General features: G+C 45.3%; 4 protein-coding genes across 4 annotated transcripts; 2 read left to right on the top strand and 2 right to left on the bottom strand.

The window, feature by feature from the left end:
• The first annotated feature begins 13,332 nt into the window (after positions 1–13,332).
• GLB1 (galactosidase beta 1) lies at positions 13,333–121,357 on the top strand. The gene is made up of 29 exons (XM_075055874.1): positions 13,333–13,572; positions 25,475–25,644; positions 33,073–33,223; positions 33,518–33,578; positions 34,394–34,488; positions 35,787–35,967; positions 37,159–37,217; positions 38,099–38,220; positions 38,318–38,358; positions 38,835–38,947; positions 41,967–42,041; positions 47,810–47,899; positions 49,844–49,957; positions 51,094–51,225; positions 55,922–56,161; positions 60,193–68,024; positions 72,255–74,483; positions 74,895–75,051; positions 76,640–76,761; positions 77,213–77,410; positions 82,753–82,828; positions 84,348–84,446; positions 94,230–94,391; positions 96,284–96,377; positions 102,120–102,207; positions 103,919–104,009; positions 104,648–104,721; positions 116,019–118,100; positions 119,059–121,357. Exons 1-16 carry the CDS (start codon positions 13,480–13,482, stop codon positions 60,451–60,453), a joined length of 1,998 nt encoding a protein of 665 aa, XP_074911975.1. The 5' UTR covers positions 13,333–13,479; the 3' UTR covers positions 60,454–68,024; positions 72,255–74,483; positions 74,895–75,051; positions 76,640–76,761; positions 77,213–77,410; positions 82,753–82,828; positions 84,348–84,446; positions 94,230–94,391; positions 96,284–96,377; positions 102,120–102,207; positions 103,919–104,009; positions 104,648–104,721; positions 116,019–118,100; positions 119,059–121,357.
• On the top strand, positions 16,557–21,743 carry TMPPE (transmembrane protein with metallophosphoesterase domain). Its single transcript, XM_075055908.1, has one exon. The coding sequence runs from the start codon at positions 16,646–16,648 to the stop codon at positions 17,960–17,962; it is 1,317 nt and encodes a 438-aa protein (XP_074912009.1). The 5' UTR covers positions 16,557–16,645; the 3' UTR covers positions 17,963–21,743.
• CCR4 (C-C motif chemokine receptor 4) lies at positions 77,427–80,089 on the bottom strand. Its single transcript, XM_075055886.1, has 2 exons — positions 79,851–80,089; positions 77,427–78,621 (listed from the first exon to the last, which is right to left on the bottom strand). The coding sequence occupies exon 2, from the start codon at positions 78,603–78,605 to the stop codon at positions 77,529–77,531; it is 1,077 nt and encodes a 358-aa protein (XP_074911987.1). The 5' UTR covers positions 78,606–78,621; positions 79,851–80,089; the 3' UTR covers positions 77,427–77,528.
• On the bottom strand, positions 93,698–104,420 carry CX3CR1 (C-X3-C motif chemokine receptor 1). The gene is made up of 2 exons (XM_075055897.1): positions 104,347–104,420; positions 93,698–95,314 (listed from the first exon to the last, which is right to left on the bottom strand). The coding sequence occupies exon 2, from the start codon at positions 95,298–95,300 to the stop codon at positions 94,236–94,238; it is 1,065 nt and encodes a 354-aa protein (XP_074911998.1). The 5' UTR covers positions 95,301–95,314; positions 104,347–104,420; the 3' UTR covers positions 93,698–94,235.
• Positions 121,358–121,612: the final 255 nt, after the last annotated feature.

Raw genomic sequence — 121,612 nt, 5'->3', positions numbered from 1 at the left:
TGGAGTGAGTGAGGTCTCTGCGTTTCGGGGTTACCGCAGAGGCTGTGATGCGCTGAAGAGCAGGTGGGCGCCAGCGCGGGGCGAGGGGAGCGGGATGGGGATGGGGATGGGGATGGGGAGCAGTGTCGGGGCCGGGAGGGTGGGGGAAGTCGGTCCGGCCCCGGGCCGGGGAGGGTGTGCGCCGGCGTGAAGGCAAGCGGGTGGTGGGGAAAGCGGGGCCGGGGCGGGGCGGGGGGCCCAAGAGCGGCGCTGAGGCCCGTGCTGGCGGGGGCCGGTGTGGCGCCACACTACCCCCGGGGTGTCTGCAGGAAGAGCTAAGCAGGGGCGGCCCCGGTTACCACCGGGAAGGGAGACCGCTAAGCAGGGGAGACCCCTAAGCAGGGGCGGCGGCCCCGGTTACCACCGGGAAGGGAGACCGCCTTTTTCTTTTCCCTCTGCCCCTCCCCGGGGAGGGGTGGGGGTGGCTTCCCCCCTCCTCTCTTGCCCGGGATTTCCTCGTCCTCCCTCTCCAGCCTCCTGGCGCACCATGGGGAAATGGGCCGCAGGGCTGGAAAAGGGCGGAGGGCCATCTCCTCTGCCCCCGCCTTTGGGTCCTGTCCCGCCAGCGTCGCGCTCTGCGGCGTCGGCGCCTCGGGTGCCGGCCTGCAGCCTGGGAGATGCCTCTTCCACCTCCTTGGGGCGGGTGGAGGCGTGCGAGGCCTTTCTGCCCAGCCAAGGTGGCGGGGGGCAGGGGCTGGGGGGGGCTCCCTTCGTCCCCTCGGAGGAGCTGGGGCAAGTCCCCGGACCGGGGCCGGCGGGAGCGTGCGGTGTAAACCTGGGGTCGGAAGACAGACAGAGAGAGGTACTGCCGCTCTGCCTCCTGGGGTTACGGCGTGCAAAGGGCATTTTCTTCTTTTGAGGGCTCCGGGCCTTTTCTTGACCCTAATATTGCGCTAATATTGTCCCCGTTTTTCTAAATGGCACGGGGCGCTCTTTGGGTTTGTTCCCTACTAGCTAAATCCCGGAATTCCACCGATGCCTCGTCTTCACTTTGGCGCGAGTGCTGGCCTGAGCTTTTTGACCACCGTTTCCCTTCCAGAAAACTCGCCTGGGCAGAGCTGTACGCATTCCGATGCTTAACAACCCTGTGGGCCCGGCAGCCTGGCCACCACGGCTTCTTGGCACAAACCGCGTCTTTTGGTGCACAGGTGTACGAAAGGGAGCCGTGTCGTCGCATGCGTTCGCGCGGAGACCAAGTGGCTGCCAGTGTCTACCCTAACAGGAGCTGCTTCGGAAAGGCATCTCGTCTGCTAGTGAAACTCTCCCGTCGGAAAGATGAGAAACAGGCCAGAGAAAGCTGTCATATTTAGGAGAGAGGAGGTACAGATCGCCAGGCAGAGACGAACCAAGGCAGGCCAACCGCTGAGCCTCAAAGGTGGCCAAAGGGATACGGCAACGATGGCCAAGGGAGCCGTCCGGACAACTGTGGCTACCGGGACGGAGTAGTCGTTCTTACTCACACACGTATGTTATGTTATTCTGACACACGGTTACATCTCCGCGTTAACGTCGGAACTCTCTGATTTTCTGACAGCCCTCGTTTATGGCACGGGGATTAAAAAAACCACCACCACCACCACCACCACCACCACCAAAGGAACCAAAAACCCAACATAAACCCCCCTAGCAACCCCCAATTCGAGCGGTTTTCAGTGCATCCAATAAACTGGTCTTGGCCCAGACCGAGCAGGGGGCACCACGGGCACGTCACGCTGCAGACGGAGGAACAGGACTTTGGGAGGCAATCCCACGGAAAAACGGAAGTGCGCTTTTGGGACACCTTTCCTACGCTCGCCTGCAATGGCGAGGTAGAAGTCTTTGAAACCTTTGATCGGTCGGGAGCCTCCCCAGGCTGCCGTCCCGTCCTCGTAGGCTTTGAAGGAACCAGGGAGAGCCAGCCGCGCGCCCGAAGGTGGCCGTTCCGCAGTTGTCACGGTTGCAGGCCGCCAGCGGCCTGACAAAGAGATTGCGACAAGTTGTCGGGAACGGAAGCCAGCAGCGACTGCCCTGTGGAAAGGGGCGTGTGAAGTCCGCTGGAGTGAGTGAGGTCTCTGCGTTTCGGGGTTACCGCAGAGGCTGTGATGCGCTGAAGAGCAGGTGGGCGCCAGCGCGGGGCGAGGGGAGCGGGATGGGGATGGGGATGGGGATGGGGAGCAGTGTCGGGGCCGGGAGGGTGGGGGAAGTCGGTCCGGCCCCGGGCCGGGGAGGGTGTGCGCCGGCGTGAAGGCAAGCGGGTGGTGGGGAAAGCGGGGCCGGGGCGGGGCGGGGGGCCCAAGAGCGGCGCTGAGGCCCGTGCTGGCGGGGGCCGGTGTGGCGCCACACTACCCCCGGGGTGTCTGCAGGAAGAGCTAAGCAGGGGCGGCCCCGGTTACCACCAGGAAGGGAGACCGCTAAGCAGGGGAGACCCCTAAGCAGGGGCGGCGGCCCCGGTTACCACCGGGAAGGGAGACCGCCTTTTTCTTTTCCCTCTGCCCCTCCCCGGGGAGGGGTGGGGGTGGCTTCCCCCCTCCTCTCTTGCCCGGGATTTCCTCGTCCTCCCTCTCCAGCCTCCTGGCGCACCATGGGGAAATGGGCCGCAGGGCTGGAAAAGGGCGGAGGGCCATCTCCTCTGCCCCCGCCTTTGGGTCCTGTCCCGCCAGCGTCGCGCTCTGCGGCGTCGGCGCCTCGGGTGCCGGCCTGCAGCCTGGGAGATGCCTCTTCCACCTCCTTGGGGCGGGTGGAGGCGTGCGAGGCCTTTCTGCCCAGCCAAGGTGGCGGGGGGCAGGGGCTGGGGGGGGCTCCCTTCGTCCCCTCGGAGGAGCTGGGGCAAGTCCCCGGACCGGGGCCGGCGGGAGCGTGCGGTGTAAACCTGGGGTCGGAAGACAGACAGAGAGAGGTACTGCCGCTCTGCCTCCTGGGGTTACGGCGTGCAAAGGGCATTTTCTTCTTTTGAGGGCTCCGGGCCTTTTCTTGACCCTAATATTGCGCTAATATTGTCCCCGTTTTTCTAAATGGCACGGGGCGCTCTTTGGGTTTGTTCCCTACTAGCTAAATCCCGGAATTCCACCGATGCCTCGTCTTCACTTTGGCGCGAGTGCTGGCCTGAGCTTTTTGACCACCGTTTCCCTTCCAGAAAACTCGCCTGGGCAGAGCTGTACGCATTCCGATGCTTAACAACCCTGTGGGCCCGGCAGCCTGGCCACCACGGCTTCTTGGCACAAACCGCGTCTTTTGGTGCACAGGTGTACGAAAGGGAGCCGTGTCGTCGCATGCGTTCGCGCGGAGACCAAGTGGCTGCCAGTGTCTACCCTAACAGGAGCTGCTTCGGAAAGGCATCTCGTCTGCTAGTGAAACTCTCCCGTCGGAAAGATGAGAAACAGGCCAGAGAAAGCTGTCATATTTAGGAGAGAGGAGGTACAGATCGCCAGGCAGAGACGAACCAAGGCAGGCCAACCGCTGAGCCTCAAAGGTGGCCAAAGGGATACGGCAACGATGGCCAAGGGAGCCGTCCGGACAACTGTGGCTACCGGGACGGAGTAGTCGTTCTTACTCACACACGTATGTTATGTTATTCTGACACACGGTTACATCTCCGCGTTAACGTCGGAACTCTCTGATTTTCTGACAGCCCTCGTTTATGGCACGGGGATTAAAAAAACCACCACCACCACCACCACCACCACCACCAAAGGAACCAAAAACCCAACATAAACCCCCCTAGCAACCCCCAATTCGAGCGGTTTTCAGTGCATCCAATAAACTGGTCTTGGCCCAGACCGAGCAGGGGGCACCACGGGCACGTCACGCTGCAGACGGAGGAACAGGACTTTGGGAGGCAATCCCACGGAAAAACGGAAGTGCGCTTTTGGGACACCTTTGCTACGCTCGCCTGCAATGGCGAGGTAGAAGTCTTTGAAACCTTTGATCGGTCGGGAGCCTCCCCAGGCTGCCGTCCCGTCCTCGTAGGCTTTGAAGGAACCAGGGAGAGCCAGCCGCGCGCCCGAAGGTGGCCGTTCCGCAGTTGTCACGGTTGCAGGCCGCCAGCGGCCTGACAAAGAGATTGCGACAAGTTGTCGGGAACGGAAGCCAGCAGCGACTGCCCTGTGGAAAGGGGCGTGTGAAGTCCGCTGGAGTGAGTGAGGTCTCTGCGTTTCGGGGTTACCGCAGAGGCTGTGATGCGCTGAAGAGCAGGTGGGCGCCAGCGCGGGGCGAGGGGAGCGGGATGGGGATGGGGATGGGGATGGGGAGCAGTGTCGGGGCCGGGAGGGTGGGGGAAGTCGGTCCGGCCCCGGGCCGGGGAGGGTGTGCGCCGGCGTGAAGGCAAGCGGGTGGTGGGGAAAGCGGGGCCGGGGCGGGGCGGGGGGCCCAAGAGCGGCGCTGAGGCCCGTGCTGGCGGGGGCCGGTGTGGCGCCACACTACCCCCGGGGTGTCTGCAGGAAGAGCTAAGCAGGGGCGGCCCCGGTTACCACCAGGAAGGGAGACCGCTAAGCAGGGGAGACCCCTAAGCAGGGGCGGCGGCCCCGGTTACCACCGGGAAGGGAGACCGCCTTTTTCTTTTCCCTCTGCCCCTCCCCGGGGAGGGGTGGGGGTGGCTTCCCCCCTCCTCTCTTGCCCGGGATTTCCTCGTCCTCCCTCTCCAGCCTCCTGGCGCACCATGGGGAAATGGGCCGCAGGGCTGGAAAAGGGCGGAGGGCCATCTCCTCTGCCCCCGCCTTTGGGTCCTGTCCCGCCAGCGTCGCGCTCTGCGGCGTCGGCGCCTCGGGTGCCGGCCTGCAGCCTGGGAGATGCCTCTTCCACCTCCTTGGGGCGGGTGGAGGCGTGCGAGGCCTTTCTGCCCAGCCAAGGTGGCGGCGGGCAGGGGCTGGGGGGGGCTCCCTTCGTCCCCTCGGAGGAGCTGGGGCAAGTCCCGGACCGGGGCCGGCGGGAGCGTGCGGTGTAAACCTGGGGTCGGAAGACAGACAGAGAGAGGTACTGCCGCTCTGCCTCCTGGGGTTACGGCGTGCAAAGGGCATTTTCTTCTTTTGAGGGCTCCGGGCCTTTTCTTGACCCTAATATTGCGCTAATATTGTCCCCGTTTTTCTAAATGGCACGGGGCGCTCTTTGGGTTTGTTCCCTACTAGCTAAATCCCGGAATTCCACCGATGCCTCGTCTTCACTTTGGCGCGAGTGCTGGCCTGAGCTTTTTGACCACCGTTTCCCTTCCAGAAAACTCGCCTGGGCAGAGCTGTACGCATTCCGATGCTTAACAACCCTGTGGGCCCGGCAGCCTGGCCACCACGGCTTCTTGGCACAAACCGCGTCTTTTGGTGCACAGGTGTACGAAAGGGAGCCGTGTCGTCGCATGCGTTCGCGCGGAGACCAAGTGGCTGCCAGTGTCTACCCTAACAGGAGCTGCTTCGGAAAGGCATCTCGTCTGCTAGTGAAACTCTCCCGTCGGAAAGATGAGAAACAGGCCAGAGAAAGCTGTCATATTTAGGAGAGAGGAGGTACAGATCGCCAGGCAGAGACGAACCAAGGCAGGCCAACCGCTGAGCCTCAAAGGTGGCCAAAGGGATACGGCAACGATGGCCAAGGGAGCCGTCCGGACAACTGTGGCTACCGGGACGGAGTAGTCGTTCTTACTCACACACGTATGTTATGTTATTCTGACACACGGTTACATCTCCGCGTTAACGTCGGAACTCTCTGATTTTCTGACAGCCCTCGTTTATGGCACGGGGATTAAAAAAACCACCACCACCACCACCACCACCACCACCAAAGGAACCAAAAACCCAACATAAACCCCCCTAGCAACCCCCAATTCGAGCGGTTTTCAGTGCATCCAATAAACTGGTCTTGGCCCAGACCGAGCAGGGGGCACCACGGGCACGTCACGCTGCAGACGGAGGAACAGGACTTTGGGAGGCAATCCCACGGAAAAACGGAAGTGCGCTTTTGGGACACCTTTGCTACGCTCGCCTGCAATGGCGAGGTAGAAGTCTTTGAAACCTTTGATCGGTCGGGAGCCTCCCCAGGCTGCCGTCCCGTCCTCGTAGGCTTTGAAGGAACCAGGGAGAGCCAGCCGCGCGCCCGAAGGTGGCCGTTCCGCAGTTGTCACGGTTGCAGGCCGCCAGCGGCCTGACAAAGAGATTGCGACAAGTTGTCGGGAACGGAAGCCAGCAGCGACTGCCCTGTGGAAAGGGGCGTGTGAAGTCCGCTGGAGTGAGTGAGGTCTCTGCGTTTCGGGGTTACCGCAGAGGCTGTGATGCGCTGAAGAGCAGGTGGGGGCCAGCGCGGGGCGAGGGGAGCGGGATGGGGATGGGGATGGGGATGGGGAGCAGTGTCGGGGCCGGGAGGGTGGGGGAAGTCGGTCCGGCCCCGGGCCGGGGAGGGTGTGCGCCGGCGTGAAGGCAAGCGGGTGGTGGGGAAAGCGGGGCCGGGGCGGGGCGGGGGGCCCAAGAGCGGCGCTGAGGCCCGTGCTGGCGGGGGCCGGTGTGGCGCCACACTACCCCCGGGGTGTCTGCAGGAAGAGCTAAGCAGGGGCGGCCCCGGTTACCACCGGGAAGGGAGACCGCTAAGCAGGGGAGACCCCTAAGCAGGGGCGGCGGCCCCGGTTACCACCGGGAAGGGAGACCGCCTTTTTCTTTTCCCTCTGCCCCTCCCCGGGGAGGGGTGGGGGTGGCTTCCCCCCTCCTCTCTTGCCCGGGATTTCCTCGTCCTCCCTCTCCAGCCTCCTGGCGCACCATGGGGAAATGGGCCGCAGGGCTGGAAAAGGGCGGAGGGCCATCTCCTCTGCCCCCGCCTTTGGGTCCTGTCCCGCCAGCGTCGCGCTCTGCGGCGTCGGCGCCTCGGGTGCCGGCCTGCAGCCTGGGAGATGCCTCTTCCACCTCCTTGGGGCGGGTGGAGGCGTGCGAGGCCTTTCTGCCCAGCCAAGGTGGCGGGGGGCAGGGGCTGGGGGGGGCTCCCTTCGTCCCCTCGGAGGAGCTGGGGCAAGTCCCCGGACCGGGGCCGGCGGGAGCGTGCGGTGTAAACCTGGGGTCGGAAGACAGACAGAGAGAGGTACTGCCGCTCTGCCTCCTGGGGTTACGGCGTGCAAAGGGCATTTTCTTCTTTTGAGGGCTCCGGGCCTTTTCTTGACCCTAATATTGCGCTAATATTGTCCCCGTTTTTCTAAATGGCACGGGGCGCTCTTTGGGTTTGTTCCCTACTAGCTAAATCCCGGAATTCCACCGATGCCTCGTCTTCACTTTGGCGCGAGTGCTGGCCTGAGCTTTTTGACCACCGTTTCCCTTCCAGAAAACTCGCCTGGGCAGAGCTGTACGCATTCCGATGCTTAACAACCCTGTGGGCCCGGCAGCCTGGCCACCACGGCTTCTTGGCACAAACCGCGTCTTTTGGTGCACAGGTGTACGAAAGGGAGCCGTGTCGTCGCATGCGTTCGCGCGGAGACCAAGTGGCTGCCAGTGTCTACCCTAACAGGAGCTGCTTCGGAAAGGCATCTCGTCTGCTAGTGAAACTCTCCCGTCGGAAAGATGAGAAACAGGCCAGAGAAAGCTGTCATATTTAGGAGAGAGGAGGTACAGATCGCCAGGCAGAGACGAACCAAGGCAGGCCAACCGCTGAGCCTCAAAGGTGGCCAAAGGGATACGGCAACGATGGCCAAGGGAGCCGTCCGGACAACTGTGGCTACCGGGACGGAGTAGTCGTTCTTACTCACACACGTATGTTATGTTATTCTGACACACGGTTACATCTCCGCGTTAACGTCGGAACTCTCTGATTTTCTGACAGCCCTCGTTTATGGCACGGGGATTAAAAAAACCACCACCACCACCACCACCACCACCACCAAAGGAACCAAAAACCCAACATAAACCCCCCTAGCAACCCCCAATTCGAGCGGTTTTCAGTGCATCCAATAAACTGGTCTTGGCCCAGACCGAGCAGGGGGCACCACGGGCACGTCACGCTGCAGACGGAGGAACAGGACTTTGGGAGGCAATCCCACGGAAAAACGGAAGTGCGCTTTTGGGACACCTTTGCTACGCTCGCCTGCAATGGCGAGGTAGAAGTCTTTGAAACCTTTGATCGGTCGGGAGCCTCCCCAGGCTGCCGTCCCGTCCTCGTAGGCTTTGAAGGAACCAGGGAGAGCCAGCCGCGCGCCCGAAGGTGGCCGTTCCGCAGTTGTCACGGTTGCAGGCCGCCAGCGGCCTGACAAAGAGATTGCGACAAGTTGTCGGGAACGGAAGCCAGCAGCGACTGCCCTGTGGAAAGGGGCGTGTGAAGTCCGCTGGAGTGAGTGAGGTCTCTGCGTTTCGGGGTTACCGCAGAGGCTGTGATGCGCTGAAGAGCAGGTGGGCGCCAGCGCGGGGCGAGGGGAGCGGGATGGGGATGGGGATGGGGATGGGGAGCAGTGTCGGGGCCGGGAGGGTGGGGGAAGTCGGTCCGGCCCCGGGCCGGGGAGGGTGTGCGCCGGCGTGAAGGCAAGCGGGTGGTGGGGAAAGCGGGGCCGGGGCGGGGCGGGGGGCCCAAGAGCGGCGCTGAGGCCCGTGCTGGCGGGGGCCGGTGTGGCGCCACACTACCCCCGGGGTGTCTGCAGGAAGAGCTAAGCAGGGGCGGCCCCGGTTACCACCGGGAAGGGAGACCGCCAAGCAGGGGAGCCCCCTAAGCAGGGGCGGCGGCCCCGGTTACCACCGGGAAGGGAGACCGCCTTTTTCTTTTCCCTCTGCCCCTCCCCGGGGAGGGGTGGGGGTGGCTTCCCCCCTCCTCTCTTGCCCGGGATTTCCTCGTCCTCCCTCTCCAGCCTCCTGGCGCACCATGGGGAAATGGGCCGCAGGGCTGGAAAAGGGCGGAGGGCCATCTCCTCTGCCCCCGCCTTTGGGTCCTGTCCCGCCAGCGTCGCGCTCTGCGGCGTCGGCGCCTCGGGTGCCGGCCTGCAGCCTGGGAGATGCCTCTTCCACCTCCTTGGGGCGGGTGGAGGCGTGCGAGGCCTTTCTGCCCAGCCAAGGTGGCGGCGGGCAGGGGCTGGGGGGGGCTCCCTTCGTCCCCTCGGAGGAGCTGGGGCAAGTCCCGGACCGGGGCCGGCGGGAGCGTGCGGTGTAAACCTGGGGTCGGAAGACAGACAGAGAGAGGTACTGCCGCTCTGCCTCCTGGGGTTACGGCGTGCAAAGGGCATTTTCTTCTTTTGAGGGCTCCGGGCCTTTTCTTGACCCTAATATTGCGCTAATATTGTCCCCGTTTTTCTAAATGGCACGGGGCGCTCTTTGGGTTTGTTCCCTACTAGCTAAATCCCGGAATTCCACCGATGCCTCGTCTTCACTTTGGCGCGAGTGCTGGCCTGAGCTTTTTGACCACCGTTTCCCTTCCAGAAAACTCGCCTGGGCAGAGCTGTACGCATTCCGATGCTTAACAACCCTGTGGGCCCGGCAGCCTGGCCACCACGGCTTCTTGGCACAAACCGCGTCTTTTGGTGCACAGGTGTACGAAAGGGAGCCGTGTCGTCGCATGCGTTCGCGCGGAGACCAAGTGGCTGCCAGTGTCTACCCTAACAGGAGCTGCTTCGGAAAGGCATCTCGTCTGCTAGTGAAACTCTCCCGTCGGAAAGATGAGAAACAGGCCAGAGAAAGCTGTCATATTTAGGAGAGAGGAGGTACAGATCGCCAGGCAGAGACGAACCAAGGCAGGCCAACCGCTGAGCCTCAAAGGTGGCCAAAGGGATACGGCAACGATGGCCAAGGGAGCCGTCCGGACAACTGTGGCTACCGGGACGGAGTAGTCGTTCTTACTCACACACGTATGTTATGTTATTCTGACACACGGTTACATCTCCGCGTTAACGTCGGAACTCTCTGATTTTCTGACAGCCCTCGTTTATGGCACGGGGATTAAAAAAACCACCACCACCACCACCACCACCACCACCAAAGGAACCAAAAACCCAACATAAACCCCCCTAGCAACCCCCAATTCGAGCGGTTTTCAGTGCATCCAATAAACTGGTCTTGGCCCAGACCGAGCAGGGGGCACCACGGGCACGTCACGCTGCAGACGGAGGAACAGGACTTTGGGAGGCAATCCCACGGAAAAACGGAAGTGCGCTTTTGGGACACCTTTGCTACGCTCGCCTGCAATGGCGAGGTAGAAGTCTTTGAAACCTTTGATCGGTCGGGAGCCTCCCCAGGCTGCCGTCCCGTCCTCGTAGGCTTTGAAGGAACCAGGGAGAGCCAGCCGCGCGCCCGAAGGTGGCCGTTCCGCAGTTGTCACGGTTGCAGGCCGCCAGCGGCCTGACAAAGAGATTGCGACAAGTTGTCGGGAACGGAAGCCAGCAGCGACTGCCCTGTGGAAAGGGGCGTGTGAAGTCCGCTGGAGTGAGTGAGGTCTCTGCGTTTCGGGGTTACCGCAGAGGCTGTGATGCGCTGAAGAGCAGGTGGGCGCCAGCGCGGGGCGAGGGGAGCGGGATGGGGATGGGGATGGGGATGGGGAGCAGTGTCGGGGCCGGGAGGGTGGGGGAAGTCGGTCCGGCCCCGGGCCGGGGAGGGTGTGCGCCGGCGTGAAGGCAAGCGGGTGGTGGGGAAAGCGGGGCCGGGGCGGGGCGGGGGGCCCAAGAGCGGCGCTGAGGCCCGTGCTGGCGGGGGCCGGTGTGGCGCCACACTACCCCCGGGGTGTCTGCAGGAAGAGCTAAGCAGGGGCGGCCCCGGTTACCACCGGGAAGGGAGACCGCCAAGCAGGGGAGCCCCCTAAGCAGGGGCGGCGGCCCCGGTTACCACCGGGAAGGGAGACCGCCTTTTTCTTTTCCCTCTGCCCCTCCCCGGGGAGGGGTGGGGGTGGCTTCCCCCCTCCTCTCTTGCCCGGGATTTCCTCGTCCTCCCTCTCCAGCCTCCTGGCGCACCATGGGGAAATGGGCCGCAGGGCTGGAAAAGGGCGGAGGGCCATCTCCTCTGCCCCCGCCTTTGGGTCCTGTCCCGCCAGCGTCGCGCTCTGCGGCGTCGGCGCCTCGGGTGCCGGCCTGCAGCCTGGGAGATGCCTCTTCCACCTCCTTGGGGCGGGTGGAGGCGTGCGAGGCCTTTCTGCCCAGCCAAGGTGGCGGCGGGCAGGGGCTGGGGGGGGCTCCCTTCGTCCCCTCGGAGGAGCTGGGGCAAGTCCCGGACCGGGGCCGGCGGGAGCGTGCGGTGTAAACCTGGGGTCGGAAGACAGACAGAGAGAGGTACTGCCGCTCTGCCTCCTGGGGTTACGGCGTGCAAAGGGCATTTTCTTCTTTTGAGGGCTCCGGGCCTTTTCTTGACCCTAATATTGCGCTAATATTGTCCCCGTTTTTCTAAATGGCACGGGGCGCTCTTTGGGTTTGTTCCCTACTAGCTAAATCCCGGAATTCCACCGATGCCTCGTCTTCACTTTGGCGCGAGTGCTGGCCTGAGCTTTTTGACCACCGTTTCCCTTCCAGAAAACTCGCCTGGGCAGAGCTGTACGCATTCCGATGCTTAACAACCCTGTGGGCCCGGCAGCCTGGCCACCACGGCTTCTTGGCACAAACCGCGTCTTTTGGTGCACAGGTGTACGAAAGGGAGCCGTGTCGTCGCATGCGTTCGCGCGGAGACCAAGTGGCTGCCAGTGTCTACCCTAACAGGAGCTGCTTCGGAAAGGCATCTCGTCTGCTAGTGAAACTCTCCCGTCGGAAAGATGAGAAACAGGCCAGAGAAAGCTGTCATATTTAGGAGAGAGGAGGTACAGATCGCCAGGCAGAGACGAACCAAGGCAGGCCAACCGCTGAGCCTCAAAGGTGGCCAAAGGGATACGGCAACGATGGCCAAGGGAGCCGTCCGGACAACTGTGGCTACCGGGACGGAGTAGTCGTTCTTACTCACACACGTATGTTATGTTATTCTGACACACGGTTACATCTCCGCGTTAACGTCGGAACTCTCTGATTTTCTGACAGCCCTCGTTTATGGCACGGGGATTAAAAAAACCACCACCACCACCACCACCACCACCACCAAAGGAACCAAAAACCCAACATAAACCCCCCTAGCAACCCCCAATTCGAGCGGTTTTCAGTGCATCCAATAAACTGGTCTTGGCCCAGACCGAGCAGGGGGCACCACGGGCACGTCACGCTGCAGACGGAGGAACAGGACTTTGGGAGGCAATCCCACGGAAAAACGGAAGTGCGCTTTTGGGACACCTTTCCTACGCTCGCCTGCAATGGCGAGGTAGAAGTCTTTGAAACCTTTGATCGGTCGGGAGCCTCCCCAGGCTGCCGTCCCGTCCTCGTAGGCTTTGAAGGAACCAGGGAGAGCCAGCCGCGCGCCCGAAGGTGGCCGTTCCGCAGTTGTCACGGTTGCAGGCCGCCAGCGGCCTGACAAAGAGATTGCGACAAGTTGTCGGGAACGGAAGCCAGCAGCGACTGCCCTGTGGAAAGGGGCGTGTGAAGTCCGCTGGAGTGAGTGAGGTCTCTGCGTTTCGGGGTTACCGCAGAGGCTGTGATGCGCTGAAGAGCAGGTGGGCGCCAGCGCGGGGCGAGGGGAGCGGGATGGGGATGGGGATGGGGATGGGGAGCAGTGTCGGGGCCGGGAGGGTGGGGGAAGTCGGTCCGGCCCCGGGCCGGGGAGGGTGTGCGCCGGCGTGAAGGCAAGCGGGTGGTGGGGAAAGCGGGGCCGGGGCGGGGCGGGGGGCCCAAGAGCGGCGCTGAGGCCCGTGCTGGCGGGGCCGGTGTGGCGCCACACTACCCCCGGGGTGTCTGCAGGAAGAGCTAAGCAGGGGCGGCCCCGGTTACCACCAGGAAGGGAGACCGCTAAGCAGGGGAGACCCCTAAGCAGGGGCGGCGGCCCCGGTTACCACCGGGAAGGGAGACCGCCAAGCAGGGGAGACCCCTAAGCAGGGGCGGCGGCCCCGGTTACCACCGGGAAGGGAGACCGCCTTTTTCTTTTCCCTCTGCCCCTCCCCGGGGAGGGGTGGGGGTGGCTTCCCCCCTCCTCTCTTGCCCGGGATTTCCTCGTCCTCCCTCTCCAGCCTCCTGGCGCACCATGGGGAAATGGGCCGCAGGGCTGGAAAAGGGCGGAGGGCCATCTCCTCTGCCCCCGCCTTTGGGTCCTGTCCCGCCAGCGTCGCGCTCTGCGGCGTCGGCGCCTCGGGTGCCGGCCTGCAGCCTGGGAGATGCCTCTTCCACCTCCTTGGGGCGGGTGGAGGCGTGCGAGGCCTTTCTGCCCAGCCAAGGTGGCGGCGGGCAGGGGCTGGGGGGGGCTCCCTTCGTCCCCTCGGAGGAGCTGGGGCAAGTCCCGGACCGGGGCCGGCGGGAGCGTGCGTTGTTCTGAGAGGCGAGTTTAGGAGGTGTTATGGAGGACGCTGGCGGCAGACGCCGAAATCTGTTGTTTCCGCTGTTACGGAAGGATGTCCGTTCTTCGCCCGTCCGTTTCCCGCGAAGGGCGGGGCTTGTGGGGGCAGGCCCGTCCCGCCCTCGCGTTCCGGTGACGTCGCCGTGTAATGGGACGCCTAGCTCAGTCGCGTCGGTTCCCGTCAGTCATGCTGCGTCTCCTGTTCCCGCTGGCCGGCTTGGCGGCCGTGTTCCGTGCGGCGGTGAGTCTCCTCGCTGCTTCCTCCCCTAAGGGTCCCTACGTCGCTACGGTACTGCCTGGAGGGGCTGTGGCGCCGGCCCCGTGACTGTTGGGGATGGCTCCGAGCTCTGAGGGACGCGGCGTCCGCCGGCCTCAACGGCCCCCGGCTGGGAGGGGGCGTCTTCCCGCCCCAGGAGGAGGACGATTAATTTCGTTCCGTTTTTAATACGTTAGTGGTTTGTGGTTCATGGGGGTCGGGGCGCGTTGTATTAGTCGCGGGGCTGCGTCTGGCGGAGCGGAGTTGCCGGGGCAGGTGCGGCGAGCGGGTGGGGGCGGCGGCGGCTCCTTCCCCCCAGCAGGCCTGCCCGCTCCCGGCCGCGGCGGCCGCCGCGCTCTGCGCCCTAGGTGTTTGGTACTGGGGAGGGGTTGGCCGTGCCCGCCCTCGCCCCCTGGGCGGTGAGCGCTGCCGCCGGCTTGAGGAGGGTGATCGCCGGGTCGCTGCTTGCTGATCCTGCGGGCCGAAGAGGTGGTGGCAGCTGTCTGCCTTCCAGCCTTCAGACCGCGGTCTGAGAAAGAATAGATTACGAGGCCTCATTAAGGAACGCATGGCGGGGGGAACCCGAGCTGTGGTTACCTGATACCTACACACCATTAGCAGATCCCATGGGAGAACTTGATCTTCCTGTGGTGAGGGAGAGTTTTTCCTGTTCTCCCCCGGTTCAGCATCGACTCTTGTTGTTGCTTTGTCCAGCGGGATGCTGTACCACTGCCTAACCAGGTGCCTAGGCAAATCCTTCCTCTTTATAATTGCGGTGGGAGCCATGCCTTGTCCCTTATGCCTCGAGTTTGAAGCAGAGTATCGGTATTATCTTGATAGATGTTGCTAAATGAATGATGCAGAGGTGGTTAAAGCTGTGTGAAAAGTAGCACGGTCTCATGGGAGACCTTTATCAATGGGAAGATTGGATGGCAGTAAGTATGGTCTGTGAGGGGTGGGATTATGGCTGAGACTTTGAAAATTCTTAAGGTGGTGGGTAAAAGGAATGGAGAACCAGTACTCACCAAATTTAGTAGTACTAGAAGAGGGACACTTGGTGGATTTCATAGATTAGTTTGAAACAGATAAATTACTTGAAAAATACATAGTGAATTTCAGGAATTTGCTGCTACGGGAGGTTGTAGAAACGGGCATTGTATTTAGCTGATTCCAAAAAAGGATTAGACCAATTAAAATACATCAGGTTCATAAACAACATCCAAAAATGACTAGGCATGGATTTGCTTTCTGACATCCCTGATGTAGCAGTTTTGTCAGGTGGAGGAGTATGAGGGGAGTAGACCACAGACAGTGGCCAGGGTTATGTCATTTCTTTAAACAGCATTTTGTATTGCAGTTGTCTAGACAGAATATGACCTGGTATCTAGAGGAACTGTGGACTCGAACCAGGAGGACATTTCTTGTGCTTTTATCTTCCTAGCTTTGTTTATTTTCTGTAGAGGCATGTGTGTAAAATAGCACTGTTTTTTAAGAATAGTTTTGTAACAGCTGAGAGGGCTTGAGGAACTGAGGGCAGCAGGCACGATTTCTCTATCAGCTGACTGTTCCCTGACCAAGCAATGAGGGAATGGGTTTTTTTATAACTTGGTCTCATCCTCAAAATATAGCAGGGTCCTATCATTGCAGATGTGCTAATGTTCTTTTAAATTAGCTTGGGAAAGTGTATCCTGTATATAAGCAACCTGGCAGACTCGGGTTTATAAACTTCTGGGCTCAAGCTCACTGCAGAGCCCTACAAGGCTGTTTTTGTGCCCTAGTTCGGAGATATTTTTGGTTGTAATGATTGCTTACTTTTTCCTCTAGTTAAGTGTGGACTGAGAGACAGGAAGTGTTTTGAAAGTAAGTGTATTCTGCTGCATGGCTTTAAATAAGGTAGTTTGTTATCTCAAACTTGGTCTCTATTGTATGTTACGAAAGACCATCCAAACTTTTTTCATCTATGGTGGAAATAGTAGGTTTATTTTAAATAGAAATGTGTAAACTGGGCATTGGTAGAAACACTATGAACTCTGAGCAAAGTACAAAGCAAAGCAGGGAATTCTGGTATGATTCAAACATAACTGATGCTTGCTTATATATTTTCAACCTGGGACCGGAGATGCATTAGACTTAGTGTTCCCATTACTTCTAAAGGAGCACAGTGTATGATGTTTTAATCCCTTTTCAATTTAATTGCATCCTGTTAGACCAGGATATGCTGAAATAGGGGTTGAGTCTCAGGAACCATACATGTAGTGGAAGTGAGCAGGAAGCAAGCAGCAAAACACAGTGTGGGTTTTACTGGTCCTACTGATTTTGAGGGATTTAGGGAAGTCTTATTCACAACTGGAGGCAAGGATATCTGCCGATACATCATCTGCAGTTTCTGGGACCACAGCTGCATCTGGTAGCTATTCCGGAGGCGATTTTTCACTGCTGCTGTAGCATTTATTAGTAGAAGCTCTTGCATTTGGTAAGAATGATGTTGGGTGATACCTGCTTCTGAGATGGAGCCAACTACTTGCTTAGAAGAACAGAAAGCACATGTGCTAAGTTAATGGCAGAAGCTGCTTAGTCCCAGAACATGTACAGGGTTTACAAATACTATAATGATTGTTCGCAAGTACTATAATGATTGTTTCTGGGACCCATTGCATCACTGTTGCGATCTATTGCCATCTACTATAAGGAACTCTTCATGAGGAAAGAGGATATTAAAAAAAAAAGGGGGGGGGGAGGAATCATTGAGGGAGGCAGGCAGGGAGCTTGGAAGGGGACTGCCAGAATCCAGTTTTCAGTTGTCTGATTTATTACACATCAGGAAATCTCCTCTCTGTCTTTATGATAGTGATTCTGCATGACCCAGTGTCTTGGGTAGTATGCGCAGAGTAACAGTCCTTTATTGCAGTCTGGGAAAAAGGGAATGTATGTAATATTTTAAAACGGCTGATACTGGTTCCTGGTTGCAGGCTTTGTTGACCCAAGGCATCCCTTCATAACCACATTATTGCCTACTGGAGACTTCTGCAGAACAGAAGGGAACGGTCAGGAAGCAAAGATGATCTCCTTCAAGCAACTGCCCCTTGAAGCAAAGGCTGCAGTGGCTGCAGGAGTGGTTTTCTTCTCCATGATGCTATCGCGGAGTTATCTGGCAGAAAAACTCGATCTCAGGACGTGGCGTTGGCTTCTAAGGCTGCAGATGGCTCTATTTGCTAATGCACTCATGTTGATAGGATCTCTTCATGTCTGGAGAAGCACAGTCACCACGTTCTCCAGGTCTGCAGCTGCCAGCTCCTTCTGTTTCATGCCGTGGAAAATAGCTGTGTTCATGTTCCTAGCTTTGGCTCATTCAAGCTTCTTTACATTGCTATTTCTCGTTGCGGAAGAGCCCTATTTCTTTTCTTTAGCTGCCTACACTTGCCTGGGGGCCTATATCATTCTTATCTTCTTCCTCTTCACTCTAGGCTCTGTAGAGCAGGCTTACAAGTTCTTGGCTGGGAGGGGCACTAAGGCAGGCACTGGCAACAAGAACAGAACAGCGATTAAACCAGTTTTGGCAGTCATGCTCACTGTTGCACTGACTGTTGTCGGGCTGTTAAATGCTTCCCAGCCTCCCACTGTGAATTCAGTGGAGGTTCCAGTTCACAAGCTGCCATCAACAATGAATAATCTGAAGGTGGTGTTGCTTTCAGATATCCATCTGGGGCCTACAGTTGGGAAGACCAAGCTTGCCATGATTGTGAGAATGGTTAAGGCTTTGAAACCAGATATCACTGTGATTGTTGGGGACCTGACTGACTCTGAGGCAGAGATCATACGACCTGCTGTTGAGCCTCTTGGAGAACTTAACTCCCCTTTGGGGACTTACTTTGTCACAGGAAACCATGAGTACTACACATCAGATGTTAGCAACTGGTTTGAGCTGTTAAAATCTTTTAACATTCGGCCACTCCATAACGAGAATGTGAAGATTGTTTCACCGAAGAGCACTGATGACTGGTTCTGCCTGGCTGGTGTTGATGATATTGAAGCAGATGTATTACGCTACTCAGGACATGGCATGGATTTAAAAAAAGCTCTCAGAGATTGTAGCAATGAGCATGCAATAGTGCTGTTAGCTCATCAGCCGATTGCTGCAAAGTGGGCCCTTCAGGAGAGACCAGACATAAACTTAATTCTCTCTGGCCATACTCATGGAGGGCAGATGTTCCCACTAAATGCTGGAGCTTATTTTCTGAATCCATTCTTTGTTGGGTTGTACGAAGTTGGGCAGAACACCTTTGTCTACGTCAGCCCAGGGACGATGTACTTTGGAATACCTATGAGGCTGGGCAGCAGAGCTGAAATAACAGAGATAATTCTACGTTCTCCTTGAGGAGTTTTCCATTTGACGGATTTCTGTCATCCTTTTTGGTCAGTATATTGGCTCTTCTGCTCTGAAAGCAAATACTTTTTCAGGGAAGCCAGAGAAGATGTGTTGGGGTGGACTTCAGCAGGCTGTGTTAAGTTTGAGCAGAAAACACTAACTGTATCTTGGGCCTGTGAAACAAATCGGGGGCATGTTAAAATACTGAAGATATTAATTCTTTGAGTTCATTATTATTGAGGTTCTGCATTTAAAGATAACACTGATGTCATGGAGATAGTGTGTGTCCTGTGCATGTTTAGTAATATCTGTGTCCTGCGGCTACTTCATGTTCCACTGTTTATTATCCATCAGGCAACTGCCTTATCAAATCTCAGACAGGTGAAGTTCTGTTCTCTTGCAGTGAAATTGCTCATGCATGTTTTGTGGAAGGTACTACAGAGTGTCCACTGAGTATGTAAACTCTAGAAGCCTTATGCTAGAAATGTTACAGGAAGCAAGTAGGTTTTTTTGTTTTTTTTTATTGAGGCTGGGTATCTTTATCCTGCTTGCTGTCCGCAGCATGCACTAGGGCTTCCAGTCTGTGCTGCTTACCAGTACAGTAAGTTGCCAGGCATCAGTTCCTGAAATTTATTTTTTTCCAGTTAAAAAGCTGGGGAGGCTGATACCTAGGGGTAAAAGTAGCTGTCTTTCTACAGGCATTTTCCCCAGAATAACTGGGCATCTAGTAGTTACTGAAAACTGTTCTAATAAAAGCAAATGAGAAGGAAAACTCCTAATGAACATAACTTCTGTTGCTGTCTGAGCATACAGTACCTCCTGATGTAAAGCACAAAATCCAAAGCTGAAATACTCAACTCTTTTAATTCTGTATTTTTTTTGTTTATGCTTAATTTCTCTCCTGTGATTTTTCTCTTACAAAAGTAAGGAGATGCTATTTGAAAACAATGCGTATAGCTTAATGCTTGAACTTTAAGGTTTTACTATTTCAAGTAAGTGGTGTCTTTTTTAGGAAGTCTAAACTCTGCAGCAGGTGTCTTTCTTTAACAGCATTTGCATATCAGTGTCCTGGTTGTCTGATAGGCACGTGGCAGAATAACTGCTACAGGATAATGAGGGATGGAGAATTTCTCTCCCTTTCCTAGAAGGGCTTAACACAAATTAATACCATTCTGGGAAATTTGAGAGTTTAGAAAATAATAATGAAAACATTCTTGCTTCCATATCTTTGTGTTAATATAAGAAAGCCAGGATGTAAGTTAATGTGCGTATATTTTCCAGGCTGGTGCAACAGTTTACTTCTGTTCATCATCCTCTCTCCTTCCTCTTCCACCTCAGTGTTGCTGTATGAAATGCCACGAACAATGCAAGTCTGGCAATCCTGCCTCTGACTCTGCAGTGTGCAGCTGTAGCCACAGGGTTTCCCTTGCTCTGCCTTTCTGCCCACCAGTAGCTGGGTTCCTCTCGGGCAGACCCGTGTAGTATGGGGCAAAAGAGATCAGCACTTGTGCGGGAGACAGGATAGCAAGACCAGAACTGTGGTGTTCTGTCTTTTTCTGCCTTCCTGTGTGATCCCAAACCAGACACACTTCTGTTTTATTCTTCAGCTTCTGTTCTTGTTTTGCAGAAGGCTTGTGGGGCTGTATTTGAAGACTACTATAGGCTTTGTAAAGTTGATTTTTTTTCTGTAAGTGAAATTTTGAAGTTTCACTTCATCCACTCCCTTCAGCACCCCCCAGGCAGAGTTTCTAACTGCTGAACTGGTTTTGTATCCTGTTCCTCTGTACAAACATCTTGCATTTTTACTCAGAGGAATTTTGAGAAATACTGTAAATGTGTTGTGCACTGGAAAGTTGATGGAAGAGTTGGAGAAGTCAGTCCTTTTTTAGTCTGAAAACTGAACACCTGATCAGCCAGGCTTTCTACTTGCCCAACTAGATAATTTCTGTTTCCCAGCACCTATAATTTTGTAAACTTTTTTATGCTTGTGCAATAATATCTGCTTAAGTATCCTGAAGTTTCCACATATATTTAACACTGCCCGCATGGGGTCCTTCTGAGGTTCTTTCCCTGTCAGTGGCATAGTATCAAATGGTCTTTTGTAGAGAGAATTCTTGATAGCCTGTAACTCTCTGTTTACTTATCAACATGCTTTCAGTTAAAAGCTGTGTTCTGGTTTTAGTAGTGCAGAGTATTCCCTCTAGGACAGTGGTCCAGGAGGACAGCTTTTCATGTGTTAAGCTGAGGGTTATTACTGTGTTAAGAAGACTAATTGTTGAGCAACTTTCCTTACCAACAGGCTTTTGTGGAACTGGTTTTAGGTGGTGTTAGTTTCCCAGTGAGTTGCTAGTATTATTTTTTCTTTTTTTTCCCTACTCTTTTTATTTCTCTCTTCATTCTGTCCAAATGTGTGCAAAAACCTAGCTGAAGTGGTCTGTCCGTCCCAGGGGTGCATAGATGACTTTATTACTTTGTATGTGCCACTTCTGGAAGATCTTTGTGTATCCTTTCAGGGGCAGATAAACATCCTTTTAGGAGTGGTCATATCATTTCATAAACTTACTGAGTTCTCCCAATGTAATTTAGTTCTTGTTCATTTTTTCAAGTATCTCCCTCTGAAAGCTTGTTTGCTTGATGATTAGTTATCACTTAAAATGTTTTCTTTCTGTGCCAAAACACTTTAAAGCCTCTTCCTGTTTGGTTGGTTTTTTTTTTAAGTATGAATGGAAAGTATCCTGCATCAACTTTCTTTTTGATAGTAAGAGGAATTAACCTTTTTAAAAATCTCTCTAGGACAGCAATCCCTAATTGTCCTTCAAGGCTTTTTCTGTACTTTTTCTAATTTGGCTTGAATGTGCATGATGTAGACCTGTGTTCAGTATTCCAGATGAAAAAAAAGGCTGTGCTGCTTATTTTGTAATTTATTTTTTTTTTTTTGGTAAATTTGTGTGGGTGTGGGTGGATGTAGAATATATTTGATCTGGAGAACTTAAGTAAATGAATATATATTTCTTCCTATAGAAGGCCAGTTCATGGGGAGGGGGAGGGGAGTTAATCACTATCAGAATAATACCAGAACAGAATAGTGTCATCACTTTGTGAAAGTTATATTTATTACATTATATAATCAGTATAGAGTGGATTTGAAAATATGTAAATTGTGGTATAACAAATGCTTTAAATGTTGGGATTTAATAAAAATTTACTCGCTTATCAAGAAAGATGCCTCTAATGACCTTTTATTTTGTACCAATAGTTATTGTAGCAGTTCATGCTGAACAGTTTTAACTTAACACACTAATTCTGTTTAACGACAAAAAGCTACTTACTACTTTTGGAAAAATCTTACACCCACACTGTTAAGTGAGGCATGGTGGAAAGTGGGAAAGGTAAGGCCCCTATTAAATTTGCCTGATGTCTACTAGAGGGAAGAAGTGCAGGCTGAAGAGATGAGGATGTGATGCAGAGAGAAAAGGACTGCTGCAAGGGCAGAGAAAGGGTATTAAGAGGATTTTTTGGAAGGAGCAGAAGAAAATGAGTGGTTTGTGATTCTCAATTTTCATACTTAAGCTTTGGGGTAGAGAAAGGGGTATTCTGCATTTGAATAGTCTGTATATGAGATGCTAGAAATCTTCACAGGTGGAGGCGTTCATTGAGGATTTATATCCACATCTGTTTGCTTTCCAAATAAGAAAAAAACCCTTTTTGTAAATTTGGAGAATGAGAGATTCTAGCCACTGTTAAATAGTTTTGTGTGCTGAAGCTATGAATTTTTTTCCTTTGTTGAAAAACGTGCACGTTATAAAATGTTCAAAGAGCATTAAGGTTGCAAAAATAAGTTCGTACTTGATTTAAGAAAGGACAAATTCTTTAGTTCTTCCTGTTTCCATGTGAGTATGTTCTGAGCATGTAAGATGCAACATTATACCATTGCCTCTAAGGGTCTGAATTTTCAGCTGGGCATTGATAAGGTGTGGTATGAATGAACTGGCATCTTAAACTGCGTGCAGTTAGCTTGCGTCTGTTGAATCTACTTATCAAACTAGCAGACCCACTACCCCACCTTCTAGGGAGATGCAGGGAATTAATTCCTTCAGTGTATTCACAACCATGAGCATACAATATTGACAGAGCCAGACATAAATTCATGACAAGAACTGTTTTGGTTTTGTTGCAAGCCCCCATCTGGGAGCTGTGGGTTGAGTCCTGCACTGACAATAAAAGAGTGTTGAGTAATTGATCACGAAGGGAAATCTGTTGACAATGGGCAATGAATGAGGTGAATCAGGGCAAAGCACTCTGGAAGCTTCCTCCCTCTCCTCACCCCCACAATAATACTGTATCAGGAAGTGTATGTGTAAGGAAGGTGATTTACAGTTATGGTCACAGCTTTAAAAGCATGGCTTCTAAATGGTAAGTGGTTCAATGATGATGACTTTCATAATTAATACCTTTTTTTTCATTGTTTTATTTTTTAAGAAAGTCTTGTTTCTTTGCCAAAGATGTCTGTCACCTGAGGGTGGAGCTATGTAAACAGTTGATTTGATGCTCATCATCTCTCAACAGTTATCTGCTATAAATGGAGCAAGTGTCTTTTCCATAGGCTTCTTCATGTGGTTAGTCTAAATGAGGGTGCTGAAATCCTTTTTGAGGGAAACGACAGCAATTTATTTTGACTCTCCTTCTTTATTTCCAGGGATAACGGTCTTTTAATGTGCTTTTTTTCCTAATGCTTCTCTCTCTCTCTCTTTTTTTTTCTTTTTTTAAAATAGTATTGCAGAATTGTGTTGCTGCACCTGGGTTCTGAGTTTCGTTTAGTCATGATCGTTTTGAAGCACTCAGCTCCACATTAATGCTGCGACTTGTCACAGTGCCCTAGAGTAAAAAAAATCTGAAGAATGTGAAACATCTGCATGGTGTCCATAAGTGCGAATGGTTTCATTTGGGGATACACAAAGTACAATTCCATCCTAGTGCAGCATGCCCAGGAATCAAGATGCAGGTTATAAATTAAAGATCAGCAAAAAGTCACAGGTATTTGAATTGAAAGGAAAGTAAGCAGATGGTACATACCTGTGCATCCTCTGCAGTGGTAATATACTTGAGGTTTAACAGCCTGGAGTTACTACAACAGCATAATTTCCCAGGGAGAATCCCAACCTTGGAGTTACTTTTGTTCCAGAGCAGTTGGTTTGTATTTCTCAGGTCTGCAAGGTCCTGATTTTGTGGAGACCTGTCATGTCCATACCTTTGTTGAGTCAAGATTTATTTCAACTTTAATGGAACTCTTTGTTAAGTAATGTTAGGAATGTGTCTGTGTTTGTGGGATCAGGGTTTAAAAAGCTTCCCCTATGCCATACTTGGCAGTCCCTTGCAGTTCTTGTTTCCCTGCCAGCTCAGGGCTGTTATCTTCTCACATCTGTTGTATGTCCACCACACAGATAATTCCACTTGTTCACTGTTGGCAGATTGTTTTGCATTGCTATGTGCATTTAAGACACTTTCCACAACTTTATTTTAGGTTTTCTGTGAAGAAATGCCTTTATCACAGTTGCAACACTCTGTAGTCTTCCTCCTCCTTGGAGTTTGTAGTCTTCAAACGTTTGTAAAGTGTTACCTCACTCAGTTGCTCTGTTTAATGACAGTCTAGGGATAGGCATGTCTACTCAGCAGTTTTGTCCTCCAGTTTTCAGGAGGGTGTGTTTTTGCTTTGTACTCTCTTCAGTAGTTTGTACTCTTGTTTTTTCGGCCTGTGACACATTGCACAGGCTTCTTTTTGCTCTTGTTGCACTGAGAGTATGCTCTTGGTTGGCAGTTGCGTCCAGCTGTTGGCCAGGAGTCTCAGTATTTGCAGCTTTATGGTGCCTGCTGTATTTCACTTTTTCCATTCCTTTCTCTTTATTCTTTCTGTAGTTGTACACACTATTGGAACAAAATTGTTCACCAGTTAACCGAAAGAAGTGGTTTCGTGGGAAGGTTCTTCAAAACTCTGTGGTCTGTTGGTTTCTACTTAACCTTTGGGCAGATTTCCTCCAATGGTGGATGGTTCTCATGTAGTGGGGGTCACCTGAGGTTATATGATGGTCTACATCTCTCTTGTCTTTCTAATTTCATCACTTTTGTTTCATGTAATTGATTTCCTAATTGCTAAGCCCAGTTCTCGATATGGGACAGGCCAAAGTCTGTCTTTTCAAGAACAAGGCCAGTGTCCTTTGACAGCTTTTAGTTTACACTGTTGAAAGCTGTGTTTCATTTGGACTAGTATAACGTCCAATGAATCATGAGGTTTGTTAGGTTGACTTCTGACTTATTTTCTGATAGGTATGGAGACCTAACTGATTACATATGCTGACTTGTGATTTTACTTCATAAATCCCTACTGATCTTTAATTGAAGGAAATTTTTTTTAACGTGCTCAGTAATGAATCTGATAAAACACAAATATGAAGTCATAGAACATGAAGACAAACAACTAACTATTGAGTGGTGTGTGGAGGACAAAAGCAGTACTGGTGACAGGGATGCCAAAGATACATGAGAGGTGTAAGATGCGAGATGTTAAGGTTTGCTTAAAAAAAAAATAAATTTAAAGGTTCTTAAAGACATAGGGCCAGGCACTTAACAAAAGGTCTTCTGTTTTTCCTTGTTTTTCACAAGCAAAAGAAGTACCGCTGTTGGTCATAGTAGTATACATCTTACTAAGATCATAGGCTCACTTGAGGAGTAATCCTGTGCTCTTGAAGTTAAGGTACTTTTCTTATGGCTAGGAAGTGCAGATTCTTACTCTTAATTTACCTGCTTCTTTTTAAAGTTCACTGTTTTGGCTGTGCTTAGCTGGAAAAGTACTGAAAGTAGGACTTTCTCCAAAAATGACTAATTTTTAGTGACTTACATAAATGTATGCAGTTCACCAGACTGATCTGTCAAACAGTTTTATACTTACTGGAAACTAAGCTTTCAAACATGTATGTATCAGTGTCCTGGAGCATTTAGAATGTGGTATTTGTTCTTCAAGAGCTCTCAGCTGGCTTTCGCTTCTATACTTGAGTGTGACATTAAGTTGGAATTACGGTCGTGTTTTCTAGCAGTTTATTAGGTTGCAGCATTGAGTGCAAAGTGTTGGCATTCACCAATCTCCCTTAATTCCCCATGATTTGCACTGGCGTGAGCAACTGCAAAATGTATCTAAAACTGTAGAAAGATGGTACTATATATATATATACATACTCATTGAAACTGGAGAATGCATGTGGCGTATTTTGGTGTAGTAGTGAATCCTGTCATTGCTGAGTGGTTGGCAGGTGTATCGTAGTCCTTTGGTGTGTTAGGCTCAGGTGGGCTGTGTGTAGCTAGCAGAGGGCCATTCACCATCAGTTATTCTAACACCATTGTACCTTCTATTGTGGACAGTCCACAGATCTTGTATAGACTGTTTTCCATGTCTTTCAAGGCAGAAAAATGTTACATTGTGTTTTTTTTGGTGTGTGTGTGTTTTTTTGTTTTTTGTTTTTTTCTATACAGACTATACCCCAGAGGAGTTTTGGGATTGATTATAACTGTGATTGCTTTGTCAAGGATGGGAGACCTTTCCGTTACATCTCAGGTAGCATTCACTACTCACGCGTGCCCCGGTATTACTGGAAAGACCGCTTGTTGAAGATGAAGATGGCAGGACTTGATGCCATTCAAACGTAAGTAGCTGTAGACTTTCAAAGTGATTGGTAGTCCTGGGAGATGTATGAGAAGTAGTTGAGTGGAATGCTACCATCGTTACTTGGTTTATTAATTTTTAAGTAGTAGGTGAGAAAGCTCTGGAGAAGTGAAGAGTGGTATGGGATGACCTCTAACAGCATAGACTGGGACAATTTGGCAGGTTATAGCTAACAGTCTACTTCCCTGCTGATAGGCAACACCTTTTGCTTCACAACCCAGGGTGCAAATGTGACCTGAAATAAATTACAAAACAGTTGTATGTGCTTTGTCTCTGCCAAGGGCATTGTAATCTCTGGTCAAAAGGCAGACTAGGCGAGAGGGGACAATAACCTTTTAATACAGCCTAGGTTGTATTGGCCTGAAGCCTTGAAAATATTGGCAAAGGCTGCAGTAACATTTAAAGCTATTTCACCAGGAGTGTTTAAATTTAGAAAAATGGTTGGGAACTGGGTGTACTTAAAAAACAAAACAAAACAAAAAACCCCCCACCATTTAAACAGGTTTCAGTTGCATGTACCAAACCTTTAGTCAATCTTTCTTGTCTTTCCTACCTGGTTGTGTACTTATTAAAACAGGTGAGGCACCGATTAAAAAAAAAATGCAGCTTACTCTTATTTTTGCTAAACCTTCCTTGACAAGGGAAGAAGAGTGGTAGAAAACTGTAAGGCACAGTCTTCTCAAGCAATGGTTGTAATTCCCAAATGTGTTTGTTTTTTCTTTCCTAAATCATTACAAGGCTTAGAGCTTCTCTTTGAAACAGCCTGCTTGTGTGCTATAGACTGCCAGACAACGTTGGTTCTGGCCATGCAGAGCCTGTAGGCCAGGGCACTTTGCTCAGTGGGTGTGTTGCACCATCGCTCCTTCCTCTCCTTTGAAATCTGTATTTTGTTTGACCTGCAAGTTGCAGGGCTGCCTTGTACACTTGGGCACTTGGAGATGTGATTAGTAGGGGTTCGTATGTGAAGAACACATGGCAGGGAAAGAAAAGAAGTTTGCTTTTTTCCAAATTTAGGGCACCCTATTTTTTTTATTTTTTTGTAAGTCTTAAAACTGTTCCCTGTGTTGTGACGATGTAGTGACTTTTTGTTTGGTCGATGGTGTTTGTTGTATTCTAATAAAACAATTATGTGACGTGAGGGAAGATAAAACTTAAGAACAACAGGATTAAGTAACACACTTGCTCAGGACAGAGTTACTTTCATTGCAGCAAAAAAAATAATTACATGGGCAATTCCAGTAATCTCAAATGGACCTGAAAATTATACCTTTTGATGTCTGGCTTGAAGATCAGCCTAGGTCCTGACAGTGGCTCTGTGACTCCTATAAGCCGTAGTGTCTCATACTTCCCTTAGGTCTCTTATTTTCCTCCTCCTCCCAACACCCATATATCTTCAGTGCCCTCTGTGCATTTCCAGCTTTTTCAACCAGTCCCTTCGTTTTCTCTTTGAAATTGCCTGTTTGTGTCTGTGCTGCATCACTGGTCTTTTGAGATAGGAATCTTTTCTTTCCCACCACCACCACCACCCCCACCACCACCACCCCCCATCGCTGCTGTTTAATGGCAAAATTGCTGCAGGGCTGGTTTTTTTGTTTGTATTTATTTTTTTCCTGTGGCTTCCTCCTTCCTTTGTAATCTCCTGCTAACAAGGTTTTTTTTCCGCCCTGCCTCCCTGCCTGCCTCCCTGCCTGCCTCCCTGCCTGCCTCCCTGCCTGCCTCCCTGCCTGCCTCCCTGCCTGCCTCCCTGCCTGCCTCCCTGCCTGCCTCCCTGCCTGCCTCCCTGCCTGCCTCCCTGCCTGCCTCCCTGCCTGCCTCCCTGCCTGCCTCCCTGCCTGCCTCCCTGCCTGCCTCCCTGCCTCCCTCCCTGCCTCCCTCCCTGCCTCCCTCCCTGCCTCCCTCCCTGCCTCCCTCCCTGCCTCCCTCCCTGCCTCCCTCCCTGCCTCCCTCCCTGCCTCCCTCCCTGCCTCCCTCCCTGCCTCCCTCCCTGCCTCCCTCCCTGCCTCCCTCCCTGCCTCCCTCCCTGCCTCCCTCCCTGCCTCCCTCCCTGCCTCCCTCCCTGCCTCCCTCCCTGCCTCCCTCCCTGCCTCCCTCCCTGCCTCCCTCCCTGCCTCCCTCCCTGCCTCCCTCCCTGCCTCCCTCCCTGCCTCCCTCCCTGCCTCCCTCCCTGCCTCCTCTGTTTTTTTAAACTTATTGAGATCTCTTAATCTGTGCTTTACTGTTTTGCACTAGTGTCCCTCTGCTGTGCAGGAAGGAGTGGAGATTGTCTTGTGTTGCTGGTGTCAGCTGTTCTCTGTCAGTCTTGGGACACCCAAGTTGTACTGTACAGGCAGCAAGTGTTGCCCTGTGGTTATGTGACCTATGGCCTTAGGTGTTGTTGCTGGATCACAGATGACAGATAACAGGTTTTTTACTACCTTGTTTTCTTTTTGTAGGGCACACTGGGATTCTTTAACTTTCTCCCACATCATTGCTTACCTTTGGATTTTTTCCTGCTATGGTGAAAGATACAAATTTAGGAGCTATCTTACATGCAGAAAGTACCCCCGTGCCTTGCATTTTCTACAAGAATCAAGTCCATGGGTCTTTCCACTTGACACTGATTTCTCTCTCTCGATGCTGCAAAAACCCCCACCAAACCAAAAACATGTACCAATCCCCTTTTTTCTTTGAAGTTTGCAGATAATCAAGCCTTACTGCTCTTGATTATTTGAGATAAAGCAATAAATTTTCATGTTACCCCAAAACAATTCTGCTGTGATTTTGTGTGGCTTTGGTAAAAATGGAAATTGGTCTAGATGATGATTTAGTTGTGGTTTTCTTTTCTCTTTTGCCTATTCCTTCCTGGATCAGTAGAACTATTAGCACGGGACTGAGATACCAGTTGTGTGAAGTCGTTCTGGAATGGGCGGCAGCACTGCCAGACCTTCTGGCAGGATGTTGTAGTTGGACTCCCAACCTCGGGACCACCTCTGAAGACTATGATTTTGCTGCTTGGGGTTTTTCCCATGAGGCAGGGAAGGGTCTTGCTGTAATTTGAAATTTGGGAGCCTTCAGTGTTCTTATTAAGGTGCTCCCAGCGATGCTTAACCACTTCAAGGGAAACAGGATTCTTTTATTACAGGATTGTCCTTGTAAATACTTTATGGTCAAAGCAAGACAGACCTGCTCTCCTTTCTGTTCTCTGCTGCCTCATTCCAAAAGACTTGCTATGCCTTGATGCGCTGTTCAGCTAATGACTGAGTCAGCAGCTTGTCTGGAACTCTTGAATGGGTGAAGTCAGTATATTTATATAACCATCTGGGCCTGGAAACATCTAAGCAATAACAGAATATGAGAAAAGAGGTGACAGGAAGCTTGATCTTCCATTAAAGCTTAAAATATCAAGGCCTAAACCTTCCAAATAGCAGGTTGAAATTTGATCTAATGGTTGGTGTGACATCCCAGCAGATGATGGAGGCGTACCTAGGAGCTCCACTCCCGACCACAGCAGGTAGCACGCAGACGCATCTGGTCACACAAGGGTAACTGTCCTTGTTTGCAGTTCCTCAGCTGTTTCTGCCACGGAGAAACATGCTGTCAAAGACATCTGGAAAGGACTGAAAGTCTGTGGTTTGTTTTGGGTTTTTTTGGCATGGAACAGATAAATAATTAACCACTAGATGGGGCTAAATATTTACAGATCAGCGGAGAGCTTCCTGGAAGAACCCGCAGTTCCCTTACTGGCATTTTATTTGTTTTACTGTATTTGTTGACTAATGAGTAGACAACTGTAAACCTGTAGAAACTGAAACTCCCTCGAAGAAAGAGCTGCTGTTTAGAATATCTATTAAATAAAAAGTAAGCACAATTTACTTTTTCTAAAGATTCATAAATGTGTAATTTAACTAGCATGTATAAAATGCTGATGTATTTATTAAATTAATGCAAGCTATTTAATTTTACAATATTAAAAAAACCCCAAACCCCTGGTATTACAGAGACAATTATCCTGTACATTAAGGTAGTTAAAGTGGGTTTTTTTGCCTGTTGACATCTCTCTGATATAGGAGAAGAAAACTGTGACTTTTAAAGAAAAGGAAGGTTACAGGATAAAGCTTAGAAATTGTATGTAAATGGAGAGAAAATGCTATTACTGAAATACAGAAATACCACATTTCAAGTTTGAAAAAGTAATATGGCATTCCTTTATAAATCTATTATTCTGTAGCTAAAGCAGTACAGCATTAACAACTAACTATAAATTTGTACAATGGTATATAGGAATTACACTTGCTTATAATAACAATTTCAAAGTAAAATGATTTAATTTGAGGCCATTGCTAGCTGTAGAAAATATACTGGGGGATTAAAGTGTATTAGTAATAATTTTTAGACCAGTGTTTAAAATATGTTTATATCATGATTCATTCTGTAAGAAAGTATTTTGCATAAATTTTTTTTCTTAACTTTCTTCCCTTCTCCACTAAAATCCGCTTTTTTTATGGCCTTGTGGGGAAGCATGGGACAAATTAAAACTGTTTCTGGAAGAATTTTTCTGTCTTCCTCCATCTTGAGTGTAAGGGATCTGGAGAAACCCTTTTGTCCTTACCTAAGACACTATTAAGCATATTTAGACCTTCAGACTTGTTTCTAGAACAAGTTCATAAAACTCTCCCATGTGTATATTTTCATAACTAACAGGTTACAAGGTATAGTTAAATTACAGCTAGAATCTGTTTCTCATATAAACCTGTAGTTACAACTTGTTCAGTAGCCTAAAGAGAAAGGAGTATAAGCAGTTGCTGTCTTTCTGTAGTAGTATTTTAGGCAGTGAGAAACTGTTATGAAGTTAGTATCTAGTCATCTTTATTTAGCTTAAACAGGTGCAGCTCTCTGCTGGAAGCATTTTTCAATGAATGAGTTCCTACATCAACGTGCCTGTTAATTCCTCCCAGAAGGAGCTTTGCCTGTTACTGCAGTGTTGTGTTGTTGATTCATAGTCAGATGGTACTTTTTAGTGGAACCTGCAGACCCTTTTCCTATTAGTACCACTTCCATGTGTTGTCCTTCTCATTTTGTATTTTTTTGCCTTTTCCTATGCAAGAGAGAATTAAAAAGCGGTAACTCTTAATTCCTTGTTGATATCAGACCATGTTGCTCATTAGTTAAGAGCATTTACATTCCTGACCATGTTCACTGATGGATTTGCAAAGCGTGCTGTGCATTATATCACCTAGATGTCAATAAAAGCTTTGGATATAGTTAGACCTACCAAAGAGACTTGGCGTGCTCGTCAAAATATCCCCTTGCTTTCCCAGCAAATTGTGGGTTGTTCTTCTGTGGTTAATTTTTATTCTATGTTAATGTTATACCAACTAACCTCTTTTTTTTTTTTTTTTTTTTTTTGCCTTGTTTGCTTATAGGGATGTCATACAGCAAAGTACCAAAAGCCTTGCTAAGTCAAGAGACACTACCTTTTTTTCCTTTCCTCTAATTCTTTAGGCAAACTTTCCTGTGAACAAATGGAGTTAGGTTTATCTGTCCTTGACAAATCCATAGTCGTATATATATAACTTAAAGTAATTCTGTATTTCTAAGCAATAGTTTTGAAAATAACATAGCTCTAATGGCTTAGAGCAAACTAAAATTATTCCGTAGTGATAACCTGGATAATGGTGTACAGAACAGGGAAAGTAAGCACAATTTGATACTATGGTATTGGCTTCTTTTGAGGTAGGTTGGTCATTTTTTTTGTTTTAAATAGTTTTCTACTTTATCCACTTTGATCTTGAATCTCAGCAATCAGCTTGCTCCTCTGCTTGAAATTTAGACAAAGCGCACAAAACTAAATTAATATTGAATGTATTTTCACGTGGTTCATATAGTCATTAAATGCACATTTAGCTTGTTCTACAAGTGGGTTAATCATGTGCTTCAGAAACAATTAGATCAGGTTGACAAAGAAATAAAATACACTACCTAGAGGGGAAAATCTGCATTTTGATGCCTGAGTGTGTTGCTTTGACTCCATCCTGGCATACAAATTTTAAGCTTTATCTTTTCAAACAGAGGCTTAAGATTTTGGCACTTGTGAGGCTATAATATTAACTAACATTGCTGAAAGATTGTGATGTTTGTATTTGATGTTCAAGTGCATGTATGTCTATGTGTGGCCATTTTAGTAGTGTGCTCATGTGAGGGTTCCTGTTTTTCTTGCTTATTGAAAGCAGTGTTTTCTGCACTTTCTTTCCCTCCTGGGTAGTTCTTACAAAATTAACTCTGGAACACATAAACAAACCCAGACAGTAAGAAAAGTATTGCCTGAGAGGATCTTTGCTTGACTAACCACAGTTTTGGTTTTACGGATTTTTCTCAAATTTGTTCTCTCTGGAACAGTGGCAACAGTTGTCTTCGAGAGATTGCAAACCTATGTGCAAAAAATGCATGGAGAATGAGTTTTCCCATTCTCTTGAATCTTTGCTCAGGCTGTACTCATCCCTAATTTTAATGTCTGTCCATGCTACGACTGCCACTTAGTACTATCCCAAGCCAAAACTCTCATGGTCCATAAGCTACAATGCTATGCATAGTAGTTGGTAGATAACATGCTTCTTTGTTGTCCTGCAACCAAGGCTATTTTTTTTTTCTTCTGTGAGATGTTCTGTGATGAAGTTGTAGTTTCCTAAGTCCTTGAAGTAGGAGAGAGGTGTTCTCTCAAATGGTTATCTGCTTGTTTGGCAGCTTTATTACTTGGTTGAAATGAAGTTTTACTTTGTCCAGGCTCTTGGGCACTTTATTATCTTCTAACTTGACCGTTTTTCCCATGCTAGTTTTCCAGAACAGGGGTTGCTCCTGGTCAATGAAAACTTTCAGGACCTAGATGCAATATCATTTGAGGCTTAGACATTTTTAAACTCTTTGCGGTGGCAGCAGCATGGACCTGTCAGCCTAGCTGATGTTCCCTGTGCGAAATGGGTGATCCATTCACAAAGGGTCATGCGCTGGTTTTGGGCAAGCTTGTTCTTGACCACTTCCTTTTGCGAGTGGTTTACAGTATTCATCTCTTCACAAACCTCCTACCTCTCTACAACTGGCAGCTGACTTGCTAACATTAAAACTGTTAACTACTTAAATTTTGGAACAGACATCATGGTTTCAAAATGGCACTACCAAAAGCTGTTCTTGCATTGGTATGGACTCCTGCAGACATACTGCAAAGTACTAAGCCTTATTTCAGTATTAATTTTAACACCTTCTGCCATATGAAGTACCTCACAGAAGAAGGGCCCTAGAGTGATTCTTTTATTTTACTGATCTGAAGATCAGTTCAGCATTACAGATCTCTGGGGTGTGTAGTACAAGCAGTTGTTATTTGGAGATCTGGTTTAGTCTCGGTTTTCTAATGGAAGGTGATCTTCTCTCTTCATAGGTATGTGCCATGGAACTACCATGAACCCCAGGTGGACATGTATGATTTTTCTGGTGACAAAGATCTAGAGTATTTCCTGCAGCTTGCTAATGATACTGGTTTGCTGGTTATCCTGAGAGCTGGACCTTACATCTGTGCAGAATGGGACATGGTACAGCCTTTTGTAACAGTTACCTCATTTCTAGGGTAAATCTAATGCAAGTATTTCTGTCTTAAAGTAGACAAACGTACTTCGTGTATCCTTGGACAAGACTTTTGGTTTAGTGTATTACTCCATGCATCCCAAGTGTCTTCTTACAACGCAAACTTTGTATTTCTTTTTTCATTGGGAATTATTACTTGTAGAAAATCAATCTTCAGGTCTCAGTATATGTTTTGATAATAGGCTAAATTCTTCTTACATTTCCCAAGAACGATCACTGACTGATTCCCTTTCTTTTCCCAGGGAGGTCTTCCTGCATGGCTGTTGGAGAAGAAATCTATTGTTCTCAGGTCTTCTGATTCAGGTAGAGGCATCAAAAAGTACTAGTAAAAATACACTTCAGCAGCAAGGCAACTTTGCTGTTTGAGGCCATTACTAGTTAATTCATATTTCAGCTTAAGTTATCTTGTGAGTAGAATCTTCAGTACTGTTAATTAGAAGAGTGCATTCAAGAAGTATATAGAATGAACAAAGTAGGGTAGAAAGTTTCGAAGGTATTGACAAATTTCATGAAAATTGGTGCCAAGAGAGAAATCATTGTCACCATTGAGGAAAAGACAGGTAGCTCTCAGCTTTGAGTTTTTCGGTTTTGCAGTGGCTGACTGGCCACTCATTATGGGAATCCTTCCTGGCTGGTTAGTGTGCATGTAGTTTCAGAACTAGTTACAGCATTCTTGTGTGCTACCTAGTCATGGACCAGACACAGAAGGATGAGATGAGACAGGAGATTAATGTGGTTATTGGAGTGTGTATTAGGGGACAAAGATATATATCATATCTGACTTCAGTTCTGCTCATTGTGGGATAAATTACCTCTTTAAAAAAACAATACACATAGCAACATTTGAATTTGTTTTCCTGTTGAAATGTATTAAGACAATCTGTGTGAGCCATATTGAAGTCTCTCTGGTGATTTTCAAAGTTCATCAGTATTTAAATGTTTTATTTTTTAGTAAGCTGTACTGGAAGCTGACATTAATGAACGAGTATAACAGCACATCATTAAATTCTGTTCTGTTATACTTGGAACACTAGGTAAAAACTACCCATATATAATTTAAAACAAAACCCCCAAAAAAGCAGAGAAGTTGTGGAACATTTATACTTTGTGTATCACAGATTACCTGGCAGCAGTAGAGAAATGGATGGGTGTCCTTTTGCCAAAGATGAGGCCTCACCTCTATCAAAATGGAGGTCCAATCATCATGGTGCAGGTAACTTCCTGAAAAATCAAATGAACCCAAGCAGCATGGATGCTTATATTGCTCTTGCAGACACTCCATGGGTGTTGGGTGGTAATGTCACAGATGTTCCTTAACAGTTTCAGGTAGTTGAAAGATTCTGATGAAATCCTTTATCCTAAAGAACTGAATGCACTGTTTCTAGAATTCAGAGAGCCCTTGTCTGCTCTATCAAAGTTGTTTCCCACAACTATAGAAAGCAATAGAGGAAACTTGTGGAGCTTTTGAGATCTGAGTTTCATGTCAGTTCTCACATAAAGCCAAAATACATTAAAATTGCCTGAAACCCTCTGACAGGCAAAAGGAGAATAAGGATACCTTCAGATAGAAGCAAAAGCAGTATGGAGTAAGCCTAAAACTTGTGACAAAAACGGCCTCAATTTATTCTTTTCAGTTAGTTGCACCTAACTTAAGCTGTAAATGTTTCAGGACACAATGTTGTGTGTTCATAGTGAGTAGCTTCTCTCTTAAATTCCTTCCAGAGGTGCAGTGGTGATTGTTCGATATTCTTAGTATTTCACCATAACAGCTTTGTGTTAATTTTTTTTAAAACTCCCTGGTTGGCACAGGATGGGATAGGAGGCCCTTCTTATAATATGCCCAAGATCATTGCTCTTGAACAATGTATTATATCTATTGAGGAAAAGCACCAGGCAAAATTATTCCTTGGCAGGAATAAGTTGCTTATAACAGGATTTTCAGAAATAACTTTCAGGTGTATGTGGCATTGAATCTGGAGCTTGAAAGCCCATCCCCTTGGGAAAGGGTCAAGATGCGTACCTCTCAGTAGCAGCAGGGTTGTCCTTCTCCCCTCGGTCCTTTGAGCCCATTGCAGGGCTTTGCTGTTCATGTGAGCCGCTTGTAGGTGTCTCTGTTCTGCGGGTCCAATTTTGCTGCAGTTTTGATCATGTCACAACCTGTTATATGGTTTTATTGTTCTGTTTGGGAGGTGGGTCATAGCGCTCCGTTTTTAATAGAGACTGTGTTTCAATCACTGTTGCTAAGTAGCTAGGGTAGAGATTTTTACATGGAGGGCAATTCTGTAGGAAAATTATTTTCTTCCACACAATGATTGCTCCGCTGTAAGATACAGGTGAGAGGAATGAGTGTCTAGAACTGTTGTCTTCTCTTACTTCTCAGGTCTGGAGTTAAAATGACATTTTCAGCATTGCCGTCAAAGGAAGAGGAAGGTTGGATTTGGGCTTTCCATTTTGGTATCAGGTGCAGACTGAAATTGTCTACTGCTTTATTGACTTGCTTTTACTGTGCAGGTAGAGAATGAGTATGGAAGCTACTTCGCTTGTGACTATGACTATCTGCGTTCCCTTCTGAAGCTCTTTCGACAGTATCTTGGGGATGAGGTGGTGCTGTTCACAACTGACGGTGCAAGCCGGTTTCACTTGAAATGTGGAGCTCTTCAGGGTCTTTATGCAACAGTGGACTTTGCCCCAGGTTGGAGACTGCTGTTTGTTACCAAAAAATTCTGTTGTGTGTGTGTTTGTGGCAGGACAAACTGAGTTGACTGCTTGACAAACCTGACTGCTTTGTTTAAATGGGGCAATAGGCATTTATGGATATTTGATGTACTCTTAAACATACAAGAATCACCCACAAATACCCAGATAGAGAGTCATAATCACTTCCCTGCATCATGAAATCATGAATAAACAATTTACACTGCTCATAGTGCCTGTCTCCTAAAAAATAGCAGTAATAGTTGACATTGATTCCATTGATGGTTTTAATATTTTTTTGATGTTGGGTTTTTTTGGTTGTTGGTTTGGTTTTGTTTTTTTTAATGTTCTCTGCCCTAGAATCCAGCCCTTGTAGTTAATTTCTTTTTAAGCCAGTGGTTACTGGAAAAAAGTTACTGCTGAAGATTAGCGTTAAAAATGTGCACACTGCCACAATTTGCTGTGTTACAGGCCTGAAGAATGGCTAAGCAACTGCAGTGTGTTCAGAAGGTGCCCTTTTGATAGAATAGGAGAGTTAATGATGTAAATGTTCATGTACTGCACAGACTTGGCAAAATAGGCTTAAGGCACAAGAAACAAACTCCAAGATGGATCTTTCCATATTTTTTACATGTGGTCTCTTTGTACATTATTCTCTCCACAGTCAAAGATGTGTGCTTAGCAGGAATCTGTTTTCTTACAAGTAGATTGAAATTGTGAACTCCTTCATGTGTATTATTTATGAGCTACTGATGGAAGTAGTTATTTCTGGTCCCTATGGCTTGAGCCACTAGGAGTGATCAGAAGTGAAACTCAAGAGATAACCTGGCTTCTGTTCTTCCCCATAGTCTTGGTACCACAACCCCAGACCTATATTTTCCAATGACCAAGTAGCAATTCTGACACATCTCAGACTTTTTTGGTGCCAGGATGTTCTTCCTGAGAAAAGCTGGGTTTTCAGAAGATGTATCTCAAAAGCAAAGACATGCATGCATGTATGTATGTATTTTAAGTAAGTTCTGCAACTTAAACACTGGAATCACAGGTACTGATTCCTGTGTTTTCTGAAGTAACTTTCTTGTCTGGATTTTTGCTAGGTGTTGGAAGGGAGATAAGACACCTTTCAGTAAAATGAAGGACCAAAAAGTCATGGATGTAGCAACTCAGTTTTATTTTTTTCTTCTTATAGGTGGCAATGTCACAGCAGCATTCTTAGCTCAAAGGGGCAGTGAACCTACAGGCCCTTTGGTATGTCTTCTCACTTAAATTTCTTGTATCATTCCTAATCTTGCAGTGGTTAAGAGAGGAGCTGACAACAGTGTGTTGGACAGTTTTACAAAGACACAATTTCCAAGTCGGTCAGAAAAACTGAATAGAGGAGCTTCTCTGTGTGTCAAATCCACATTAACTGCTGTTGTGCCAATACTACTCTAGTCTCAAAAGGTATTGATTTTGTTTCAGTATTTTTCCTTGCTGAGGCAAATGTTTACAGAGCAGCAGGAAACAGTAAGTATGATTAGATGAGTTAGTGAGGTGCATGTGTGGGTGGAAATTAAAAGCAAAATTAAAAGGGCAGGTTAGAAGTTGCTTCCTGTTTTCAGCTACCCTAGAGGTTTTATACAAGCTATAATGGGTTGTGAGATCACTGGAAGCCTTTTTGACAAAGGGAGAAGGCCTGTTGAGGGTACAAGATTAACTCTGTGCTATAAAATTACTTAGAATGCAATTTGAATATTCAAAAGATTAATTTTTTATTACATCTAGTCTATGTATGCTATTCTGCAGAGAATGTTTTGGTTCTATCATTTATTTGAATGCCAAGCATCTGAAGCATGTTCATGTTGGCAGGTTCTGAGGAAATCCATGCTCTTTGGTATTTAACCAGTTATTTTCAAAGTGTCCCTATAAAATTATTGAAACAATCCTTTAATTTCTTTGACTTGTAATCTGCTGAAAACCACTGACTTAGTGTACACTTTGCTTTATTTATAGTAGTTTAAAAATGGCTCGAATGAGTCAAGGTGCTATGTTTCCTTCCCTCTTACAGTTAATAACCTTAAATCACATTGCATTCTGTTCTTGTTCCCTCTTCATGTTTTCCCTTCCTCTTTTGCCCTTCCTCCTTTCAGGTTAATTCTGAGTTTTATACTGGATGGTTGGATCACTGGGGGCACCGTCATTCTGTTGTGCCTGCACAAACTATAGCTAAAACACTTAATGAAATCCTGGCACGTGGCGCTAATGTTAACCTGTAAGTGTGTGTACAGTAGAGGTAAATTTGGGGGGGATTTTTTTCCTCCCAATTCAGCAAAACCTGATTTAAGTGGATGGCTTTTTTTCCTTTTTAGGTACATGTTTATAGGTGGGACTAACTTTGCCTATTGGAATGGTAAGAAATTGTTTAAATGATACTAACGATGTAGGAAAGCTGTTTATGAATTAGGTAGTAATGTATTCTGCGAAAGAATAAGCTATGCCTGCTTTCACATGACAAAAGATGACTGTGCTAGCTGTTCTCTGTCTATTACCAGCATGTTGTACTAAATCCACATGGTATTTATCTTTGCAAAGGCTAATTCTGCTTCACCCAGTCCTGTGAAACAGTTGAAACATGGATAAATTTGTTTTGCTTCAGAATATTTCTGAAGACTGTATAACAGAGCAGTGTGAGCTCAGAAGGACGTTGTCTTCCATCAGGAATAGTTTCTCTATGCCAAATCCCAAATACAAAGGCCTATGTTGAATCTAAAAATGTAGCAGAGTCTGGCTGTGATTGGAGAGAATTCTGAAAGTTGATACCTTTGAAAAAACCCAACTCTTCCACTGTTTCTAGTGCCTTTTTTTTTTTTCTTCCCCCTCCCTTAGGTGCTAATATGCCCTATATGCCACAGCCCACTAGTTATGACTATGATGCTCCACTGAGTGAAGCGGGAGATCTGACAGAAAAATATTTTGCCTTGAGGGAAGTCATTGGTATGGTGAGTGTCCCCAGGACATATTTAGAATGGGTCTTTGAAACATCCCTGGTGTACAGCAAACTCTCACTCTTGTGTTGGTTTAAGTTACTCCTGAATTTACTGCATTCTGCAGGTAAGGGAAGGGAAGTAGAACAAGGCGATTAGGCCAAGCTAACTTCTTGTTGTTACAAAAGGGGAAAGATCTTGCACCTCTCTGACTGTACTTTCTGTCCCGACGGCTCCTTCCTTCCTTTCAGAGGAGGGAGTACAGGTACGTGCAGGTCTGACACCTAAATGATTCAGCTCTGCTTTTTTGCTGTGTTTGTTTTCTTTCAGCTGAAGGTCAGTAAGCTGAAGCAACTCAGTCGGATGAGAGCCAGTGCTGGCACAACAGTAGCAGAGGGAGGCAGGAAGGGTTTGGCTGAGAGTAGAGATGGAGGAGGAGTGATCAGAGCTCTTTCCTTGCAGCATCGATGAGCCGTTCAGTCAGCTCAGGCTCATCACTCGATGTCAGCCTGATATGCACTCCAGCTTAGTGCTTTGGCTGTCTGTATCCCAAGCTTCATGTTGTGGTTTTGGGCCTCTGTGAGGAGTGTGCTTATCCAAATGAGCACATCTTGATTTTGTGATGCCACAAATTGTAGGTAGTGGGTGGGACCAGCTTTGCCTTGCTGTAAAAATGCACAGTATCTCTACAAACTGGAGACTGAAGTGAAACATGGAACCTGCATCTGGATTTTGAATAGCCTTGCATTGGAGGTCATTCAGATGAGGCTTAAAAACAGGTTCAATGGGAACCCAAGGCTTAGGCTTGTACTTGCTGTCCTGTTGCATGCCAGCAACATTCCTATTCACTAAAAGACAGCTTTTTGATGGGAGTACATCTCCCAAAAGTGTATTACGTTTTCTCTAGGGTTGAGCATGCCTTTATCTCCATACCTGTGGAAGGCCTGCTGTGGATCATGTTCTTCAATTTCCTCACTGCCCCTAAGCTTTCTGTTGATGGGATAATTTTGATAGCCTTTCAAGGGGAACCTCCTGTCTTGATGCAGCTTTTCTCACCAGAGAAATTCCCAAACTTCCTGTTTTTGAGTTGTTTTCTTCAAGGCAAGATCCCTATCTGAAATGTAAGTAGCGTTCTAGTGCAGTGAGAGTGCCTTGATAAGATCTGAAGTGTTCAGTATAACCTAAGGTGTGTTGGGTTATGGTACAGCTTTTTTTGGTGTGGTTTGTTTATCTCTTACCCTCCATATCCATAGGATCTCAGTGAAGTTTTCCTGTCTCTGCGGTGGGTTTTAAACCCATAACAGTCTATCTGCTCAGTTGCAGTCTGGGGTGGAGCTGATGAAAGAAAATTAAGTTGCCTGTAACTAATGACTGTGTTCAACATGTTAGCTGTGCTATAGGGCTAACATGTTATAATCTTCCTTTACTGTTTCCTTCAGTTAATAAATGTAATAAAGAAGAAGGGTTTCACTCTACAGCTTCTTTCAATTGCTGACAGCATTCTTTAAATTTTATTATTTGGGCTGAAATTTCCTACTTTTGACTTCTTCTCTTGGGAGAATTCAGTTTTTCTTTTCTTTAAGTCTTAATATCTTGATTATTTTCAAATACAGAGAGGAAGAAATGAACTTGTTGCCAGAAATATAAATCAGACTTTCATCAGTCCACAGTTGAGATTTGACAGGAGGGCATTTGGAATTATACTGCTGTGGCCTGTTTAAAAAAAACAAACAACAAAACCAAAAAAAACCCCAAACAGACGAACTAAACAAAAAAACCCCTTGTTTTGGTGCAGAGGCAAGCTTCTGAGCATGAGTTTTATGCTGGATATACCATGTGTAAGCCCAGCAAGTCATGCCTTGTGCTAAAACTTTCAAGCCGAAATCAAAGTAAAATCTCTTAAGAAAAATACCCTTTCGGCCCCTCACCAAGTTTATATAAACCCCCCCTAGGAGCTGCCAAAGTAAGCATTCAGAAGTCACTGAATGTTCATACTAAGGTAGCCTTCACAAGGGGGGTCATTTGTGCATGTATATTAAAAGGTAGGCTTAGATTGCTTGATCACATGGGTATCTCATCTGCAGAAGTTTTTTCTTAAAATGTGCAGGCAGGGCCATGTTCAGTAAATGAAAGAAGAGATGGGAAGAGTGGCCATTACAGGGGACAAGTAGGCTCAGAAGGGAGGGGCTAGGGTATGGGGCAGAAATTCACTGTCCAGACTTGCCACTCCTCAAAGGTGTCCAAGAAAGTGGTGAACACCCTTCACTTCTTTGCTGATCTCAGGTGGTTATTCCTAGAGATATAGGGCAAGAAGTAAAGAGAAATAGCCTGGCAGTCCGAGTGTTGCCTTGTCATGTTTCCCTATGATTGACTGGGCAGTGGTCTAGACCAGGACCACAGGGAAGCTAATGATGAGACCTCAAAGGTTCATGGAGCTGTGGAGGAGGCTGTGGTCTCAAGGCCTGCTTCTCAAAGAAGCCAGCCCAGACAGTAATGGATTAGCAGGTGGGGGTGGAGTATAGTAACACTGAAAGGAAAAGCACAAGAAGCTAATAATTCCCACACGGAAGTGCTGCTAGGGAAGGGCCAGGTGCCCTACAAACTTGGAACAGTTAACTCAGCTCCCATGGACTGGGGAGATGACTGCAGGAGGATTATAGAAGACAGTAATGCAAGCTCTAGCCACAGGAGGGCTCCAAGGGCACTGTGATTCTTTGGCAGCTCATTTGTTCGCTATACTTTTTACTGTTACCTCGAGTTGAATAGTTATTAAAAATTATTTACCATATGTGATCAAGTCAGATGGTTTAGGTTTTTGTTGTTGTTTTTTTTTAAAAAAAAACCACCTTAATCTTAGACTAGATGCAGCTTTTATCCTTTAGCACATTGGGATTATCTACTTTTAGCCAAAGTTCTATTTGTAGAACTTTGGCTAAAGTTACATGTAGTAAGTTATGAAGCGGAAAGTGAGAATCCAGTTAAAGCATGTTTTTATGTAAGTTTCATGTGGGTTTTTTTCTCTTTCCTTTTCTAGTATAAGCAGTTACCAGAAGGTCTTATCCCTCCGACAACACCCAAATTTGCATATGGGAAGGTTCGCTTGCAGAAGGTAAATTAACATCCGTAACATGCTGTGTATCTTTCCGTAATGCTGTATGTTTGCTTTTTGCAAAAAATGTTTATGAGGCTGTCATGGCAGTCTCTAGATATGATACAAAATAAAGAGGAAAACCTTGAAAGCAAACTTTCAGGGAGGAGGGAGCAGAGCTTGGGAATTCGAAATTATGCCCATGGTGGAAAATGGGAAAATGTATGTTATCTGGATATAAAAGGAAAATTTTTACAATATGCAGTATGTGCCTGAAGTTTTACTAAACTTAAATTAATATATTATTAACACAACAGAATCTTCGTTGTCTAAGATAACTCATGTGTGAGTAATGTAGCTGGGGGAATGCTAGCATGAGAGCTATGAGCAAAGAGTGTTTTTGTAGCTGGTGATGCCTCTGAAGTAGAAACAGCAGGTAGGGTATACATATCTTTTAAATACTTCTAGGCATTTACATTTTGAATATGGAACATTGTCAATAAATTTGAAAATCTTATTGATATTTTCTTACAAGATTTGTGAAAATCTGTAGCTGATGAGAGAAATTAAATTAGTTTCCTGCCAAGGGAAAAGCATGCAGAACCCAGACTTGCTACATCCTGTCTGATAACTGGTCAGCACAAGAGTAGCTGGGGTTTGTCCATAGCACCATCACTTTAGCACCAGCAACAATTTTCTGTGAAATACAGTTGAGAACTAGGTTCCTGCAGTGAGTGTAGAGGATGGTTTAAGGGGGGATGGAAGAGACAACAGGTATGAACTTGGCTATATTCCTTCTTCTGGGCACAGACAAGTTGTTTTGAGGTAGAGGATTACTGCAGTTGGTGTACTGGATACTGTAATTCATAATGTTTTGATCTTATACTTTGTACTTTTAGTTTGACAGCCACATTTCCAGTCAGAAATGTATCTGGTCTGTTATGTGCTGCAGCTGAAGCATTGCAAAATTTGGTAGTGATAAGGCTTTGCAGGCGTTTTCAAGTCATCCCACTCAAGTGGTGGGCAGAAATACTTTTTGTATAAAAGTAATTCAACAGTGAAGTTGAAACAGATCTATATCATTTTCAACAACCTTTGAGTATCTTCAGACCTTTTGGGGCAGGTTTCACTGAACTGGCTTATATTAGGTAGTGACTAATTAAATACCATTATCAGTGCACCCATCACTTCTACTGATATCATAGGTTGCCAGCATTTGGGAGCCTAGCAATCAGATTTTGACTCTTCCATCTTCTCATGGTTCATGGCTCTCAGGCTGTCCAATTTCACTAGAATGATGAACTTTCTCTTTCATGCCTTGAAGAAATGAATGCTGTGGGGTGCCTGGCCCAGACACCTGTCTTACCAAAGGAGGAGTCGGATGACTAGACTTGCTCAAATATCGCAGCTTTGACCTGGCCAACATACTGCGAGCTCTGTTCTTGCACCTTCTCACCTTCTACACATCCTGCTTTTTTGAGAGGAGTTGTTTTACTCTCCACCCAGTCGTTTTAGGAACCCAGATGGCATGTCTAAACTGCCAGGTGTGAGGTTTCTGTCATTGCCTGTACATATAGTGTGATCTGCACTGAAAGCCTCTAGAATTCTTTTCTGGGAATAAGGCTGCTTTTTGCTCTGTGAACCCACTGGTTAAGTTCAGCAGCAGTTTATTCCTCTGCTTCATTACCCTGCAACACAGGACGAGTCTCAAATCACAGAGGGTTTGTACTGTCCCAGCCAAAGCCATCCTCCCAACTCCATGATGCGTTCTAGCCCCTGCTGGAACTAGGTCCAGTGCACCTTGTTGTATGGAGAAGCCTGAATGTATTTGGGTGAATATCAGAGAGGGAATATTCTAAATGATAGGACTTAGCTGTCGTTATAGTAAACTTCCCAGCTATATCGTTTGCAGTGACAGTGCTAGAACAAATACTGTGTGAAGCCTCACTGTGCAGTTGAAGTCCAGCAGTCAGGCTACAATGCAGAGCATTGAATCTACTTGCAGTAAACCAACTCCCTTGACACTTTTGCAGAAAGGAAGAGGGAAAGGAGACTCCAGAGTATTTTCAAGAGTCATATGGTGTACTTTACAGAGGTACATGTAACCAGAGCAGACTGCTCTCTATTTTTTTTTTCCACAAGATATTCTGTGACAATACAGTCCTTAAGTACCTGATCAGCTACTTAGGACCTAAGCTTGAAGAAAAGAGATCTTTGCCCTTAGCAGTGCTGTCTGGCAGATATGCTGTTTTTTGGAGGTTTGCAAATAGGTTGCCCCAGATGAAAATAGTTGGGGAACCCAGGCTACTTGGGGAGGGAAAAGAAATAAAAATTAATTAAAAAAAAAAAAAGAAAAGCTCCCCTGCTGTTCACTGATCAGCAGTGATCAGCACTTCATTGTTGTTCATTTTGAGCTATTGAATTATTTTAAAGAATTCTCCTGGTGGGGAAAAATATAATTTATTAAAAGATGCTGGGGATACTGACATTGCTGCAGAAGACAGAAAAGCAGGCAGTAAGGAAAAAAATTTTCTTGTGTAGATGCAAAAGATAAGTGTTGAAGATGAGGAATGAGGGCAGGCAAGGGCAGAACAGCAATAGATAGGCGCAATAAATATGAGCAAGACGACAGGATTTAGGGGTTTAAGACCCAGAATGTGGGCAGCATCCTTTCCAGAGGGAAATGCACGAACCTTAGTGCCTGCAATGTGTCTGTGTGTCTGTGCAGGCTTGTGAGCAGGTGGTAGTTTCTGGTCACCACTTGTGACCAAGCACTCCTCAGGGCCCTCAAAGGAAATGCCTGCCCCAGCACTGCAACCTGCAGACTCAGGTTCTGGAGATGTGCTCAGTTCTTGGGATGTGGAGAGCTCAAGCAATAGCAAATAGTAGGCAGCGCTGACATTAGTTGGTGGTAGAAAGGGGTTAAGCAAACAGGATGCTGCCAGTAGTTGATATCATTCCTGTTGCAGCTTTTCTGTTTGTTGTTTTTGTTTTGTTTTGTTTTTGTTTGGTTTTTTTTTTTTTTTTTTTTTTTCATGCTTGATCTTACACTTTGGTTTCGAAGACGTTGCTCTGGAGGATAAAAAAGTACTGCTATTTTGTATTAGTAGTAATCTGTTGTCTTGCAGGTTGAGGTTTTTAAAAATTCTTGACAGTGTTTGTAATTTTTAAATTTACTGTTAAGTTTGTTGTGATACCGATTGTCCACTAAGTAGCAGTCAATGGGAACTTGCAGCAAGCACAGATCTTGTTTTGGTTTTATTTTTGTATGCACCACTTAGGAATGAAAAGCTGAACAAAAATAATCCACTGAAGTTGCAAAGAAACAAGCTTCTACCAGCCCAGTCCATAAGTGAATCATATGTGGTTGACCTGTATTCAGAACAGAAGCCCCTTTGGTAGCAGGAACTTTAAAAAAATAAATTAAAAAAAAAAAAAAATCAAACAGGCACAGGTACAAGCTGCTAATACTCAGTTCAGTAAGGCACAAAGCAGCACTCGTTGCCAGTTAGTAGCTTATTCAGGTGACCATGTGTGTCTTAATACTGCTTACATTAATTTCTAATTTCATTGTCTACTTGGGACCAAGACTATTAATGGTCACAGAATTGTTGTTTAGTTCTGTAAATCAACTCTGTCAGTGTCTGTGCAAAGATACTCATCTCTTGCTTCACAGCTGTTGTACGAGACCCAGCAGTTCAGTCTCGCCTGTGGCCTGCCAAGTCCTGCATATTGCTTTAACAGGAGCACAAGATAGGGAATGGAGCACATACACAGTCCAGAGCATTTGGGGAATTTTACTCTGTGAAAACTGATTGTTATTTTATGTACGATGCTTAAACTGAAAACCTAAGAGCAAACTACTTTCATCAAAACTTTGCAAGCCATCATTTGACTGACAGCCTTCTTGCAAGGGTGAACATGCTTAGCTATGGGCTAGTGAGGGTGATCTGACCTCCAGGTGGTGATGTCATTACCCTTTGTATACTTATGGCCTGCTTTTGCTTTCTTGTTCCTAGCTAAAGAGTTGAGATAAGCTCATTTCAAGAGTCCATTTAGGTCTACGTCTACATGTTGGTTGTGGTTTAACCCCAGTAGGCAGCTAAGCCCCACACAGCTGCTCGCTTACTCTTCCCCAGTGGGATGGGGGAGGGAGTCAGAAGGTAGAAGTGCAGAAACTCGTGGGTTGAGTAAGAGGTAAAGCAAAAAACTCTGCATGCAAGCAAAGCAAAATAAGGAGTTCCGTCACTACTACCCATCGGCAGGCAGGCGTTCAGCCATCCCCAGGAAAGCAGGGCTGCATCACGCATAATGGTTACTTGACCAGACAAATGCCATAAGTCCAAACATCTCCCTCTTCCTCCTTTTTCCCTCAGTTTTTACTGCTGAGTATGACATCATATGGTCTGGAATATCCCTTTGGTCAGCTGGGGTCAGCTGTCCCGGCTGTGTCCCTTCCCAACTCGTTGTGCACCCCCAGCCTGCTCACTGGTGGGGTGGGGTGAGAGGCAGAAAAGGCCTTGGCTCTGGGTAAACACTGCTCAGCACTAGCTAAAACATCCCTGAGTTATCAACACTGTTTTCAGCTTGAATCCAAAACATAGCCCTGTACAAGCTACTATGAAGAAATTTAACTCTAACCCAGCCAAAACCAGTACTATACTGAAGAAATAATTGTGTGTACATAGATGGTTCATGCTGACTTTTGTCACATACAGCATTTTGCAGTGATGTACATTTTAATACATAATATTTCAGCACTCCTGACTTTCATGTATGCTCTGCAAAAATTCAATACTTCTGTTATTGAAGTAGCCTCAGAATTTTGTATTGATATGAATGCTCTTATAGCATACAGTTTTACATGATTTTAAATGCCTAATTTTTTTTTTTACTGTTTTTTTTCTCAAGCATTTGGAAGTAAATTAGCGTTTGAGAAATATTTTGAATGTCTGATGTGTAACTACCACTGAACAGTGACAGTACTTCTGGTGAAACAGACTGACATCTTGCATGAAAAAGATGAATGCAGTTGATTTTTTTTTTTTTTTGAGCTTGTAAGACACTAGGCATATTGTGTGCATCTTGACTAACATAAAATTGATAGTGGACTTTGAGAGGAAATTGTAGATGAGTAGAAAACTGTAGTCACGAAAGGAAATTGCAGATGGCAACAAAAGACAATTTAATTGTATGCATGTAAGTCCTTATCCAGCAAGGTACTTGCGCATGTGACTAGCGTATACTTTGCTCCCAGTCTCACTAAAATCAGTCTAGCTACTTATATGTGACACTGAATTACAGCCTTGGGGTTTCTAAAATCATTAAAACTAAATAGGGTATATTCATCTTAAATAACTCTTGATGGAAACAAATCATATCATTACTTAGCTCAGAAGGATTCCAGAGTAAGCCACTGGAAATCAGTGGCATTTTCCCTAGCCTAATTGTAAGTATAATTGAGCAAAATTTAGATAATATAGTTGTTTCGTATTAATTGTCCAGAGCAGTTGTATTTGTTTATAGAACTTTTGTGAGAAACTCCTGGGTTAAATTTAGAACATCTAGATTTTTAAAACATTGCTCCACATGTACCATGTTTCTGTCAGGGTTCATCAGTTCTCTCCTGTATTGTAGTATTATTGTGTCTGTAAGGATGATGTAAAGGCTTAAGATTTCTTTGCTTTCTGGACAGATGCAGCTAGCTGACTGGGTGGCTGGATATGCAAGATGTTATATTTGGATTGAAATTTACTGACCTTCATATATCTGCTTTTTCTACGCTGCAGGTGGGCACTGTGGTGGAGGCTCTTGACAGGTTGTCACCTGCTGGACCAGTGAAAAGCACTTACCCGTTAACCTTTGTTCAGCTAAAGCAGGTGAGGCTTCCTTCAGTAGGCACTTAGCAGTAACTTTGTACAGTTTATTTGAACAACCCTCTGTGGTATTATTCTTCTTATGTCCAGTGTCTGATATCTTATCTCAGCACAGAAGTAATAGTATTATAAAGGTGTCTAGGATTTTTGCATTGGAGACCTTTCCATATTCTACAGTGCTCCTGTTTTGCACCTGAGGTTTTCCTCTTTCCGTCAGTGTAGGTATGTATGCTCTCCAGGCTTTCACCTTTATCTTTCTCCTCTCTGAAGTATTGATTTTCAGGTTCTTAAGAGCCCTTTTTAATCTATCTTTTTCTTCACTATTAATTTTCCTTATTCTGTTTTTACTTTGCCTCTCCCCACTTGCTATCAGAGTGAGCACAGTGGCTGAGACACTGCTTTCTCATACAAGTCAGTGGGCCCGGAGATTGGGGAATTCAATCTGTTTGACACTTTTATGGGCCTCCTACTTATTTGTAGTCCTTTTACTATATGTATGGTGAGGCAAGAGAATGCAGTGAGAGAAACCTTTGGGAGCAACCTCTTAGAGTTGTTGCAACCCACTGTCGAGGTCATTCACCCCACTGGTTGAGATAGGAAAAATAGATTTTTCTGCATTTTCCTGTGGCTTTTGCTGACTCCTGCTCTCTCCTATGCTCCCTCTCTGTCAGTCTCTGCATCAGCTTCCCTGTCAATTCTGGTGACTTCCCATATCTTCCTTCACAGTCAATCTTTTCCTCACTGCTGAGGGACTCTCTCTTTCCATTAAGGTTACATGACTCTTTGATTGCTTCTGTGCTGCATTTAGCAGAGACTGGAGCATTGGTGCTAATTGCTTGCAGCTAGAATAAACTACTTGGAGAGAATGGGATGCTGGTAGTAGCTGGGGGAGGGAAAAGAGGGGGAAGCAGTTCAGCAGGTGCCTGGGATATGGCATTAGTCAAGTAGGGGTTCAAAGCTCGGATTTTTCTTTTCCAAGCCACTAATACAGAGGTGTGAAAGAAGCTGCAAGTAGTATGTTGTGGCTGGATGTAATTTCTAGTGGGCTTTTCTCTCTCATCCTCTGGCCTTCCCACCCTTAGCACTCTGCTTAGGAAGACCCCTGAGAGAAGAGGGCAGCCAGCTGAGCTTCTTAGCATATTTTTAATTTTTTTCTTCCCTGCTCCCTGCCCCCCCCCCCTTTTCTGGGCACATGGTTGCAAATGTATTGCAAATATAATAATTATAGCAGAATGGAAATTGTTTACTCTCACTTCTTCCTGCCACGTTTATGTTCTAATCCAAGTCTAGAAAGTAAATGGGTTTGTGGCTACTGAGTAGAAGGGATGATACATTTTCTGCCTTGTTTTAAAAAATTTGTGTTTCAATTTGTGATTAGAAGAAATCTAATGTCTGACTTTTTTTTTTTTTTTTTTTTTTAATTTCCTGATAGGTAACTTAGTGAAAAATATTCCAAAATGTTCCTGATGATGTCTAGTTTGATAGATAATATAGACTTAATGAATATGTCAACTTATGGGCACTGGGCGACAAATGTGCACTTTCAAGTTTGTTATATAAACTCAGTTAGGAGGGGATTTTCCAGCTATTGTCTCACTATTTTTAATGAAGAAATAATACTGTCAGCCATTAACTGCTGTGTTTTTATTGAAGAAATACCTTCATAGCCAAGACCTTTATCTTTTAAAGTTACGTAAATGTTCTGATGAAACATTTAAAAATGGAAACTCTGTGGAATTTACACCCATTACTTAAAGGTCAAAGTGAACTCTAATCTGAAGCTGGTGTCTGTGATAGCATCTATCTGAGGTGAATGAAAGTTAATGTTTCAATCTGAGCATGTAGGCAGGAATGTGGGATATTTCTAACCCATGACCTGAATTGAAGCTATGGAATGACTTGGTTCATTAATCTGTTTGGGTTTTCTCCCTTCTTTTCTTTTCTTAGTATTTTGGGTTTGTACTGTACAGAACTACGCTTCCAAAAAACTGTACGGAGCCAACACAACTGTCTTCACCTTTAAATGGAGTCCATGATCGTGCCTATGTCTCTGTTGATGGGGTAAACATTGTTTGCTGGTATTTGTTTCTGCCATGAGCGGCCTTCACGAAAGTCGTGGATGCAGTCTGCTTTTTTTTTTTTCCCCCCTCTCCTTTCTCCAGCTTACCAAAACAACTTTATTAGATAAGATTGTTTAATCAGATGAAGGAAGTAAGGAAGTATACAGTTGATTTGTACTTGGTGTTCATATTTGTATTTCAGAAAATATGACTATCTGTTATTTCTAAGGAAAACTTAATTGTTTCCATTTTTGAGATATTTGTATGTTTATACAGATTCATGACTTAAGTGAAAAAAACCCCAAACCCTAGAAGGGTTCAATTCTGCAGTTTCATGAAATACATTAATGATATATATGTCTGGTGGCTTTCTACAGTGTTTCCATAGTTTGTCTGGTTTTTTTTAATCTTCTCTCCTTTCCCCCCCGCCCCCCACCCCCACCACCCCTTTGAGGGTGAGGAAGCCTGAGCCTATGTCTTACCTTATGAAACTGGCTTCTGACCGCAAGTTAAAAAAAAAAAGTTTACTGTACAGGATGTGAACTTTACCTTTTTTCCCTTAAACAGGGTTTTGTTCCTACTTAATGAGAATTAATATCAACACACGGACTTTGATAATCTATTTTTTTGATTAATCTTTGCCCTGTGCTGACTCTTATCACCTTTGTGTTCAGGTCAAGCTCTTCTTTCCTTATGTTAAGCGAATGGGAATAAATAAAACTTAATACTGATGCAATCTTAATTGGAATATGAAACTCCTTTTACTCATGGATATCGCCAGAATCTTTTCAGTCACTAGACTAAATTTGAGAACTTGGTTTTTGTGAATTGGGTGCATCAAAAACCACTAGGATTCTGACAGTTGATTGAGTTAGTTGAAATCAGCTAAGGAAAGATATGGTGTCAGACAAATGCTGCCTAATAGCACATCCAGTTGATGTACTGAAATGTGAATATTGAGATAGCTTTTTGTGTGTGTGTGTGTGTGCTCTCATGCAAGAGGAGGAAAGGAATTTTTTTTTTTCTTTGTTTCCTTTGTCCTCTTTCTTTTCTTCAAGCAAGTTGAAGAGCCAAGTAACAGGGTTTTGTTGGTTTTCAGTGATTATTGTTTTCTTCCTATTGGTATAATTCATATAGGTTCCTCAAGGTGTCCTTGAAAGGGACAAATCGCTTATGATAAATATAACTGGGAAGGCTGGAACAAATCTGGACATTTTGGTAGAGAATATGGGCCGAGTCAACTTTGGTAGATACAATAATGACTTTAAGGTAAGTAAAATCAGTTGAGTTACTGGATTGCGGTGGCTTTTCCTCTTTTCCACAGGTTAAAAAGAAAGTAGTGAATTAGAGAAAAAAAATCAGGATTACACAGCTTTAACTTTACCTCAAAATATAACTACTTACTAGTTTTCATTTGAATTTTCCAGTCACCAAAATCAATGTGGAATTACAAACTGACAGACATATTTTTATTCTTTTTGTTGATTCACTTATGTTGTCAGCCAAAGTGTCGCCAACAAGACTTTCAGGTTGAGTTGAGTCTGTAGCTAACATTTTAAAATGTACAAAGCTGTTTGGATAAACTCCAAAAATAGGTTGGAAATTAGTCTAGATCTTGGCTGTACTTTGAGGCTCGTGAATCCTGGGATTGTATTTGTGTGTATGCGTATATATATATATACACACACACACATACACTTTTGTATCTCTCTCCATGTCCTCCATTTGTCAGCAGGGTACCCTTGCAGTATTTTCAGCGTGGCTAGGAAAAGCTGTTTCACAAGCACTTTACCATGAAAAATTGCCAGTTTAGATTTGGACTGATCAGGTCTTAGAGATAATTATCAGAAAGCTTCTGAATGCTTCTGGGTCCTTGCTGCACTGTGGGACTGTCACGTCCCCACATGAGTGGCTGTGGTGGGTTGACCTTGACTGGCCACGAGGTGCCCACCAAGCCACTCTATCACTCCTCCTCCATCAACAGGATGGGGAGAAAATACGATGAAGGGTTTGTGGGTCAAGATAAGGACAGGGATATCACTCGGTGATTACCGCCACAGGCAAAACAGACTCGACTTGGGGAGATTAATTTAATTTATTGCCAATTAAACAAGAGTAGGATAATGAGAAATAAGAACAAATCTGAAAAACACCTCCCCTCCACCCTCCCTTCTTCTCAGGCTCAACCTCACTCCTGATTCTTCTACCTCCTCCCCACAAGCAGCACAGGAGGATGGGGAATAGGGGATGTGGTCAGTTGATAACACTTCATCTCAGCCACTCCTTCATCCTCACAATCTTCCCCTGTTCCAGCGTGGGATCCCTCCCACAGGAGACAGTCCTCCATAAACTTCTCCAATGTGGGTTCTTCCCATGGGCTACAGTTCTTCACAAGTTGCTCCAGCATGGGTCCTTTCCACAGCGTGGAGTCCTTCAAGAGCACACTGCTCCAGCATGGGTCCCTTCCATGGGGTGCAGTCTTTCAGGCACAGACTGTTCCAGCGTGGGTCCCTGTGGGGTCACAAGTCCTGCCAGAAAACCTGCTCCAGCGTGGGCTCCTCTCTCCACAGCTCCTGCCAGGAATCTGCTCCAGGGTGGGCTTTCCATGGGCTCCAGCTTTGTGCTGGGCACATCCATGTGCTCTGGTGTGGGGTCCTCCACAAACTGCAGGGTGGATATCTGCTCCACTGTGGACCTCCACAGGCTGTAGGGGAATCTCTGCTCTGATGCCTGGAGACCTTCTCCTCCTCCTTCTTCACTGACCTGGGTGTCTGCAGGGCTATTGCTCTCCCATTTTTCTCACTCCTCTCTCACAGCTGCTACACAGTTAGGTTGTTTTGTTTTGTTTCACCCTTTCTTAAATATGTTATCATAGAGGCAGTACCAGTGTCACAGATGGGTTCAGCTTTGGCCAGCAGTGGGTCCATTCTGGAGCTGGCTGGAACTGGCTTTGTCCAACATGGAGGCAGCTTCTCACATCTTCTCACAGAAGCCACCCCTGCAACCCCCCTGCTACCAAACCTTGCCATGTAAAGCCAATGCAGTAGAGGTGCCACTAATGTAACACTAGGAAGGGCAGGGGCAAAAAGGAAACTTTTCTGGTTTTAGATTTAATGGGATCCCCAGTGCTGTGTGATATTTGCTAAAGAGAGGAGTGTTGTAGAGGCCAGTCTTGTGTTGTGTTTGTGCTGTGTTAGTGCCACAGCATGCTATTTTTTTTTAGTTTCTGATATTACTAGGCCACAAGTAATAATGAAGTAATTACAAAGCTTTACAATTAAGAAGAGATTTGCAGCCCCCTAACTGCTAGATTTGACTTGGCCTAAATTGATTTGGTGGTGTTCTTTCAGAAAGCTTGTCAAATGTTTAATGACTGTCCAGATTAATAGCTGTCTGGTGATTGTGGTGCCTTTTGATGTGAGGGTGATGCCAGGTAAATTAGAAGCTCTTATTTCCTCTCAGTCTAAATTCTGTCCGTGATAGGTGTCTCAGAGCAGAATTAAGACTTGTCTAAAGTGTTTCTTGGTTAGCTTGGATGCAAAAGCAGGAGAAAGATCAACACCACAGGACAATATATATGCCTGAACAGTACCATTTAGTTAGCAGAGGGCACGTATGCTGTGAGGAAGTAGGATTTTTAAGGTTTTAAGTAGGGGGAAAAAGTAAACCCTACTCTGTGTGTGGATGCATCTTGACTAGCCTAGTTGATGAGACCACAAACTCTGGTCAAGTTTCCCCTGCCATACATTTTGGAAAGCATGCAGTTTTTTAAATCCTGATCAGAACAAGCTAAATATGTGTGGGAAGTTTTAGGATGTATGAAAGCCTCTGAATTAAAAACATCAGCAACTGAGGCTTTTCTTTGCTTGTGGCATAGAAATTCAGCGGGTAGCAGTAGTGCCAACTCTGTTCATACTGTCTTTCCAAGGTACCTTGCCTTTATCTGAGTGGCAGGAGAGGGCAGCTAGTTCCCTAGTATTTTGCCTTTATGTTGACGCAGCAGAAATGTTGCCTTTATTTATTTAATAACAGGTCAGGTGATAAAGAAACCTGTGTGCTTAATGCTAAATTAAGGTAACAGAATAGAGGGTTAGAGGTTGGATTAGGGAGGTGCTCAGTGTTGCTGTGGTTGGGCTGAAATTCACACTTATACCAGGGTTTCAATCTTTTAAAGATGAAAGAGTGAAAGCAAGTTTAGTAGACATGTGCATTGTGAGAATAATCTCTAAAAGCAGGATCCTTCTGTGTAGAAGAGGCAGCCTTTCTTGGGTAGCTTTGAAATATGTGTGTTGCTTCTTCACATAGAATCCCTCCCTCATGATGTTCTTTGTGTTGATTTTGAAAACTGGGAATAATTATACCTTGGGTTTTAGATATTTTGTACTTTCAAAAATAACTTTAGGGCAAGAGGTTCCTACCTTGTGAAGCCTTGCATTTTTAAGCAAATAGTGTAGATTTTCTGGGTTTTGTTTGGCTGGTTTTTTGTCACTTTTTTAGACTTGAAATGGAACTAGGCATCCAGCTTTTGGGAGGGAATCTTAAAAGGATTTTGGTTTTAAAACATCCTGCTGATCTAAACCTTGTTGTTGAAGGACACAAAGGAAGAGTGTGGCTTCTGTTTTTTCTGTATTTTTTTCACATGCCAACTGCCACCTATATCTTTGTTTTACTTAGAAATTTTTTATCCATGTCTGGACTGTTAAATATGCATTCTTATGCAGACAAAAGTAAGAATGCTTAGTAGGCACTTAATCTCATTTGAAAAATCACACCGTTCATAGTCCCTAAAGATGGGCTTAGGGAGACAGGTTAGAAAGTTTGGGCTAAAGTTATGTTGCATTACTTCAGTTGATTGCTAGACAGAGTAAAGTCTAGGTTGTATAGAAAAGTTTTGCCACTTAACTCTGTGCAGATATATTATTTTGATATAAGAAAAATAAGTTCATGTTCTGTAAAGTGGGCATCTAGGTAAAGGAAGAGAAAACCAATTAGTGCTTGTACTGATGATGAGGCTTGTGAAGTCTGTGCAATGTTTATTAGACATCAGAACAGACACACAATGTGGTATCAGCCCTCCAAGACCATAGAAAATGCGGTTTTGCTTGTTCCTGTTTGACATGTGTTGTTTGCAACAGAACTTAAGTTGCACTGAAAAACAGCTTTTGTGCAGGGTCTATTCAAGCAATTATATGGATGTAGCAACATTGGCTTAAAATCAACGCCTTACATTGCACTGGAACACCACTTTAGAAACTATTATTATAACAATTAGGATGTGTGCAGGGGTAACTTAATGTTCCTTTCACTCTTCTTAAATCATGACCTTCCCTTGCTTTTGCATTCATTGTGCGAGTACCCTGGTGTGCTGCACGCATGGTTCCATAGAAATGAAACAGAACTCTGGGGGCTTGAAGCTGACTGTAAGCTTAAAGTATTTCACTGAATCAGGGCCACAAAGCATGTGCCTTGATTTTGTGATACTGTATGTTAGCTGTAGAAGACTTGTAGGAAGTAAATACTGCTTTCTCTGCTATTGTGCAGGTTAATGTTTTGGGTTAGTGACTCAGTGTTACCAAATCTGTTGATGATATCTCAGACTTACAGTGTTTCATGCTTTTTCTGCTTTTTATTAAGCCCCAGGTTTTGGAATCGTGTTCATGTTAAAGCAAAACAGAAATTTTCAGTTATGGGGAAAAAAGTTGAAAAAAAACTTGAACATCAGTGAAAGCTCAAAACTTTGAAGAATTTTGAAGAGTTGAAACAGGTCTTTCACAGAGAATAAATGAAACCCTTTATTCTTAAGCAAAGCTTATAACTTGAAGACCAGGTGCTTGTTTTTTTCATACACAGATTGACAGCTGTTGCAAGTACTTGGATTCAGTTTTTATTCCTGACTGATTTATAGTTGCAGCCAAATAACTTAAATAACATTATATTTTGGGTTTGTTTTTTTTCTTCCTCCTAGGGTCTGGTTTCAAATTTAACTCTTGATCAAGATATACTTGTTGAATGGGAAATCTATCCTCTAGACATAGATGGAGCAGTGAACCATGACATTAACAGCCACCTTTATCGACCAAAGAGGTCTGTTGGCAATCCACTGAGTTATGAAGCACCTACTTTTTACACTGGTAGACTTTCAATTCCTGGAGGGATTCCAGACTTGCCTCAAGACACCTATGTCAAGTTTCCTGGCTGGACAAAGGTACAACTTCTTGCTGTAAAAACTTGAAGTCCACTCAAAGCTACTGAAACTTCTATGGACAACCAAGGTCCACCTCTCTTGCATGAGTAGAAGTTGGTTGTAGTGGTGGGGTGTCTCAAATATATTTAAACGATGAGGAAATGGATTCCGTCCTTTAAGTAAATCTGGAGATAAACCATTAAGAGAAGGGAAACATATATTCAAAAGATACGTGGTATTGGTCTAGAAAGTGGAGCATCACAAAAAACCCCAAACCCTAGTTTTTCAACAGTGAGAAGGATGAAATTTCAGGCTATATAGAAATGCTGCATTTAGTTGTAGGAGTTTTTTGTTTTGAGATGTGGAGCAGAAGCAGCTTTTTGGAGGGAGGGAGTGAATACATGCCCCGAGATAAAATAATTTTTTTTATTCTGGAGAAAGTGAGATGCTACAGGATGCTTTCCTGGCTATATTAATTGATTAAAAGTAACTAAGAACATACTGGAGGTGCTGTGTGAGGAACTATGGATCCTGTAACAAAGCACAGAGAGTGCTGGACACAACTGCTGGTGTTGTGCCCATAGATACAGATCCAATGTGTGGAAGATGTTACTGCTTGTCTTCTGGAGGGTACCTGTAACTGGACTGAACGGATCAGAGAGCACTGTTGTGAGAAGCTTGTGGGCATATCTCTGTTAATGGGAATTTCTCATAGGGCTGGAGGGTAGCTAGAGCAGCAAAGAGTGTGTTTTCACAGCACTATGTCTGAAACAGCCAGCATGCAGGATGGGTGAGGATCAGCTCAACTAGCTGGTGGGAGGCACAGAGAGCAGAATGTGTGCACTGAAGTACCACTCTTCTTGGAGGCCAAAGTATTTAAGTTCAGGCTTCAGGGAATTGCCTGGGATGGTGTTAGGTAGCAAAACTATGCCTTTCTGAAACAATTAATTTACTGCTATTAAAACGGAATAGGAGAAGGGCTTGCTGGTGATCTACCTATAGCATTGTAGTGGCTAAAGCACTCCCCAATATGCAGAAGACTGATTCATTGCAAGCACTTTTAGTGTTGCTGGCACTGAGCTTGGATGAGGAAGCCTTGACTTAATCCGTGTTCCTATATATGTGCACGTCTTACACAATCACTGAATAAAATCCAAAAATAGCTCTTTGCACAGGAACTGGAATCTGAGACTTTTGCAGTAAATTCTGTGACCCCAAGAATCATAAATCTTCTTCAGGAAGCGAGATGACCATACCTGCCTGTTGGCAAACCAGTCCAAGAATTCTTATGTAGTGGTGGAAATCTTTTCCTCTGATCTGTAGAAGCCTCTGTTTTACATAGTTTGTATACCGTCTAAAGAAGTGAAGGTGAAGAGATGCCAGATGAACTGTAAGTAGGGCTATTGAATTGATCCTTCAAGCTTTATATGGATTGGACCAAAGTTTTAAATAAGATACCCGGGAGTGGTAAGATTGAGGTGATACTCAGTGTGGAAACCGAGACTTCCCGATAACTTTACCAATAAGCAAATGCCTTTAAGGCAGAGGGCCTTAAGGGTGTAAATTCCACTTAGGTCCTGCTGTATCTGGGCCTTAATTCCTTGAGTGGCACTGTATAAATTGCTGATGCCAAGGTGTGGAGAGGGACTCTTAATAGGGGTCAAACCTCACCTACTTGAGTAGTTGGAAAACCACAGAAACAACACTTTCCGAGAAAACGTATAGTTCTAATGATGGTCCTGCCTTTGCATATTCAGGCAAGGAATGTGGCATGCTGAATACTCTGAAAGGAAGGGTGCAGCATTAACAGTCATGACCTGTGTTGTAGCTTGCTTGCCCTCAGTGGTTTTTAAACCCTTCACTATTAATAAAACTTTCTCTACCCTCCCTTGAGAAAGCACAATGTCCTTAAGCATACGTGCCTCTAAATGTATGGTTAGATTTATTGGACTTTTTTTTTTTTTGACAGAAAAGAGGATTTCGAGTCAGGACTGTTCTTGTTTTCTGTGGAATCGTGGGTTGTATTTGCTGACCCTGCTGAAGGAATCCTGTTACTGAAGATAGAGATCTCCTTCCTTTATTTTGTCTAGGGCATGTTTATTGGTAGTGTGTATAGTGTAATGATTTGCTGGTTTAGGGCATGCAAATTCCTGAGTGTGCAGTCTTTAGAAACTGCAGTGTTAATAAAGACAGTTTGGTAGTGAGAAATTAAGTTCATAGCGTTACTGGAAAAATGAGTTACAACCAGTGACTGATTAAGATCGGGAACAGAGACCTGCTTATACCTCCTGCATTAGAACTCTAATGCAGTTCATTCCTACAGTAAACTCCTACTTGCCACAGGATTACAGTCACTCTCTGTAGTAGGTAGGCTGCTGTCTAGTGGTGCACTTGCTAATTTATCTTGTGTGTGTGGAGGTTGCATTAATGCCATGTTTTCTTCTAAAACTACTACAGAAGTAGTGAGCTTGAATAAATAGCTCTTCCCTTGCCTTTTAATACAGCAGAAACAAGCCACAAAGCAAGATAAACCTGATTTAAAAAAAAAAAAAGTTTGAGGGCAAAGTTTATTAACACCTTGGCAGACTGTGCAAGATAGGATCTTACACCACGGAAGTGGATACAGAGATGAAATAACTCACCTGCATTTGCAAATGTACCAACTCCTTATAAAATTGCTCATGCGAGTTTCATAAAACTTTTTCTCATAAATACTTGAGAAAGAAAATACAAGAAAAATACCTCCAAAACAGCTTGAACAGCAATACTCACTATATTACAATTGTGCTTCTGTAAATCCTTTAAAAGTATTATTCTGATTTCAGCTGTCCCAGACAATTTTATAAATCAGAGTGCAGTAAAAGTCCTTACTTTCCACTGATTCAGACTATTTTATTATCAGTGTACATCAATGCCATGAGTTAGTTTGTTTTTCCCTCTATATTCTAATTACCAAAGACCAAAGCAAGAGGGAAAACACAGATCAAATTATCTGTTCCCATCCCTTTTCTTGTCCACTGAACTCTTGTCTGACTTATGGTGAAAGGACACTTAGGAGGAGTAAAAGCAAATTATTTGTCCAAATCGGCTGTATATCCTCCCTTCTGTCTTGCTTAATGAACCAAGATTCAGCTCAGCTCACTAGGAGTCTGTTTACAGTTTTACTAAATGTTCTGCAACTCACCAATTTATAGACTTTTGGAAAAATCTGCATTTGTGTCACTTCAATGTGTCTCTTTCGTGGTGTATAAATGACTGTTTTGACTTTTTTCTTTTTCCCCTTGCCCAATTTCATTTTATCTTTTAAACTTAAGGTATTTATAATGTTAGAACAGTATTTTGAACTAGGGTTTTTGGCCACTTCCACTGTGAAAAGTAAATTAAAGGGTTTGTATGCGAAGTTAACCACAATTTCATTGAACTTAAATTAATGCTAGCAGACATCCAAAGATTTTGTAGGTAACTACAACAAAATACAGTACTCTCTTGCAGTGTGGTTTCACAAGCTCTTTTGTTGACTAAGCTGTTACAATATAATAGACATCTGAATTTCAGGTGTCCAGGCAAGCTGTATCTTTTTCATGAAATCATGCAACAGGAAGGGACTACCAATGTGCTGTAGTCCTACACTTGTACAGAGAGCCGCAATACAAATAGGATCTGCTTTTTTCTTCCATGAGTTCTTTGTCCTTTTAACAATCAGCTTCAAGCAAATACAGTTTTCAGGTTTGCTTTGGTGTTAAACTTGGTGCAAAATTCGGTGCCACGAACCTGCAATTCTGTTTTCCTAAGTATCGTCATATTTGGAATTACTGCAGTATTTGACTGCTTTCTTTTCAATTATTAATGATGGCTTTAACTCATCAGGGAATTTAGATTCTTTTGACTGTCATTAGCATTTTCTTGAATAGATTTTCTATCCTTGTGTTCTATCAAACTGAAAGATGGAGGAAATTCAGTTATGTGAAGAGCATTTTGCTTAAAGCTATTTTGTCATTTGATCTCTGTCAAATTATTACAATGTCATTATTTTTTTCTTTCTCTCTTAACAGGGGCAAATTTGGATCAACGGCTTTAATCTTGGTCGCTACTGGCCGGCACGTGGTCCTCAGTTGACCCTTTATGTTCCAAGGAATATACTTGTTTCATCGGTGCCAAACAACATAACAGTGTTGGAGCTGGAGCGTTCTCCTTGCAGCACCCAGGCGTGTGAGATAGAATTTGTAGACAAACCTAACATCAATGCAACCACACAGTATGAAAATTATGCCCCCCAACTCTTTGTTAGAGACATATGGCTGAACCATCTATAATAATTTGAGTATTTCCCTATCTTCCCCCCACTTTGCTTCCCTTTCTCTCAAACCATACTTCCCTTTTTTAAAGACTTGGTGTTAATCAGTAAGTTGTTTAGCTGAAGCAACTTTTTAAAGACTTTCTGCCAAATACTGAAATTCTCTTAAAAAATAAAAGCTGTAGCTTTAGAATCTGCCATGGACTGTGAAATTGAACTCAACTGGAAGATAACGTTCACATCAGTCTACTAAAAATGTAGTCCTTGTAGGCTGCTTACATTACAGGAACTCTCTTACACTTTTTGGTTTTTTACCATGTTTTGCAACTGGAGAGGAGCCTACAAAAGGGGTGCGGAGTCCCACTAGCTTGCCGGTTTTACTCATGTGGACTGGTAGGTCAAAGCTGCCAATAGACTAGACACTTTCAGCTGATTTTATCACCTGGTTAGTATCAATATCATTTTAGAATGAATGGGCTCGCTGCCAACATTGAGCAGACCTAATTTTTTTTCACCTCCATGCAAGTGACCTTGGAAGAATTTCCATTGGTTTCTTAGGGGAGCAGTTAGAAGAACTGTGGAAGAGAGCACTCAAATGCAAGCTGGTCCAAACAGCAGTAACATGGAGAGAGACCTTGTAGTCTGCGTCTGTCCCTTTTTGGAAAGTCAATTTACTGCTTCCTTTCTGCCATCTCTGAAGATTTTAAGTAAATTGATAAGTACAAGGACATACGTAAAATTTAGGCTGTTTCAGTTGGACCATAGCCTCTGATTAACCTGCCTGCAGAATGTAGTCTTAAAATAAGCCATTTTTCCTTTAATGGATCCTTTTTTCTTTTTTTTCCTTTCCTCTAATTGGCCTGAAGTACCTGTTTTCATAGGCTAGCACCTTGAAAGTGGAAGGCTTTAAGTAAAAGAATTTTAACTCTCTTAGTCATTAATTCACATCTTCTGTTTTGTTCCAGTAAACTGATGGTCTTTGTTAGTGCCTGGTATTTGCAAAGATGCACAAACTCTGTTAGTAAAGCTGACTTTCTGCAGCAGACAGAATCTTCTTTTTGATTCTTATGGTTTTGATGTCAATCATGCAAACTCCTTGGTGAGATTTAAACAACAAAAGTATAAGACGATGGAATCAAGTATTTTTATAGTATGTGGTTTCTTCCTTTGATTTTTGTCTGACATTATTAAAATAGTTCTTTAAAAATGAAATCCTTCCTGTGTGTGTTTGAGAAGGAAAAAGGGGAGGAGGAAGAGTTATGAGCAGTTACAGTATTAAGGTAGAAAGGAGGTTGTAATGTCTCTACAGACAAGGGGTTATTCTTGTTGATGTCTCATTTGTTTTCTGTGTTACGAAAGCGTGTGTAAAGTAAAGCAAAACAAAGTAGCTGTAATGGGCTGTGTGGACCCTGGAGGTGCCACCCTTTTCTGAGACGGCCATTGCAAAAACCTGACTATTTCTCAGCTGATAAGGACTGATACTGTCACCAGAGGAGACAGTGAAAAGGAGCACCACTTGCTTGAGTATCCACATCTCTGCTATGTGTTTGATGGGCTTTCAAACCAGACACATGTGGCTCACCTGAGCCAGAGAGCTTCTACTCTTAAATTCTCACCTCAAATGCAAAGTGTAATGGCTGAGGGCTGTGTATTCAGTACCAGACATGCTTTGTTCTTGGAATAAAGTGGTCTTCTCTGACTCCAGTTTGGTGGGTTTTGGGTTTGGTTTTTTTTTTGGCACTATCCTTATGCAGACTCTGGAACATGCTCTGCAAACAGTTTCATATGAAGTATTAATTACTTCAGAGCCAGGCCTTGAAAGTAAGGAATGGAACAGAATTAGTTTCATACAGGTTGTGGGTTTTGTGGCTTGAAGAGTGCAGAATGACATTACTATTTAGGTATTATTCCTACAATAGTTCAGTGCTTTAAGAGCTGGGAGTATTTTTTTCCAGCAGTTACTGCTTTCAGGGGAGTGGAACTCCTGGCTCTCATTCTAACTTCTTTTTTTTTTTTGTACATTGTACTTGTGAAAACATAGTGTAATCCCCAAGACTTCACTTTTTGCCGTAACTGTGTAATATTACAAGCAGAAAGGCTTTGCATCAAGGATTGCAAACATGCATCTGGTTAGATATAAGAATAACAAGAACAACGTGGAAAGAATAGGCTTAAAGTTTTTCAGGTAGGGCTCTGGATAGCTTCATTAATACACCTGCCTATTTACTGCTTTCAGTGATGTCATATCTTGTCTACAGAAAGGAACTGAAAGTTGGGGCCCTGATTCCTAATCCTGGTCTACCTACATGAAAACACTGCTAGAGGTTGCCAAGCAGTGCGGTGTGTATTTGAGTATGCAGAAGGGATGTCTCTGTGACAAGGGGCCTCAGAGAACAGTACTACCAAGGTGAAGCTGTTGCCTCTTGCTTTACCCAAGAATGTGTCTGTAGGTGCTGTAGCAGGGTGTTCTGCCCTGTCCATGCTGCACACTGGGTCACTATGCCTGCACCACTGCTGCTACTACATGGCTGGGACTTATCCTGGGTTTCCTAGCCTTGGCATGCAGTCCTTCTAGGACTGAGTAGGTGATACAAAATGGGACAGCTTGGCATTTGCTCCTTTGCAGTCTTGAGCAGGTCAGTTATTTTAATCTAGCCTCACATGTAGTTCTGTCAGCTGTGTTGGGGGGTGGAAATGAAATCAGAATGAAACCTTCTGACTGAGGGCAAATGCATAGGAGAAGAGGGACTGTGGGGAGTTAGCTGGCTCACAATGACCCAGAAGTCAAGGCACTGGTGGGTCTAGTTTCAATTTGGTTTTGAAGGGCGTGGTGTGAAAACATTGTCAGACCCTGGCTAGTGTCTGCGGTGTAGCTCCGTGATCTGTTCCAGATGCTGAAGCTTGACAGGAAGGTCTGTCTGGCGGACCCAGCTGCCTCCTGAAGGCATGGTGAGAAGCAATGTTCCTAATGCTAAAATTATGGCTCCTCAAATCCTCCTTGCTGCCTGTCCTTGGGAATTTGAAAGTGCTTTGCTGACACAGCAGCTGAGTAAGGGGCACAGTGTTCTCTGATTTTGGCAGACCAGTGCAAACTTGGTATTTAGTCAGAATCAGTCTGTAAGAAGTGGTGATTTTACACTGGTCCCATACAGAAGGTAGGTGTGATCTTTGCAATTCTGTAGGGGAGCGCCATTTGAAATCTGCCTGTGAAGTGTAGCTGTAGGGGCTCATCTTAACACAGATATTTTTTTTTCCAGCCCTGGAGTGGGGTTTGTAAGCTTAAACTGTAATCCTGCCTGACCATGAATGAAGGCCTTTAAACGTGATTACTTGGGATGAATGAGCAAGTAGCTGAACATGAACTGGTGAATAGTGTGCACTATGTAGTTGAATTCTGTTTCTTAATTTATGTACAAGACTACTTCTTCCCTTATATTTGTAATATAACTATCTTCCTAATTATTGATCAAAATTTCATAGTCCCTGAATCACAGGGTTGAGACTTGACCTGTCCATACCCCTTTAGACACTCCAAGCCCTTTGTAATTCTCCTGTGCAGGCAGCTCTCCCTGTCTCCCTCCTCTCCCATCTCTTTGGGGGCTCCACAGTGCCTATGATATTCTTTTGCAGTTTTTTAATGTAATAGTCATTTGTTTGCACACTTTGAATGTTTGCAGGAGTCTGACTCTAGAAACAATCCTCCTGACTGGACAGCAAACACTATCTACCTGACAAATATGAGTCAGATGTTCAGAAATGGCAATTACAGAAGAATCCTGCGTTTAAGTGTGCTCTGAAGGAGGTGATGCTGTGCTGTCCAGGCTGAGAAGGTGACCTGTTAACAAAAGCCTGAGTTTGGATTGCAAGGGGAAGGAATCTACTCTCTTTGGATGGACTTGGTCACTTTGATACAATCAGATGGCTGACCAGACTATTGCAGTCTCCTTGTATTCTCATTTTGGATATATTGAAATCACTGGGGACAACAGCATCTCTGTATGTGTAAAATGGATATTCTGACACTTTTCCTAGGATGGTCTTCCTGGAAATCTATCCGTATTTGAGCAAATAGCTCGCAGTGCTGACAGATCCTAACCTGAGCCTTTGACAGCAGCTTGGTTATTTACTGGCCATTGTTGTCTCTGTACCAGCAGGAAACTACTTCAGAATGTTTTTCTGTTACATGGCTTTGCAATCACTAATCTTCTACTCATCTTCCTCCCTTTTTTGCTTGCAAATGCTCTAACATAACTTCCCAAAGGAACTGCTGATTGATGTGCAGTCCCCACATTTTCTCTTTAATTTGTTCTTGTATCTCTTCCAGATTGCAAACACCATTTTAACAGATAATACAAGATGAATGGTTTGTGAGAGGTGATGTAGCCCTATGCCTCTCTACCCTAAGCCAATGTCATCTGAATCTAAAGTATTCCCAGTGTGTTTGTTTAACTTGTTCTTCAAAATTTCTTGTGATGGGGACTCTAGTCTTCCCTAGGCAGGCTATTGTTAGAAAACTTGTCAACAGCTAACTGAAGTCATCATTGCTGTATGTAAGCCGGTTATCGCTTTCACTGTCCACAGCCAACACTAAGTATGTCTTTGTGCCCTGAGACTGTTTTGTGCCCTCTCTGTTATCTTCTTACCTCCCTGATGGACTGGATTTACAGAAATTTTAAGAGGTGCAGAGCGACATAGAGAAGACTCAGCAAGGATGTGAAAGAGCGACCAGGTCCTGAATAACCTGGTCTGGGTGCTGCAGCAGCTTTTTTTGAAAGAAATGACTAAATTGCAAGAAAGCTGTCTTGCAGGCTAGGACTTAAAAGCACGGTAGCCAGCCTTGAGGTCCTGGCTGGAAGATTGTATGACAAAAGAAACTGGAAGGTACAGAAGAATAGGGCCTGCTTTAATGATTCTTCAATGAGAAGGCAAAACTGGGCAGGAAGAGATGATCTTGGGACTTGATACAAAGGGCTGAATAGAAAAATTGTTGGAAAAAGATGTCATGGGGATCTTTGTCATGCTTTTGCTGAATAAAGTGTGTATGTTTAAAAACCTCTTTTCAGAAGATGCTTTGTGTTGCTTGTTATGTTATCAAAGATGGGAGTAGTGAATGGGAGTCCCCAGCTTTGGGGAAAGTCTTGAAAGTGTGTATTACCTACAAGAGGTTTCACAGAACTAGTGCTTGTTTCAGGCCCTTGGTAATGCAATCCCCTTTCAGTAGGATATATGGTCTTTATGGCCAAGGAATTGGGGATGTATTTAAGAATTCCTGGTTTGGGCTTTAGCACATACACCTGTCCCTCAGGAGCCAAGTATGTATAGGACTCTAAAGTCAGGGTCTTAGGAAGGTCCCACTTACAACTCTGTAGTGTTGTAATTGGAAGCACGGTCTTGCTCCTGAAACTCCCCAGCACACGTTCATTGCAGACTCTGTGCAAGCATCACGATAAGATTGCTCTCTTGCACTTTGGTAGTATTCTTACAGCTGCATGACTGTAATTTAGCCTTTTATAATTTATTTGGTAGACAAGGGTGGGAAAAAAAAAAGACTCCCTAATGGAACTGGGAATTGAGTTTGAAACTCCACAATGGAAAAGGCCTTTCTTTAGTAGAGTGGATCTGTTGAACACCAGTGCAAATCCAGTAGGAAAATGCAGCCAGTATCTATGGTTTGAAAGGATTTTTTTCTTAAGTCTCCTTATTCGTTTTAAGTGTATGCACTATTTTTTTTAAAGTTGGTACTTCTGTAGGGCTCATGCTTCTATACTAATATTAACTGAGCATTTTCAGTGTTGTCTGTGATTGTGGGCCAGAGCACGAATCTGAGCACAGTGTAGGGAAATGCCTAGTAATGTGAGAGTCATCCCTCTAATGTTGTAGCTAAGAAATTATTCTCTGTTTCCTGTTTCCTTCTTCCTTACATCTTGCTCGTTCCTCTTCTCACACTAGGGAAGTCTTATGTGTAGAGAAACTAAAACAAATTTCCTTCAGTATGTCTTTGGTTGTCTGAAGTGGAGTTGATCTCCACCCCTTCCACCTATCCATCATTAGTTTGCAAGCTGGACGAAGATGCCTTTGCTTCCAGCTTACTTATGCCTTTCTCCTTTCTTCCAAATCCCATTCAGAGGTTCCTTTTCACAAGTCCCACAAATCTTGGTCAGATGCACAGAGTGAACCCTCTTTATGGATATCTAATCTAAATTTAGCCAGAAAGCTCCCCTGGTTGTGGACTTCTGCAATAGCACTCTCCAAAGCACTTGCCTTGGGAGAAGGTGAGTGGCTGTGCATTCTGTGTGGTGGTTGCAGGATCTGGACGGGTTTCTGCGCTACAGGTCTGGGGGCCTTCTGAAGAATAGGTAGAATTGTTGAGGAGAAGGAGGAAAAGAAAATGATACCTTGCTCTTAACCTTCCTAATGCCCTGTCTGTTGCTGAGCTTTAGACCGTAACCTTTCTCCTGTTTACTGAAAATGTTAGTTGCTGTTTTCGCAGCATGGGATAAGAAGCTGTGCAGAAGGAAAATTTGCACTCCTTTCTTGTCTCCTCCGTGTTAAATTTTATTTCTGGATGTTGAAAAAGTCTGCTGTACCAGCAAGGCTTCCTAGAAGACTTCTTAGGCTCTGAGAGATGGGTCTGGATCCTGCACACACTCTACATAATCTTCTTTCAAACTTTCTGACTTCCCTCCCCCCCCACCCCAGTTTTAGGATGTGGTTTGCACTAATCATGATTAGTAGGTAGATCCGGTGTGTTGAAGAACCTGAGAACCTAGTACTGAACTCGTGAGGGGTTAGCGTGATTTCCTGCAAAATTTTGTCAAAGCAGGGACTTTGGCTACCGTGCATTCCTATGTTGGTCTTTTGGTCCTTTGATCCAGAGCAGTATCTACTTCAAAAGCTGAAGTTAAAACAATGTGAGTCTTTTGACTACAGCCAAACATAGATGCTTGCAGATGTGAATTTATTTAAAGTACTGGGTCTACCTAGCTCATGTTGAAATAGAAGAAAATTGCTGCAGGTTGGTATCTGCTGAAGCAGCTCTTTTTTTACTTTTTCAAGTCTAACCTCTCAGGTCTGTTTGCTTTAACTCAAAGGCTTCAGAGGTGTTGAAGAAAACCTAGAGCTTCTACGGATCCTTTCTAATTTTAACTGCCAGGACAGTTGGTGGTTTAGTATTAGCCAAATTTTGAACTCCTCTTAATGTCTTTTATTGGAAAAAAGGGACACACACATGCATACAAATGCAGCTTGTTCACCCATCCTAGGAAATAAAGAGAACTTGGACAGAAGGTACCAGTAATTCAGATGCAAGAATAGAAGTTAGCTATGCTGAAATTGCTCAAAAGGCTTTTTTTTTTTTTTTAAATTCTGAAAAACCCAGTCTGTGCAAAGATACTGAAATGAGATTACAGTAGTAGCAGACTTGATTTGCATGAAGTTTTTCTCCTGTTCCTGTAGGTACAGTACAAAGTGCTGAGACGGGATATTTAAGCACTATGGAGGTACAAGCAAACAAGAATATTCAGTGTTACAAAACATGGTCTGGATGAGAAGCCTGGTGAAGACAGAGGGGAAAGCATACTAATGTGTCAGGTAAATAGTGGGTTGTTTGTTGGGGTTTTTTACATATCTTTTTTTCTTTTTTCAAACCCAAGCAGGTTGGCAGTGGAGAGGGGAAAGAAAATCATTTCCCTTTTGGTGCCTCCAGCCACCACCTAATGAGCTACTGGCTGTGGACTCACATCTCACTGAACTGGCAAAGGTGAATGATGCTGAGCTCTGTAGTTTTCAGATTTTCATAGCTACAGGTGGAAAATATTACATGAAAGAAAGGTGACGATTCAGCTCCCCTGGCTGGATGTGCAGGGTGGGGAAAATAGATCCAAATCCCAACAAAAATCTGTCTAACCACAAGGTTGTGAATACCCATAGCTCTGCTGGTACTTGCTCCCCAACTGCTTATCACTGTCTTGTCTTCCATTTTATCCTTGCAATTCAAGGTGGAAACCATGCTTTTTCTGATAGTCCTTGACATGCAGTACATATTTCTAGCTGTTCACGAAATAATAAGACTAGATTGATGCCTGGTTTGGTTTCAGTACAGTTTCTGGTGAGCAAGTACCTTCTTCAGAAATGCAACCATGCTCTTGTCCTGCAAGGTGGGTGAAAGAACATTCAGGGATTCCCACCGTTTCTTCTCTGTCTGTGTAATGAGTTTGTCAAGGGTCTGCCCCATTGGTGTAGCACATGAGAATGCTTTTGTCTCAGAGGCTGAGGGCTTCAAAAATACACAGAGCTCAGCTCATATTATTTGTTGTCTTCACTTTCTTTTTCTCATTTAATAAAAGTGTATTTTTTTCATAGAAGAATAATGGTACTGAGTATGACTAAGGTCCGTGTAGCCCTGTCTCCTCTTTTGAAGGTGAGCGTATCTGATCATCTCTTTGTGAGTTTCAGCACCTGAAACTTTGAGGTGAAGTCTTTTTTCTTACTCAATTGAGCTGGAATTTCAGTGCTTTTAAATTCTTTTCAGTAGAAGAAACTCAGCTTTGCTGATTCAGCTGCTCGTTCGCCATGGACTCAGTTTGCAAAAAAACCTCCCCGAACTCTAAATCTGACATGCTGCAATGCAAACTGGTATATAGGAATTGAGATTATTTAAAAGCATCAGCTCTCTTTCAGCATCCCTGGTCTGTGCTCCATAGTGTATTTTGATTTGGGGCATTACTCACTTATTGTCTATTCACTTATTGTCAGGCTGTATGCCTTTTGATGCAAAAATGCTGGTTTGACCTGGAAAGAATGTTCCTGTTCTTATGAAGTACTTAGTTTTTTCCTGCTACCTGTTTTAGTGTGTTCATGCAAATTGGTGAAACCCCCTGCTGATTACAAATGTCAAAATGTGAAGTAAGTCAGACAAGCAAGTCTAAAAGGAGTAGGGGTTTTGTCTGCAAACCTTTATGATTCAGGACAACAATCACCTCTTGACTGAGAAATGTTAGGAAGAAATTGCTCAAAACCAAAGGCTTTTTTTAGAATAATGCATTATGAAGTTGTTTTCGTCTTCTGTGGAAGGAGGTGAAACTTTTTGGGCTGTGAGTAAAAGAGTGCGCATGGTTCTTGATGTCTTGAGATAAGCCAAGAAATCTAGCAATGAATACACAGATTTTTGTCTCTATAATAATAAGTACTTAGTTTCATTGTAGTGCTTTTCATCACAAAATGCCTTGTTTTACAAAGGAGGGCAGAGTCTTGATTTCTATGTAGCAGACGCATGAGATGAGATGGCTGAGATCCCTGGCAAGGCTGAAAGCAGAACCTTAAAAACTGCTCTTTTTTTTTCAGGGAGAAGTAAAGGATAAGGGTGCTGCAGTCTATTCTGGGCATATCAGCTCTGGTCAATAGGCAGTGAAAGACACAGTTGGGCTACTTCTGCCCAGTTTAAGTCTGCAGCCTGATATGATAAGGAAGCCAGTGCAGAGAGTCGAAGCCATCTAGTTAGCTGCAGGTAATAAAACATGGGATTTTTTTCTAAGCATGACCATTGTCTGCACGAACACGACTGGGGCCAGTTGCATTCTGCCCTCATGCACCACGGTCTGTCTGCATGGGACTGCTGTCACAAAGGAGAAATTTCCTTTTGTTCAAAGGGCACATCTGGCTGGTGGGTCTGTACAAGGTCTCACATACTAGGTCCTCAGCCACTGCTTTTGGAGTACATGCATCTAGCTTGTGCCATTCACTGGACAGGCAGACTTGGCTTTTGGTGTGAAGGATCTCACTGATGGTTTTCTTGTTTTTTTGTTTGTTTTGTTTTTTTTTTACTGTGTGTTCTTTTGCTTTTGCAAAGCAGTAACTTTGGCTGATCTTGTGGCCTCAGGTCTAGAAAACGTGGCAGATTTTTTAGGTGGTGTCACCAAAATGAACGTTGACACTAGCTACCTATTTGCTCCATTGTTAGGCAGTATCAGCTTTTCCACAGCTATTTCTGTAGAAGTAGTTGATGTTTCTAGAGCTCTTTTTACATTTTTCCAGGCACCTGGGAGCCTATACATACCCAGTGGTTTATGTTGGTATGATGGTTCATGAACTGGGCATGTGCCCTCCTGAAAATCCAGGCCACGTTCAGTCATGTCATATTATGACCGGGATCTTTATTGTGAATTACCTTGGAGAAAATGTAGGCTTTTTTCTGTTACACCGCAATTAGTAGTTGCCCTGCATCTGTAGAAACCCATGCCTGGAATTAATTAAAAAGAAAAAAAGAAAAGAAAAGAAAAAAAATTCACAGAAAGAAGAATTCTGCAGAATCTTGGATATCTAGTGCTGACCTTGCTTTCTCAGTCTCTGACACAAATTGTTAAATAATTATCACTTAAGAGTTGACCTTTCATAAATGCTACTTTGATGTTTATTCATTTAAATTTTATTCACATAGTCCCATTTTGATAAAGTCCATAAAACACTGTCATTTTTTTATACTATAGAAGCAACAAAAGTTCATTTGCTAGGCAAATTCTCATGAACGAAGTCAGTAGATTAAAAAAACCCCAAACAACAGAACAAAAAAAACCTTTTCTGTCTAGTAGTCTTCTATAGTAACATTCATCACTTTACTGAAATTTTGCTTCTAATGCTAGCTTTTTTCTAAATTCTGGCACATTCCTATGGGTATGTAGAATAAGCTACTGTGGTGGATTTATTTTTTTAAAGTTGTTAACAAAAAATAGCGTGTTAAGTAAGACAAATCCGTGGGTTCTTTTTACAGTTTTTGGTTACATGAGGACTGTTGAAATAATTCCCCAGTCAGAATCAAATTTTAATGAGAATTCAGAGCAGAAATAATGAAATATTTTATTTCAATAATGTTGAAAAATAGGCTGTGCTTATTCTAAAATAGTTTTAATCTGAAGCTGAAACAAAATGCAAACAATAGCATCAGGTTAAAAACTGTTGATCATTAGCCAATGCAGCCGCTGCCAAAAATCTGCTCTTTCCAGTGTTCAGATTTTCATGAAACTGCCTTTTCAAATGCAAAATTTTCTGCCAGTGTAGTTACAAGACAGGCATCCCACTTGCGTGACCACTGCATGCATAGAACATGAGCTTAAGCTGGCCAGGAAATGAATGGATTTACTCCGTGTCAGTGGGAGAGGAGGTTGTGGCATGCACATTCATGCAAAAAGCTGGAGCAGGAGCAGATAGGAGCCAGCCTCCCCATGGGGGATTTTGGGGGTTCCCTAATGTTTCTGAGGAGAGGAAGCCAGTACTGATCTGCATTACGCAAGGATGGGTTGGTGAAGCAGAACTGAGGAGAAAACAGCCTAAATCCAAACTTCCTTTTTCTTTCCTTTTGTAAACTCTTCAGCCCCTTCTCTGTAGTGTTGCAGGGTTTTGTGTGACACCTGTGCTATGGGTTTCACTCTTCTAGAAAGTGTAAACAAGATTTTCGATAGCAAGGGCAGACCTGTGCTCTGCAGCTTCTCAGCACTGTTTGTCTGCAGAGCCTGCAGGCAACGTTGTTCCTTGTGATCAACCAGCCTTATTTTCTTTCCATTCGTGGTGCTTGTGAATGAGAAACAAGGGTGTAAGCAACAGGAAAAAACATCCTTTTCTTACTTCCCTACGTGCTTTTTACACCTTTCCCGCATACTTTGGTAGCGGAAAGGGCAATTCACTTGGTCTGCGGTCATGGTCTTACTTGTCAAATTTCAGTTTAGCAGTTATGAGCAAGTACAGAGATCTGTTGTGGTCTTTCTTCGCTTTGATTAAGATACTTTTGTGTTACCACTAGCTGGTACTACTCTTTCTATTTGTCTGCAGTGGTGACAGGTTAAAAGTCAGGGAGGGACCCTCTCTTCAGTCTACCTGCCCAAACCACAATACTTCTATGGAGATATTTTAAGGAGCGCAAAGTCCTTGTGCAAAAGAGACAAATAACGCTTTTCATGCAGGGACGTCCACCCGTTGTTCCAATCACTGTCCCAGGTACTAAAGTCTCTTCCTGAACTTGGCTGCCTGGACTTCTCGGAAAATGCTGATTAAATGCCACTGACATCTTTTGAGCAGAAAAGTGGATCTGATAATGTCAATCTTCATTCAGTCTTTCTTGTCTTACAGGTTGCTAGCAGCACCGAGAATACCTTTTATGAGGTTTTCACATCTGCGGAAACAGATCAGATTCTTGCAGATCAGATTCTTGATTACTTGCTATAGTTGTTAAAAGCAAAAGCAAGGGAACAAACATCTTCTTGGAATTTTAAAACATACTTACTGCCTTAATAGTTGTGATTTCAGGTGTTGCAAAATAAAAAAAAGCTTGCAGTGCGTGGTTACTGAACTACATATACTGAATAGATGTTCTTACTTGTTTTGAAACAAGAGACTAAAACCCAGAGAAACTTCAACACTTCCAAGAGGACTTGAAATAAAAAAAAAAAAAACCAGCACAAAAACTAAATGAGTATGATGCTTTGATCAATCATGTATTTGGGCTGTGTTTACACAAAGGATTAATTATTTTCTCTTTCAGCCACCTGCAAACCCGAATCCTTGCTTTCTGGTCTTTTAAGACAGACAACACCCTCTGTGCCAATAAAGAACGTCTTTTATTCGAAGATGGCATTAACTAGTCATCTTCATCCACTCGCCTCCAGCTACCCTTCACAATTAACCTGTGGTCTTCCTCGCAGAACCTGGATCCAGATGGGGCCTTTCCTGGCTGGGCCATGTCAGATTTGGCTACCAGAAAGGGCACAGTGTGGGTGGCTCTTATCTGGAGTTCCCTTCACCAGGCTGAAGTGCAAATCCTCCCCAAGGAGAGCTAGGAGGGCCCTGAGATTCGGTCAAAAATGTGCATTGTGCTCATAATGTCTGAGCTCTTGCTCTGTGCCTCAGCTCCCCTAGCTATAAGACAGCAGCTTTTTAAAAATAAGGTCAAGTGGCCAGTGATGTGGAAGAGAAGGCATTAATTACTCTTTTCAGTAGAGATATCATATGCATGCTACTACCATTTCTGACAGTTCAGAGGAGGATTAGAAATAAATTAAGATCAAAGCCTGAGTGTGGCCTGTGAGCAGTCTTCTTTTGTGGCAAGCACATGAGGGATATGTGGAGGGATATACTCTGCAGTGTTGGTCAGTCATGCCAGTGCTACATCAAGGAGTTAGCAGAGGACATGGATTTTGCTGGTCTGGAACAGAGAGATGGCTTTTCCCCTTTTGAGCCTCATTTCTGTGAGAAGTGTCTTTGACTCAATGACTGTCCCATAACATGGGATTTTGTTGATTTTTCTGATGGGTGTTGCTGCTGGATGACTGTGAAAAAGAAAGTAATCCTGGAAGTATCTAACTCGGCGTCTCCTTGTTGATAGTGCCTGCTCCATTAGGGGTGATTTTTCCATTACTGCCAGTGGCACCTGTGTACGTCATTGCTGTGTTACAATAAGATGACTGCAGATATGACCAGCACAACATTGCCTTTGAATGATCTTACTAGTTATGCAAATGATAGAAATCTCACCACAGTTATATCGACTATTCATTTCCAGTCTCCTACTTAAAAGCTGCTTTCATGCCTGGAGTAGCGAAGTCCTGTTGAGCTCTCTGTAGGCATTGCCTTAAGCACCATTTTAATGAACATTTTGATTGACATTACTAAATGACACTTGATTTCTTACTGTAAATCAAGTCAAATTGAGATATTTGTGTAAAAGATGGGAGTTGATGACGTTGGTCTCTGGCTATGTTGAGAGAGAGATGTTGGATAAAACTGGAAACCATCAAGAGCTCTTGGAGGAAAATGTGTGAGTGTAGATCCCTGCTGGCAGTTTTAGACTGGAAGCATCCTGGTAACAGAGGAGCACTGTGGTGCCTGTCAAATTGTACTCTCCTTCAGATCAGGTGTGCAGAGCTGGTGCTGGGACAGTAGCAAGCAGTGATAGTATAGAAAGGAGAATAGCAATTCCTTGCTGGCTCTCAGACTGGGAGGAGGCTGCCGACCATGATGCTTCTGCACAATTAAAAGGGATGAAGCCATCTTCTACAGTTAAAGGTAAGTGTGTAATTCAGCTTTCTGTTTAGGGAGTGACTGTGGTGGCCTAAGCACTGTATGAAAACAAACCAACCAACTTGTTTTTACCTTTTCAGTGTTGTTTGTACTTAATATAATTAAGCTGATTTTCCCCCTCATCTACCTTTCTATGGCGGCTTAGCACAACTGAAGAGAGGCCACAGGCTGGCCTTCCGAGGAACCCTGATGTAAAAATGTGGGTTTAAGAATGAGTCAGCTTTGCTTCACTCAAATGTCTATCCATTCTCTTTCATGGTTCAATAGGTCTGTACATCATTTATTGCTTGGAAACTCTTGTTCAGCTAAAATGACACCTTTGGTTAACTGACATTTTGAAAATCCCTGCTTTATTTTCGTCTGTATTAATACTATTCTCTTGTCGTTTCTCATCAGCAGGTTTCAAAGCCCTCTCTCAAGAGAGGAGTAGCATTATCCACTGTAGCTCGGTACATGGGAGAGGAGGGTTTGTTCCAGTTGAAAGAGGAGGAAGCCACCCAGGTTTGATGAGCTCCAGTCCCAGGACCTGCATTCCTGAGCCTATCGCTTAAAGGTGAGCTCCTCCTTGCACCCAGTTCAGCAAAGCTGCTCAGAGCACAACTTTCAGCTTAGTTGCTCATCCAGCACACAGTTGAGTAGCTGTGAGTATTACTGGGAGGACTGGAAGAGGTTATTTGGGCAAAGAAACAAGGACAGCTTTCAACAGTGCCCCAGGCACCTTCTGCACCTAAGGTACGTGTGCACAGGCTGTGAGGCACCTTTGAGTTTTGTGTGGAAAAGGGGCTTTACACTAGCTCCATTTATGGCAATGCTGCAGGGCTGCTGGGTGCGGCCCGTTAATTCCACACATGAGCAGATTTGTCGTCCTTTCCCACCACAGGGTGTGTGCCCAGAGCTGAACCAGCCTGCGAGCTGCTGGCCATCTCAGTGCCATTCTTCAACACCACTCTTAGCCCCAGACCTCTCCTATCTCACAGTCATCAAGAGCCTACAGCTTGCTTTTTGCTTGTTGAGCATCATTTTTGCCAGGACAGCACAGGCAGCCCTTCCCCTGATCTGGAAGGCAAGATTTCTTAAAAAGACCCATTTATTCTTACTGACTAGAAGGATCACAGAGTAGCACCAAGAAAAAAAATAACCGCAGTACAACTGTCTGGCTTCCAGTTTAGTCTGTGCACTTGGCTGATGAGCAGCTCAGCAGTTCACAGTGCCTGCACCATCAGTATCACATCTGTGAGGACAATGTGCCGTGCTGGCTTGGGAGTGACATGTTGTTGGGTTCAGTGACATATGTGAGACTTTGAAGCACCTGACACTTGCAATTTGTCTTCCTCTTCATTTTCAAAATAGGTGATGGATGGCTTAACCCACCCCTTGCAGCAGTTTTTCCTAACTGATTTACTCAGTGGCTTGTAAGGTTTTGAGTAGTAAGAATTTATAGACTTTTTCTTGGGAAGGAAGACACTTGCTTCCTGCAAGCAATGTCTTCCACAGCTATTCTCATTATCTGCATAAATGCAGATCCTTGCTTGTCAGCCTCAGCAAACTTCTAATGGTAATGCATTCCCAAAATTAATTATGATAGATATGTGCGTGCATGAGTATTTCAGCGTGCTGCTTTTTATTTTCAGTCTTGTATCAGAGGTCACATGGAGGTGAGCTTCCACTTACATTTCTTATATAGGGTGATGAGAACAATGGCACTACAATATTTAACATTTCTTCTCCAGCCCTTTCCTGATGTATTTTAATGTCTTGTTGGCTCTTTGCAGCTATGCCTGAATGCTGAGCAGGCACTTTGTTACTGATAGCCTAAGAAAAATAAAAGTCTTCCTGCTGAATGGTTGTCATCCAGCAAAAAGGCACACCAGAAATATTTTCCAGTATGTATTTTTCAGCTCTTACTTTGTCTGGTACCACATTACTGATTTTTGCATCTTTAAAATTATTTTTATGCCAAAATCTAAACATTGCTGTGTGAGTTTCCTTCTTCTTCCAGACCTCTGATTAATATCATGTAGATCTCTGAGCGGCTACGGGGACATCACACTCTTAGCATTTTGGTAGGATTCTTCGTGTTGCTAAGTTATGACAGGCCATTTCCACATGATCTCTCTTTTTACCTTCTTTTGTTTTGCCAGATACATCTCCAATGAATGAAAAATTGAGTCTTGGGGTTAAGTACTTTTGGAACAAAGAATATTTACTTTAAAAGATATATTCTTAACCAAGATGTTTCAAATTTATTCATACATGCTGGAAAGTAAGTTTTTTTAAAACACTTTTATTCAAAAATATTTTAAACATTTTCCATGTTAATTAAAATACAGAATTGCTATCCTGAATTACTGTGATAATGTAATTCAAAATGCCTATATATACACCTACACATAGGCATATGTGGCAGCTTGGATACCTAAGAGAAAGTGTGTCTATAACACAATGTAATGCATTTGCTTTGCGTCTTTGTGCACATGAAGAATATATTTTGTGTCCTTTTGCTTAGTGACAAAGGGTGTATCCTTTCATCCTGAGATGAAACACTTAACAGTAGCAGGTACTGTTAATAGCTTGCTAAGAGTCAGAGTGAACAAGTTCTACACAGATCAGCTGTAGAATAAAAAAATATGGCAATAACCATCCTTCTTGAATAAATGAATTCTTTTTCAAATGCACAGGCTGATGACACGTCTCTCCTCTGCCCCTCTGTGCAGGCCAACCTCTGTCTTGATGATGATGAAAAAGAAGCAGCATGGCACAGTGCTTTGCAGAGAGCTGAGGCTGCTGTTACATCTGAGCAGTGATTTGTAATTGCAGCCAATAAAACTTGCATGTCCATCTCCCACGTTTCACATCTAAGACACCTTCTGTCATAATATTCAGAAAATCTAGAGGCAGAAGTCGAAGCTGAAGTAAGTAATTATCTGGCACTAGCTTATTGTTAAATGCACATGCATTTGCTTAGCTTTTCAAAGTTACTGCTTTTGTCAGTTTGCTTGCTGGTGAGTTCAGTGGCTGGTCTGAAACACATTACAGAGCGTCTTGATCCCCTGTAGATTGTGTGTGGAATGAATTAGTAGATTCAGTGTGATAAGTGAAGTGAACTCCGCACCACTTGCAAATATCTCCAGGCAACCGCCAGTTCTTAAAAAGCATCTTCACGTACTTCTTAAATTTTTCCCCCATGAAGAAGTAGATGACTGGATTGAGGCAACAATGAAAAAGGCCGAGGATTTCCGTTACCTGGAAAGCATAGTCCAGATTCCTGCTCACTTGACAGTCTCTAATGACTCCCATGATTTCCAGCAGTTGTAAGAAAATAACAATATTGTAAGGGGTCCAAAAGAAGAAGAACATGATCATGACAGCAAAGATCATCTTCACAGCCTTATTCTTTTTCTCATTTCTACAGTGAACTAATGTCTTAATGATAATGGAGTAGCAAAATGTCATAATTATGAAAGGGATTAGAAGCCCTAAAATGTTGATTTCCAAAGTGGAAAAAATTTTCCATGTGGTGAAATTGCCTGGATATCTTGGCTTGCAGGTAGTATAATTATGTTCATTAAAAGATTCTCTAAATACAAGTTCTGGAACTGAGGCCGAAAGAGCTACTAGCCATACAACAAGGCTAGTAATCAAGCCGTGGAAGGCAGTCCTTGCTTTCAAGGAAAACACTGCACGAACAATTGCCAGGTATCTGTCTATGCTCATAAGCATAATAAAAAATATCCCACTGTAAAACCCAACCAGATAGATCCATGAAATGATTTTGCACCAGGGAGTTCCAAAAACCCATTGGTCTATTGTGAAATAAGACCAGAACGGCAAGGATAAAACAAAGAGCAGATCTGAGATGGCGAGGTTTAGCAGGTACACATCAGTCATGCTCTTCAGCCTCTTGTATTTGAAGAGGACCACAATGACCAGAATGTTTCCCATAAGCCCAACCAGGAATACTAGGGTATACAGAACAGGTAGGAAGGAGGCTGCAAACCTCTTGACATTTTCCTTACTGCATGGTTTTGGAGCATCGTTATAATTTTCGTAATAGTCATATGAGGTTGAGATTTCAACTTCAAAGGACTCCGTACTTGAAGACCTCATGTTTTTTCCCCAGTTCCTGAGAAGGAAGAATATAAAAATGTCAGTGACTTCCAGTGCGTGAAGACCGTGTGGTTACTCTGCAAGCCTGAATCACTAGCCACAACTGACTTGCAGTTCCAGCTCACTTCCCATTACAGGTTCTCAAGCACTATTTAGGCATTATGGGACACATATGCACACTTGCAACATGTACTGTCCTTAACATGCATGTGCTTAGTCCTTGCAACACTGTGCAACTTGGATGTCAAGCACGCAGAACACTGTTCAAATGGCAGAGAGAAAAGCAAATAGGAATGAAAGGTATGGACCACAGATAGCAAATCAGAGAGGGATAAATCCTGTGTGGAATAAAGTAAAAAAGCAAAGCCACTATTTGTAGCAGTTCAGGATTACACGCGCCTTTCCAATCAGGCAAACATCACCATAAGCAGACAGTAATAAAAATGCATCTGACTCTTCCTTCTAATGAAATTACGCTTACTGAAAGCTGACGTGAGTTTTCAGTACCTGCTGTCTTCAGTGGCTAAATGAATAACAGGAATTTGTCACATTCATATGTATGTTCTTTTCTAATAGGCAGAGACAGAGTTTTAAGTAATGTTACTTTGAGGTAAGTAACTTGGACACAGTGCAAATATATTGCTGATATATTACTGTGTGTGTTATTCACATCACAGCAGGTGTCATTTTTTTAGCCTAACATACCAGAATTTTTCTAAGCCTGAGTTATGTCCTTCCCCTTTCTCTTTATTTTTATGAATGGAAAGCAGAAGAAAAATGAATCTCATTGCTTTATTTGTCTTTGCACTGTATGTTGCTGCTACATAACAACAAACATTGACTATCGTTAACCTGACCCCTACTGTGTGTAGTCCCAGGCATGACACCTCTCCAGCCTACAGTTCTGTTCTATTATATACAGAGACAAATTTAATCTGAATTACAAGTCACAGGGACAAAACTGTTTGACGCTAATGGTCTAGAGATAACAGCTTTGCAACAGCTGCACCTAGACATACCTGAATCTAATCTAGGTTCAGCATAATATACTTAAATACTTAAAATTGAAAACATATGCTCACAGAATGCACATACACCCACTTCTGATTATGCAGGATTTCTTAAAACTGCTTTAAAAATGACCTGAGGAGCAACAAAAGGTCAATGAAAAAGCATTACAGTCACATACACAATGAGAGTACATGATACACAACTGTTTCAGCTACTGAATTTTGTGAACTTTACCTTTTCTCTTCCTTTCTTCTCAGATGATTTGAAGAAGCTTCTTTGCTCTAAGGGTACAGAATCAGTTGCTTCTCCCCAGGTAGCTCTGTCAGGGAGGTGCTGCCTGCACAGCAATATCCTAGCAGCTGCAAAAAGCAGATGTCACTAGGTAGCTGTGTCTCTTAACGGAAACTTTGTACTTCCTTACAGATTGTATCACAAGTACTTCTCTCCTCAATGCTCATCAGAGGTGGTCCCTTAAATGCAGAAATAAAATTAAACACCTCTTATAATGTGTGAGGAAATGCAAAGTTTCCACTGAGAGCCTGATTACTGAGTTAAAGCAGCTTCATCTTATCCAATAATCATTAAAGTAGGTGTCACTAAGCAGCTCTCGTTAACAGAAACCTTGTTCATTCTTATGGGTTGTAAAATACATCTTAATCTCAGAAAAAAATAATCAAAGGATCATCTCTAGTGAGCAGAGAGGAGGAATGCACTTGGTGGGTGTGTGGGAGGTGTGTTTCTAGTCCCTCTCTGCCAGATAACTGATTTTGCAAGGTACGCTATGTAATTGCAGAAGAAAAGAGCTGTACAGATTTAGTGTAGGATAGGCTCCTTTTATTTGTTTTTGTTTGATCTTCCTAACTCCTACTTATCTTGCTAAGAAAAGAAACGAAGGCATGTTAATTCATGCTACCTTTTTGCTTGGTGTCTCCTGTAGCGGGTTTTATATGCAGCAAATGTACCTCCTTCCACTGACCTGGCACAAATGGTAATAGTGGTCAAAATACCACATTAGTAGTAGGGTGTGTGCATGCATGCTTGTGTGGTGTAAGGGCAGAGGGTGCTGAGGCTTACCATAGTTCTTGTCACAGCAGGAAACTTAGCAGCTTCTATGAATTTCTCCTGAGAGTGCAGTGGGCCCTATTTGTCTTTTGGGGGATCCTGGGAAGGGAGAAGAGAGCACAGAGGGCGTGTGCTAGTCAAATGGGATAGGTTTGAGTCCCACCAGCAGTACAGCTGTGCTAGCAGCTGGCAAGTGCTGCTCTCCTCTGTGTCCCATAAAAGGCCAGCCAAGCAGAAGTAAAAGCCGTTTCTTACCAGGGGAGGCTCTGTGCTTGTTAGCATGAGAAACTGGAGACACAATGAGAAGCAGAAACAAGAAAGCTACAAGAGGTGGTTGGGTGGGTAGGAAGAATCATAGATCTCAGTCCAGGAGAGATTATGTGTCTTCTAGTTCAACCTCTGGTGTTACTCCAGACATGGGTATAGCTTTTGTTCAGTTATCCTATTTGCTGCTATCCCATACGCCTCTGACATTGTTACTCCACCCGATAACTTACATTTGGCTGAAGTGTTTCTTCCAGAAGAGCTTGATCCGAAGACAGTGTGAGATGTGGGATCTATTGGTTTCATGTTTTGCCAGAATAAAACAATTGTACGGGAAGTAGCTTCTCAGTGATCTTTCGTGAGCTGCATCTGTGGAGGTTTTTAAATCTGTCACTGGAAGATGTTCCTCCAATGCAGGTTATTGCTCTGCAGATCATGTACATCTACTCTACAGTTTACTAGCAGTCCTTTAAAGATGTGAACATCAGATATGCAGGCAACACTGGTACCAGTTTCATCAGCTCTGCTCACAGAAACTAGAAGCTGTTCCTCTTGCTGCTCTTTTGTCTGTGTAAGGGCCTCATTAATCTCTTTTTTAATGTGTTGTTGCACTAGGGGCACAAGTTCAGCTCTTCACTCACAATAACAATGATATAAAATCTTTCTTTAAGCAGCTGCTTTTCAGGAAAAAAAACACCTCTTGCTGTGTAGGCATTGTTCTTTCTTAGTTTTGCCTGTAATGTTTTTGCCTCAATAAACCACTATGTGTCTGTGTGCTTATCTTGTCCCACTCATTATTTTCTACTCCATCAAACTAGGTATCTCCTTTGAATTTCATCAGTGGTGATTTTTCTTGATTTCCAGATGAAGTAGTGAATAGAATTGAATCCAAACACAATTCCTCTTCTACGCTGTAAGAACCCTTCTTGCTTAAAGGATGATTTCCCATCATCAGCAACCTTTTGAGGTCTGTCGACCTGTCCTTAGCACACATGGCACAATTCAGATATGATGCTGATCTTTCAATTGCACTGTTAGCAGGGATCAAGTCTGCAGCCTTATGAATGCCTGTTTAGCATGATTCATATGGCACTGGCCCGAAGAAGGGACCTATTTGGCATTTTGCCTTTTGCCCAGTCCTTCTTTGGAAGACTTTCAAGTAGAGAATGCTTCCTAAGCAGCTTTTTGTATCTGCTTGCTGCATTGGGTGGAAAGCTGGGCTGCTATCATTGGTGGAGTAGGGCAGCAAAGGCTCCTTGTCAGGGCACATGTGTGCGGCTGTGGTGGGTTGGAGAGGAATGGCTGGACTACACTGTCTTGCAAAGCAGCAGTTGTGTTGCAGAAGCCTGCCATACCAATGCATTTCATGCTGCATCAGCAAATGGGAAGGACTGTCTTTGTAAGGAGACTGAGCAAGAGCGTGTCTGCAGAAAGAGAAGAATGGTTGTGGCTACAGACAATAAAAACTTAGGATGTATGAACTCCAGAAAACAAAGCTAAAAAAAAAATACCTGCTACTTCATTAAAATCAAGATGATAAAAAGGAACCCTGAAACACCTTCTGATGGCCTACCAAGGAAAAGAGTCCCTGGAACAGCCTGCGAGGAAAACTGCAGAGAAGCCAAAAAAAAAAAAAAAAGAAATCTCTGAGCAAGTGAGATGTTGCAGAAAATGGATGACAGGTGTTGTGAGTAAAGGTCCTGCAAGGGCTTGGAGAGATAGAAGAATGAAAGGGGCTAAGTATAACTGTAGTCCATAGTAGGGGAGCTCTGAGGTCCCCTTCTAACATGGCAGTGTATCTTTTTTTCAGCTCTTCCTTGGAGAAGAACCTGGCAAAGACTGACAAAAGAGGGATGGCAGGAGACTGCGAGGTTAAGAGGAAAGGGGTAAGGGATCTCAGTGACTTGTTGCTGTAAAACTAACAGGTTGGTAGGGGAAGGGCAGAAGAAAAATCTTACCTCTTTACTAGGTGGTATCAGGTATGTGGCACTGACCAAATAAATCACGAGAGTGCAGAGAGGTGGACCAAACCTGATTAGCCTGACTGAGAGGAGATTAATGTTTTATATAAGATTGGGGGGAGGAGGGGGGGCGGTGCATTAAAACTAACAGAAAGGAACTTAATAAAAGCAAAAAGCAGAACAACCCAAACCGTGAAAACCTTGCTTCTCACCAAAAGATTATTTCAGCCACTCCCACCTTTTACAGGAAGCCTTACCATTAACTTGTCATTTTATGGGATGCATAAGAGTCTTGCCCAAGGAATGACCGGACATAAGACGTTTATCTAACCCGCTAGCTAGGCTGTGAGATACTCACCACTGATATGCCAGTACACCATCCATTCCCTCTGATACCAGTGTTGGCCGTGGATAGATGATTCAGAAGTGTTTATTAGAGAAGTCATCATCTGGAAGAAACTGTCTCAGGAGAGAGGCAGCTGACAGTAACTAAGGATAGCCAACTATTGCAAAAATCAGTTTTTTGACTGATTGTGTGGATCAGTGCAGGATCCAGGCTGCCAAAGCTGGACAAACGATTACATTTCTCAACAAACAATCCTCTCCAACCCCTTCTTGCTTGGTCAGGCCTTGTGCAGTTGTTCTTTTGCAGTTCAAATGAATTTTGAATTGCACTTTGCACATCTGTAGTTCCTATCCTTGCTTGTTAGCAAAGTGCTTGTGCCACCTGTTTCTTGTGCTGTTCCTTTCCTTGTAATTTTCAATTTATTCCAAATTTCCTGTGCATGACTAAAACTGCAACCATCTGACAGAGAACTAAAAAAGGAAAGTGAATTAATTTCCTAGCTTTAGAGACAACCACTGTCTATGCTGTTGTCCCGGGTGATTCAATCATAGTTTACTTCAATCTTTTTGAATGTACGAATTCCCTTTGGCTAAGACAGCTGTTTGTGCTGACGAGCAAAAGATTTAAGCCCAAAACATGTTTTCCTTGCTCAACGCTGTGAGTTGCAATTCCTCACATCTCTTTTTTCTTTCAGTGGTCCAGTCCTGTGCATTCAGCTGTTTGTATCCACTGGTGATTCTGTGAATGATACTGGCCATCATTTTCCTCAGCCTAATTTGCTTTCTTTCCATGTGCTGTGCTTGCAAAGCTGCTAAATTCAGAACTCCTCATAAAAAAAGAACTGAAACCTCAAACATGACAGAAACAGTTGTTTTGTATGCTGAATTTTACTTAAAATAAAAATCACTGATGCAAACACCATGACTTGTATTCTTCTTAAATGTGAAATGACACCATGACGATCTTTCTTTGTCTTGTTCAGTAATCTATCAAATGTTCCCAAGCTGTTTCTACAGGAAGATGACAAATTTGGGCTGTTGGCACTCTGAGGAGCAGTTGATACCTGAGATATAATTTTTCTTTTTTTAAATTTCCCAGCTGTCACCTAACCATCACTATGATGTTCCCATTAAAGGCTGGTCTCTCTGAAGAAAAAAAAAAAGGCAAGGCAGTGGTGAATAGCAGAGGTCTCCTCAGGTCAGTTTGTTTGATGTTTATTGCTATGAGTTTAGGTACAGAGGAGTGATGGCATTCTGGCATAAAGGCTTTGGTTTCTGTTTGCTTTGCGGTAGTGCCTGCAAGTCTCAAACACTGTAGTTGTTGGTAGTCTTAAAAAGCTTATTAAATAACTGGCCTTATCCTAAACATCTACACAACACTTATCTTTGCAGTCTGTCCTGCCACATTCCTCACATGGCGGTTGTAACATAAAGGAAGCTAGTTAGAAAAAACAAAGTATTTGCAGCAGATCAAGACAGAAAGGGCCAATACTTGTGCCTATCAATTACTAATCTTCTTTCTATGTTTGCTAAGACCCAAGCACACTGCCATCACACAGCAAAAGCTGTTTCACTGCAAGTCCTCTTCAAGACAAGCTGTTCAGCCAACTTACATAATATTCAGTTCAGTTTTAGTAGCAGGGAAAACCACTTCGTGCACTGAAATAAAACTGTGATAGCAACAATAACAGGTTTTCATTGGAACCTGTCTCTCATCTTCGTGATTCATGAGATATTCCAATTTGTTCTGTGAATCATTGGTGAAATGGCTTGTAGTTAATTTAACATCCACAGGCTCTCATTTGCTCAATAACAAGCAAATTAAAAAAGTACTCGAAGAAATTGATGTTTCTTCCAGCTGCAGAATGTAGTGACTAATTTTTTCTTCCTTTTCATAAATATATTTTTCACACTCTGGACTTGTTCATCAGTGACTCTAGTTGCTAGACTGGGGCGTTCTCCTTTACCATGAATGACTTTTAAGTCTGATAATGTTTAATAATGCCACCCTCTGGTGGAAATGCAAAGAAAGGATTGACACTAAAGATGGGCAGAAGAAAAGATGGAACGAGCTTAGGACAGAGGGTCCTGCATAAGCAAGGGTGATTACAGGGATAGTGAGAGATTATGGTGACTCTGGAAATACTTGGCTCCAAGTGCTGTTAGCCTTGTGTAAAAAGATGTATACCACTGCCTATAGTTGCCTTTTCTGCATCTGACTTATCTGTAAATGCTGGCCTGTGCATTCCGTGTTGTCTTTGTGGTAGCTTGTATTTTGTGTATCCCTTGCACTGTAGTGTCTTGAAACCTGAGCTACCAGGAGGATCTGGAGAGCAGGGACCAGCAATGGCACCAAGAAGAAGGAACAGAACAAGAGACTAAGTTGTGGTGAGCCTTAATGACTCAAATGTGGACTCACTTAGAAAAAATCAGCTGACAGCAGTACGAGGATAGCATTTTCCTAAGATAGGACCCCATGGGGGAAAGGGGCTACAATAAATCAAAGACTTGCTGGAGAGGGTCTCTGAAACCACTCGGGGGTTATGACCCGGTCAAATTTTAGTCAGCAATAATACTGCTATTTGCAAAACAGAGAAACCCAGCTTTGAGCCTCCTCAGATGCCTTCCTTCTAGGGCAAAGAACATGTGCTGCTCAAGGTCCTTCATCTGTACCAGGTCTAGCGAGATGTCCCTAGGAAGTGCTGAAAAAGCCATTCCTGTGCACGCTTACGCAGTTCCCTATCCCTGAGTGTTTTTAGGCCATTAGCGCTATTGCTTGAGGCCCTTCCAGTGGGAAATGTTCCCCATTGCCATGTGCTCCTGCTGTGGCCAAGTTGGGGCCTATATTGCTCAGCAGTTGCCAGGGGCAAAGGGGCTGATGAAGGGCTGCGGACAAAGGTGGTACAACAACCTGCTCCAGGTGCCTCTTACATGTACTGTTTCCTTCTAGTTTGCTCCTACCTGGTTGGAGGCTGGAAAAATAATTGAAGCTGCAGCTCAAGGTTTCAAGCAGTTTTTATATGTAAGGAACTGTGCTGGTAAAGTGCATAGGAAATTGCACGTAGAAATAGCAGTGCATGTCTGGCACTAGAGGGAACTGTCTTGTCAGCAGATGCACGGAGCCATCTGCTTCCTCAGCTTTGTTGGTGTCTTCTTATGTGCCCAGCAAATCATGGCCATTGCAAACTGTGCTGCCCTTTCTTTGTTTCATGGTGCTGCTGGGTTTAATTTTAATGTAACAAATGTAGCATTTATGGGCTAAATGCAAACTTCTTGTGGGAGAAATGCAGCTTCTTTCAGTTGCCTGTATTATCCCAGCATATGGACCTATATGTAGCTGGACTGTTGGGCTGCAGCTGAAAGTGGAGTGTGTAACTTATTAGAGACTTAAAATCTGAGTGGGGTGGAAAACAGACTGTTCCAGTTACAGCTGCAGTTGGCAAGTGGATAATATCCCCTGTATAGTGAAAAAGCTGTGCCAGAGTCATTGCTTGCATTCTCTATCCCTTTCACTAACATCTGCCTTCAGTGATAAAATGTTCTGCTTCCTGCTGATTGAAGAATCACAGCTGGAAAATTGGTAAATGCAAATTGTTCTTCACAAGCAAATAATTTTCCCCATGTTCAATAGGGAGCTATTTACAGTATTTCTTTAGGGAGAGGAATGGCAAATACAATATATTAACTATTGATATTTGTGTATTGAATATTAGTGTAACAAACAAAATTATACAGCAGCAGTTGGTGGATATTTTTTTCCGCATTGAAAACAATGTGTTAACACTGACACTGCAAAACCCAGGTCTTGAGGTTTGGGTGTGTATATGTTGAAAACCAAGCTCTTACAGCAGTTACCAAGTAAATTAGGAAGTTCTTATTAACAATGGCAGCAGAATTATTACCAACTTCAGCAGAAGCTGTATGTATGTGACGAGTGTCAGAAGCCATCCTTTAATAGTTATAAATTGTTCTCAATTTTAGCTTTGATTACTGGATTTGAATTTCAGAATGATAACTCTAGAAGTCACAGGTTTTCATTAGAGTTCTGTGTCTCTTACAGAGTTAAGAAACTGAAGTGGAAACAGTAAATCTTGTGATTGTGATGCTCTGACTGGCTGCATTTCTAAGTTTTTTGTACAAGTTAAAAACCCCAAGAGGTCAATGAAAAGAATTCAAAGCGGTTATGCTTGGCTTAAAAATAACGAAACATAAATCCTGTGGTTTTAGGACTGTGATGTGATATTTGAACGAGGGGAATTCGTGGCGTCACCTAAAAAAGATACTGATGTCCATGTATCTCACTGCAAGCAGTTTGGCTAAATATGTGTCTTGTTCATTCTATTTGTGAGTAGAAAATGAAGTATAGAATCATAGAATCATAGAATCATTTAGGTTGGAAAAGACCTCCAGGTCCAACCATCAACCATGCCCACTAAACCATGTTCTGAAGTGCCTTGTCTACATGCTTTTTGAATACCTCCAGGGATGGTGAGTCAACCACTTCCCTGGGCAGCCTGTTCCAATACCTGACAAACCTCCCAGTAAGGAATTTTTTGCTAATATCCAACCTAAACCTCCCTTGCCTCAACTTGAGGCCATTTCTTCTCGTCCTATCTCCAGCCACCTAACAGAAGAGACCAGCACCCACCTCACTACAACCTCCTTTCAGGTAGTTGTAGAGAGCGATAAGATCTCCCCTCAGCCTCCTTTTCTCCAGACTAAACAGCCCCAGCTCCCTCAGCCTCCCCTCATAAGACTTGTGCTCCAGGCCCCCCATCAACTTGGTTGCCCTCCTCTGGACATGCTCCAACACCTCAATGTCTTTCCTGTAGTGAGGGGCCAAAACTGAACACAGTACTCGAGGTGCGGCCTCACCAGTGCGGAGTACAGGGGAACAATCACCTCCCTGCTCCTGCTGGCCACACTATTTCTGATACAGGCCAGGATGCCATTGGCCTTCTTGGCCACCTGGGCACGCTGCTGGCTCATATTCAGCAGGCTGTCAACCAGCACCCCCAGGTCTTTGCTGGGCGGCTTTCCAGCCACTCTTCCCCAAGCCTGTAGCGCTGCATGGGGTTGTTGTGACCCAAGTGCAGGACCTGGCACTTGGCCTTGTTGAACCTCATGCAATTGGCCTCAGACCATCGATCCAGACTGTCCAGATCTCTCTGTAGAGCCTTCCCACCCTCAAGCAGGTCGACCCTGCCTCCAAACTTGGTGTCGTCTGCAAACTTGCTGAGGGTGCACTCAATCCCCTCATCCAAATTATTGAAAAAGATATTAAACAGAACCAGCCCCAGCACCGAGCCCTGGGGAACATCACTTGTGACCCCCCAACAACTGGATTTAACCCCATTCACCACAACCCTCTGGGCTCGGCCATCCAGCCAGTTTTTCACCCAGCAAAGAGTACACTTGTCCAAGCCATGAGACACCAGCTTCTCAAGGAGTATGCCATGAAAGACAGTGTCAAAGACCTTGCTGAAGTCCAGGTAGATAACATCCACAGCCTTTCCCTCATCCACTAGGTGAGTCACCTGGTCATAGAAGGAGATCAGGTTGGTCAAGCAGGACCTGCCTTTCATGAACCCATGCTGACTGGGCCTGATCCCCTGCTTGTCCTGGACTCGCCACGTGAGTGCTCTCAAGCCAAAACGTTCCATAATCTTCCCCGGTACCGAGGTCAGGCTGACAGGCCCGTAGTTCCTTGGATCCTCCCTCCAACCCTTCTTGTAAATGGGCATCACGCTGGCAAGCCTCCAGTCCTCTGGGACCTCCCCTGTTGACCAGGATTGCTGATAGATGATGGAGAGTGGCTTGGCAAGCACCTCCGCCAGTTCCCTCAGTACTCTTGGATGGATCCCATCTGGTCCGATAGATTTGTTAGTGTCCAGATGGTGTAGTAGGTCACTAACTATTTCCTCCTGGATTATGGGCGGTATATACTGCTCTTCATTCTTACCTTCCAGCTCATGGGGCGTAGCTCCCTGAGGATACCTGGTCTCACTATTAAAGACTGAGGCAAAGAAGGCATTATGTACCTTGGCCTTTTCCTCATCTCTGGTGGCTACGTTCCCTTCTGTATCCATTAAAGGATAGATATTCTCCTTGGCTCTCTTTTTACGGTTAACATATTTGTAAAAACATTTTCTGTTGTCTCTTACAACAGTGGCCAGATTGAGTTCTAGCTGAGCTTTTGCCTTCCTAATTTCCTCTCTGCATGACCTAACAAGATCCCTGTACTCCTCCCAAGTTGCCCGCCCTTTCTTCCAGAGATGATAAACTCTCCTTTTTTTCTTGACTCCTAGCAAAAGCTCCCTGTTCAGTCAGGCCGGTCGTTTTCCTCGGCAGTTCAACTTGCGGCGCGTTGGAATAGCCTGGTCCTGAGCCATTAAGATTTCCTTCTTAAAGAATGCCCATCCTTCCTGGACCCCTTTGCCCTTCAGGACTGTCTCCCAAGGGACTCTTTCAACCAGTGTCCTGAAAAGGCCAAAGTTTGCCCTCCGGAAGTCCATAGTGGTGGTTTTGCTGACCACCTTCCTTGCCTCACCAAGAATTGAGAATTCTATCATTTCATGGTCACTAAGCCCAAGATGGCCTCCGACCATCACACCTCCCACCAGTCGTTCCCTGTTGCTAAACAGTAGATCTAGCAAGGCCCCTCCCCTGGTAGGCTCACCTGCCAGCTGTGTCAGGAAGTTATCTTCCACACACTCCAGGAACCTCCTAGACTGCTTACTCTCTGCTGTGTTGTATTTCCAGCAGACGTCTGGAAAGTTAAAATCCCCCATGAGAACAAGGGCACATGATTCTGAGACTACTGCCAGCTGCTTGTAGAATGATTCATCTGTCTCTTCAACCTGGTTGGGTGGTCTATAACAGACTCCCAGCATAATAGCTGCCTTGTTGGCCTCCCCTCTCATCCTTACCCATAAGCACTCCACCTTGTCATCAGAATCGTGTAGCTCTGTACATCTCTGTGTGGGATAATTAGAAAAATAGATACATAGCGAACAAGAGACACAATGGGGCTGTTCAATCTGAGCCAGAGGCACCTGCAAGCAGCAGGCCTCAAGGACGCAGCGAAGGCTAACTGTTGCTACAAAGTTTGATGAAACAGGCACAAAAAGCTAAGCAAGATGGGCCTACAAAAGCAGGACACCTGGCAAGACAAAGACAGGAGGAATCGTTCGCGTGATCAGAAGACCTTATCCAATCAAACTATTGCTTTAGGCGCGTGGACAGCACATGTTAACCAATCAGTAGATGGCTTGCGCATGGCTATGGTATATAACCAAGTGTTACGCAGCAATTAAATGGAGAAATCGCTTGATCCACAGTATCTGTGTCGGTCCGTTTCTCCCCAGGGCGAGACCCTGGCGATGCGTCGTTTCTTCTAGATTGTCGCGACGGGAAAGCGCGGCACTCTGTACAACTACAACTCTATATAGTTGGGAACCTGCTGAGAAAATTTGGATCTAGGTTTTACTAGTTCCTCAAACTGCAACCCAGCTGGGAAGAGATTTATGTGAAGTGTCAGTGTGATTCTCAAACAGGAAAAAAGTTGATCATGATGAAAAAATAAGATGCAGAGATAGCTCACCACTGCTCAAAACCCCAAAGCCCAATCCCCCCACCAAACCCAGGGATTTCCTGACCTCCTTTTTGCACAACCAAATACTATTCAATAGATAGATAGAATGACTCTGTGTGTGTATGCATTTTCATGTGTAAATTGTGACTTTCTAAGCAAGCAAGAGTCTATCCTTAATTTATGGCAGATGAAAAGGTTTTATCCCATACTGAGAGATAGGTTTACTTTCTCATGTGTACTGGGTAGGGACCGGATGTTGCTGGTCCTCAGGGATATGTTGATCCAGCCTAAGGATATATGCAGCATTAGTTCTGTACATAGAAAAGGTTATGTTGTAAACTAGCTGGGCAGTTAGAAAGCACCAGTTTCCTGTGGCAGAGGTTTTGAAAGAGAAGTAGTATCTTTAAATAAAGGCTACAATTAACTGGAAGTCCAGTGGAGGTATTTGGAGAGACATCAGTGGGCTTTCAGTCAAGCTTGAATAGCACAAAGAATACGTCAAGGAGTGTAATGTATAAAATTAGCAGAAACCCAGGAAACTACACAATATTAGCTGTCACAGATCACAACAGAGGCTTGGTGTGGGCAGGAGCTGCGGGGCTGCAGTTCCCCGTGCATGCTGGCATGGTGCAGTACAGCAAGGAGCAGCAATGCCCATCTCAGCTGCAGCTGGACCCAGTCCTGGTAAAGTTTTTTACTGGTTGCCCTCAGGGCACTAGTATGTTCCATGAAATCTGAAGTTTTTAAAGGGACAATTACAACAGAATTCTTCCTGCTAATGCAAACAAAATGAAAATGTTGATTTCGGTTTTCAAAGATTTACCACTTCAGCTATGAGGAGGCATCTGCATAAACTAGCGATTTGTTGCAGAACCCCCCCTGAAGCTTTTAATTTCATACAAATGCTCAAATATTGAGCAATAAGACCTTGCACGCAAATAGCAAATTCTATATAATAACTTGCAAATACATGGCATAAAAATTGACAATATTATGCTGACAGTCCTTGGAAGTCTTCCATTGCACTGTGTGGCAAAGACGACAGAAGTAGTGTATGTTGTCAGGAGGGGCCCTTGACTTGGAATTGAAGGATTTTTGTAGATGCAGTTTCATACCTTGCAGCTTGCAGAGGACCCAGACCTTTCAAGGCAGTTTGACCCAGAGTAGCAAGTCTGCACTGTCAGCAGAGATGCATCTGGAAGGCATTTGTGCTGTGGTCCATTGTGCTGGTGATGGATGGGTTTCCTGGGAAACCACTGGGGCGAGGCAGGAAAATGCTCTCCTTTCCTAGAGAGCTGGCAGAAAGCTCTGGGCTTGCACCTTTCATTCTGGAGACAGCACATGGATCCTATTTAAAGGTGCCTTTTACTCTTCCCACTCAGTAACTCACCATTGTCTGAAAAATAAAAGGAAGTTAAATAAACCAAAGTGAGATCACATTGCTCAGCCTGGCATTCCACCCTCTTCAGACTTATTTCATACAGATGACTGCTGTTTAGTCTCAGAATACCTTCCTCTTTCTTTCTGCACATCTTAGCATTTCTTTAAAAAGATATTGTAAAAATACCATTTCTTAAAAATACCACTTGCTTGGGGGTGGGGACAGAGAGATTTGTCTTATCTCACTTGCTTAGGCAGACTGCATTTTGAAAAGTAATTTCAAGTGACATCCATGCTACATTTAATCTTAGACAGTAAGTCTGGAGTCTGGAAGTCCACTTCTAGCTGAAATTTTTAAAGTTGAGCATGTACACCTAATACAAGGCATTTTATGGAAAGGGGCTTTTATACTGTAGAGTGTGCTGAATGTTCAGTAGCTCTCCTCCAAGCTCTCTTAGAAACAGGGTGATACTAAGGTCCACAAAGAAAGGGCCTACTCCTCCCACTGATACTCTAGAACAACTCTTTTGTGTTAGCTGGAAAGTGAGAGCATTTCTTCAGATTTGACATATTGCCAGTTCCATCAGTGTATAGAAATAGGCTCCCACTGGCATGGACTCGTTTTGTAAGACTGGTCCTTGATTTTTCCTTGTAAGGTGATCTCAGCTTCATAGATGGCAACAGTCCTTTTTCCATTCACCTAACTACAGTCCACAGTGCCAACAAAAATTTCCTTTGCTTTTGCAGCAGATGATGGCAGGAGCTTCCCAGGGAGGCCCCTGGGGAAGGACTCTCAGTTATCTGATTGACATTTTCCACCCCCAATGCATTGTCACTGCAAGAGAAAAAAGGGTATTTGGAGGCTGTGATGTACACATGGTAAATGTGTCCTTTGGGACACATGAAATCTGGGTACAGCTGCAGGTTTCCCTGGGGAAATCAGCTGTGGTAGGGAAGGCCACAAAAGTTGAGGAAGGTTATGATAAACTGCATGGACAAGTGGTTATTTTGTCCCAAAAGCCGTTGCCTGTGATGGTATAGACTCAGTCGGTGTTTAGAGTGTGTGGCAAGCAGAGCACTTGTGTGAAGCATGTACTTAGTAAGCTTTGCAAGCAATTCACAGCTTGATCATGCCATATTTGGACCAAGCACAATGATACCCAAACCTATGCCTCCAGTTCCCGTTGTCCCAGTGTGTGCTGATGTCTATTGATCAAGCTGGCAGCCCCTCGCTCAGCAGAGCACTTGGGGATGTGCTGGGTGAAGGGCTCGACCAAACTCTGGCCTTTGGCTCAGGCCACAGCCCATGGAAATCAGGAGATATGCCTGCTGGCTTGGATCAGCTCCAGGTCAGGTCCCAAATCCTTAAGGACGGTCCTTGCTCTGATTATTGCATGCTGTAAACATTGAGTGCATTGTTGGCACTGAACACGTATTCAGAAATAACTTTTTTTTTTTTAAACAGTAGGATTTTATTAGGTATGAAACCACAGGTAAAACATTTGTTGCAATCAATAACCCCAAAAATCACTTCCGTATGGATATATATAATCAAAAATATACCCCGTTACTATCAAAAATATTCCCCTTTGCTAATGGTCAGCTATCATTCATTGAAGAGATCTCTATTCCCTTAAAAAATGAGGTTACATCTATATACGTTTGTACCACACGTGCATACACTGACACATGCGCAAGTTTCAATGAAGAAGCTGTTTAACAGCTTCCCTATCCTTAAATTCTTCACCATCTCCTGTTGTAGGCACAGAATGCTGCTTTTGCTTCTACTTTCCCTCTTCCTCTCTCTTGATTCAATTCCATGTTCAGCCTTGACGTATTTTACTGCTTTTGTTTTTAAAATCTTTACTATTTTAGAATATTTTAATGCTTAACAAGAGGCATGTCAGTAATTTGGTGCAGCCATTAAGTCTCTTCATATGGGTAATGGCAATCTGCGTGGTGGCTAGCGCTGCGGAAGACATATTTACATACATTTCTTCTTCACAGAGCCTTTTAGACGAAGACGGAGGCATCCTGGTCACTGGTATTGAGGGTTATGTTGCTGTTCACAACGCTTTCTACATAGCTAGCTGAATAGGTGACCTGGTAGCGACTGCAGGGACCACAGAAACACAGGAATGGACAGTACTTTAAGCAGAGATGATAAAGGTATTTCCTGAATTTTTCCCCAGCAAAGGCATAGATAAGAGGATTGAGACAACAGTGACTAAATGCAATGGTTTCGGTCAGGTGCATCGCATAGTCCAATGATTTAATTTGGTTGCAACTTGTGAATAACTCATAGTGCCTTAAAGTCTCTAGAAAAATCAGTACATTGTAGGGGGACCAAAACAGAAAAAACACGACCACCACAACCAAGATCAGTTTTATGGCTCGTGTTTTTTTCTGATTTTTGCAGGTCAGCAGGGTTTTGACAATCCCACAGTAGCAATAGCATATGATACAGACTGGGATGAAAAAGCCGATGGTGTTCAGCTCCACATTGCAGAACACTGGCCAGATGTTCTCTAGCAACTGGGGGAAGACAGAAATGCAGTCATTTTCTACCAGCTGGGAGAACACAAAATGTGGCACTGAAACTAAAACCGCTATTGCCCATACTCCGCAGGTTATAAGAAAGCCATGTTTCACTGTTCTGGATTTCAGAGAATATGTTGCCTGGACAATGGCCAAGTATCTGTCAATACTGATAACAGTGATAAAGAACATGCCCCCAAAGAAACCAATGTAATACAGAGAGGAAACAGCTGTGCATGGAATAGTCCCAAGGGTCCATCCGCGGACCGTGTTGGAAGCCCAGAAGGGGAGGGAGATCACGAAGAGAAGGTCCGAGATAGCCAAGTTCAGGAGATAGATGTCAGTGATGCTTTTTTTACTGCCTTCTTTCACAATAGCAAAAACCACCATTAGATTCCCTGTGAGGCCAAGAGCAAACACTGCAATGTAAAATATTGGCAGAAATATTTTCCCAAATTCTTGGATGTCAGTCTTATTGCAGGAAAAAGCATGTTCGTCATAAGCGTATTCAGCTGTCGTTTCTGTGAATGCTTCCGTCATGCTGAATTTTCTGGCTAGAGGCAACATGAAAAGGGAAAAGAGAAGAATGTTAGAGAGAGAGGAAGTATCTGCTATGGTAAAAAACTGAGACCTCATCAACACGCACGCTTTAGGATTTTGCCACTGTCGGGTTAGTAAGAGTGGTATTACTACAGAGGTGATGGTAGTTACTAACAACAGCCCAGACTCCGCTGTTACCTGTGCTTCACTGCAAATTAGCTCTTTAGGATAAGAAAAAATAAATGAGAATTTCAAGGGCTGTTGAATAAGCCCCTGCTCATTGGAAGAGCAGCAGAAGCAGCAGCGAACTGATATCTGACTAACTGAGCTCTGCAGGTGGTGCATCACAGTGTGAGAAATGCAGGCACTCTCCCAGTCTATTGGGCAGTGCTCAGCAGGAAACGATACCGTACATGTAGCTGTTGATCAGCATGCGGTGCCTGTCGACACCACCAAGAGCCCAGTCTCACCCCACATGTTAACCCTGGGGTGGAAATGCAGTAAGATGCCCAGTTTGGTCAGATCTGAGCCGATGCTTGCTGATGTGGGAGGAGCAAAGTTTGCACTGGGACATCCCTTGGGAGCAAGTGTATCTTTGATGAGGTTTTTTTTTTTTAGAATGGTCAAAAGAAGAGAAACTATATTAACCCTTTTCCTCAAGCGCCAAAGTGTCTCATGACTGCTCCTGCCTTGGCTGTGAGGTAGTCAGGTTGGAGGCAGGGCTTGTTAGCTTGGAGGCTGCAACCAAAGAGAGTATGGGGTGCAGGTGTGTGACCTCTGGGCTCGCTGGTCTGCACATCTAATAACTTGGCGCACCCGTCAGTTCCTCTGCGCTCCCTTGGGATGTGGTGGTCAAGTCTCTGCAAAGATTTCTTTTTGCAGGGAACCAAAAATCCTAGAGGGGTGCAGATGTTACTGCATTTGGTCTGCTCCCTGGCTGGGGTAAAGAGCTTGTACATATCCGTTACTTGCCCTTGCTGCAGGAAATGAAGGAGATTGAGTGTGATACACTGCAGAAGCCCGGGGAGATGACAACACAGCCAAACCAGCCTGTTAAAGCGGAGACTGAAAGGAAAGGTCAGTGATAACAAAACTGCAACTAATAACTACCACCTGGTCACAGTGTCGCCATCTTCTTACAGGAACCCCTGTTGACCGTAAAGAAGGGACTTAGTTCAGTGACCATAAGCTATCTCTAATACAGATGTTTACATCTCCTGTTAGTGGGAGATGTAGGCAATACAGCTGATGAAGAGCAGTGCATCCGATCCAACAGAGGTCAGGCCAACTCTGCTTTAAAGACAAGACAGACTACTTTCCAGGCTCTGCTGACAGCGTTGGTGAAACTCCTTTTGACTGTAAGGAGAGCATGGGCACATTACTCAGTGGTCGACACTGATGGTGTATAATTACTCCCATCCTGCTGCTTTGAGCAAAGCAGCTGGAATCCCAGCCTACGTGTCCACATTTCACTGATAGCAGTATTTTTTATAGCCTCTGTTTAAATAAGCCTTACAAGATTAAACATGAAATAAAGATGTCCTGAGGTGTGAGACAGTCCTTGCCCAAGAGGTTTCATATGACGTAGTGGTGACTACAACAAACGACCCAGTAGGTGGCTGCTGTGACCAGATTGACATTTTCTCTTAATGCCTCATTGCCAGAGTGCCGTTTGTGGTGTGGGCCGAGAAGTTCTGGCCTCTTATTTTGTAGCCATTTCTCAAAGAGGGTTTTTTTGCTAGTTGGCAATGCAGGCTCTCCGTTTTAAAATATCTTCTTATTCTGAAAGTTCAAAGCCTAGCTGTCCCCAAAACATTTAAATGATAAGTGCCCATAGTCATTAGAAAACAATCTTTGTGGTTTTGCACAGGAAAAGTGGGCTAGAAGAAGGGCTGTCTCAGCGCTGGTAGTTTCAGGGCATAGGCACGGTGCAGGGAAGGCTGTTTGCAGCAGGCAGGCACACCCATGGGCTGAGTGGCTCTTGCAATGCCTTTCCATTTGAACTGGGAGCTGAGTCTGCCTGCAGAGTCTGTCCAGCCCCTTGCATGCAGCCCGGTTTAATTCTCCAGGTTCTGGAGAATTAATGTTGAATCTGACATCAGCAGAATTAAAGGGGACGAATAGGAAATGCCTATGTGCTAGGGCAGAAGCAGACAGCAATTGCAAACAAGATACTGATTTTCCACTGGTGAGATAACTAATTAGAGTTGCCTACAGAGATATGTGACAGGTTCCTCCCCTCTTCATGTGTCTGTCCAGCCTACTTTATTTACCCTGTTGAGGGATACAGAAATGAGCCGGAGACATCGTACATAATCCCAATAGCCCATCACTGTCTGCCTTCCCATTCTGATGTTTTCTTTCTCTTCTTCTGCACCTAAATGTACACAACAGGTGCCTTTAAAATGAAAAGAAGTGTTGGGGTATGCCAAGTCTCTTGGGCTGAATATGAGTTGCTACGCCAGCCCACCCAGCTACTTGGACTGAGCTGTTACTGCACCCATCTGCACAGTGCCAGAGCCTCCATCTTACTCTGCGGGTTGATGTGCTCCACAGCTGGTTCTTCACTGAAGCACTGGTGTGTACAGTAGCTGAGGGCTACCAAAATGTTTGGAGCTGGAGCTCCTGGTGTATGAGAAGATGCTGAGAACGGGGTTTGATCACCCTCGACAAGAAACTTCTCAAGGGAGATCTAGTGAGAAGGTGTAAAGGTGAAGCAGAGAACTTTCCTCAGGAATAAGAGGCAATGGCCATGGGAAATTTTTACTCACTATATGGAAAAAAAATTTCACCTTTAGGGTGGTCAAACACCAGGACAGAGCTTCAGGGAGGTTGTGGATCTCTGTCCCTGGAGGTACTTGAAACTTGGCTGGCCCTGCTCTGAGCATGATTTTGGACAAGAGACCTCCAGAAGTCCCGTCCTAACTTTGTGACTCTGCGACAAAGCTGGACAGAGGCCACGTTGTCTTTGCAAAGTTTACTCTACTCTCTGAGAGCCTCTAGCTGTGCTGGTCCTTCCCATGCTTGCTTCCTTAATTCATGTCTAGAAAGGCAGCTTGTTCCTCTGGAGAGTTTCCATATGTGTCCATACAAGCCATTGCACTCTGTTGGGTGCAGGGAGGATTTCACACCTGTAAGGAAATTCGGCTCCCACCACAGGGTAGCCCTCAGGTCTGGCAGACTTCTGCACAGGCTGTACCCACTGGCATTGCCTGGAGAGAAAGCTGGGTGTGGGAATGGCCACCTTCTTTACAGGAGCACATTTACGTGGAGGTGCAGGATGAACTCCTGCCCTTATTGAAGTAAAGAGGAACATCACTTGGGTTGGTATTTTTCCTGAAGTACCTTTTCAGTCAGGTAATCTCCTCTAGCTCACTGATGGGGATCGTTTATTTCTACAGTAGCAAATAATTTCCTTTACTCTTGGATAGGTGGTTGCAAAGCCCATGTACCCACACCAACGGGAAGGACAAGTAGCTGCATAGCACATCCAGGGGCAAGTGAAAACTGCACTTACCAAAATGACACTGACATCTGAAACTGCTGGCACAATCTGTGGCTTGTTCACTCTCTAGCTCCTGGATTTTGTGTATGACCAGCCACACACTCTTATCCTCCCACCACCACACATCCTGCATATGCAATGCTGTCAGTTCTTTTTGAATATTTAGCTCCTCTGATACCAATTTGCTCAGTTTAAGCTGACGTTACTCAACAGGTGGGCTGCAAACTCCAACGCGCTCCCAAACCCCAGCCCATGCCATGCAGGCCTAACGTGATGAATTTTTCTTGCACCCTAAAGTGAGGAAACTTAGCTCTGCCCATCCTCCATCCTTCCCTGCCAGGTATTCTCTGTCAGCCTCACAAAGCCCACTGCAGTGCATGCTATAGTCTTCTCACTGTCAGTTTCAACCCAGTTTGCTCTCTTGTGCTTATGACAAATGTTCACCTAAGGGACAAAGTGAACTGAAGAACATAGAGGACACTGAAGAAGGACTGCAGGGCTGTGAGGTCCCTCCACCAGACATTTTCCCTTGATGACTACAGGAAATAGTAGATTCACTTCTGCTTCTCATGGAACTGCTTCAACCACTTTGCTCTCTCTCCAGATTTCCCCAGCCATTTTACACCCTACTCCCCACAAACACTTCTGCTCTTAATCACATTTATAGCTATCTCAAAGACAAGAGTCTGCAGGACCAAAACCCCTGTTTCTCAACCCGGCTATTCCCGGCAACCATGTGCACTATATGTAATACATAGGGAAGTGAAATTATGAGAGATCCACAAACTCCTCTAAGCAACAGAAGTTGCATTTCAACCTTCAAACAGCACTGGCATCAGGCTGGGTAACACAAGAGCCAAATCCTGTTCATGCATCTGATCTTTCCAGTTATCACCCCTGGTACTTCAGCCAAGTGCCACGTTACAAGCTTTACTGCCAAGAAGAGGGGTCTGCAAGCGCTTCGCCTCTCCGTGATGCCTCTGCTGTCACCGAATGAAAAGAAGTTAAAAAACATAACCAAACCCAGACCTCTGCCAGAGGGTCACACTTCAGATTTGCACAATACGCTGATAAAAGTATTTGAGCCTCAGAAAGATTTTCACACCTTAGTCAGCATTTCTGGGTGAGGCTGACTTAGACGCTTTTCTCATGCAAGCAAAGCATGTTTTCAGTGTATGCTGAATGGGCCAGAGCTGCATGTCGACGATTCAGCTGGCCCAGGGAAGCTGGCAGCTTTGTAGGAACCCCTGTGAAACCCTACAGGCGCATATGCCTTTCTCACCCTTAGATCTGAGCTGCCACCACCCTACCCAAATATAAACACCATTGCTTTTGTGCACTTGTGGCTACACCCATCTGCTTCTTGCCAGCCGGTGATCCTTGGCAAGGCCTTAGGGATGTCCTTGGGTACCTCCAAATGAAATGTCGTAGCTGCTGGTGGCACTTCTAACACATACAAAAAGAGATTTAAGGGAATTAACCAGAACTGGGTGGAAACTATCAGGAGAGATGTGAGTCTTAATAGCACTCTTAAGCAGCCTGGCGCCAAGCAGCTACCACACAATCACCAGACTGCTGCGGACAACTCTAACCACACGGTTGGGGTGATACCCAGAACAAAACTTAGACTTAGGGGCAATACACTAACCAGAGATGGGGCTCGATTTCTAGTCTGATACCCAACTGGTTCCTGTAATTCACTTAGCTTAGCTTTCAGAGCAGGGTGGCTCTGTTCTTAGGGGACAGTCACTGGAGTTGCTCGGGATCGTGTTAGATAGCCAGGGTCAAAAGCAGGCCCAGCTTAGTAGATGCAGTTACTTTAAATCTTTAATCTCAGTCTTTTATTAAGTGGGAAGAGGTTCTCCCTGTTCCACCTCTACAGGTGCTGGAAGCAGCTGACAATGCTGACCTTTGTAAGCAGGAAGCAAGGTGAAACAGCTAGTGTAACCTAACTTTTAACATGGGCAAAATAAAATTCAAACAGTAAAGGGGGAGAGTGTAGCTAATGCCAGTCTGTGTGGCTTTATAGAGGAGGAGCTTTAGTTTGGACATCTGATGAGATTGCAAGGTTGATAAAGGGTACTGTGCAAGAGAGTTGGAGCTTTGACTTGCAGTGCCTGATATTTGATTGACACACGTCTCCAGCCCAAAGCAACACAAACCGAACAAAGCATTACAATGGGATTTGGGCTGGTTAGCTGTCAGATCTCAAAAGCCAGCCATCTGTGGAGGAAGCCTCACCCAACTAGGAATATTGCTTGTAAGAGGTCTGCAGGAGCGACGAGTTGAAAGCCCAAAACTCTTCAGTATTTTCATCACTGGTCTGAAAGCACATTGGGAATGAGAGCTGGCAGGGGGAAGTGATAAAAGAGTTAGAGTTGGACAGTGATTCAGACAAATCTGAGTAATCTGGGGCTTCTCGGATGATTCACGTTGGCTTTAATGTAGCTAAAGTGACACACTTGGGAGTTAAACAACACAGACCATGTCTCGGGAGTGGGCGCATCCACTAGGAAACCTGACTGCCAATACAGGCAGACTCTGAAACCAAGCTCCCAGCCCGATGTCCCAGTAAGAAAAGCTGATGCAACCCTCGGGTGTTTTAAGAGGTGCTAAATGGGAAGGAGCAAAAGAGGGAAGACTTTACCATTGCAGAGCTTGGTACTGAGGCTGTAGGCATACTTTGATAACACTTGATTTCACTTTTACTCATGTTAATAATCTTGCTAATTTAGTGGGATTGGCCATAGCATAAACCAATGCATGGAAATTCAAACCAGAAACATGCAAGCTAGAAATCAGATACACATTTTTAACGGTGAAAGGCTGATGACTGGAACAAACTTAAAGTAGGAAAAGGAGATTTTTGCATGTCTGAGGGTCTCCACGTCAAGAGAAGGTATCAGTCTGGGAAATGGGTTTAGGCCAGACACAATGGAGGAGCTCAGCGGGGGGTACTGGGTAAAACCCTGCAGTCCCTGACAGCCTGGGAGGCAGAACAAATGGGCTATTGGGGCAGACTCCTCTTAAAAACCATGACTCTGTTTTGGTAATAAATGACTGAAAAAGCCAAACCGTCCTCTCCCAAGGTACTTCAGCTGTACTAGCTAGCCCAAATCCTGGGATGGGACCCCCTGGAAGGAAGTGGGGTCTCGTGAAGAGCATGGAGCAGCTGTTGGGATGGGGTTAGATGGGAAGCTATATGATGGCTGTGGAAGGGAAGCAGCACAGTTTGGGAATGGGGATGTTGTTATCAAACAGCCAGTCTGTACTGTTTCTGTTAAACCCTGCATGTTGTCCCTACTTCTAACCAGCTTTATCATTCCTCCATCACTTCTGAGTGGGTGTGGTGTAATCCCAGAGGCATCCTTGCTCCCCCAGTCCTTCCCTGATGACTTTAAGGTGAGGAAATTACTTTCTTTGGTGTTTCTTCTTTCTTCTGTGATTTATTCTCAGATCAGCTGGACCTTTTTTGTGGCCCAGCAGAATTCTGCAAGCTTAATAATTGCTTATCAATTTGAGTGATTTCATTTATGGACGCTCCCCCCAAGACTTTGAGCCTGTTTTTTAAAAGCAAGTAGTGATCTGGGCTGCTTCATTATTGGATTTTCCAACTCAAGGTGAAGTTCAAGGTGCAGAAGCATGATGCTGAGGCTTTCTGAAAATGAATGCTTTTAAGGTGTCCTAAATAAAGGACCCAGAAATGGAAACTGAACAAACCACTGCTGATTAAGATAGATATAAGCCTGAATATTGCAGAGGCCTCTTGTCCCTTTACAAAGGCATTTAGGTCAAAGAGATGAAAAAAATGCACCTTCCCTGAACCAGTTCTACAGTTTTTATACCAACATCACAAACTAAATTAGAAGCCGACACCACTAGCTGGAGATGAGCAGCATGTAAATCTACAAACTTAAACCAATAGTTTTGGGTAAAAAAATACATTTGAAAAGATCAGGCTTGGATCATGGAGGGCAGGAGGGGATAATATAGAGTCCAAGACCACCAGGATCTCTCTCACCTTCACCTAAGGCTTATAACATTGGAAAGTGCTTTCTCAAAGATGCTCCATGCTAACCTGGAGATAACTGCAGGGCAGCAAATAACCAGGGCACAAGTTTCAGCTTAACCCATTGCATCAAAATGAGGTGTACTCTGATTTATAAAGAAAACACAAAAACATGGACTTACTACTGTCTTTGCCAGCAGCGAGGGCTTCACCACCTGTACTTCAGAGCAACCACAGGAATATTATATTAAACAAGATCTTGCTCTTGCTCTGTCAGTGCACGGTCCAGCTGGCCAGGCCAGTGGCCTCACTCAAGCTGCTTGTGCTACTGTTACAGCAAAGCGGGCACAGGGGACTGAACCCTGATGCCCTGGGCAAATTCTACCCCCAGCAACATCCCTCCAACTTGCTGGTTTTTGTCACCCTGCCAGGAAGACTCGCTGCAAGCCGTCTGGGAGGGACAGCAGCATGGCAGCTGTGTGTGGTTTGCTGGGGCCGTGGCAAACCCTGCAAAACCCCTGGCAGCTTACCCCTGCAGTTGCTGGTGTATTTATAGCAAAAGCTGTAAGCTGAAGGTTTCAATGGTTTCAGCTCCTTCCCTCGACTCTGGGGAGGACCAAGCCCCTCTGAGGCTGACAGGGTGGCCATGCAGGGGACTTGGTGCCTGCACACTGGGGGTCCCCCCTGCTCCTTAATGGAGCAGGGAATAGGCTCATGTTTCAGGACATGACCAAGGCTCTTGAGCAAGTGAAAATGCAGATAGTCATATCAAGGCTTTTTCCTGGGGTGCCATCATTCATTCCAATCATTCTTCTAAATGGGAGCTAAGCACTGGGGGGGCTTCTGAAAAAGCCCCCAAGGCATTGGTCTGAGCCTCTGGTGGTCAGAATACATTTAGAAATCTGGCCCTAAGGAGGTCAGAGCCTTAAATATTGGTTTCAGAAATGACATGCATTTAGGAAATATGACCTGATAGTATGATTCAGACTCCTGTGTCTCCCCTGGATCTTAAAATCAAGGTTCAAAAAAATCACTGGAATGGTTCTGAAATTTTCATCCCTGACTCTCTGGGTTCTGATTTTGTGCTCTCAATCCTATGACCAGATCCAAGGGTCTTCTGCAAAGCCTCTGCAACCTGAGATGGTTTCCAGGCAGTGTCCCGCCCCGAGGGACCGACCAGGGGATGGGAAATTAGGTAAGTGATGTGAAAATCATGTTGAAGAGCAGTATTTATTTTTGTCCTCGCAGAGGCTGGGGAGCACTTTAACTCAGCTGCTGGGGGGCAGTGGCAGAGCTGGGGAGGGACCAGGTGCCCTCCCAAGAGCTGCCTGCAGGGCACTGGGTGTTTGGGGTTCTCGTCTGACTGGATGGTGATTGCCAGGATCAAGATTTTCTTGGAAAGTTTGTTTCACAGGTATTTCCTCCAGCCTGTTTGTTCCCCTGTTTGCCCTTTCTGCTTGCACAGTTGCTTGTGACACTCTGTATCTTATTTTATATGTATAGCTGAGCATTTTGCCGGTGTTTTCTCTTACCTGCTCTTCCTCAGTATTTCTTTTTCCCAAGCCTTCCCTTCTTAAGTGGCATGCAAATTTCTTCTGTATTTTTCTATTGAAGGGACAGTGAAAACAGATGATTGTTTGTAGCTATGTGCATTGTTTGTACTCATTTATGGTTACCATTCGCTCTGTCATCTCACCACCTTTATCGTGGTGCCTATTTACTTCCTGACCTGCTTTTTGTTATTAATAAGCTCACATTGCCTCAGCATCCTTGAGAAATCTGAGAAGGCTCTCTAGAAATGGGAGATCTCTTAAATCATCTCCATCATTTTAGAGAGCAGCGCACATTGCACCTTCTTGACTGCATCCAGATGAGATTTAAGTTCTGGAGCTGCCAGCCCTTTCCTGGTAAGATCACATCTACTATGTGATTTACTCTCAATTTATTATGTGTTCTCCCTTTTGGACTTCTGCACTGCCCAAGCCCTCATAATTCATTGTAGTTGCTGTCTTTTATCCTGTCACCCCATGTACTGCCTCTGGCTGCACTGCCTCCACGTAGGGTTTGCCCCAACAGACCAGACTTTGGTAACTGCTGTTTCTGGATCTGTGTTTATATCACACAAGTACTTAACAGGCTGCCGCCACTGTATTACCCAAATATCTCACCCAACCCAGCAGACAGCTTTGTGCAACATCCTTCCCATGGAAAGCTGAGTCACAGAGAAATTAAGTAATGTGCTCATACAGAAAGTTGGGGTTTCATGTTTTTTGGATTTCTGCCATTCTCTTGCTGGCTGGTCTGTCCACACCACACACTTTCTTACCAGATTTTCTGTATTGGGCTGTCTTTCAGTGTCACTGATGTTTGGGATGTTGGTTCACTGACCAAAACTAAAAGCAAGCAGTGCTAGTGAGTTGTGAAATCCCTGCAGACATCTAACAAAAACCATCTAATGAAGTAGAAGGGCTGTATCTTCTTCGTCTGTCCTTCTGGGCTAATGCTGCACACTAGTCATCTATCAGCATTTTGCTTTAACCTTGAGGACTTCTAGCCAGGGTGAATATTTCTCTTACCACAAGATGCCACAAGTAATTAGTCACCGAGTAAAATTTCTCTGCCCTGGTCCACTTTGATTAATAAAACGTTCCCCTTTCTACTTTCACAATTTGTAAACATTACCCACATCATCTTTACCCAAACTAAATATCATTTAGATTCCAAGCACTAAGCAGCGAAGAGTTTCCTTGAGTTCATGAGACACTATTTCTTGTCATCCTGCTCTGTCAAATTATAGGTAAAATATAATTGTCTCTTACCTTAATTCATAGCTGCATTGAAAAACCAATGTCTTCTTCAAGCCAAGCCTGTTTGGGTTTAAATGTATATTTCCTCTTCTCTAGTGCTCATGCCTACCCTATGAAACATGTGAACTTTGGCAGGGCAGCTTCCTGGGCTGAGCTTCGGGGCTGAGCTGAGAAAGTATTAATGTGCTCTGCTCCGGTCCTGCTGGCGCCTTGTGAAATTGTGAAGCAGGATGCGGCCACTCAGAGAGGCAGAAGTGCTTAAGGAGGACAGGACTTGCACAGGAGACATAAATGCCTGAGGACCTTCATACTCAGCATCTAAAAGCTCTCACCCCCTTGGTTCCCCCTGTCCGATGCAGAATGAGATATTTTTGACTCAGGCACAGTGGTACAGTGTATAGACATATGAGTCTGGTATGATAGCAGAGGCCTTGAGCAGTGGGGACGCGGGATGCAGCACAGGTACAGGTTGGTAAAAGATGGTGCATAGGCTGGCACTGGGGACCCCCACACCTATACACAACTCACTGATGGTTAGTTAAAAAAAGTGCAGACCTGGAGCTGGCAAAACTGGGTTTAGCAGTAACAGAACAAAGCCAGTATCTAACATACATAAGGGGCACCACACACAGTAAATTGGGTGTAACGTGAGGTTGCAGACCACTGAAGACAGAAGGTATAGAAGCATGTTAGAAAACACATAAAACCGACCCGAAGCAGATCCTAGAGGGAGGCAGAAAAAAAATCAGCACAAACATCACGTTTGTCCCATGGAAGGGCTGGAGATGCTGACAGCTTGTTCTAACACCCCACCCCACCACTGCCACCTGGGTGAAACCACCGGCCTTAGCACCCAGCAGAGCAGGGAAAGGGTGAGTGTACCACCAGGAAAAGGGCTAGAAACTATGTGTGTGCAAAACAATTTTTAACTGCATTAGTATTCTTCCTTTTTCTGCGACCAGCAGATCTAGACTGATAAAGATTGGAGCCTTGAGATTGCCATTACACTAACAATATATTCTTGGCTTTACCTATACATACATTGTACCTCCTCTTTGCCTATGAACAAGATTTTGAATGTAACATCTTTCTGCAGCCCAGGGCTTCCAGTGGACCGGAGGAGTATGAGGGTTTAAAGCATTGGCATGTTCATTAATCAAGGAGTCTTCTTGGCCCCTGACCTGAGCATCATGCTCAGGGTTGTGTTACGGGTGCACCCACAACTGGGATGCAGCGTAACACATTTCCAGGCACCGCCGGGGCACGCAAAGCAGTTCATCTGGGGTGAAACCAGGTGGGAGGCTGTGCAGTGGGGTGATCCAAGACACTGATCTGTCTGGGGGCTGTACCAATACCGAGGTCCTCCAGCACAAGTAGGAATACAGTCTTGGAAATACCTCCAGGTACTGTCCCTGCCTCAGATACCAAGGGAGGTTAAAATGCCTTCTCCCTGAAGGCAGACTTGTGGGGCCTCTGTCCAGGCTGAGCTGGATGGGGGTTTTGGGGTGGAGAGCATCTTCCAGGTTGTCTGAGCTGTTGCACATTGATTGGTGTAGTGAGTTGCCAGGCAAATATTCTTGTATAAGTTTAGTTCTGGTATTTCTGCCAGTTACATGTTTCTTTGTGATGTTATGGCTAGGACAAGTGCCCATGGAAAGAGTCAGGGGACCGATACCTGGTTGGGTATTAGCCAGGAACAGCAAAGATACACTGCTGAAAATAAAGTTTAGGGATTAGTAAAAGACCAGAGCAGCAGATTTTCAAAACTCACCTTTTTCTCCTTTTTCTCTGACAAGTGCCAGCAGCCCCATCCTGCCCCTTCTTTAACAAAAGATGTAAAAAACTCTGCACTTTTTTCAGGAAAACATCAAAAGGCTGATGGGTGGTTTCTCCCCAAACACTGAAAGTAGGAGCTATGACTGCCAAAATTACGAACTTTCAACTTTCAGAAAGATAATTCCTAGTATATGGTACTAAGGAAACATTCTCATTGTGTGATAACCATAAGATTCAGAAAGGCAAATTAAGGTTTTCTCGATGCCAGTGGTAGTCTGATGTTATGCCTGCAGTGCTGCCCTGGCCGTGGGTCCTGCAGAAGGTGTGTTGTGATTCAGAGGACACCCAAATCTAAACCTGTCTCCCATGTCCTCACAGGTATGATGAAGGGCTGCATCCTCCCCAGCCCCCACCTCCCACAGCCTTATAAAAAAGGTATGGATAATCCAGGTGGAGCTTCCCCACTGGGGACCTGCACACGCTGAGCTGTTTTGCAGCTGACCTGTAAAACATGGGTTGCCAGAGCTCAGGCAGCCACAGCCACCCTCGTGCTGGTGAGCACCCACTCCTGGGTCACCAATACTCAGCACAGCACCTCTGGTGTTGCTCTTTGCAGCAAAAACCTTGCAAATAAGGGTCAGGACTGCTTGTATAACAGCAGGAGAGACAGTCCCCAGCCACTGCTTGCCTCTGGGTAGAAAGGTCCTCCTTACAGCTGGGTTTCCCTGAAGGCAGTCGTCAACACCTTCCCTCCCGCGCTGCCCAAAATTCAACTGGAACCGAACACAGAGCAGGCTATTACCCTCATGAAGAAATGAGGTTTGCGAAAGGGGTACCCACATGGCTTTTAACTAAAGGATTTCACATAAAGAGAAACTAAGTCGGGCTGGTCACAGATGTGCTCAACAGACCTCCCCAGGAGACAGAAAAGGCTTTCTGTTGTATTCTGCTGTTAGTGATAATGTTAGATAAGAGTGCTGCTCATTACCATGGTGTGCGCCTGTAGTGCAACATAAATAGGTATGAACACTGCCTGAAAGACAATTGCAACATCAAGAAATATCTCTGCTTTACATCTTCGACCGCTATTCACTCTCCGGTGTTCAGGGGACAGCTCAGAGATAAGAAAGTCTGAGTAAGGTGCTGAAAAGACTTTCATTCTGGTCCATACATGAAGGGGAAAAGCATCATTTGTTTTTCCAAGCTAAAAAGAGACATTGCATCCCTAGTAACCAGAGAGATTTTCCTGAGAAGGGCTAGGTAGAGTTTGCTGCCTTCCCAGCTGCAAGGCACAGGAGGGTTTCAAAGGAGGAAGTCAAGAGTAAAGGATGTGCTGTGCAGGGATACGGTGGGTAAAGAGCAGGCAAAGCCCCTTTTCTTTTTATTCCATCTCCCTCTGAGTTGCCTTCCAAATTTGAAACCTTATCTCTCTCAACATCTGGGGAGACCAACGGTACTTCCACACCAGCAGCATCTCCTCCTGCTCTGGGGCCAGGCTGCCAGGTCAACTCGGGGAGGCAGGCTTTTGCACAGCACCAGGGGCAAGTTCAAGCTTTGTGGACTAAAGCACTTGGTAAAGAAATGTCTGGCCTAAAGGATCAAAATGCTGTTCTCCCCAGCGCACCTTGCTTTTGCTTCCATGTGGGAAAGCCTGATGGTGGTGGTTGTCTACAGAAAGGGGCTCTCTTGGCTCTTGAGAGCTTCATTGGAATCTCCTTTGCAGGGCGGATGGGCAACTGTAACTGCCTGGGGGTACCAGAGGGAGCCCTGGGAACCTCCTCTCTCCCAGTGCTGTGACACTGGGGCTTCCCTCTGCAGACTTCAGAGACTTGCCAAACTCTTTCTTTTTGTTTGATTTATCGCTTTGCTCAAGTGGAAAGCAGTTATAGCTGAGACCATGGCAGAGCTGGAATGAGTAAGCAGAGGCAGAACATGGTTTTGGAGATGTAGCAGAAATGGCCCTTGAGGATTTAATTCCTTGGAGACAGGGAGAAAAAGGGCTAGTGTGGAGAATATCCTATGGAGATGCTACTTTCTAAATGTAGAGGGGAAAAATGCCCATACATACTTGCAAGCATCCACACATGGATGATAAAAGAGCAGAGAGGGTCCTGTTTTGACTTCCTCTGCTATGCTGAGCAGCTACTGGGATCTTTTAGTATTACAACTAACTTTGACTAAACCATGGCCATTTGCATCATGTTTGGCTTTCTCTCTGAAGACACAACAAAAGCTTATCCAAAATGATTGCTCCAAGGAGCAGACTTCAACCCTGAAAAGCTTGCAAGCCTGAATGGTGCATTTGAAATGCTCCCAAAGGGTCCTGAGCTCAGGAGGCAGCTGTCCGTCCTCTTCCCCTAGGGCTGCCAGCTGCTGCTGAACAGTGACGGCACCATGTTGCTGGGTGCAGCTACAACAGACACTTGCGCTGCTTCCCCAAGCAAAGTAACAGCAGCACTCAGATGGCTTACATCCCAAGAAAGAGCTCTTCCGGCTTGAAGCCCTGCCAGGTTCTTCTGCATTTGTTTCAAGTGGAGGGACAGGAGCAAAACCCAGGCATCTGTGACCTTCACCACACCGTCAGTAGTGTGCCATGGAACCTGGAGCTATATTGTTCAGGCTGTATCCTTTGGAAATCCTTGGTAAGGCTGCGTGGTGAGCAGGGATGGAGCCCCCAGGTCCCACTGGGGCTCTCTGATGCAGAGCTGCCCCGCACAGCTCAGCAGCACGACTGCACTGATCCCTGCTGGACATTTAGAATCATAGAATCATAAAATCATAAAATCATAGAATCATTTAGGTTGGAAAAGACCTCCAAGATCATCAAGTCCAACCATCATCCATGCCCACTAAACCATGTTATAGAGTACCCTGCCTACGTGCTTTTTTAATACCTCCAGGAATGGTGAGTCAACCACTTCCCTGGGCAGCCTGTTCCAATACCTGACAACCCTCTCAGTAAGGAATTTTTTGCTAATATCCAACCTAAACCTCCCTTGCCTCAACTTGAGGCCATTTCTTCTCGTCCTATCTCCAGCCACCTAACAGAAGAGACCAGCACCCACCTCACTACAACCTCCTTTCAGGTAGTTGTAGAGAGTGATAAGATCTCCCCTCAGCCTCCTTTTCTCCAGACTAAACAGCCCCAGCTCCCTCAGCCTCCCCTCATAAGACTTGTGCTCCAGGCCCCCCATCAACTTGGTTGCCCTCCTCTGGACATGCTCCAACACCTCAATGTCTTTCCTGTAGTGAGGGGCCAAAACTGAACACAGTACTCGAGGTGCGGCCTCACCAGTGCGGAGTACAGGGGAACAATCACCTCCCTGCTCCTGCTGGCCACACTATTTCTGATACAGGCCAGGATGCCGTTGGCCTTCTTGGCCACCTGGGCACGCTGCTGGCTCATATTCAGCAGGCTGTCAACCAGCACGCCCAGGTCTTTGCTGGGCAGCTTTCCAGCCACTCTTCCCCAAGCCTGTAGCGCTGCATGGGGTTGTTGTGACCCAAGTGCAGGACCTGGCACTTGGCCTTGTTGAACCTCATGCAATTGGCCTCAGACCATCGATCCAGACTGTCCAGATCTCTCTGTAGAGCCTTCCCACCCTCAAGCAGGTCGACTCTGCCTCCAAACTTGGTGTCGTCTGCAAACTTGCTGAGGGTGCACTCAATCCCCTCATCCAAATTATTGAAAAAGATATTAAACAGAACCAGCCCCAGCACCGAGCCCTGGGGAACATCACTTGTGACCCCCCAACAACTGGATTTAACCCCATTCACCACAACCCTCTGGGCTCGGCCATCCAGCCAGTTTTTCACCCAGCAAAGAGTACACTTGTCCAAGCCATGAGACACCAGCTTCTCAAGGAGTATGCCATGAGAGACAGTGTCAAAGACCTTGCTGAAGTCCAGGTAGATAACATCCACAGCCTTTCCCTCATCCACTAGGTGAGTCACCTGGTCATAGAAGGAGATCAGGTTGGTCAAGCAGGACCTGCCTTTCATGAACCCATGCTGACTGGGCCTGATCCCCTGCTTGTCCTGGACTCGCCACGTGAGTGCTCTCAAGCCAAAACGTTCCATAATCTTCCCCGGTACCGAGGTCAGGCTGACAGGCCTGTAGTTCCTTGGATCCTCCCTCCAACCCTTCTTGTAAATGGGCATCACGCTGGCAAGCCTCCAGTCCTCTGGGACCTCCCCTGTTGACCAGGATTGCTGATAGATGATGGAGAGTGGCTTGGCAAGCACCTCCGCCAGTTCCCTCAGTACTCTTGGATGGATCCCATCTGGTCCGATAGATTTGTTAGTGTCCAGATGGTGTAGTAGGTCACTAACTATTTCCTCCTGGATTATGGGCGGTATATACTGCTCTTCATTCTTACCTTCCAGCTCATGGGGCGTAGCTCCCTGAGGATACCTGGTCTCACTATTAAAGACTGAGGCAAAGAAGGCATTATGTACCTTGGCCTTTTCCTCATCTCTGGTGACTACGTTCCCTTCTGTATCCATTAAAGGATAGATATTCTCCTTGGCTCTCTTTTTACGGTTAACATATTTGTAAAAACATTTTCTGTTGTCTCTTACAACAGTGGCCAGATTGAGTTCTAGCTGAGCTTTTGCCTTCCTAATTTCCTCTCTGCATGACCTAACAAGATCCCTGTACTCCTCCCAAGTTGCCCGCCCTTTCTTCCAGAGATGATAAACTCTCCTTTTTTTCTTGACTCCTAGCAAAAGCTCCCTGTTCAGTCAGGCCGGTCGTTTTCCTCGGCAGTTCAACTTGCGGCGCGTTGGAATAGCCTGGTCCTGAGCCATTAAGATTTCCTTCTTAAAGAATGCCCATCCTTCCTGGACCCCTTTGCCCTTCAGGACTGTCTCCCAAGGGACTCTTTCAACCAGTGTCCTGAAAAGGCCAAAGTTTGCCCTCCGGAAGTCCATAGTGGTGGTTTTGCTGACCACCTTCCTTGCCTCACCAAGAATTGAGAATTCTATCATTTCATGGTCACTAAGCCCAAGATGGCCTCCGACCATCACACCTCCCACCAGTCGTTCCCTGTTGCTAAACAGTAGATCTAGCAAGGCCCCTCCCCTGGTAGGCTCACCTGCCAGCTGTGTCAGGAAGTTATCTTCCACACACTCCAGGAACCTCCTAGACTGCTTACTCTCTGCTGTGTTGTATTTCCAGCAGACGTCTGGAAAGTTAAAATCCCCCATGAGAACAAGGGCACATGATTCTGAGACTACTGCCAGCTGCTTGTAGAATGATTCATCTGTCTCTTCAACCTGGTTGGGTGGTCTATAACAGACTCCCAGCATAATAGCTGCCTTGTTGGCCTCCCCTCTCATCCTTACCCATAAGCACTCCACCTTGTCATCACAATCATGTAGCTCTGTATAGTCAAAACGTTCCTTAACGTAGAGATCCACCCCACCACCTCTTCTACCTTGCCTATCCCTTCTGAAGAGCTTGTAGCCATCCATTGCAGCACTCCAGTCACAGGAGTTGTCCCACAGTGTTTCCGTGATGGTGACTAAGTCATATCTATTCCGCTGCACGATGGCTTCCAGCTCCTCCTGTTTATTGCCCATGCTGCGTGCATTGGCATAGATGCATTTGAGCTGGCCTATCGAATCCACCCCTAACATCGGCACGCTGCCCCCAGGCTCATCTCTGTTGCACCTAGTTTTATCCCTTACCCCCTTCAAACCTAATTTAAAGCCCTCTCTATGAGCCCCACCATCTCACAAGCAAGGATTCTTTTACCCCTTTGAGATAGCTGGATGCCATCTGTCACTAGCAAGCCCAGTGCTATGTAAACCTCCCCATGATCAAAAAAACCCAAATTCCACCAATCCCCCGCCCCCCCCCCCCCCCTTATTTTCTCCTCCAAAACTCTCCTCTTGTCTTTTCTGTCAGCTGGGTGGAGGCACTTCTGGAGGTGCATCCCTGCCACAGCAGCATCTCATTCCTCCCATGCTCTCCTGCAGCAGAGCTGCTGCCTACCTGGCAGCTTTAGGTGTAGGTGCTGGCACCAGCTGATCACACACACACACAAAACCCTTCGCAGAAATAATTTCTGTGCCTTGGTTCTAAAAGAAAATCCAGCAGAGGGAGCCTCCTCCCTTCATGTCACTGTCCTGGAGAGATGCAAGAAGACAACCCAGCTTTGGTGGTTTCGGAGGCACCAGTGGGAGATGCATTTATTCTTCATTCAGAAGGTGGGGAGGCAAAAATTACCCAGAGAGAGAGAGAGAAGCTATGTCTAGGGATGAAAATGTTTTCAGCCTGAGGGCTAGTGAAGGGAAGAGCCACAGAAAGCTGAAGGCTTGCACACTTTCTGCAAGCAAAAGGCGTGTGGCCCAAATGGGTATTAAAAGTGAAGAGAAACATTTGTCCCCACATTAGAAATAATACTGAAGGGATAAGGGCATTGAAACAGCTTAGTACTTAGGCTCGCTTGTGCCTTGGTGACCACATCTGGTTCCTGAGCTGTTCACTAGCTTCCACTCGCTCCAGCTGCCATGTGGGGACAGTGCTCTCCTGCCCTGGAGAGGTGACAAAGGCTCAGTCAAGTCTCCTGGGGAGGTGTTCTCCTCCCCTGGGACGGGTGATGTGCATGCAAGCTGCTCAGATCCACCTGTTTCAGTGTGTACCTGAGTTAATCCCATCACTCAAAGCACATCGCCAAGGCTGCAGTGTGGGGTTGGCTCCAATGATAACAGCACGACCTGAGAAAGTGGGCAAGAAGCCATTGGCTGGGCCATCACATCCCTTCCTTCCTGGGCTCATCCAGGCAGGAGGAACAGCCACACAGCCGCACTCCAGCAAGCTGTCATTCAAAATGCTGAAAAAAGAAACTCCTTTCCTCCCTCCTTCCCTCCTTTTCCTCCTCTCACCCTCCCTTGTGCTGCTCATGAGAGCTGAAGCTGTTGGGTACATTTGCACCAGCACCCCCCCTCTCTCCACACCGCTGTGGCTGAGCACCCCTCAGGGCAGCACAATGTCAGGGACATGGGACACTGAGATGTGCAGGGATGGTGCAAGAGGTGCACGGGTGCAGAGACACAGAAGCAGATGTTGCAAGCGAGGGAAGGAGAAATGCGGCCTGCCTTGCAGAGAGCATGGACAAAAGACCCAAGGAAACCACCCAGCGTTGCTCTTTGCTCTCAGCCCAGTTGAATACCTGAGCACTAGGGAACAAGACCCATTTCCTCCATCCCTTGTCGCATGGGAAAAGTGCTGCCTTCTGGCAGCTGGTTTGCAAACACTTCTTGACACATGCATCTGTCTACCTTGGTGGGTGCTGCAGTCAAGGCTGGTGCTGAGTCAAACACAAGGGACAATCAATACATTCGCAGTGTATTTTGCAGTCCTGGTAGTCTGTGTTTGGCCATGGCTGTGTCCTTCGTTCCTGTCCATCGCTGTGCTCATACTCACATGCTGCATACGCATTCACACCTCGAAGTCAAGATTTCTTCTGGAGGTCTGTTTGGAGCAATCCATTTATTTCTATCGCTCACTCCCCAGTAAGAGCCAGCACTGCTGTGCTCAGGGCAGGATAGGGAGTGAAGGGCTCAGTCTGTCCTTGCAAGACTCATGAAGGAAAGAAGGGGTGGGCAGGGAAGAAAATGGCACCTGCCATTTTCAGACAGGCACCTATGCACCTGCCTCCTCCTCCTCCTCTCCCTCTGACACCACTCTTTGAAAGCGGGGGGAAACTGGCCGCCTTCCCTCCGGGGCTGGTGGAAAATTTGCGTGGTTCCTGGGCTCCCCTCAGACAGGGCTTCCCACTGCCGTGCAGGGCACAGCCAAGGTCTCCCTGAGAGTGGCACTTGGCCTTGTCTCTCCCCTGCGCGCAAGGTGCCAGCAGCCTGTGCCACTGCCATCACTGATGCCTGTTGACGTCTTGTCTCCTCTGGCCACTGCTTCCCCCATAGGAAGAGCCTGGGGTGGAGCTCGGTGAGCTGCAAGCAGAGGTGCCCTTCGGCATCTCCGGCTGGGGACAAAGCCTGACCCCAGGAAGGCTCGTGAAGCCACCCGTGCCGTGGGTCCAGGGAGCAGCAGTGGCTCCGAGGGTGCTTTGTGCCGCTGTGTCTGCGCCAGCCAGTGCAGGCACCAGAGGATGTCCTGCCACAGGCTCCGCGCAAATGCCGCAGGCAGCCTGCTCCTCTCTCGCTCAGGCTCACTGAAACGCCTCCCCCGAGCATGGTGTCTGTGGTGTGAGTGGCCCAGGTGTCACCCTCAGTCCCAGCGACCACGCAGGGTGGCTTGTGAGCCTCTCTCCCTGCTGCGCTGGGAGATGCCTGGGCATTTCACAGCTTCCCAGCAGTCTTGGTGCTGCTGGGGCTGATTGTTCTTTGTGCTCGGGCAGCCTGTCATCGCTATTTCGGAGATGAGAGGTGCAGAACTGCCTAAGGGGCCAAATTCCTGTGTAGGATTGCTGTACTTGATACATGCCTGTTCATGTGTGTTGCATATTTGCTGGTTGCTGGTCCAATAGTTGTCTGCTGCTGTTAACTTAGAAATAGATAATGGAGATACTGCTTCAGCACGGCTTTAGTCATGAAGTCGAGAGAACCTATTGACATGTACGTTTTTAACCAAATTGTGTTTGATTTCACTTTAGTTGGTGGCAACAAGCCACGGCCTGTCACTGGCCCAGGAATATAGCACATTGCATCAATCCCCTGCTGCTGGGAAAGACGCACATTTTCTGAGGATCCCAAATGAAATCTCCCCTCATCCTCTGTGGTAGAATTCATCAAGGATTTGCATCCAGTCTGGCAGCATCCATCCCAGAGGCAGGTGTCAGATGTGCTCCTTCAACATGCAGAAAGCTCCAGCATTGTGTGGCCTTCCTGAAGGACTGAAACTTGCCCAGACAGCTGCTGGTCCACCAAGTCCTGCACAACCTTTTCCCTGGGCTGGGTGCTGGGTCAAGAGATAGGTGCTAAAATGGGTATTTCCCTTTGGATCATCATTCATCTCACTCACTCCACCCCAACCCAGTGGGATGGGGGAGAGAATCTGTATTGGGTCTGGCTGATGTGGAGTTAATTCTCCCCGTAGCAGCCCTCGTAGTGCTGTGCTCTGTATTGGTAGCTAGAAAGGTGTTGATAACACACCAGTGTTTGGCTATTGCTGAGCAGTGCTTGCACAGCATCAAGGCTCTCTCTCCAATGGTCCCCCCTGCCCCTCACCAGCAGGCTGGGGCTGGGCAAGATCTTGGGAGGAGACACAGCCAGGACAGCTGACCCAAACTGACCAAATGGATATTCCATTCCATATGACGTCAGCTCAGCTATAAAAGCTAAGTAAAGGGAGATGGAAGGGGGGGCATTCATTATTTACATTTGTTTTCTGGAGCAACCACTACTGGTACTGAAGCCCCGCTTCCCAGGGAGTGGCCAGACATCGCCTGCTGATGGGAAGTAGAGAATAAAATCTTTTATTTTCCTTTGCTTTCGCGTGCGACGTTTGCTTTTGCTTTATTAAACTGTCCTTATCTCAACCCACGATCCTTTCATTATATTTTCTCTCCCCTGTCCAGTTGAAGAGGGGGAGTGATAGAGCAGCTTGGGTGGGCATCTGGTATCCAGCCAGGGTCACCACAGAATGGGAAGGAAAAAGGTGAAACTCGTGGGTTGAGATAACAACAGTTTAACAGAACAGAAAGGAAGAAACTAATAATGATAATAATAACAATAACAAAATGACAATAATAATAAAAGAATTGGAATATACAAAACAAGTGATGCACAATACAATTGCTCACCACTTGCCAACTGATGCCCAGTTAGTTCCCGAGCAGCAATCCCCCCAGGCCAACTCCCCTGAGTTTATATACTGGGCATGACATCACATGGTATGGAATATCCCTTTAGCCACTTTGGGTCACCTGCCCTGGCTGTGTCCCCTCCCAGCTTCTTGTGCCCCTCAAGCCTTCTTGCTGGCTGGGCATGAGAAGCTGAAAAATCCTTGACTAAGTACTACTTAGCAACAACTGAAAAACATCAGTGTGTTATCAACATTCTTCTCATACTGAATCCAAGACATAACACTATACCAGCTACTAGGAAGAAAATTGACTCTATTCCAGCCAAAGCCGGGACAGTCTGTTCCTCCATGACAGAGAGGACCATGGTGTCTTTGAAACAAAAGAGGAGCGTATGCATGTGCTGCTGAGCTGTTAGGAAATGGAGAGATGAGCAGAAACCCTCTGATCTACTCTGTTTCTTGGTGTGCCCAGTCTCTTTGGCAGAGCTGAAGCTTGGCCATGCTTTACTCCTGCAGATCATTTCAACATGTGCAGCACACCCCTGGGCACTATGCTCACGTTTTTTAGAAAGATCGCATTTATCTCCAAGTATGGGTCAGCAAACGGTTAGGGCTTTGAGGAATGACTGCCTTGCTGCACTTCATCAGTTAACAGCCTGGTTTGGGTTTTTTTCTGTAGAAAAAGGAGGAAAAAATGGACTGCTGAAGGCATGATAGACTTGTTCCTGAACCTGTGCTGCAGGATGCTCTAGGACAGACAGGGTTACCTGGGCAGCTAATGGTGGACAGATGTGATGTGAAAACCTCAGCTGGTTGTGGTGCTTCAGTGCCCATTTCTTTCAAAACTTGTGTGCTTTACCTTCTCTAAACCCAAGCACATGGAGGACTATGGAGAGTGAACATCCTCAGAGAGTGCCAGGTGAAGAAAGGGGTAAGCGTCTCGGTGATGTAGACGCGCATGCATATGTCACACATTCGTTAACATTAGTGGGAAGGCTATGTGGATACCAGAGTATGATGAGGAAAACCAGTATTTACTGGGGTAATACAGCAGACATTGTGTTTGCTTGGTAGTACTCTTATGTATATCTCATCCTACGTAGTAAGTCTGGCCCAGCTGCTGATGCCAGGGTTCCGCTGGCCACAAAGACTGCTGGAAAGCACACCAGACGCATGTGGACAGTCCTGGCCATGTGATGAGAGCAGTGTTGTGTTGGGACGAGGCCCCAGCAAATGCACTCGTCAGCAGAGGCTGGGGGAACCCAAATCCTGCTACTGCTATTCTGAGGCGGGGATTTCTGTGACCTGGCTCTGTACATTTTGGCATTTCAGCTAAGTCAGCAGAAATAGATTTATGCAGAAGGGCACAGACACGCAGAAGCACACTGCTCAGAAGCTGTATGTCAAAACTGGCATAGTACAGCAGCAGCTTTGCTTTGCTCAGCATTACTTGCTGCCTTTGACGTACAAATATTAACCACAAATGCATGGCAGCCTGCATGTTACAGATAAAATTGGCATATTCAGACTAAGGATGTAATTCTCTTTCAATTTTCCAAACCTTTTTTACATCCAGACAGAATACCTAAAGTCATGGTTTTTTTTTTTCTGTCATGATCCTTTCTGGATCCTCTCCTGGCACAGTTAGTAACTTCCATGGTGTGTCAGAACTGGTATACTAAATCAGTGTTTTCAAGACGCTGAAAATAAAACAGGATTTTCCTGGACATGATACAATTACCAGGGTCTTGGGGAGTTTTGTGCATGCTAATGCAGGCTGATCCCTGTGCAGGAGTATCTTTCAGCCAAGAGAGGTGCGGGACACAAATACCCTTCATTAACCTTTCTTTTTTTCCCTTGTAAAACTTTCGACTGGTTCTGACCTCCAGTTGTAGCTGGATGTTACCACAGCAGAAAGAGGCAGAGTTGGGCTGCTGGCTGTGAGGACTCCTCTGCAAAGGATCAAGGCAGAAGTTCCCATCCTCATCCCCAGACTGCATGCAGTGTCCTGAACAAGTGACTTGAAAGTCAGAGATCCTGCCAAGGATTTAATTAGCGTTGTCTCCATGTTGCCTTGGGAAGGAGGCTTCAGAATAATGCCAGAAAAAGCCAGATATGGACTAGTTTCGTACTCCGGGATGCCGTTTTGGAACAAGATGCTGAGACTGTCATTCCCTGTTGCTAAAGTGGCAGTCCTGCAGCTCAGAGCTGAGAGATGTGTAAGAATCCACCAGGTCCCACTTTACACTATTTCCCAAGGGATCTGGGAACTACAACACTGTAAGCTAGCATGTCCTCATATATCCCACTTTTTACTGGTGTAGCTTAACAGTGTGGGTCCTTAAACATACCCTTTCTCTCTCTACAAGTGCTGCACAGGTTTGTACAGTGCAGCAAGTGACATTTGTGCAAGACAAGCCCCAGTGATGCCACTGCAATGCTCCAGCCTGTCAGTGCCTTTCCATCCGAACATGCGTCATGGGTGGCATCAGACAAGGACTCCATCTTTATAACAGAGACCCTCTGTAGAAGGGACTCTCTGGTGCAAATAACACCAATAAATCAAAAGAAAACAAGTATGTATTTTAAGTTTAAGCTTGAATGTGGGTATCAATTACTCTGGTCTCTGTTTTAAGATGACACGCTGAGGCCAGAACAAGAGAATATCTGACTGTTTAATGTGCCAACATCATCCTGAATCCTCTTTAACCTGCATCATCTCAGCAAAAAGAAAAAGCAAGATCAGGATATAAAGATAGGAGCAGGACCAATATAACAACTGTGGTGGGTACTTTTTATGCAAGCAGGTGAAAAGGCATGGGGTCTGTGCAGGATGGTCTAGCCTCAGCAGCTGGGTGCTTCTTGTGCTCCCAGTTCTTGGGATGACCGTAAAATTTGGCGTTACCCTCAAGATACCCAGCAGCTTACACAGACACAGGAAGATGCCTCCTGCTCTCCTGTGCTCTCAGTGCCCTCACAGACACTGGCAGGGCAGCAGACTGCTCCCAGGCTTTTCCCTTCAGAAAGGAGAGGAGCTCTGAGACCTGCAGGGATGCTCCTGGCTGCCCACAGCGACACAGGGCAGGTCCTGCCAGCCATGCAGCCTCCGGATGTGGGTCTCACCTTCTCCCTTTGCACAGGAAGGCAGTAGTAGCAGCTTGAAGCAGTTGGGCTGTGACGAGAAGTTGAGGTCAGGTCCAGCTCAGAGCTCCTGGTGTTGCTGCTGTGATGGAGGAAGGCAGCTGCCTCTGGCAGGAAATCCTCTGAGCCACAAATAGCGTCTCCTGCCCCCTCACTGGAAAGGTTTGCAAGTGGTGCTGAGGCAGCAGGAGGGGGAAGATGCCCTTTAGACTCTAGTAAGAACTAGAGAAGTGAAAGACTTTGCAAAGGAGGCTCTGCACATTTATGCTACCATCATGCGCAGGGTTACAGCCCTTGTGGGGAAGCCCTGGGTCATAGCCTCACTCCAACAGCTACACAACAGCAATCAATGAAACCTCTGAAAAGAGGGAGATATCCCCTAGCAGAGATGCTCCACAGCACCAGGGAAAGGCCATCCTCTTGCCAGCTGGGGCAAATGGGCTCCAGCACTTGTCCCAAAGCACTCACACAAAGGCTGCAGGACAGGGCTGCAGAAATTGTTCCCATCTCTTGTGCTTCAGCTGGGCAAGGTCTGATCTAGAGGGCTCATGCTGTGAATCTGCACAGGAGATAGCTGGTGCTGTCCTCCTGCCCACCACCCTTTGGCTTTGTCCTGAATTTTTGTGAATCCTGTTCTAGAACATCTGAGTGTTTGCATATACAAAAAAAGCCTGGTTGCCCAAGGGTGGTAAGGCACCCAAAAGGCAGCAGCTGTACTGCTGCGCCTGGCTGCAATCCTGTTCCTGGGATCTAGGCAGCAGCTGAACCTTTTCCTCTGGTCATAGTCTTTGCTTTACAGTTTGGATAATGTGTGTCATGGCCTACGTGAGGCAGCATGTATTTCTTACACACCTTCTGTTATGGTCCGTTCTTGCAAAGGATTGTACCTTGCAGATTGCAAATATGAGTACACATTAAAATAGTAAATCCTATCCAAAGAAGATCAGTGGTTTAAAAGGATTGTATTTTGTGTTTTGTTCTGCTTTACTCTAGGAGGTAAGCCCAAGGGTACTCAGTATGTGCGGAAACACTACAAGGGCAGACTCTTATAGGAAATTAAATTTCTAGAATAAAGGACAATTTACTTGCCACTTTTTTTTTCCCCAGGGAAGGAAGAAGAGGGAGGGAGGGAGAGGAGGGAGAGAAGACGCAGCTAGAGGGATTGTCAGTTTTGTAGAACTGCCCAGGACAGAAGAAAATGCATGAGCTGAAAGAATTAATGATGAAATAGGTTCCTCAGGTGCAATTACACTACATGCAGTATCTTTATTATAAAACTTCAGTATATCTTTTAGGGAGAAA

Source organism: Buteo buteo, chromosome 2 (genome assembly GCF_964188355.1).
Source record: "Buteo buteo chromosome 2, bButBut1.hap1.1, whole genome shotgun sequence".
NCBI lineage: Eukaryota > Metazoa > Chordata > Aves > Accipitriformes > Accipitridae > Buteo > Buteo buteo.
This window is presented reverse-complemented; position numbering and strand designations above follow the sequence as displayed.

What these genes read in the sequence shown, in the direction of transcription:
- GLB1 (XM_075055874.1), top strand. Translation starts at nt 13,480, where the DNA reads ATGGGACGCCTAGCTCAGTCGCGTCGGTTCCCGTCAGTCATGCTGCGT. An exon ending in GTGAACCTACAGGCCCTTTG is followed by an intron (nt 37,218 to 38,098) that starts GTATGTCTTCTC and finishes TCCTCCTTTCAG; the next exon opens with GTTAATTCTGAGTTTTATAC. An exon ending in GATACAATAATGACTTTAAG is followed by an intron (nt 51,226 to 55,921) that starts GTAAGTAAAATC and finishes TCTTCCTCCTAG; the next exon opens with GGTCTGGTTTCAAATTTAAC.
- TMPPE (XM_075055908.1), top strand. Translation starts at nt 16,646, where the DNA reads ATGATCTCCTTCAAGCAACTGCCCCTTGAAGCAAAGGCTGCAGTGGCT.
- CCR4 (XM_075055886.1), bottom strand. Translation starts at nt 78,605, where the DNA reads ATGAGGTCTTCAAGTACGGAGTCCTTTGAAGTTGAAATCTCAACCTCA.
- CX3CR1 (XM_075055897.1), bottom strand. Translation starts at nt 95,300, where the DNA reads ATGACGGAAGCATTCACAGAAACGACAGCTGAATACGCTTATGACGAA.